Source organism: Diadema setosum, chromosome 15 (assembly GCF_964275005.1).
Source record: "Diadema setosum chromosome 15, eeDiaSeto1, whole genome shotgun sequence".
NCBI classification, from domain to species: domain Eukaryota; kingdom Metazoa; phylum Echinodermata; class Echinoidea; order Diadematoida; family Diadematidae; genus Diadema; species Diadema setosum.
This window is the reverse complement of record NC_092699.1, coordinates 38,269,828-38,414,006: the sequence shown is the minus strand read 5'-3', so window position 1 is coordinate 38,414,006 and position 144,179 is coordinate 38,269,828. Positions and strand designations below refer to the sequence as shown.

The window sequence follows — 144,179 nt, the reverse complement described above, 5'->3', positions numbered from 1 at the left end:
GTTCAAATAAGTTGATGGTTACCATGGCAACCAGATTCTGCTCGGCAACTTAAGACATAATACTGATATTACTGGTCTTTTTGAAATACTACTGTTTCATTGACAAAAATATGAGATATATCCATTTTTCTGGCTTTCAGGCTTCGTGTCAGCCATTTTGGACGCCATTTTGAATAATTAAAATTGCCCAAGGGTGAGAGCTCCACACCCACCTGAATATCATTGTAGAGACCCCAAAGATGAATAATCAACAAAGAAAAAAACTATATCAGAGAAAAGGTACTTAGCCCCCTCAGCTGCCAGACTATATCCATCTATGTGTAATATTCTATCAGAGTATTAGGGAGTAACTGAAGAGTTTTATCGCAAAACGTGACAAGCATCAAATCCAACATTTCTGAGATACTCTTAACTAAACAAAAGCTGTTGAATAGCTCCATATGGATCTGATATCGGTTGAAAAAAAAAATTACTTCCATTAAGAAGAGTTTAACATTGAGGTTGTTGGTTGTTTTTTGTTTTTGTTTTTTTATTCAGCACCCCAAATTGACCAAGTAAACAGGAAAAATCAATTTTGGCACGAAAATCTCATGGGATCCAATATTTCGACATAGCACACTGTACTACTACCACATTTATGTGCAGCAAAGAAAACTCTATATAATAGGCAGATGTAACTTGACTGAATTTCTTATAGTCTGTAGAGTTCCGCAACTGTGTATTGCTAAGTTTTTGAACTCACTCTTTGTGAGTGCTCTGACATGGCCGCTACCGTGTGATGGCTGTGGCTCACCAGTGGTTGTAGTGAAGCGTCGGGTAAGTGGTTCAGCGTACTCCCGCACAACAGTGACATGAGAGTTGTGATGGCAAGCAGTTGGCAAGAAGACATTTCGAACATGAGATAATGTACATCAAATGTGGCACAGTTTATAAACAAAGTCTAATAAATTCTGTTACTTCAGTAAACTAAAATCGTGAAACAAATGGGTGGAATAGGCTGAAAAAAAAAAATCCCTCACGGAGCGATGAAGGCGTCAGCTCATGCCAGCGCTGCCCCCTTACGTGAATTAATTTATGTATGCATATAATAATAACACACCGTTATGGTGAATATGGTTTTTATTACATTGTGTAGTTATTTGTGTAATGATTACATAATGATAGTTTTTTAAAGAATAGTTTGTTTTATACATAAAATCAACCAGCATAATTATAATCACTCTTGGTGTGTAGGTCTTCACTGTGTATCAGTATCTATTTACACATACATTAGTATTCATTTCATACACATGCGGATGCAGGTAATAGCATGCGCATACAAATGCACTGATAATCATTATACATTACACCTCTGTGCGCATGCTCAGGGCACGTCAAGCATGCTATCGTGTAGCATGTAATTATGTGGGTGTGTGTCTGTTGTATACGGGTATCTTATGTGTATACTTGCATGTTCGGATAAGTATAATATTCGTATGTGTATGCCTTTGTGTGCAATATGTATCCTCAAACACACTCACGCACACACATAGTATGTGTGTGCGTGAGTTTGTTTATGCAGATAAGGTATAGTGGGTATACTGTATGTGAATGTTTACATGTGTGTATGTATCAGAACGAACACATGTATACACGCATTATTATAATTATTGATGAGTGTGTGCGAGTACAAATGTGTATAGATTGAAATGCTCATGGCCTGCGTACTCTTGTTTGTGTGCCCGTGGGTGTGCATATAGCTGCGGGTACATACAATATTATTACAGTAAAATGTTGTACCACAACATGAAATGAATGGATTTTATTACGGATATTCACTATGTCCATTATGTGATTATGTGCTTGTTTTTTACTTTTTATTTTTAAGGGGTTATTGCAAGTGTTTTTAATGTAACATGCATTATTTGAGGTTAATATTTATATTGAAGATGAATCTGAAATATTTTTAAAGATACGATTTTAAACTATAGCTTTGTTTATAATCGATACAACATACTCAATTTTTCAAATTCATTAAATTCTTCCGTCGAGATGTTTTCATTGCAACTGATTGACAAATTGCCCTACATCGACGTAAATAAGCACTAAATTGATCAGTGTTTTAGTAGTAGCCATGATAAAAAATCATGGGCGTACATACTCGAGCAGGATTCGAACCTACGACCTCCTGATCATTCAAATTTAATGAATTTGAATAACAAAGCAGTACCCGCTGCATGCTATAAGGATTAGAACCAACACTTGCTGTCGGGCGAAAGCTCGGTGGTCTAGTGGAGATGACGCCTGTCCGGTGATCAGGAGGTCGTAGGTTCGAATCCTGCTCGAGTATGTACGCCCATGATTTTTTATCATGGCTACTACTAAAACACTGATCAATTCAGTGCTTATTTACGTCGATGTAGGGCAATTTGTCAATCAGTTGCAATACTCAATTTTTTTGCCGATTTTATGTACCTCCGTCATTAACCTTTTATTCATGCGCGTGTGTATGTGTGCATGCGCGCGCGCTCATTTGTGTGTGAGTGTGTGTGTGTGTGTGTGTGTGTGAGTCTCGTGTTAGGGTTAGGGTTGGGTTAGGGTTGATTGTTGCCGTCTTAGTATGTATTCTTTATACCATGAAGTAAATTTACAAGTTTTTAGAGTTTTATCAAATAATGATATAATATGGACTGGCCTTGAGGGAGATACGACATTTATTGCCCGAACTAGAATTGTATTGCCCGAGGGCAATTTGACTATTCTAGTGAGGGCAATCAATGTCGTATCCCCGAGAGTAAACAGTCCATATTATTATAATTATGTATTGCTTTAATACAATAATGGCATTTTATATTATGTTGTATACACGGCTGTATGTAACTTCGCAATTCAGCCACTTGGCTGCCATGGCAGTTCTATGAATAAACCAGATTGAAATGAATTGACTTGAATAGAATTGAATTGAAGAAAAATAGATTTATCTAATAATTTATGTTTCAACTGGAGATAACTCACTGGTACACGTGTGTATGAAATTGCCCAGTTTGGTGCATTAACGAATATTGTTCCAACGGGAGCACTGGCATGTTTTCTCAACGTACCAATCAAATCCATTGTTTTCATGTGAAATATATCTGCTAGTTATAAAAGGTTATTAAAGTTATAACAGGCTTAAAAGAACCCAGTTTGTTCGGGTGCACGTCACGAGACCGACACCCACGAGTCATACAGGCCACAAGTCATACAGCTCACAAGTCACACAGCCCACGAGTTATACGGCTCACAAGTCATACAGCCCACTAGTTATACAGCCCACGAGTTCGACACTGAGTAAATTAAGCCCATGAGTTCGACATCAAGTAGAATAAGCCCACGAGTTGTACAGCCCATGTGTTCGACACTACGCACAAAAGGCTCATGAGACCGACACTAAGCAAAGAAAGCCCACGAGACCGACACTACGCTTGAAAAGCCCACGAGACCGACAGGATGAACAGCGCCACCTATAGACTATTAATCGTATAGGGTGTCCAGATAATGGCGTAAAGAAGGTATAAGAGATGGAAAAGGAGAGTTGCTAGGGTGTTACCTCGTCAATTGCCCTCCCTCACACCCTGAACGGTTCAAGATCTTTAATTGTGTTTGCTTATGTGAGTGTTCGTGAAAAATAAACAAAACTCAGTAAAAGTGAGTGAGATGTTTCAACATTACTTTCGAAAATGCCAAAACACCCTCGTTTCCCTATTTGAAAAGCCCATACCAGTATACACCTACTTAGAAAAAAAAAAGTAATAAAATGATGTGGAGATTCAGATCAACCAACTAGAAAAAATACCCAGGTATGAAATGAACTTCACTGCAAGAAAATTATTCACAAAATGGTCAGTGTTGTAGTGCACACCTGCTTCACATGATATGGGGGTAGTCATCTGCAAAGGCGTTGAAATGATATAAATTCACAGAAAATAATGTAATCGTCAATTAGGGCAGCGTTAAAAAATTAGGAAACTGAAGATGCATCCATGAAAACAACTTTTTTATTTCATGGAAAATGCACCGTTTTGAGAAGAATAATTTTACAAACACAAGCCAGTGAAATCGAGGTGAAAGACTGCGATAAAAGCCGTTGAATTTTATACATCATAGTTAAAGAGAACATTACAAATCAAACTCTCAGCAGGCGGGTATAAGCAGGCAGATAGGATATCTAATAAGGCCTACTTGTGAAGCGAGAAAGAAAAAGGCGAAAAAGCTTAGATCCTGTCCACCGTCTAATTAGAAATTAGGAAAGCCTATTAAATATAGCACGGTGGCATCTAAAACTAAACCATTCACCGTTCTTGTCCTATATTATTTTTTCATACTTTTTTTTGGGGGGGGGTGGTGGTCCCATGAAGAGCACATTTTTTTTTTTTTTTAAAGAATAAATGGTAGCAATGTCGCTCCCCGTAGCGAGAGAACTGCCCCCTAAAAGCCACACGTCTACAAATACATACTTAATGTTGTTGATATGTAGATGGCGCTGCTATTAGTTAGTTACAATCTCTCGCTCGACAGCGTAACGAAATTGCACCCGCCAGTATGTAATTTTCCCCTTAATGGAACACCCTGTACAGGTAAATATTTGTACTTGACATGTAGATGGGGCTGTTCATCCTGTCGGTCTCGTGAGCCTTCTTTGCCTAGTGTCGGTCTCGTGAGCTTTCTTTGCCTAGTGTCGGTCTCGTGAGCCTTCTTTGCCTTGTGTCGGTCTCGTGAGCCTCTTTTGCGTACTGTCGGTCTCGTGAGCCTTAATTGTCTAGTGTCGGTCTCGCGGGTTTTCTTTGCTGAGTGTCGGTCTCGTCAGCCTTTTGTGCTTAGTGTCGAACTCATGGGCTGTATGACTCGTGAGCCGTATAACTCATGGGCTGTATGACTCATGAACCTATTTTTTATTTTAGTCTCGTGGACCGTATGACTCGTGGGTGTCGGTCTCGTGGGATGACCCCGTTTGTTCCAGTTGTTTCTACTGGAATCAACCAGTTGATGTTTTAGTAAGCCAGTTTATGCTATTTCTTCCATAAAGTAAATCATCAACTGATATATCTGCCAGTGTCTCCAGTCGATTCCATTTTGTCAAAGGGCCAGGTTTGGTCCAGTTGTTTCTATTGGCATCAACTGGTATCTTCTAGTGTTCCACTTTATAGAATTGTTTAACCCTATAAACCCAAGCTATTTTGACCCCTGCCAGGCCCAAGGGGGGCACATTGTGCCCCCCCCCCTATATAACTTCTTTATTATATGATGTATGACCGTCATATTTGGCACCATTTGAAATTTTTCAAGGTCATCCACTGAGGGCGCTGTTTACCAAAATATAAAGAAATACATAGGAAATAAGCTAAAATCATGTTTTTTTTTCTGTTTATTTCTTTATCCCCATTTTTTTTTATATCAATCATTTTCATATCTACCACAAAGGAAAAGCAAGTCAGCCTTCACTGTTTGTTATGGTTGAAATTTCTCAAGGTCAACACATGGGGGCGCTATTCATTACAAAATAAAGAAATACATAAAACCTATAATGTATTGCTTGGAATGAATACATATATTGGTATTGCATTTCATATTTCCAAAATATTGTAATTTTGAGTTTGCAGATTGATAATATGATAAACAAATGATATTACAGGCACAGCTTGTGTGAAAATAACACAAAACAAAAGGGTAGTCTATGGAAAATGCTGTATTTTCAATTATTTTTATTATATCTATTGTTTGATGCCTATGTCGTATAGAAAATAAAGGAAATAATAAGAAAACCATTTCAGGTAATTCACAACCATAATTCCTTCACCCTTTGGTTCTTCAGCAAATTACAGCCAAGAAAAACCCCATTTCATCCATTATTATACTGTTAACTGAAATTGGAACAGAAAATCATGCAAAATCTGACGAACATGGTTGTCAGTTTATGGTTGCCATGGCAACCAGCAATATCGGACATAGCTAAATTATATATCAAAATGTGCGCAATAAGATTTTAGGAAAAGTCACCAAATTTGGTTGAAATCGGGTAAAGGGTATAGGAGCGGCAAAACGAAAATATGGTAGGGGGCACAATGTGCCCCCCCCCCCTTGGGCTTTATAGGGTTAAGAGAGGATTCACCTGATAAGTCTGCCAGTTTTGTACAACTAGCGTGAATTTGCTCAGTTTGGACCATTTGTTCCATCTGTAGTCAACTGGTATGCTTTCTTAGTGTGCCAGTCACATCCATTGTTTTCCAGCGAATCAACGGTTACTGAGACAGTTTGTAATGTCCAATGGTTTCCTACTGGTATAAAATTGTCCAGTTTTATTCCATTTGCTTCAACTGAAATTGACTGGTGTATTTCAGAGCGTACCAAGTCATTCCGTAGCTTTCAACTGGTATAAGTAGTAATAACATGGTTGTGCTGTGGCAGTAATGGTTATAATATGGTATCACCATGGTTATTCTGTAATGGTACCTGTAGTAATACCATAGAATTGTTATACAATGAATGCCATGGGATAACATAGTGTTTATTTTGGGAGTTAACTATTAACTTATGATTTATTACAGGATGGCTACAGTACACTCAGATGACGTTGATTCCCTTCTGAGAGCCATCGCCAAAGATATCTCAGACAATGAAGCCATCGATGCCCTTGGGAGTGAGTTGGGCTTCTCTATTGCAGAAGTACAGAACTTCATCAAAACCAACTGTCTCTACCACAAGATAACGAACGATGGAACTATCAATATGCTTCGTAAGTGGCGTGAGAGGGTGAGCCCGTCTTCACTTCGATCAGACCTTAAAGGAGTTCTGATAAGAGCCAAGCTTGTCTGGATTGCTGACACGCATCTACCTTTGGGTATGCCATTGTATTATTATACCAATAGATTGACAGTTTGCACTAGCCCAACTTCGTCAAGTCCTATAGCAGGTACAAATACAACATATTTTTTCCCATTATTCTTTGTTTCATACTACACGTTGTCATTTCTATTCAGATTGAATTAAACAAATGTATAAGGAAATATGAATAACGTGAAGAACCCACTAAAAAACTGGATTTGGAATTTTTCAACACTTACAAATTAGGTGATCCGATCTATTCCAAGGTGGCATCTGAGCAAAAGTTTGTTAATCTATGAAATGATTCTGCGACATGGTCTATACGTGTGCAAAATATGTCAAAGATAGGACAAGTAGTTACCAAGATACAGGACAAAGAAACATTTATGACCTTTGACACTAATGTACCTACAAAAGACATTTGCACAGCCAAAATGGCGTCCGACCAAAGCGTCGTTATTTTACAAACTGATCCATCTATCGAGGTTCATGTGTGTGCAAAATATGACGGTGATACCGTATACACTTATGAGATTACAAAAATGAAGTATATTTGACCTTTGACCCCACTTTACACAGCCAAGATGACATCTGAGCAAAAAGTTGTTATCTTGTGAAATGATTCTTGCAACATGTTCCTTACGTGTGCAAAATGTGGGAAAGAAAGGACATGTATTTATTAAGATACAGGATTAAACACTTTTGACCTTTGACCCTAATTTACCTACCAAAGATGGTGTCGGAGGAAGTAGTTGTTATTTTATGAAATGATGTTCGTGACATGAACTAAACATGTGCAAAATATGGAGTTGATAGTCTGTGTTGTTGTTGATCTATTGCACAGAACGTGGAAGAAAGAAAGAAAAATAAAGAAAAAGGTATTGTATGAAAATTTGAAAGAGAAGCATTAAAAAAAAAAATCAGAAATAGATATAGTTAGGAATGGAGAATAACACTAACTAAAGAAAAAGAAAAAAGTGTTTGTTGTTTGTTTGTTTTTTGAAAAGCAAAAAGCAGGGGTGAGGCTCGAACCTGGGACCTTTAGATTAAAAGTCCGATTCGCTCTGCACTGACCTATTTCATCTCCCATAGGCTCTGCGTATTAAGCAAAATGACGCTACAGCGAAGCCAAGTGCCAATTTTAACCAAGTTTTTCGGCGTAATCTCGACGTCGCATGAAAAAAAAAAAATGGAGGTACACTTACGATAGCCAAAAGTCTCAGCTACAACATATTAAAATCTGGTAGAAATTCACCTTAAATTAAGTGAGCTAGTGCTCGAAAAAGACAGGCATGTCAATTTTCATTTCCAGAAAAACTGCACTCCCATAGAGATAACACGTAAACTGGTCAAATTTGACAAGGTTACTTTCAATCCATTTTTTCGAGGTGATGCCGTCATTCAATCAAAATTTTGATTACGCACTTATAAAAAAAAAGCATTAGATAAGCTAAAACATACTAAAATCTGGGTGAACATCGGAAAAGGGTAAGTGAGATACGCACGAGTGAACTTGAAATTTGATGACGTCATTTTAAAAATTTCCTTTTTTATTTTATTAAGAAATTTGATATCTTTTAATCATTTTTCCAGCATCGCCAACCCATGGAATTACATGATTGTACAACTCATCAGCTTTTAGAATATGTAAAAAGATGGGGGGTCAACGTCCATCCTGACGAGTAAAATCAGAGTTAGAATTGGCGGTTTTTTGGCATAGTTGCACTGTATATTGCCATTGACGCGCGCGCGGAATTTCAACTTTGACAGGCCCGTATGACGTCATATTGAGTCGAATTGACTTTTTAAACTTGGTAGAATTATTTCTTGACATTTCAAACATCCGATCCATGTGAAAAAACGGGAAATTTCTATTGCATGTGAGCTGCGCGTGCGTAATATGCGCGCGCGCGTACGCTTCGGTCCATTTTTTTTTTCAATTTTTTGAAAAATGCTCCAAATGATCTGACACGTGTGCAAACAATTTTTTTAGCTTGATTGGAGCATGTCAACATTTCAACGCGCGCCTACACGTACGTTTTAAGTGTTAAGATGAATTTTGAGAATATGTGAGTAGAAAGAGCTTGACTTGAACTATATGAGACGTAAATTTCATTGAGAAATTCCATTCCATTAATGAGATATAAATGAAAATGTGATTTCATATAATGACGTCATAGTGACGTCACGGTCGATTGATGACAATGATTTTATTAGATCTGTCGTCTTTGGGACACGATACATATACGGTATAATTTTGAAAAATTGATAGGCGGAGGACTTTCTGAGCTAACCTCTACACAACTTTTGGGGAGAAATAAAGAAAGAAAGAAAGAAGAAGAAAGAATCCGTACAGATACAGAAGGTGATCCGAGAGGATACTCGGATCACCTAATAAAAACGATTGTAGGGTGTAGGGTCCATAGTAATGCTAGTAGTATAATCGTTTAGTACAATGTGTCAATGACGAAATAACGAAACATACGAACACACAAGATGTCAAGAATGTAATGAAATTCACGTAATGCACACAAAGTATTGTACAATATTAACAGATATCATTGCTATATAGGTAAACAATTCGGTCACACAAATGCAGTCACGCGAGCGAGGCTTCATTGTGAGTACACAAAGCTATTTCAAGTGATCATGGCACGGTAAAAGAATTAAACGTAGGATTTTCAGAAATAGGATTGGAGGTTTTGCTTGAACGTGTTAAAGGAAGTTAAATTAAAACTTAGATTACAACCGTTCAGAATCTAACCATTTCAGAATGAAAGGCCGGTAGCAGCAATTGTCTCAAGGGGCTAGAACGTACTCACGTCTAAACGAACGAGCGAAAATGATTTGATCCACTGTGTGTTGTAGGGTAAGTACGGATATCACTTTTTTAACAACATTGAGAAAAAAAAATGTAAGGAAGATCGTCAATATTCAACTTTTACATAAATACTCCAACTTGAGCCCAGTAAAATCAGGAATTTTTAGCAATTTACTGGAAATAATTCATTTGTATAATCAGCAAAAAAAAAAAATGTGCGCGATTTATTATCCGCATGGCCTTTTCTGAATTGAAAATAAAGGATCGATTTTAGTTTTTGAGCAAATTCCTCAGGCAAATATTGCGTTTTTCAAGCTAAGGTTATAATAAAGTTGAATAAAGAGAAAGCAATATTCGTTTGGGGAAAAGATATTTCAGTTTATGAATAACCCCAGCATTTTACATCTGTTTACACTAGCAATCAACGTGATCTTTCCACGAAAGATTACTTTCAATATGAATACCTAAATTTTGTCAAATCTATCTGGTTTAACTGCAATCCATTCACTAGAAGTAAACCTGGAAGTGACTTTTTTGTTTTACTAGAAGCCATTATGATAAGTTTTATTTATATTGAGAGATAATTTATTCACTTGAATCTACTCATATACTAATACGTATGGAGTTTTGAGTGAAATTCAACTGGGAAGTCGTTGATATAGAGTAAATAAACGAGGACCTAATTAATGAGGGAGCATTGTGGGATACCACAACGAATCGATTTAATTTCAGAGTCACGATTATTTACTGTATCAAACCGAGATTTCCCAGTAAGATGCTTTGGAACCATTCCAAGGTCTTTCCACAAATAACGTAATGAATTAGTTTGTACAAAAGGATTTTGTGATCTATCATGTCAAAGGCCCTGGAGTAGTCAAGAAACAGACCAGATGTATGCGACTTTGTGTCTATGGACGTGATGGATTTCACAACTTTTTCATCCAGTTATTGGGTCATACTGGTGTTAGAAGCACCATGCTTTGGAATGTCCATCTCTACTTATCACCATAATAGTATAAATACCTCAAGGTGAAAGTCAGATTCGAGGTATAATTGACGAAGGTGTAATATTTAATTATCATCATCACTTATGCCATGCCACTATCTGGTTCATGTTCAGAAAAAAAAATAATGAAAGATCAAATACAAGATCAAGTACTGACCCTGCATGAAGTCAAATATTGTGTTTTCAGCTTACTTGTCATTTTGGGACTTTAACTATATTTTGTAGGTTGATATGAGGGTATGTCAGGTTTACATTTCATTTACTCTGCCAATGAGATGATATGACCTTTCACCCTGCAAGAGAACTGCTCATGTAGAGTATATAACAAATGTATATGTCGCATTCTTGTATTCTTTCAGATTCATCATTACCCAATATCTCAGAAGATAAACTAAGTGCCCTCACAGATGACGAAGTTCAACTGTTGAAGGAGGACCTGCAGGGCCATTATCAGAGCATGTACAGCAACGTGCGCACTTCTCCACTTGATTGGCGATCATCAGTGAAGCTAGAGGACATATACACAAATCTAGTCATGGCATTTGAAAGCAAAAACGAAGAGAAGGTATTCATGAATTACGACGATTTCATCAAACGGTTGGATGCAGGTGCTGGCACTACAGAAAGTTGGCGCACCCGAATTGCGATACTCGGAGAAGCAGGCGTCGGAAAGACAACCTTCCTTGCTAAACTTGCATTGGATTGGGCTTCGGGGAGATGTCTGAAGACGATTGATCTCCTTTTTCTAATTCATCTAAGGGAAATCGAGGAGAGTACATGCTTCGCTGATACTATCTTAAGTAATGTGTCCGACCAACTGAACTTTGAAGGGGTACGATTAGATGAGTACATTCGACTGAACCAAAAGAGAGTGTTGATTCTTTATGATGGTCTTGATGAGTACAGTGCGGACATCAGCCAAACTGCTTCAAATGATGCTACCATTGCTGTGATTAGAGGCGAGAAGTTTAAATGCTCCTCAGTCATTGTTACCAGTCGATCGTGGAGAGTAGAGCCAATAAGATCCCATACCAAGCTAGGCAGTCTGTACACATTTTTTGAACTCAAAGGTTTCAAGAAATCTGATGTAGCAACCTACATTTCCAAATTTTTCTCCAAGAACGTGAGAGCTAGAAATAGTCTCGTCCAGTTGATGACAGGTAACAATCTGGTGGCGGAAAATATGGTTCCCTACCCGATTTACTGCAGCATGCTCTGTCACGTTTGGAAGGATGAAGGAAGCCGCGCAGCAATTCAGGGACTGAAAACATTTGCCCAACTCTTCGAAGAATTGATCCATTGTCTAAAAGTCCACTATGCTGGCAGAGAGACAAACATTGAATCAAAAAGTAGGAGATTGCAGCAAGGTCAGGACTGTATCAGGAGGGTCGGAAAACATGCTCTTCACTGCCTCCTTCAAAACCAGCTTGTACTTGAAGAGGAGAATCTCGTGACAAATAAAGGTGACCTAGAAGCAGCCTGTGAAATTGGAGTCCTTACAAGAGAAGACCGGTTTGTTTCTAGGCGAGACAACAACAGGAGGGTAACAAAGCGTGTGGTCGAATACTGCTTCCCCCACAAGCTATTTCAAGAGTATCTAGCAGGAGTGCATATGGCATCGCTGTTTCAAAATGACAGGAATGAGTTCAACAGGTTGAACAACCAGCTAATGGCAGACTGCGATGGTTTTCGATACCTCTTTTACTTTGCTGCAGCGCAAGGAGTAGATGTTGGTAAGGCTATCCTGAGCTCCTTGTGTGAGAAAGTCACTAGTTCCTTATATGGTGACCTTCATTTTGCTATTGATGTTGCATTTGAATGTCACCAGTTAGATGCTCTTGAGCCTCTGATTCCATACCTCAATAAACTGCCATCATTGGAGATTGAAGGTTCTGGACACACAACTTCTGGATTGTTGTTTGCTGCCGAGGCCTGTGGTCGCTTTGTAAGTAACTCTCTCATTACTGAATTGCTCGTTTTTAAGTTGAGGTGTGTACGCTGATACTGAGAAAAAAAGAGAACAACTAAACTTGAAATAGGAAAGTGTGTGTAATCTTCTGTATAAAGTCTATCATTCAGTGTGATATAAAGCGTTAGCTAGGGCATTGGTACATTTAAAATATATGACTAGTGAGAACACTTTGGCTTCACCTGATTGTTGTTCTCTGTGCAATAAAGAAGATGTTATTTCTTTATATAATTTTCATTGCCGGGAAAATCTTGTACAGTTATTCAAATGGATTAATTTATGATCTTCGTTGTGTCTAAACATATAAGGAGTAAAAGTATGTTTATTTGTCGAATGCGAGCATACATGACAATGATATTTTAAAAGATGTTCATGGTTTAGGGATGCTTTTGTGATTGCATGTCAACATTCAAAAGAGTTGTTTCTATAAGGTGCTTTATTTTTATGACTCTAAACAAATGTAATTACAATAGCTGCTTTGTCGTTCTATGCAATTTGTGTATATCTCGATGCACCTGCACTCAATATGATTAAATAACATATTCTGAGAAACTTCTTTTTTCCTTTCCTTCCATCAAAAGGCAGCAAGGAATTCAGATCATTGTGATGTAGCAAAGAAGGAAGAAAGCTGTGAGTTTGCTGCTATAACTACTGGTCAAGGCATTTGCTCACTCTTAAGCCTCACATCATTGACAGTGAAAGATATTAAGTTGCATGATGACTTCTATGCAGGGATGGCTTCAATGGCCCCACAGTCAAAGGTAAGAATCCTCTTTGAAACGTGAATTTGTTTTTGTCTCTCTTTCTCTCCTGCAACATGTCTAAGCTGCGCAGTTTACATTATATTTCCGTTGGTCGAAATGAAAAGCAATAAAAATAATAGTATATGATTAAAAGTTACTATCACTCACTATTGAATGCAAATGAGTACCTGTTTTCTTAAAGTAAAGAAAGGGTATATTATTATAAGCACAACAGTTTACTGATATGAGGCCTGATATGTGTGGCTGACTATTGGAAAAGTTGAAGATTGCATTGTCGAAATGAAAACATGATACTTCATATCTGGCGACTGCTTGCCCTTGCTTACATGTGATATCTTTATCACATGAGTTAACAATACAGTGTATACATGCCTTAGTATGGTAATTATGCATTATTGAATCATTTCACCTCTGTCTCATAATTTACAACCTCGTTCTTATTTTCATATATCTTAGCTTCAGAGACTGTGTATGAAGAATATTGGTGTCACCAATCCTGTTGGAGCTCAAGAGTTTGCGCAGAGTATCTGCACCATGCCAAGCCTTGAGTATTTGACGCTATTTAATGTTGCCATGGCACCTGACTTTTACAGCAGCCTTCAACATTCATCTTCAAGTTGTCAGGTAAAGATTTGTGTGCAGTTATTTTCTTTCTTCCTTGCTTTATTTTTTTATTTGTGTTTAACTTGTTCTTTGTTTCTATCAGTGCAATCGTCTCTGATTTATTTTCTTCGATAATCCAATTACTGGGAATGAAGCTTAAACAGACATGTAGATTAAGTGAATGCAGCAATATTAGCAGTTTTGGTCCCGCCACCGCTGCTGGATGAGAAGACTGCAAAATGTCGTACCGTCACATGGAAAACGATATAAAGATAATATAAACACAATTCAATACAGTATTTCCTTTTAGAGCATGACTAAAAAATAAAACACTAGACTTTACAATTCTCTGTCAGAAAGCAGGGGAAATTCCATACTCTTAATGTCCATAACAGGTCGAGTGAATATAATGCTATTCGGGGAAAAATGAAATTTTTGCATTTCTCTGCATAGCTTCTTCATATCGTTTCCCATATAACTATAAGGTCACAAAATGTTGAAGTTTTCTCATCCATCGATGGTGCCACCAAAATACTAGAAACCCATAACTTTTCAACGAATATTGTCCGATTTTCCCCAGACTGTCACTGATGTATTCTATTGATATTGCTGCAATCAATCAATCTACATGTGTGTTGGGGTTTTATTTCCCTTTAAACCCTTATGATTTCACACGATGGATCATCCCTATAAAACACAGCGTCAATACAGCGTATAGAACAACCAACCCACAAAAAAAAAACAATTTTCTCCGTTCATATTCAAAGCCTAGCTCGCAGCAAAAGACCCTGTCATGAATATGAATAGAGGAAATGGATTGTGTGGGTTGGCCATTGTGGGAGTGACCCGATTATCGGAGAGGTGGCCATGTTAAAGGTTATGAAATTTTGTGGAATTCTCTGTATAGTTTCTCCATACATAAGGTCAGGTATTCAAGATTTGTATGCAATTATTTTCTTTTCTTCCTTGCTTTAATACTTCTTTTATGCGTGAGTTCTGCTCTTTATCTTAGTAAGCACAACATAAACGTAATCTTTGGAAAGAATCGGGAAAAAAAATAATTAGTTTCAATTCAGATCCCTTCATTGCTGTAAAACAAAAAACAAAAAAAAACAGAGTGTAAGCAAAACGTACATGAAAGGAAAGTAAAAACTTACCAGCACTTTTTCACACGAATTTCTATTTTCTAAAATACATTCCAAAAGGCATTGTCATATTACGATTGTCACAAGATTGATAGCTTCCAACATTTTATTTTTTATTTATTTCAATATCTTTACTCAAGAAACTTCAGTAGTTATGCGCTTGAAAATCAAGAATTAAGAACACTCAATTTCTGATTTACTCATTCTTGGACTCCTAATGTTTCTCCTCTCTCTCTCTCTCTCTGTATCTCGTTTTCATAAATGTTTTATTACCCACTGCTTTCCTTTCCTGTGTGTGCTGACTTCAGCTTCAGAGGCTTCGTCATTATGAAGGGGCCCCTCTTGGACCTGCTGCATCCAAGGCATACGGTAAGAGCATATGTACCATGCCACGGCTCCAGGAGTTGATTCTGGACAACAACGTGAAGCTGGCTGATGAGTTTTATATCGCTCTGCAAGGATCTTCACTCAAATCTCAGGTATCTATAAATTTGTTAACCCTAGCACTGTTCTTATTCTTTCCTTTTATCTTTCCCCCAACCACTCTCTCACTTCCCGCCGTGTGAGCAGGACAGTGATTCCACCAATGCTATTATTTTCTTTTTATGCCTCCGCTAAGAAATGTCGCAGGAAGCATAATGTTTTCGGGTTGTCCGTCCGTCCGTCCTACCGTCCGTAATGAATTTTGTGGACAACGTACTAACTCGTTTGAGGTACCCTAATGAAATTTGAGCGGACGAAGCTGTGCCTATCAATTATTGGGTGCATATACTAAAGGTCAAGATTAAATTCTCAAAATTTTGCTACAACTTATTCCCCCATATCAGTGCAATGCCTGAAGGTAATTTCTTGAAACTTAGTGTATACATGTGCTACACAATAAGATTCTCTAGTCAAGGTTTTGGATCATGAGGTCAAAGGCCAGAGGTAAAAGGTCAAAGTGAAAATGCTAACAATTTCACTTTTTTATCCAGATCTCAGAAATGACTCAAGGAATCATCATGAAACATAGTACATATGCATGTACTGCCAGTCAGTGATATTCTTGGGACTCTTTGGGTTATGAGGGACAAAGTTCAAGGTCAAAGGTCTAGGTCAATTGCTCAAAATGTCAATATTTCCCCCATATCCATGCAATGCCTGAAGATATTTTCTTAATACGTGGCGTATACATGTATAACTAGATAAAGATCTTCTTGGAAATTTTGAGGCCATGTGAGTCAGAGTTAAAAGGGCAAAGGTCAAAGAACAAGTGAAAATGCTAAAATGTTACTTTTTCTCCATATCTTGGGAATGCCGGCTTAAGGTATTAGCATAAAACTTAGTGCATATGCTTGTATTACCTGACAATGACTCTCTTGGAAATTTTGAGGTCAATGGGTTAAAGGAGACCTCCGGATAATTTTCAGATTTTTACATTTGAACAACTATAAATTAGTTATACAGAGGACAGGGTTTCAGAATTTGTGATGATTGGGATGAAAAATGAGAATATTTTCAAAATTTAGAACAAATTGCAATGAACAAGGATGATGACATGGCAGAGTCACCATAAGAATGCATGAGTTGGGGCTCAAGGAAGCAGAACAAAAGAAGACTTAAGGTATGCATACATTATACACAGGTGAACTCGCAAGCAAGCGGTATTGTAATGGAATTACACTGCTACATTTCTGAAATATGTGAACCTCCTATGTCATCATCCTTGTTCAGTGTAATTTGTTTAAGGTTTTTCAAAGTATTGTTTCTCTGCTCAAGAACCATAGTGAATTCCACAAATCTATACATGGAGTTGTCGATTTATGTACTACATGATGTGAAATTATGAAAATCGTCTGGAATATCCCTTTAAAGGTTAATGTGGGATGACAGGTCTTTTGTTAGTACGGGATCCTCTCTCTGGAACAAGCTTCCTTTACATATTCGTACTATCTCCTCAGTTGATTCTTTTAAGGTAGCACTGAAAACACACCTGTTTCATAGCATATGATTAGTATATGACTATTATTCCTTCTTTCTTTCTTTTGTCTATTTCTTTCTCTCTTTTTGCTGTTTGAGAGATTTTTCATGCCCTTTGAGCACTCAGACTGAGTGGTAAAGGGCATTATCAGTAACCCCTATTATTATTATATGTTGAAAGTAGCTCAGAGTATTATGAAAATGGATGTTACAAGTATAGTTAGGGATTATTTGACGAATTGTGGGCAGGGGAACAAAAGGCGAGGGTGTGCAAATGCTCAAATCCCCCAATACCTGCTCTCTAAAATAATTGAGCCATCCGTCCAAACGAAAAGTAGTTCAAGGAGAGTAAACATTCACACAATTTTGACAAACTTGTCATTTTTTTTGTGCCAATGATGTTAAATTGTCATCTCAGTATTGTCAAGACGTACTATAATAGACCTATTGGAAGAACTATGCATTATGGCGGAGGCATAGTAGTCGCCAGAGCGACATTTCTAGTTTCAGTTATTTTCTTCTCCTGTTCCCCCTATACCTAGATCTTGCTTTTGTTCATATCATATCCTTTTATACTTGTTTCTCTGTCTCTGTGTGTTATTTCAGCTTCAGATGCTTCATCATTATGGTAGCCCCCCTCTTGGACCTGCTGCATCCCAGGCATATGGTAAGAGCATCTGTACCATGCCACGACTCCAAAAGATGACTTTCCTCAACATGAAGCTTGCTGATGAGTTTTACATCGCTCTGCAAGAATCCTCACCAAAATGTCAGGTATTTAACTAATTTCTGTTCTACCAATTTCCTTATTATTTCCTCTTAGCTGTCCTCCTCTTCCACTTGCCAGCTATAGTCACGATAGTGATTTTTCGATGATATCAGTACATTGGTGACTCCAGTTTTAAGTTTGGTTTTTTCATGGCAGAACCAGAAATGCCCCATTGAGGCCTTGTTATGGAGCCCAAATAGGGGCCCTTACTTTACATTGTCATCGTCATCTTAAAAATGCCAGTCAAATTTTCACCAAACTCGACAGGTTTTATGGGGGAAGACAAAAACCATATTCAACTACGGAATCTTTACAAATCTTCTTCTCTCGAACCTTAATGAGCATGATGAATAAAATAGTGGGGCGGCATAGCTTGAAAAATTAGAGGAATTGTGCATTTTATGATAAAAGCACCAAATTTCGCACACATGTTGACGATGACATTTGAAATAAATTCAGATATTGGGCCATCGTAAATAGCGACCTCAGCGGCCATGGCAGCCATTTTTAAAAATGGTCGCCATAAATGCCATTTTTTGTAAAAATTTACAAATTTCAGAAGAAAAAATCGATGAGATTTTGCAAACGAGTGGGAAATAAAATTCAGAATAGATTTAAATATTGGGCCACAGCAAATTGCGCCCTCAACGGCCATGGCAGCCATTTTCAAAATGGCCGCCATAAATGCCATTTTTCGCAAAAAAAATAAAAATTTCAGAAGGGAAAACCAGTAAGATTTTGCAAACGAGTGGAAAATAACATTCAAAATAAGTTCAGATATTTGGCCATCGTAAATAGTGCCCTCAACGGCCATAGCAGCCATTTTTTTCAAAATGGCCGTCATAAATGCCATTTTTTTGTAAAAATTTACAAATTTCAGAAGGGAAAATCAATAAGATTTTGCAAATGTGTCGGAAATAGCATTCAAAATAAATTCAGATATTGGGCCATCGCAAATTGCGCCCTCAACGGCCATGACAGGGATTTTTAAAATGGCCGCCATAAATGCCAGTTTTCGTAAAATTTTAACAATTTCTTAAGGGAAAATCAATAAGATTTTGCAAACGAGTGGGAAATAACATTGAAAGTAAATTTAGATATTGGGCCATGGCAAATTGCGCCCTCAACGGCCATGGCAGCCATTTTTTTCAAAATGGCCACCATAAATGCCAGTTTTCGTAAAATCTAAAAATTTCAGAAGGGAAAATCAGTAAGATTTTGCAAACGAGTGGAATATAACATTTAAAATGAATTTAGATATTCTGCAAATTGTGCCCCCTAATGGTCATGGCAGCCATTTTTTTTCAAAATGGTCGCCATAAATGCATTTTTTTTTTCTCTGAATTTACTAATTCCGCAAGAAAAGTCAATAAGATCTTGCACTCAATTTACAAATTTCGTTTGAAATATATCTTGCGCCTATGTATTACATTATTGTAAATAGCGCCCTCAATGGCAATTGCAGCCATTTTTCAAAATGGCCACCATGGATTCCATTATTTCTTTTTTCCTGATTTCACAAAAGGAAAAGTCAATAAGATTTTGCACACAATTTGAAAATCATGTTTGAAATAAATATTTGTATTAGATTGTTATAATAAATCTTTGTATTAGATTATTATAATACTGCCCTCAACGGCCATTGCCGCCATATTCCAAAATGGCTGCCATTGTCATAATCATTTTGTTTTAAAGAATGGTAATTTCAGAAAAAAAGTCAACAAATGTGTACATAAATTGAAAATCATATTTAAAATCAAACAATATAATATCTAGGTTGCATTAACTGTAGAAATTGTTCCTTCGCAAATTTTCAAGAAGAAAAAAAAATGCTAATGACGGTAATTGCAGCCATTTTCCATAATGGATGTCATAGATGCCATTTTACTTTTATGAAGATGTCCTAGTGCCGGAAGAAGACAATAAACATTTTTTTGCGCAAGTTGACAATTACACCAATGATGAATGCATATTTTAGGTGGCAAACATGAAAAATCTCCGAAAAAGAGTAATATGAATATCCAGGGATAATGGTGCCATGTATCAACTTTGACCGTTGCACCATATCATTGAATATATGGGACTATATGACGTGTATCTATTCTAAAATGTAACTTCCAAAACATTCTTGAGACATTCTTAATGGCCTTTCATTTTACGAAAAAAGTTAATTTACTTTATGCTATGCTTCCATAAAAACACATACATTTGATATCCATACTGTTAGCCGTCACACGCGAAATACTGCAATTAGAACTAAACTGAAAACATGAATTTAGAACTAACCCATGAATGAAACCTTTTTTTTTTTAATTTAGATTTCTTTGAACACCAGATTGCATTAGATATAATTGCTCTTTAGCAGTGTGTGGAAGCCATTTTCACAAAGAGCTGCCATAGCCGTTGGGGACGATGTTTAAATGGTGGCTCAATATCTTCATTTCAAATTCAAATTCAAATTCAAACTTGAATTTATTTGAATGTCTTTTGTCAATTTGCACAAGAAATTGTATTGTCTTCTGGCATTATCATATTTTCAAGAAATAAATGGCTGCCATGGTCGTTGATGGTGCCATTTGTAATGGCCTCATATGTTATTTTCTTTTGAATATAATTTTCAACATATGTACAAATTTCATTGATTTTCTCTCTGAAATTAGCAAATCTTTCCACAAAAAAAAAACCCGAAAATAAGAAAAGAAGCAGACATCCATGGCGGTCAGCATGGCCCTTGAGGGCGCCTTCTAAGAAGACCTTATACTTAAATTTATTTTTGAGCAGAATTTTCAACTTGTTTGCAAAGTTTTATTGATTTTTCCTTCTGACATCAGCAAATTTTTGGAAAAAAAAAAGGTGGGGGGGGGGGCATCCATGGCAGCTGTTTGAAACTTGGCTGCTATGGCTGTTGAGGGTGCACTTTTGGATGGCCTGTCATCAAATTCAGTTTGAATTTAATTTTCCACCTTTGTGGAAATTCTGATTGACGTCTGCAACACTTTACGAAAAAAAGACATTCATGGTGGCCATTTTGAAAAAATGGCTGGAATGGCCATTGAGGGGGCAATTTGCAATGGCCCAATAAGTTTACTTTTGAATGTAATTTCCTACCTGTTTGCAAAATCTCGTTGGCTTTCCTTTCTGATTTTAGTAAATCTTTTCGAAAATATAGCATTTATGGCGGCCATTTTGAAAACTGGCTGCCATGACCGTTGAGAGCGCAATTTCCGATGGCCCAATATCGAGATTTATTTTAAATGTCATTTCCCATTTATAACTAAAATTTCATTGACTTTTCCTTTTGAAATTTTTTTTCTTAATGAAAAAGTGGCACTTATGGTGCCCATTTAAAAAAAAAAAATGGCTGCCATAGCCATTGAGGGCGCAATTTTCAATTGCCCAATATCTGGATTTATTTTGGATTTAATTTCACGCTTGTTTGCACAAAAAAGAAAAAAATTGGCTTTCCCTTCTGAAATTTGCATTTTTTAACAAAAAAAAAACCATTTTGAAAAAATGACTACCATGGCCGTTGAGGGCGCAATTTCCGATGGCCCAATATCTAGATGTATTTTGAATGTAATTAACATTTATGGGCAAAATCTTATTAACTTTTCCATTCTGAAATTTGCAAAATCATCGAAGAAGTGGCACATTAGACAGCCATTTTAAAAAATGGCTGTCATGGACGTTGAGGGCGCAGTTAACAATGGCAAAATATTTAAATTCATTTTGAATGTAATTTCCCACTTGTTTGCAAAATCTTACTGGCTTTCCCTTCTGAAGTTAGCAAATGTTTTGAAAAAATGACATTTATGGCGGCCATTTTGAAAAATGGCTGCCATGGGCGTTGAGGGCGCTATTTCCGATGGCTTGATATCTAGATTTATTTTGAATGTAATTTCCCATTTGTAACCAAATTCTTGTTTACTTTTCTCTCCTAAAATTAGCAAATTTTACGAAAACATGGCATTTATGGCAGCCATTTTGAAAAATGGCTGCCATGGACGTTGAGGGCGCTATTTACGATGGCCCAATATCTAAATTTAATCTGAACGTGATTGTCAACCTGTGTACGAAATTTGGTGCTTTTATCACAAAATGCACAATTGTTCGGCTATGCCGCTCCACTAAAATAAGTTATTGTGTCATGAGTACTAAAGTAGATTGGCGACGGTGGTTCAAGCTTTTCACGGCAGATCGGGGGACAGCCCGGGGAGGACCAGTTGGCCAAATTTTCTCATTTCCATCTTCTTGAAAACGCATGGTCAATTTGTCGAAACTTGTTCAAATGTCCACCAGACAGACATGGCAGTCGCAAAGTCAAAGCCAAGTGTCAAACGACAAGCCGATGAATGCCGCCATGACAGATTTCTCTCAAAATGATGAATTTGTCGCTGCCGTAAAAGATGCAGTCAAACAAGCAGTGCGCGAAGAAATGAAGGAAATCAGGCAGGAACTCTCCATGATGACGACGCAGATTGAGCTCAACGAATCCAGAATATTTTCTCTAGAAGTTTGCAATGGCCAAAAGTCAAAGAAGATAGATGAATTGGAGAGAAAACTACTTGAACAAAGAGAGCAGATACAATCACTAGAAAACAAAGCGAAAGAATCGGAGCAATATTCGAGAAGAAACTGTTTGAGGGTACCATGGAATCCCGGAAGTCAGGGGTGAGTATACTGACGATATTGTTCTCAAGCTCGCCAAAGAAAAGCTCGGTATCGAAATTGACATCAATGACATCGATAGAAGTCATAGAACAGGACCCCATCGAACCTCAGAGCGATCGCATGCCCACAAACAAGCAGAGTGTCAAAGATCACACTCCCAAGATCCAGCCACATCGACGTCGTCATCGTCATCGTCATCGCGCGTGAGTGAAGCCTCGTCTTCTTCCAAGGCGGAAAGCGAGCTGTACCATCGGCCTATCATTGACAAATTTACCACGTACCGTGCCCGACAAGTCGTCATGAAAGCTAGGCGCAAACTCAAACAATCGGGAATCTCTATTGCAGGGGATCTCACATCATCAAACTGCAGAATTCTCAAAACAGTCAGACAATCCAAAAACGTCTCTACTGCGTGGTCTCAAGAGTCTATGTTACCATTGTTGGGAAAAGTGAAAGGAAGCACGTGACCTCTCTCCAGGACGCGCAAAAGTTGTAAAACATGTTTAAAAAATCACGTCAGAGCTGATGAACAATGAGGGTGCATGTTGCCATTATGATTCTTCCCATTCGCGGCACTATTCTGTTGTTTGAACTTTTAACTATTGACTGATTTTTTTTTCTCCAAGTCATAATCTAGGTGTGTTGTGATTTAGTTGAATTTATGTGTAAAGATTATTTTTGTGGTTTATGTAATAAGTCAGTAAGTGTAAATCAAAAAGGTTTGAAATGTACTCAGTGTAAGAAATTGGTTCATTTCTCATAACGGGGGGTGTAATGGTATCGCAGAGAAGCTGTACAATGATGTACCAGAGCAGTTTGTAGGCTGGGAATATCGTAAATGTACAATGAGGCGTATGCCGTTTTACGTTGGACAATATCATCAATATGAAAGTAAAACTGCAAGTGTATGTAATCGGAAAAGGGATGATTCAGAAAGTGTAAAGAATGAAAGTTTAAAAATTTCGCATATGAGTCAGAATGGACTAAATTGTGCACATTTATATGTTGTGAGTATAATGAAGAATTTTGATGAGATTAAAGCCATATTATGCAGTAATAATATTCACACATTTGCTATAAATGAAAGTTGGCTTGATGTAAGTATTAATTCCTCGGAAATTAAAGTTGACCATTATAGATTGACTCGGAAAGATCGTAATAGGCAAGTCGGAGGTGTTGCTGTATACATGCATGAAATTTTGAATTAAAAAGAAGTACCACATCCTTCCATTAATGAGTTGGAGGCGATACTGTTATTGATTGATGTTAGAAAATGTGCACCCTTACTTTTTGTGAACTGGTACAGACCTCCTAACTCAAAACGCAACATTATCCCTGTGTACGAAGATATGTTGGTTTTTATTGAAGGATTCGGAACACCTGTGATTTTGATGGGAGACATCAATCTTTTATGCAACAACCATTAAGTACTGATTGCCGAAGGTATTGTGAGATAAATGAAATTCATGATCCTCATCAAATTTATAAATTACATGTGAATATACGCGTATATCTCCTGATTCACTGTCTCTCATAGATCATTTGGTGTGTAGTCAACCTGATAAGGTAATCTCTTGGGGTATATATATATAGTAGACATTTACAGAGCGCCTTTTCCACTGGATGCAAAGCGCTATGACATGTCATCCCTGGTCGCCATAGGAGATAAAATATATACAAAATACCAGGCAGTGACAGTATAAGTCCAGTGCACATACAGGGACATCAAAATAAATAAGTCTTCAAGTTTTGTTTGAAATGATCAAATGTGGGTGAAGATTTGAGAAGAGGAGGGAGCTTATTCTACAGCCTAGGAGCACAAGAAGAGAAAGCTGCATCTCCGACTAGTTTTTTCGTGTGTGGTTGTGTAAAGATAACGGATGATGAAAGACGAGTGCGCCTATAGAGTGAGAGTGTCGTACCAGACACTCCCCATTGTACTCTGGAGCTCTTTTGTTGACTACTTTGTAGACCAGTAGGAGAAGCTTGAAGGGGTATACATGACGTGGGATTCAGTGATCATTCTCTGAGCTATCTCCCATGGAAAGTAAAGCAGATGAACAATACAAATAATTATGCAAATGTGATCACGTTTAGAAAAACTACTGGTGTTGATATAGATGCATTTAAAGATGAAATGCGGTCTCAAAATTGGTCTGAAGTAGAAGAATTTGGCTGTTTAGATGAAGCAGCGCCAAATGGGAGAAATTGGTAATGGAAATTGTAGATAAGCATATTTTATGCCAATCAGAGTCAAGAGAGTAAAGAAGAAACACTCTCCATGGATTAATGAGTTTATTTTTGAATTGATGTAGAAACGGGATAAATGGAAAAAGAATGCAAAATTGCACTACAGGGTCGAAGACTGGAGAGAATATAAGAGAATACGAAATAAAGTTACGTTGGGAATTAAAAATATATATATATTATGCTGAAGAAAAAAATATATGTGACAGTCAAGGTCGTGAGATCTTGGAATATCCTCTAATTGTTCATACCTACAAAGTCTTCAGAAATGGTTCATATTACTGGAGGCGGAAAACATTTACCTGAGGAATTTAATAGTCATTTCTCAATAAGTTGCCATTTCCATTCTTTTTGAGGAAAACGAATCGCAAGATATCCCACTAAATTGTATGAATAGAAATGGAAACCCATTTGTATTAAGTCCAGTGAGGGAAATAGATATACTTAAAGAAATTTCTGCTGTTGCAAACAAAAGGTCGTCAGGCATTAATGGTATAAGTTCTTATGTTTTTAATTCATGTGGCTTGGAGTTTGTTAAAGGTATAACGCACATTATCAATAGATCGATTCGTGAGGAACGGGTTTCGAAGCGATGGAAAATAGCCAAGATCACACCATCGTTTCAAAAGAGAGATAAATCCGATCCCGATAATTATAGACCTATTTCTCTCTTACCTTGCGTCTCAAAACTCTTAGAAAAAAAAAATCGTCCAACGTCAACTGATCCGATTTGTGTGAGACAATGTCATTATCACTCACCATCAGTCTGGATTTGGAAAATTGCACTCGACAAGCACTGCTGTAATTAAAGGCATAATTTACTATTTGCAGATGAAAGCATTAGTGCTTTAAAATAGTTCTAAAATGTGAGTTAGGGATAGAAACAACCACTGTCGAAATTTGAATCCGTATAATCGATGTTAAGTGTTGTTAAATACACAAAATGTGAACAATAGTTATAATAAAAATGTTTCCAGACTAAACCGTATACAGTTACGGTTTATTGAGAAAAACCCTGATATCTCCTTATATTTTAGGTTTTATTGCAAATATTTCATATGGTAGGATGTTTTATGATACAACAGACCTACACATATGCATCAAATGTGATATCTGGAACATTTTTGAAATCACTGCTCCCAAAGGTAAACTGGACCTTTAAGGTAACACATGATTGGCTTATGTCATTTGTCCATGGCATGTACACTGGAGCTGTTTTTGTTGACCTCCAAAAGGCTTTTGATCTGGTTGACATTGACGTTCTACTGGAAAAGCTTGCTTCTACCTTAGGACTTGAGGGTAGATCCTCAGACTGGTTTCATAGCTATCTAAAAGGTAGACATGTAAAAACTTCAGTTAACGGTACATTATCATTAGAATTACCGGTGACTCATGGGGTACCACAATGATTTATGCTTGGTCCGGTCCATGATTTCTACAGATTATTTAGCACCAGCAAACCCACTTTTCAAAAGAAATAACTTATTGAAGATTTTTTTATATAGATTCGTACTCTCTTGGGATATCTACGTATCAATCAACCAAAGATGAATTACCGCATGTTTTTACTCGTATGTCTGTGAAAAATAAAGTTATTCTTTTTCTTATCCCACAAGACAGCAAAACTAATTTCATTTTTTCCCCAGTGAGAACTGCATTTATACTCAAAACAGTAGTACACAGACCGACATTCTGGAATAGCCTTTATAACATCACGGAATCGTCGTTAATGAATTGTTTTAAACGCAAACTTAAAAAAAAAAAAAAAAAAAAAACATGAAGCCACTCATTCAGCCTTATGTTTAATCATAGCAACTACATTCCAACTTCATTTTCTTTGTCAGATTCGCTGCTTGTTAGGTATTCCGGACTTGTTTTTCGTTCTGCCAACACTGTAAAAACATCGGTGTTAGATTTAACACCACGGGTGTTAAATCTAACACCGATCAAACTTCAATAAAGGACCACACCCGCAGGTGTTAAAAATGCACTGTGATGGTGTTGAAAAGTGTTCAGTTGACACTTCGTGGTGTTAATTTGACACTGTACCTGGTGTTATTTTGACACTGTACTGGTGTTAATTCAAAAATGACACCACATGGTGTTGATTTGATATTTGTTGGTGTTAATATCAATGGTTTAACACCCGTCCAGCTTCAATAAGAGACCACACCAGCTGGTGTTACTTTGGTGTAAATTTATTTTCACATTTTTTCAAAAATCTAGTATTTTAATGTAAAATTCTTGATCGTCTTGTTTAAATTAAAAATCAACAAAAAGTGCAGTTACTAAGAAACTCTTCAAAAAACAGTTTAAAATTTGGAAATGACACCCGGAGGTGTTACTTTAACACCATAAATGAGCACCGAAAATCTAACACCAGCTCGGTGTTCACTATTTAACACCGGAATTTTTGCAGTGAAGTGCCAACAGATTCATTCATGTCAAGACTTTTCCTGAATTGTCATGTATCATGTGTACTTTATACATTGTTACGTAACTGTCTTGCTCGGGTGACGAGGAATCTTTAAGGGTGGGATTTCACGGAGCACGAGAAAGATTTGCGAAGGACGCGAATGGCAAAATCCAGCATTCGTATTTTAGTCTGCAAAAGATCGCTAAACGAACGTGATGGTTCGGAAGCGTCGTCAATTGTTCGCGAATGTTGTTTTTACTTCGGCGAGAAGTCCAAAAAAGTTTTAAATTTTTAGCGAACCTTTTCCGCACACTTGGTCGTGATTTGCTCGTGAATTGTTCTCGAAAGTGTCTTTAAAGCCTCGTCATATGCGCAAGACCTTCGCAAGACACGCGCGATGTTCGCAAAATGTTCGTGAAACCCCAAACAGACTCCGAAACTTTGGAGAATGTCTCGCGTATGTTACGCGAAATCTGCGAAGTTTTTCCGATCATTTTACGACGTAATCGCAAACTGTTCGCGTACCTTTTGAGACATTCTCGCGAACGTTTAGCGCACGTTTGGGGGATGTATGCCCTATACGTTTTCTACAAATAAAAATCGTAGCATACATCTAAACATCAAACAATTATTAACAACTATAGTAACAAAAGAAATTAAAGACTAGCAAAGAGAAATAAATGTTTGATATACAAAAAAAAAATCGCAGAATACACTTAAAAATAATCTAAAGTATGTAAAATTTCATTTGAACTATATAGAGATTATGTGTTGGAGGAACTGCCAAAAAAAAAAAAAAAGATCAAATGCTTTACTAGTGGAGATATGTCCTAGCAAAAAAAAAAAAAAAAAATGTAGGCAAGCACACGATAGAGAAATGAGAGAAAAGGAAATGAGAAATAGAGGAAAGAAAAAAATTCAACTCAAGACAGCTTCCCCCTCTCCTTGGGTACATTTTCTCCCATGATTATTGAAAATTTTTCGTTGTTCGCATTTCCGTCGCGTGTTCTTCGTGTACGTAACATGCTGTACTTTAGCAATGATACACACGACATTCGCACACACCTACGTCGTGGAAACTTCGCACAAATTGCGCAAGAATACTTTTCGGCTTCATTGTCGGAAAACATTCGGAGAAAAACTTTTCCGAATGTTGGATTTTGTCATTCGCGTCCTTCGCAAGTCGTTCGCGTGCTCCGTGAAATCCCACCCGCAAAATTGTGGAACAATGTCGCACATTTCAGTTGATCACCTACCTTTTCCAAACTGTTAGATTCAAACAATACTCATCAGTGACTTTGTTAAAATTGACTTTGTGCAGCATCATGACATTGTGTGAAAATTAAATCAGGCTTGAAGTATCATTTTGAAAGCTGTCCTGTATAAAATCAAAATTTCAGTGATCTGACAAGTTCGGTCATAGAAAAGGAACATCAAATACAGTGCTGTTTTTATTTTGTCATAATTTTCATGATGTTATTTCATTTTTTTTTTTGTTCTTGCTTCGAAAACCTCATACAATCTTGCATAGCTTCAGTCAATTACCCAATTGGTCAGTCGTGATGAAGATAACATCTCATCAGCTGCTGCATCGGAAGCCTATGCCAAAAGTGTCTGCTCCATGCCAAACCTTCAGAGTCTCGCACTTGACCAAGTCAACATAGCAAACATTCTTTACGCCACTCTTCCTGCGTCGTCCTCGGGAGCAAAGGTAACCATACTCTTTCTGTGATTGTATTTCTTTAATACCAGTTTGTTCTCATGTGAATGGAACAAAGTCCACTGCTCGTTTCATTTTCATATGTCAATTATGAGAAACCCACTCTCCAAATTAAAGTTATCTGTAAGAAAAATATTATGATCAAGCGAACAGAATAATGTATCATCATGATTTGATGATACAGTAAGTAAGTGTTACATGTTTTCATAAAAGATGTGGGTTTTTTTTTTTCATGTGTGAAAATTATATGAGGTGGTGACGTCATTGGATCGTAAGTTGCTCATTCGTTTTTATGATATAATAGATAAACATGATGAATATCAACGGTTTAGCAACTATGAATCTTTACCCCTCAGCAGTCATATATAATGAAAAAAAAACTTCGAAAAATGAAAAATATATTTCCCTCTATAATTCAGTCGAACTGATTTCTACAAGGAAATTTTAGTGAGCATTGTTTGTGTGTATGCTAGCAGAGGATCTTTTGACGCAATACCATCATCTTAAAATCTCATGCCCACGTATCAGTTTAAGAAAAAATCCATTACATAAAACACCATCTCCTTATTTGGTTGTAATGAAGCTTTAGACTAATCTACTCTCTTGAAGTCAAGTGTATTGCAGTCTACTGCAGTTAAGTTATTTAAAGCAATTTCTGATGTTTTTCTTTTTTTTTCACAAATGTCCATCTTCCAAACAGCATCATTATAAAGGTGGGAGGAAAAATTTCACATATGCCATTGCGATAAAACATTTATTTGGATGAAGAGATCACCATTGTTTAAGAAAAAATGTGTTATATACAGCCACGGCAGCGGAACCTTGTTATAATCAGGACCTAAAAACATCATGATTACATTGTTACAATGTATATCAGGTTTTTCACTACACATTGTACTAGGGCGTATCTGGGCAGTTACACCCTGAACAACTTCTCATCTCACCAAAGAAGTATGTTAAAAGTCCGAAGTTAGGTCTCAACCAAAACTATACGATCCCTTTAATGAGCAAAAATTTGCCTTTTTTTCGATTCAAATAAATGATGTTATAGAAAACTATCAATGGGACGGGTAATATTTTCATGGGGCAGGGTGACTGTATGAGGGGTGATTTGTTTGGATCAGGGTTAGGGATTTGTTTTGGGGCCTATTATTTACAAGGGGTAACTGTAAAGGGATGTAATTCTCTGTGGTAACTACACTAGTGGTTAATGTCCAATGATGCAGCAGGGCAATTATAAAAATAGTGTTACAATATAAACGGATAAAATCGCATCGAAGAAACGCCTAAACACAACTGGTGGCAGTGATAGGCATTGTCGAAATAGATACAGTGATTATTAAATAATCTATAGACAAATATAGAATATACAAGTAGATATAATTATGGGCGATATCACGCGAAGTCGGTTAAATTACTCCATGACCCTTTTTCCTAGACAGAACTTATAGCCTGAGTAGTTATCTTGGAGGGGGGGGGGAATTGCCCTATGGGATTGTCCTTGAGGATGATTACCCTAAGAGGTTTGTTATCCGGGGGTAGTTGTACCATGGAGCTACCAAAAAGATGGTAGCTCCATGGTTGTACTGGGGGAATACTTGGTAGCCCTACTTACGGGGGGGGGGGGGGGTGTTCGGGGGGTAATCACCCGGGTGGTATTAGTTGTTGTTAGGTTATCTAAGCCCTGGGGGTAAGTTATGGGGGTGGTTGTCCGTATTGTAGTTATCCGGGGGTATAATATCGGAGGTATGGGGGGGAGGGGTAGTTATCGGGGGAAGGTCCTATATAGTTATCCGGGGAGTATCCGGGTGGTAGTTATCGGGGGGGGGGGGGATAGCCCTGGACGTAATTGCCCTGGAGCGTAATTGCCTTAGGAGGGTAGTTGTCCGGGGGGAATTGCCCTGGGGGGGATTGTTAACCGGAGGGTGGTTTTCTAGAGGCCGGGGGTTGTTGTTCAAGAATCTATTAGGAACCAAGATAAAAAAACAAGGAATATAATTCAATTCAATTCAATTCAATTTATTTATTTTCATACTTCTCAGTTATGAACATTACAACAGAAATCAGACAAGTTCTTTTACCTTGTGAACAATGTGCAGAAAACAAAACAATATACATGGTGATAACACAGTAATTGCATGTAATGATAACTGGTCAAAATGAGTTGGTACCTTCAAAACACCTTATAATAGGAGGCTTTTTTTATATCTAGCCTCGTTAAAACGAGATTCCACTGTACTCTCTTGTTTTCTGATAAACACTAACTTGTACAAAATGTTGATTATTAAGTCTGTGGATATGAAGTGGTGAATCACAGTGAAAGTAGCTATGCGACATGTGAAGGTACCGTGGTTGGTCTGTTTTCGATGAATATCAATTACATGAAATAATTAAATATACAAAATATAAGAACAATGTGATGTCCAAAATTTGAACTTTTTCTGAAGCAACGTAAATTGCTGGACATTACTTTTAGTCTAGACGTTTGCCTGTGGTGTAATCAAAAGCTACCAGATGACTCCTGATCATATGTCACTCTTTTTACACTGACAGTGACTGCTGTAATAGTTACTACCATTCACTGATAAATACTTTCTATTTACAATCCGTATAGATCCAGCGGCTTGATCTGGTTGGAGTTAATATGTCAACAAGTGATCTTCAGTCAATCTTATGTCTGCCCCGTCTGAGTTCCCTTACCGTACGAAAGGTAACTGAGGTAAGTGTAAAGAAATTTTATGGCATTCGTAGATACATTGACAATTGGTTTCAGCCAATGGACATTTCACTTGGAAAACGTATAGGCTCTACTAAATAATACAATTTGATATGTGAGATAATGGTTCAAGTAAGCGCTGTCTGTAATGTGCAATAGACATTTGAAATCATTATTCTACATTTGATTGCTAAAATAGAACATTGCTCTAAATAATTGTATATTTATTTGACTATGTGCATTTGAATGACAAAGTCTGATGTTTGGCATGTGCTATTATGGACATCAAATACTTACATGGATATTTGAACTGTCTTATGGTTATTTCGATACCCATATTCTATTATTGACATATATTTAGCCATAGGCCCTATGGACATCATTTTGCTTCGGTGTAAAGAATGAAAATGAAAAGAATTGAATCAGAATGGAAAATGGCGCTATCGAAATTGCATGTAGGCCAACTATATAAGTTATTATTATCATGATTATTTGAACTACCTTATATTGAAAATTTAAAATTGTTTTCAACCAGTGACCTATATACCATGTATACGGTGTTTCGACATTTCATACCTACATGGACATTTGAACTACCTAAGTTGATACCCATAATTCTATCAAGGACATTTATTCAGATAAATGGATAATTGAACTGCCATATATACTGACAACTGGTTTCAACCAGTGGACATATGACGTGGAAAACCTATTATGTTATATGGACATTTCATACACTGTACTTATAAATGGACATTTGAACTCCCTATTATTGGAGACCAATATTCTATTGTTGACATAATTTTTATTCAGCTTAATGGCATTTGAACTACCTATATTGACGATTGGTTTCAACCTGTAGACATTTGACATGGAAAACCTAAACTGGAGAAACAAGACAAGTGTTTATTTTTCACTTAAATGAGAGGTACGCATTTATTAATGAACTTTCTATTGTGTGTGTTTTTTTTATCCAGCTACATGGACATTTGAACTGCCTATATATTGACAACAACATTTGACATTAAAAAAAAAAACACCTATATATTCACTTGACAAGAAGGCGCTGCTGGTATCACAGTCAATTGCTCATGACACTGCGTGGATTTGTTCAAGTTCAATACTTTGCACTTGTTTCTATAAGCTCTGAATATGTCTGGTGAAAATATCATACGGCAATGTACCAAGGCTAGTCATGGACTGTCTGCAATTCCCAGTATACTGTAGATTATTGAACAATGATTATCGCTCACTGTGTTTGATTTCAAATAAGCATTCAATATAAGGGAAGATTAACCCAGCTGAACTGTGTCTTTCGAAAAACTCTAAACCACCCGCACCTGCCTTACAATGAGTGCATGTTCATGTGTATAAATATACACATGTCGACATGTTTGTGATTGATGCATTTGTGAGTGTTTCTGTGCGTTTGCGAATGTGGCTTTTCGTACCTATTGTGCAGTTCACATCATCACGGTATCAAGGTTATCTCTAACAGTTATAATGTCGCTACTGTATATCTACTCGCTTGATTATTTTGTTTTGATATTTTCGTTTCTTTGTGCCCATGCGAGAAACTTAAAAAGTCCAGTTTCCGTCAATATGTTTTTCTTCTCCTTACTAACAATGTTTGTGGAAAAATTATGAATCCAGCCTCCAGTCACTTTGTTATCTCGTCTACGCCGGGAGTTGTTCCCCCCACGCAAGGTTCCGTCGTCTGTACAGACCAAGATGAAGACTGAAGCTGGCAAGGGACACAAAGAAGGCTTTGAGGTTTGTTCCACGAACATTGTGTATTTATGTATCAATTCTAATGACTGATGATTGTGACAGAACAGACAGAACAGAAAAAATATATACAATGAATGATATGTATAAGCAAGATGTCATTTATGACTGCAAATATGACAGTGACTGTATTTGGGGGTCACACGGCCCACGATTTCGATACATGTATTGAAAGAAAAAAAGTTCCATGAGAACACTCAGTAGGCAAATATGGCCCAAGAGTCTGACAGCAGGCAAAAAAAAAAAAAAAAAAAAAAAAATCTTCAAGTCCAACACTACGCCAAAAAAAGCCTGGAGTCCAACACTGAGAAAAAAAAATCAAAAAGAAAATGCGCACGGACCGACACCATAGGCAAATAGGCCCAAGAGTTCGACATAAACCAGCAATAGGTATGTATTTGTACATGGTATTGCATTAAAAAGGAATGAACAGGGAGAAAAAGAGGGGGACGGAGTGAGAGATAAGCCGAGGAGCAGGATGAAAAGGAATTATTATTATTATTATTATTACTATTATTTATAGTGCGCTTTTCCCACAAGGCCCAAAGCGCTTACAATCAATTCAAAACATGTACGACAGTATGTGTAATTGGATAAATGTTACAGCTACGAACTAGTTGCTACTAAAAAGATGTGTTTTCAAGGCTTTTTTGAAAACACTGACTGATGGAGACTGTCTAACGGTAAGTGGTAAATTGTTCCAGTGCTTTGAAGCAGACACAGTAAATGTCCTATCACCGGCTAAGGTGCGAGTAACAGAGTATGTGAGACGAAGCGGATCACTAGATGACCTCAAATTTCTAATAGGTGTATATAAAGTCAAACAGGCATCTAGGTATTTCGGAGCTTGATTGTTGAGGATTTTATAGACAATGACTTTGACAATGACAATGACAATGACAATGATTTTATAGAATGACTAAGACAGTAAATAATAAGATATGAGTTTGACCGTAGCATCTAAAAATTCAGTCACGCTGAACATCTTCTGGCAGTATATGAAAGTAGCATTTTCAGATTGAAGGACATGATTTCAAGAAATATACTTATTTAGGATGGTCCTGTAATAGGATGTATGAGAATTCATAGGCAAAAATAAAAAAAAAAGAAGAAGGAAAAAAATCATGTTTAAGTAGGAAACAGCCGTTAAACGTGAACAAAGAAAGAACCCCCGCCTATCTCCCTCTATAATTCATTTCCCTCGCAGGCTCCGTCCTCAAGTTCGTACCATTGGCCTCGATTAGGCCCCCATCAACTCCCATCCCACCACACATGATGACCTGCACCATTCATTTCTTCTCCTCTTCAGTCCATTCTTTATTTGAATCATCCACTCTCTTATACTGTAATTATCTGTCGGGATAAAATGGAAAGTCGGCTAACACAAAAAAAAGCGATAAAAAGATCGACCTTTATCCCTTTTCTTCATTGCTAATTTTAATGACAGCATTTAAAAAAAATCAGAGAAAAAAAGCATGGTATCGAGGGTCTCTTTTGCATAGTGTCGGATTCGGGGGCCTTTTTTGCGTAGTGTCGAACTCGTGGGCCTTATTTGCTTAGTGTCAGTCTTGTAGGCATATTTTGCCTAGTCTCGGGCTGGTGGACCGTATGACTCGTGGGCCGATTTTATTTGATGTCGAACTCGTGGACCTTGTTCACTTAAGTGTCCAGCTCATGGGCTGTATGACTCGTGGGTGTCAAACGAGCACCCGTATTTAGTGCCGGGCAAATGAGACCTCATTGATTGATGATGGCAAAGTGACAATACTATTAGAATCTTTATGATTGTTATGATGGTAAGACAGACAGTGACAGTAGTTGATGAACACTAATCTTTTATGGCATTGGTGATGGTGATAACAACAATGATAGTTTTCGGTTCAGTCTATCACGATGCTCGAAAATGTAATGGTTTTACATGATGATTATGATTATGATTACGGTGATGGTGATGGTTCTATGAAAGCCATCATTATCAGACCATGATATATAATAAGCTCCCCTAAGCCGGCTTGTGCCGAAAGGGTGCGTTGGGAGCGTTGGGTCGCGTCGCGTTGACTGGAACCCCACCCTTCGTCCAAAGCCCCCCGGTTTTGCCGAAAGGGTGCGTTGGTACTTTTTCTCATGTAATATTAAAAGACGAGTTTTGAATTCATATTTAACCTTCAAACAACCATTTCAAAGAGGCTATCGTCCGGATCGGTTTCTAAGCGCACAGGGAAGAGACGAAAGTTGGTCTAATTCCATTTTGTATTAAGCGCATTACAAATGTAATGTATTATTATTATTATTATACTATTATTATTATTATTATTATTATTATTATTATTATTATTATTATTATCGGTTTACACTCTATTACCACTTGGTCTACAGCCAGTTGGTCTAATAGACTGTTTGATATCAGTTGGTCTAATAACCAGTTGGTCTAGTCATCATTTCGTCCAATTACTGTTTGGTCTAATTGTTATTTAGTTTAATTACTATTTGGTCTACAGTCAATTCGTCTAATAATAGCCATTTGGTCTATTTTTGGTCTAACACCAATTTGTATCATCAAATACCGATTTGGTCTATTATGAGTTGGTCTAATTCCATTTCGTCTAATCATCAAATGGTCTAAAATAAAAGCAAATTATTTTGTCCATTATAAATTTGGTGTACACATCATTAATTTTGGTCTATTACCCAGTTGGTCTAGCCTCTGTCTATCACCATTTAGTCTACACCCATTTAGTCTAATAACCATTGATCTTATTGTCATTTGGTCTAATATCCAGCCTCCTGGTCTAATCAGGTACCATTTGGTCCAATCATCGTTTCGTCTATATGACCAACTGGGCTATTTTTTTTTTCTTTGGGGGGGGGGCCTTTTTATTGATGTGTACACCAAATTTATATTGGACAAATTTGGTTTTATTTTAGACAATTTGATGATTAGACGAAATGGAATTAGACCAACTCATAATAGACCAAAAATAGACAAAATGGCTATTATTAGACGAATTGGCTGTAGACCAAATAGTAATTAAACCAAATAACAATTAGACCAAACAGTAATTGGACGAAATGATGACTAGACCAACTGGTTATTAGACCAACTGATATTAAACAGTCTATTAGACCAACTGGCTGTAGACCAGGTGGTAATAGAGTGTAAACCGATCCGGACTATAGCCTCTTTGAAAGGGTTGTTTGAAGGTTAAATATAAATTCAAAACTCGTCTTTTAATATTACATGAGAAAAAGTACCAACGCACCCTTTCGGCAAAACCGGGGGGGGGGGGGTTGGACGAAGGGTGGGGTTCCAGTCAACGCGACGCGACCCAACGCTCCCAACGCACCCTTCCGGCAAAACGGGGGGGGGGGGGGGTGGCCTTTGGACGAAGGGTGGTGTTCCCACGCCACCACCCAACCCACCCTTTCGGCACAAGCCCCCTAAGCCAAATGCTCATATCAGTTGATTTGCAATCATTCTTCGTCCGCTCATCGTCCGTCGAGCAAAATTAACTTCTTTTTTTTTTCCCATATTAAGCTTCTTCTTGAACGCATAGTGACGGATTTTCACCACATTCGGAATATATAGAATGCTTAGGGGAATAGAATCTCATCTGCTCAAAGGGCACCGTGTCCCCAAATTCAGGATTTTTGTAACATCATCTGTAATGCCAGAAGTGATGTCTATAGAGTTGAGTAAATATTATGAGTAAATACGTATAGATAGATGACTGTAGTTTGAAGTTTGTTCATGGCAGATTTGAGGTGCCCCCCCCCCCCCTCACACACACATACATTTTGGGAGGCGGGGCAGGCGCTAAATTAATTTCCAATTTTCACATTTTCATATTCTTGATAACACATTATCACAATTTTCACCAAACTTGGCAGACATTATTACTATTAAGATGATGAATGGGCACCTGGGTCATTCCAATTTGCCCCTACCCCCCCCCCCCCCCCGTTTGCTATGTAGGCTTACATGTTAGCGTATATACAAATGATGCACGGGACACTTTGGAACTGTTTAAACCCACTTGCGCAGCGAGTGGGTTATAGACTGTTCCAAAGTTAAACGAAAGCATCCAATTCTCACTGATCCACGAAAGAGACCTGTGCATCGTTTGCGTTATAAAAATGGGCACATAATTCATGAAATACAACCATTTTCTCGTCATGCGTCCGGTACACCTACAACGCTATACAAGACTTGAACCATGTGTTCGGATTTTACTAGTCCATATACTGGACGATTTTAATCGGCCGCATTCCCCACACTAACACACGCATATAATTATACATGCATGCACCCCACACGCTGATTGCGACACTCCACCAATTGGGACGCCCGAAAAAATAATCGGTGATCTTACGGCACACACTGCAGCAGCTGCATTGATTGTGATATTATACCACTACGAATACAGTCCAGGAAGTGGACTAGGATTTTACCAAACGTATGGCTCAGTGTGGATCAGTAAAAATCAATGCATGACAATTGACCAATCAGATTGCAGAGATTCTAAAGCCCATTTTACAACCTGCAAGAGTGCTTAGAAGGTTAACTTGGGATAGGCCTACCCATGAGCGCTATAAGACTCTCATGTTTCTTGTTATTATGCCTCATCAGGTGTGAACTACTAATGAGAAATAGTTTTCATTAGATATGCACACAAAGAAAGAAAGGTATCACTTGAAATCACTCCTTACCTTGCATCACAGGAGTATAGACGCGTTATAAATTGCATATTTCATCTATCGCGTTTGTGTTTTAAAGAAGTTTCATAAATGAAGAGCTTGCTTCCAAAAGGCGCTAAATCCATCATTTTTCAATGGATTTAGCTAGCTGTCACAATCTCCATTTTTTTTTTTTTTTTTGATGGAGGAATGCATGATCATATAGCTTCTTGGATAATGAAAAGACAATCTTTTTGATATGCAGATTTGATTTTTCAATTGAATGAGTGACTGCCATCTGTAAACATAATGTTATATGACTATGGTACTGCAGTAAGTGTGAACATTTATTATCCTCTCTTCCCCATCTTTCTACAGAGTGGTTGTGAGAGGAGTCCCCTTCTCCACCTTGGAGTAGACGTCCGATCCCTCCTCTTATTCAAGCAAATAAATGTGGCCTCCCTGTGCCCTAATGTGGAGAAAGTCACTCTTTATCTGCTTCGAGGTGTGCCAATTTCTATTCGAAACCTGAAGCAAGCATGGCCACTCCATTCCCACAGTGATATAGAGCTCTGTCTAACTCTCGACTTGCTACCGTTCATGGAATGCCAACAGTTACGCCAGGCCTTACTTGCGCCGCAAAATGTAACCAAGCTGTCTGTAAGGGATATCAACTTGTTCCATAGCGGTGCCAAGGAGATAATCGGATCTGTGCGCTCTTATTCTCATCTAAAGAACATAATGTGAGCTTTCATGAAACTCCGTGTTTAAATGTCATGTTCATGCTTTAAAAATTACACGTCGGTCTTCAGCGAACTATCTCAATTTGCACACAACAGGTTCAGTAATATTAGTAACAGCCGTGCCAAAGCATACAAATGTCAAGAAATCAGACATAAGGATGTCAAATGTTATCTTTAGATCGACGGTGACTGTTTCTTTCAATCACTTTCACTCTATAAATGACTTCATTCAAAATTGGTATTTTAGTTGCTGAATGAGATTTAGTTAATCCTCCCAAGAAAAAAACAAAACAAAGAAGAGAAAATTGCCGTACTAGTGTCTAAACAAACTTGTTTGACAACTGTTTGAAGTATGGCGAAGTCACACATGATTTTTCACTGTCATGTAAAACTGTTTAGAAGCACTGTGTACAGGCAGTTAGTTTAGGGTCCTTTGTGGTTTTTTGAAAACCAAATGAATATTCAAATGGTAACAATTTATGTGGCAGCTCGATCTGTCTAACAATTTTAGGGGGATATCAATAAAAAAATGACACTTGACATCAAGTCCAATTTCATTGTATGTATAGTCATCATATGGTCATATGCTCCTTTATATACTAGAGTTAACAGTATTTAGGGAAATATGCAAAAGACAGATGAGAATCAAATCAAGAGGACCGTCCAATATGAAAGGAAAAGCTGATTATGCCATTGACCAGGCATGGAGTCAGAGAATCTATAGGAAGGCTGGTTTTACTTGATAAATTGCTGATTTTACCCTTGAATGTATGGGTAAACGTCACAGAGACTTTTTAATGATACCAGATTGTGTTCGGAGAAAAACAATCAGTCCCGCAATTCTGTCTTCTTCAAATTGTTAAAAAAAAAAAAGTGGTTAAAAAAAATAACAGTGGTTTATCTAAACATTGCTTTTTAATCCAGGTTTATCAGATGTGGCACGAGAAAGAGTCTGGACCGATATTGTGAGGAGGTTAATGAAGAAGGGAGACTCAGTGTTGATGTTGAGCATGGAGACCCAGATAGGGAAGTATGCATCAGAATTAGGCCTACTGTTCGTTCCACTTTTAATTTTCATAACCATATGTTTGCATTTCCAGCATTTCAAGATTGAAGATGCATGTGTTCAATGATGATTTTTTTTTTTTTATTGGGGGCCTGTTTCCTAATAGTCTAGTAGGATTTCTGGAAAACGACTCTCTATTAAGTTCTAATAGAGTTCTTTTTTAGTAAAAGTTGAGAATCAGCCTCTTGTACTGAATCCGAAATATTTGGTTCCCAAGCAAAATGTACTGATCTTGATCATCGAATTTCCATCAACAAAATGGCTGCTTAATCACCATGAATTACTACTTGAGAGATAGATTTTCTAGTAATATTATGTAAAATCAAGCTGAACAGATTGATTTTCAGTCTTTATACATGAATATTAAAGGAATGCACTTTTTATGAAGGTGCATGCTAATAATTGTATCTTTCATCGATATGTATGTAACCCCACCAAAATTTGGGTTACTAAGATTTCTCGAGAATGTCATCAGACTAGATTCCTTCTTCCTTGGAAGACCCATGGTCACTGTTATTACTACCCCCTCCATTCATCCCTCCTCTGACGTCCGTACCCCACCTGTTTTCCAACAACCTCTCGACCAGTGTACTAGTAACCCCCAAGATTAGTCTTAAGATTCCCCCTTCAGCCTTTGACCCCAGTAGCCAATGTCCAATTGTAACCCTATGGGTATGGAGACTGGTCAAGCCCTGTGAAACGCCCCTGCTGGTGTTAGACTATGTAGGTGTAATAAAACTCAAGGAGAGAGCAAGCTAGCCAGTCTAGGGATATTGTTTTAAGCACCCCTCCCTTTGTTTGTGTGTAGGCACATCAAGAGAAACGAAAGGACCATGTCTCAGAAGAGGAAGGTCATTCTCGCTTGGACAAAGTAGTAGTTGCTTTGGGATTTAGGGATACTGTCCTATCATGGGCAAAGCCTATACAGAGTGGACTGGTTCTAAGTGCAGACCCATATTTTCTGCGACAATGACGTAGAATGCATGTCTAGCCCAAATTCTGTCCTCTTATTCCTTTCTCCTCCCATTTCTCTGCCCCCCCCCCCCCCCATTTCCAATGAACTGTTTAGGCTCTGCGTGTGCCTTAAAGTATAGTAACTCCATACATTAATAGATTTACTTTACCTGTGTTACATTGTATATTACAGATACTGTTGTGCTATATATTATCAATGGCTGTAAGGGTATGACTGTTTGCAAGATTATTATTTGACATGTCATATGTTCAGAACATAGTGTGATCCACGCACTTCAGCATAAGAAATATGTATGTGCAGTGGTTATGTTTAATACATAATTTATGCAAACGAGGTATAATTATGTCTCTATACCCTAATTGAGTGCTTTTTATGACTTATGCTATGTGATTTGTCCAGTATGTTAACTAGGTCAGTGTTTGCATGAGTATAAACAATGTGTTATATAGCTATGCTGGTTAGGCAGCAGCTCTTGTGACCAAGGTCACAGGAGTGCAACTTTAAAGCCCTGTAGCTAGAAGGCTTGAGAGTGACTGGAAAGCCTATCGTTACTGCCCTTGGTCAATGTTAAGACTTTGTCTGGCCAAGTGGATGGTCAGTACGTCAGTAATGTTCCTGGAAGTCAAGGGGAATGAGTGACCTCTAGCCAATGAGGCAGACTTTGAATGATGTCATAGAAACATGAACCAATGAAATTTCTGCTGGTCAGTTAACTTCCTGGAAGTTTCTGATTTTCTAGAGAAAGTTTGTAATATTAACATTTTACATAAAGTTAGAAAAGTATAAAAGCCCATAGCTTGGGAGCAAATAGGCATATCTGCTTCCTGCCAGCGCTTTGAGGCCTGCATCCACTTTGCTTGTTACATCGACTGTGTGATCCAGAAAGTTTTCTCACACGTTCATCTGCTGAGAGGTTACCACAAAATATTGGTAAACCCTCACAAGCATCAGCTGTTAACATATTGTTATATACAAGTTTTATGTGCCTGTGATACAACTGGTTGTGGCACGTACATCCACTGACTGCCGTGTGGAGCAACTTGTAGTGAAAACGAGTGTTGGGTCTTTTGACTAGGTAAGTCATTGTACTTCTCATGTTAAGTATTGCATTGGAGAGTGTTTGTAATTATGAACCCCAATCAATAGACATGGAGGTTGCTTGTTAAGAAGAAGACTCTGATATCATGTATATAAATTCCGAAGTTATTATATGTTATGCTAAATGTGCTGATGATCGATGACTGATGCTTGTATATTATTTGAAGATATATTGCAATGTACATCAAGGTATTTGCGCTTTGAATGTTTTATGAATGGGCATGATTATACATACACTAAAGTTCATTAACAGGCAGACAAAATTGGGAAGCTGACTTGGAATTGGAAGTCAGATGTTTGCATACATGCATATTGAAATGCCTTGTAGACCCTCACACTCAAGGAAAGTGAGGCTATGCTCGTAAACATTGAGGTCTACAATGAGCACCCCCCCCCCCCCCTCGTCTGGATTGACAGATTTATGTCAACTGACCGTTCGCTGTGAGTGGTAGAGGTCACTGCACTATTGAAATGTGGAATGTGAAACTCTAGAGGGGAGGACTAGCCACTAGATGTGAAGAACCTTGCAAAGAACTAAATGTGAGGAATGGCTGTTCGCTTGTGAATATATGAATGGAGATATTCATGCTCTTTTTAATGTATACATGTTAACTGTACATGCGTGGTGAAGTGTACGACTGCCCAGTGTAATTATTGTGTGCGTGGAGCGCTATTTCCACTCAAATTGTGAGATTTGAATTGGAGTCACAAATGTTAAATGATGACCCCAGATGAAGCAACTATACTGCCAGTCGATCAGATAGATCAAAGCTTTATTTGTGGCAGCAGTGTTGCATATAATTCAGAACGTTGAAATGTTAAACTGAAGTTTGAGAAGCTGCATTAACCGTATAAGCACTTGTTATATGTCAAAGTGAATTGACGAACATTTGAATGTATGCGATTGGAATTTATAACTGTATTGTCTACTGCGCTCATATAGGTTTATGAGGCAAGTATGTATAGAGAATGTACCAGATCAGATATTGGAGTGGATTTCCATACTCCTGAAGAAATATTATTGAATCAGATAGACACAATATTAGGAAAGTCCTGTGTCTTATAAACTCTTTTGACTAGATACATATTTGGACGAGAGCTTTGGCCCGCCTTTGCTTGGTTCAGCGTAGCCTTTTGTCAAGGCCCTCTCGCTGTAATGGGCGAGCGAAGCGAGCCCAGCCGAGCGCGCCTCCACTCAGCTGGGCTCTCTTCACCATACAGCGAGAGGGCCTTGACAAAAGGCTAGGTTCAGCGTGACTGACAGCTACTGAGCATTGCATCAGCTACCGTGTACGACTGGTTTGCGACTTCTCTGGGCTCGTCGACAGGATAACCGGCGAGAGAGACAAAGAGACAGCAACGAGTTGAATTATCGTCATACACTGGCAAATATTTTGTTATGCTAATGTAACAAAGGTTACGATTGAGTCTGTGAACATATTGAATTGAATGATGTACTTTGTTGAACGACAAACAAGCTAATAAAGTTTGTCATTGGATTATTTTGTCAAAACTTAATCCCAGGTGTGATATTCTTTATTTATGAACTCGGGAGTGTAACATTCGGGTTACATGTAAACTAGTGTTCAAATATGCAATTAAGTATATAGCATCAGTACGTTTAGACACTTGTATTGTCATTGAATGGCATGGAAATACACGTTGTAATAGACACTTGTTCAACGATATTCATATAGTCAAAAGGTGCACAATAAAAGTCAAACCTTATTTGGGAGATGCCGGTGCACAAAGGTACGCCACCCACATGGCAATTATACAGAAAACATGCAGTATAGCCCATAAACCTACGTGGATATACGTATATGTTCCATGGATGCAAGACTTCCAGCTGTATAGCAAATTAATTTTCAAGAAACGTGATGGAATCTATAAAGGAGACATTGTTTTATACAATATCTATGTAATGAATATGGTCATGGTTATGATTGTGCACATTCAAAGGAAACCCGTTGGGAAGTGCCCAAATTTACCCCTACCTTCACAGATCCGGGTATACATGTAACATGCATTACACGAACGCGAATCTGTTCTGAACGTACATGACTTTAAAAAGTCGGGGTGGGGGTCATCCCACGAGTCCCACATCAACGAGTTACGTGAATATACGGCCCGCCAGCTCGACATTGAAAGAGGTCCAAGAGTCATACACCACACAAGTCAGAGACAGTATATAGGAAGACAAGACCAGCGAGTCCGACACTAGACCAAAAAAAAAAAAAAAAAGCCCATGAGTCTCACACTAGGCGAAAAAGGGCCCATGATACAGAGTTGTAGGCGTACATTAACCCAAATTCGGTGACCCGCTACAACAAAAGGATCCTAAAGTCGCTGACGGCTGAGCCGAGAAAATCGAGTTTGAAGTCACATCATCAAAATTAGTCAAAACAATCGGATTTGTGGTAATGCTTAGACGTGATGTTTGATTTAAACAAAAAAATGGGGATTTTGATTTAATTCGTTTTTGCACGTACAAAGTAAATTCCTTACAAAACAAAACATACAACACACGTAAAAAAAATGACACACAGTCATACTCACACAGTAACACACACACACACACACACACAGCCGTAGCTTATCTTCGATAGCCTGAATGTCCTTTAGCTAGTTCTCATTCTGCGGTATATACCTATCAAAGTTCTTATAAACGTTTGTTAAACGCCGTCGTCGGGGACGTCTCAAGACCTCTACCCCTTTACCTTGACATCCCATGTACTTCCTGTACTTTCTGTCCTCAAGACAGATTGCTATTGCGGGGTAAACTGAGGACACACCATGTTTGCCCTATTTAGTGTTTATTGTGATGCCGGCAAAGTCAAGAAAACCTTACAAGCTCACACATAAGGGCAAAAACTTCTTGAGATCTGCCTTTCTTTGAGAATAATTTGCCCTATTTGTGCTTACGTGATGCCTGCCGTTAAAGGACAAGTTCACCTTCATAAACATAAGGATTGAGAGAATGCAGCAATATTAGTAGAACACATTAGTGAAAGTTTGAGGAAAATTGGACAATCGATGCAAAAGTTATGAATTTTTAACATTTTTGTGTTGGAACCGCTGGATGAGGAGACTACTAAGGCTTGTGATGTCATATGAGTACAACAATATAAAGAAAATGTAAAGAAAATTCAACATATTTTCACTTTTTTCGCATAATAAAAGAGCACTTGACTTGCCTCTTTCTGAAGGCAATGGGAATAATATTACCCATAACATATGTCAGTAACGAGTCAAGGGAATGTGTATTTTTTTCAAAAGATGAAATTTTGTGAAATTCTCTTTATATTTTCCTTATATTGTTGTACGCATGTGACATCATACACTGCAATAGTCTTCTCATCCAGCGGTGACTGCACAAAAACTTCAAAAATTCATAACTTTTGAACGGATTGTCCGATTTTCCTCAAACTTTCAATGATGTGTTCTACAAATATTGCTTTATTCTCTCAATCCTTATGTTAATGAAGGTGAACTTGTCCTTTAAGGTCAGGCAAGGCACGAACTCGGAAAGACAAAAATCATTTGAAACCAAGTCATTATTTCGTCTTGAACATTATTCTGTAAAATCAAAAAAAAAATCCCTTTTCATATCAAAATGGAACTTAAATTTGATAATAATGCCATATTATGAAAGTTTAGTGCATTAACTTCATAATAAATTGTTTCTCCCAAAGGACTCGGTCAGTCTGCACCTTCATGTGTTATGTGATGCAGATGTTTGTGTGCGTGTGTGTGTGTGTGTGTGTGTGTGTGCGTACGTACGTGCATGTATTATTGTATGTGTTCCTTTAGTGTGTGTATGTGTGTGTCAGTGTGTGTAAGCCTTGTGGGTGTGTACATGCGACTTTTCATCTTTTTATTGGATGCATTAAATTTATTCTCTCACACTACCTTCTTGCGAGTTGATTTTTTCACTCTTGCAAACAATGCTTCCGGTTCATCCATTCGTAAACATACGTAAAAATGATACCAAATGATTCAGGATAAGATACTCTTTCGAATGTATGGTAACCTTTCGTTCATGGCAGGTTTGTAAAACAAATTACAATTCTCTTGAGTGTAAACATTTTTTAACTCACCTTAAGTCAAAAGGGTGCACATGATTGAAAGGTCATCCAGCAGACACTTTTCTTTTCATCAACCATGGCATTGATAGAGGAAAGATTGTTCTGTAATCTCTCTATAAAGGGTGCACATTCAAAGGCAAACCATTGAGAGGTGTCTACAGTTGTTACCCCTATACCCTCACATCGGTACAAAATATGCATTATATCAACGCGAATATACACAGCTGCTGTTGTAAATGTGCATAACTTCCACCTTTGTCAGGAAACATCCCTAAATTTTGACCTCAGACCTCAATTTGGGACCGGAATCATATTTTAGCGTAGTTTTCGCATTTTTTTAAACGCTTGGTCAAATGTATACAAACTTTCTACTACAGATAGAGCACAATATATAAGGGGTTCATTATCTTACCATTGAAATCTTAAAAATTACCTCAGTGCAAACTTCCCCGCCATGTTAGTTACGATTAAAAAAAATGGTTGACCTCCATGATGATAGATTGTGAAATAGACATACGGTCACATTTCTTTCATATAGAGGAGTCATAATTACATGCAAAACAGCTTTTGTGATGAATGATAGTACATCAATATTCTGAGGAATTATTCAAACTTTAGGGCGATCATCATTATTATTTTTCTTATTCCTAATTATTATTATCAAACCTTGACTCACAATGCATCTACAGGAGGATTTTATACGGGCCTATTAACCTCAGCAAGGTTTTACCAGTTTACCATGGGCAGAGACTCACAAGAGGCGAATTACTTGTCTTCAGATCAAGAGCTGGCACAAGACATCACTGCATGGTCATGGTGTTGACTTGACTGGAATGAATGACTCACGTGACAGGAGGAATACCACTGATGATTAGACACTATACCAGCCAAAATCTTTTCTACTTTTTTTCTTTACTGGCCTTTCCATGATAATCAATATGCTATGACTCAAGATAACATTGAAGGTGCAAGTGCAGACTCGATGGATTAATCACCGCATTTGCCAATATCAAGCTTTGGATTCTAGTCACGTATAATTGCCAGATATTATACTGTCTTATAATAATGAATGGCTGTGCAAATTTGTGAATTTGTAAATATCTTGATTTTTTTTTCAATGATATTATACATCAATAAAAACTATTCTGTTCTTACAATTTGTGTGTGTACATGCGAAATCTCAGTATGATTAATTTAATTACGATGTCACTCATGACATAATATTATTATATGGTAAAATGCTTGAAATGAATCCTGAAAATGTTTTGTATGGTCATGATCTACGATCCTGTCTGTCCTTTTGAATATAAAGAAATTTATACATTGAATTCTCGTTACTAGATTTTGAGTTAACAAGCAGGGACCACATTACGTGAAAGAGAAAAGAATACGATTTTTCCAGATATCATGCAGAGTAGTTAATTGATCATTAGTGCCAGAGCATACTGCTCATACAGTAGAGGCTGCCTGAAAAATTAAAGCGAGTTGGTTCTGATTGTATGTTCTTAATATGGCAAGATCCTGTGTTCATGTGTAATGCAATGAGAGATGTATACTTCTACTATTACACGTACCACCACCACCACCGTTAACTACTTGACGAACGTATATCAAGTACGCCATACCTTGTCAAAATGTTAATATCTCTGAAATAACCAGATACACTGTAAATGCAGCATCGATATTACTCAATGATTAATACAACAGGTTTTATCTGTAATTCCAGAGTCCAATTAACTTTATAAGACACTTGTTTGTTAGGAAGTGTGCCAACCATAATTATCAGTTAAGAGCATTAACCATGACTGGTGCAGCAAAATCAAGTGTTTTACAATTTATGCCATCATATGCTATCAAAATGATGTTGATATTCGGGACTGAATAGATTATTGATTCTGGAACATGAATTTGTTATAATTATAAGCTATACTCTATGCTTCTCGGGTTTTAAGTTGGTATTAGTGTAGTGGTGGAAGAGTAAGCTTCTCCATGCGGTATAACGTAAAAACATGATATGCTTCAATCAACGGCGTAAATCCGTACTGAGGAGTGGGGGGGATGGTCACCATCACCACGATTACAAGCCCATAACCGGACCGGCGCAGCCTGGGGGGGGGGGGGGGGGGGGGGCTTGGTGAACCCCCCCCCACACACACACACACACACACACTTTACAGGGATCGGATGTCCCACTCTTTTGCATTGCATGGAATAAGTTATAGTGGGAGGAAAGTGGCAGCAAAAATATGAAGACGTTTTGTTCTTGTTGCTTTTTTTTTTTTGCTTGTCAGATGACTTTCGGCGGAAAATGAGACCTTACAAGTATGAAAACATTTTTCTTTTTGTTTTTGAAATATCTGTGAGAGGGAGCGGAACGACCGAACGGGGGAGGGTGTGTATCCCTCTCCCACACGAGGAAGATTTTGCATTTTCAGACCTGAAATTCAGCGATCTGGTGCACACTTTTGGTGAAATTTAGTTTTCTTTTCTTTAAAAAACAATAAGAAAATGAAATATTCACAATATATTATTGAATGACTAAATCGTGGTATTTCAGCTCTTGCTCCGCCTGTGCGACATCACTGTGAAGGCCTTTAAATAATGGGGCCTATCACCGGCGTAGACAGGATTTGATCTTAGGAGGAGCGGTTATGTGCCACGGAGGGAGCGAAGCAAGCGGGGGGGAGGGGGGGGGGAGGGTATGGTAGGGAGGTTTCCCCTTCCCACGATGAAATCTTTTTGCATTAATAATTTGGACATTTTACAGTCCCAAAACTGCCGTTTGTAGCTATATTTTTCGCTTTGGAAACTAAGGAGGGCCGCACCGAGCGCAACTGCTGTCAATCACTGGCAGCAACATCAGGAGAATGGCATAGCAATTAAATGCGAGCGAGCGGAGCGAGCGAGCTTGAAATTTTTGACATTTTACAGTCTAAAAACTGCCGTTTGTAGCTATATTTTTCGCTTTGGAAATTAAGGGGGGGGGCCGCACCGGGCGCAACTGCTGTCAATCACTGGCAGCAACATCAGGAGAATGACATAGTGGTTAAATGCGAGCGAGCGGAGCGAGCGAGCTTGAAAATTTTTGACATTTTACACTCCAAAGACTGCCGTTTGTGGCTGTATTTTTTCGCTTTGGAAATTAAGGGGGGGGGGGGCACACCGGGCGCAACTCCTGGCAATTACTGGCAGCAACATCAGGAAAATGGCATAACGATTAAAGGCGAGCGAGCGAAGCGAGTGAGCTTGAAAATTTTGATATTTTACAGTCTAAAAAACTGTCCTTTGTGGCTGTATTTTTTTGCTTTGGAAATTAAGGGGGGCGCACCGGGCGTAAACTGCTGGCAATTACTGGCAGCAACATCATGAGAATGGCATAATGATTAAATGCGAGGGAGCGAAGTGAGTAAGTTTGAAAATTTTGACATTTTACAGTCTAAAAAACTGTCGTTTGTGGCTGTATTTTTTCGCTTAGGAAATTAAGGGGGCGCACCGGGCGAAAACTACTGGCAATTACTGGCAGCAACATCATGAGAATGGCATAATGATTAAATGCGAGGGAGCGAAGTGAGTAAGTTTGAAAATTTTGACATTTTACAGTCTAAAAAACTGTCGTTTGTGGCTGTATTTTTTCGCTTAGGAAATTAAGGGGGCGCACCGGGCGAAAACTACTGGCAATTACTGGCAGCAGCATCGGGAGGATGGCATAATGGTTAAATGCGAGCGAGCGAAGCGATCGAGCTTCAAAATTTTGACATTTTGCAGTCCAAAACAGCCGCTTGTAGTTATATTTTTCGCTTTGGAAATTAAGGGGAGCGCACCGGGCGAAAACTGCTGGCAATTACTGGCAGCAACACAAAGAGAATGGAATAATGATCGGGCGAAAACTACTGGCAATTACTGGCAGCAACATCATGAGAATGGCATAATGATTAAATGCGAGGGAGCGAAGTGAGTAAGTTTGAAAATTTTGACATTTTACAGTCTAAAAAACTGTCGTTTGTGGCTGTATTTTTTCGCTTAGGAAATTAAGGGGGCGCACCGGGCGAAAACTACTGGCAATTACTGGCAGCAGCATCGGGAGGATGGCATAATGGTTAAATGCGAGCGAGCGAAGCGATCGAGCTTCAAAATTTTGACATTTTGCAGTCCAAAACAGCCGCTTGTAGTTATATTTTTCGCTTTGGAAATTAAGGGGAGCGCACCGGGCGAAAACTGCTGGCAATTACTGGCAGCAACACAAAGAGAATGGAATAATGATTAGTAATACGAGCGAGCGAAGCGAGAGAGCTTCAAAATTTTGACATTTTACAGTCCCAAAACTGCCGTTTGTAGTTATATTTTTCGCTTTGGAAATTAAGGGGGGCGCACCGGGCGCAACTGCTGTCAGTCACTGGCAGCAACATCAGGAGAATGGCATAGCGGTTAAATGCGAGCGAGCGGAGCGAGCGAGCTTTAAAATTTTGACATTTTACACTCCAAAAACTGCCTTTTTTAGCTATATTTTTCGCTTTTGTTTGTCCCACTTTTATGGGGGAACCACCCCCCCCCCCATCGACGCCTCTTCATAATATGAGGGTGCTTTTGTTAAAGGACAAGTTCACCTTCATAAACATAAGGATTGAGAGAATGCAGCAATATTAGTAGAACACATCAGTGAAAGTTTGAGGAAAATTGGACAATCGATGCAAAAGTTATGAATTTTTAAAATTTTTGTGTTGGAACCGCTGGATGAGGAAACTACTACAGCTTGTGAGTCATGCGTACAACAGTATAAAGAAAATGTAAAGAAAATTCAACATATTTTCACTTTTTTCGCATAATAAAAGAGCACTTGACTTGCCTCTTTCTAAAGGCAGGGGGAATGATATTACCCCTAACATATGTCGGTAACGAGTCAAGGGAATGTGTACTTTTTTCAAAAGATGAAATTTTGTGAAATTCTCTTTGTATTTTCCTTATATTGTTGTACGCATGTGACATCTAAGTTATTCATACAATGCAGTAGTCTTCTCATCCAGTGGTTACTGCATTAAAACTTCAAAAATTCATAACTTTTGAACGGATTGTCCGATTTTCCTCAAACTTTCAATGATGTGTTCTGCTAATATTGCTACATTCTCTCAATCCTTATGTTTATGAAGATGAACTTGTCCTTTAGTGAAAGATCTGCTCCACACTCTTTGATAAATTAGGGAAATATACGTCAATATCAAAAGTGTACAAAGTTTATCGAAAGGGATCCTGTATAGCAGAGCATTTGCATGTTTATGATTGCAATACAACGATCTGGTGCATAATTCTGGCGATATTTGGACAATATTTTCCATTAAAGTTCGAGATTTGTCCACATCTCGGGAATTGCTTGGGGGATAAATGATTTGTCTGCCTATAGACATCCGTATAGGGGCGGGGCAAATGCCCCTTTGCCCCCCCCCCCCCCCCCAATAGATTCGACGCCCCTGATCTTCCCTGGGTATGCCCATAGATGTATCCTGACTGAGTCATCAGTCACTGTCGTTTCTCAATAATGATTCAGGAAATGGAGGGGGTTCAATTATGGCGATTTATTTTTTTATTATTGTTTGTTTGTTTGTTTTCGTACATATTTTGCAGATGGTCCCCAGTTACTCCCGTCATAGGATGTTTCATGTAGGCCTATACTATTTGACGTTGTCAACGTCTGAGCCATACCTCGCAGTGTATGTCGATGTTACTTTCTTCGCGAGCGAGCGAAGCGAGCGAGCGCCTGAGAAAATTGTGTATACATTTTCCTACAAGATAGCATATATTGTTCAGCTCTGTTACCTGTCTGAAGGCCGGCGTACAAACGTCATGCAATATGCCAAAATTGATACATATCACATTTCTGCTTCCTCCATTTTTTCCTAAAAATTCAGGGGGGGATGATTGTACAGGCCATCCCCCCCCCCTCCTCCATTTCAGGGGGGGATATATCCCCCCCATCCCCCCCCCCCCCCGGGATTTACGCCCATGGCTTCAATGGGAGACGGTGACAAGCCATCAGCCTTCCAACTGTGTACAGTAAAGTAGGCTTACATGTGTATAAAATTATATCGTTCTGATCATTATACAAGTCTATTTCTCTGATATCCTTAGCACCCAGTGCTGGTGACTGTATCCAACAGTGTATCAAGTATCTGAAGAAAGCATTTATATTGAGCTTTATCTGTGTATATGTGTGTGCATATCACCCCAATAAGATGTCCGCTTTTTCTCTTTTTTTTTTTATAATTAGGACTAGATCATTATTGCTTTACACAAGTGCTTGTTTTCATTGGTTGCATTGATTTGTTGGGTAAGGTGTTCTATGTATAAAAGTTGTCTTATTTGTGGCTTGAGAAGAAATAATTTCATATGATTATATACTGTATTGACACTCCTTTGATAAATATACAATTACTTATTTTGGTACATGTACAGCATCTCATTCTCTAGATATGGTTTTTGTATATACAATGTACTTGGCATGACTAAAATGTTTTAAGTGTCATTTATAGCATACAACTCCGTTGTTTATGATGTGTCGTATCATGCATTAACGATGATTACGTAAAATGAAGCCAGTATCAACCCTGTGCTCATGAGTACTTAGTATGATGCATAGAAATGTATGTAAATGATGCATCTGTTTACACATTATACAATATTATAATTACCCCGCTAGTATCACTAACAACTTGATGGCTCTTTCATTCTTTCACCGTGTAAGAAGGTTTCGCTATCATTCAGAGGATGTGATATAATTCTGAACTTTCTTGTCATTTTAGATGAGGATACAAACGTATACTATGCGTGCAGTCAGCTGGCAGGGCACTTGAATACTCAGTAGTCTTTAATGAGAACCCATATGCATAACATGATTAGAATAATAGTACAGTGAATACGTGCAACTTGAACAAAATAGAACCATGTTCGTGTTACACATCCAAATTAGATGTGATTCAGTTTGAAAGTAACATGGATGTAAAATGTATAATCCCTTTTCATCCCTTACCTCCACTATATCATGAAGCTGTATATATGTGATTTTTGAATGACTGAAACTTTCATGAACCTATGCATTTCATGAATGACTGATACTACATGAAAGTATTTATTTCATGTATGACTGATACTATCACGAAACTACGAATTGTCTGAATGACTGAAACTATCTTTAAAAAAAAAAAATATGTATTTCATGAATCTTTTGATCAATGCATTCTGTTTGAATTATGAATGTTGTGATTATTATTTTGTAATGCGCAGTAGAGTATATTTTTATAGTAGCTGCGCAAGATCGATGACTGAAACTAGCATTAAATCATTTTCTATAGCTCAGTCGGTAAAGCACCGGGCTAGCAATCCGGAGGTCTCGGGTTCGAATCCCGATTGAATCCCATTTTCTTTGCTCATTTTTCCACTAATAGATTATATTCTTTCTGGTCAGTTTATTCTTCCTTGATTTGTTACATACTCAAAAAGCTGCATCATTTCGGTGATCCCTCGCATTTATCCCCAAGTTGAATTATCCTTCGGGTTTATGCCAGGTTTAAGTGTGTGCGTGTGTGTCACACACAAACACACTGCTATAGCTTCTCACCATCCGAGCATTGAGAATTTAGGATTTCTGGGACGAACACTGAACTAGGGCTTTCTATAGATCAGTCGGTAGAGCACCGAGCTAGGAATCTGGAGGTCTCGGGTTCGAATCCCGATAGAATCCCATTTTCTTTGCTCATTTTTCCACTGTTAAAGTATTTTGTTAAGAATGACTAAAACTATCATGACACTATGTATTTTATGAATGACTGCATCTCGACCCTAAGAAGATTGACCAATCAAATTAACGAATTGTTATCTATTGTTATCTATGCTTAGAATTCCATCAAATTTTGGTAGACGTATAGTAATGACTCGCAACTATACTACACATGGGACATCATGTAACACAAAGTACTTTGTTCACGAAACACTACAAATACTATACATACATTGACATGATAATGATGTATATTGCGCACATTACGATAATCGGGTAATTTGTATGATTCAAACTGATTTCAAACCTCAGTGGTAATTAAAAAAAAAAAAAAAGGTAATAACCCAAAGTGAGAATGAAACTTTTGATATCTGTAATAGGGAGCAAATCTCTGGTAATGTTGATTTTCTGTATGTAAGTGTGCATTCATATAAAAGTATATCATGCATATTCTTGTTATTGTTATATAATGTCTCAGGTAACAGTCTGCAAGAAAGTATGCATAGTGAACTTGCGATTAGGAGCGCGGTGTTTGTCATGTTTACTTTGTCATGGCACATTATTGATGACAGAGGATCAAATATGGAGATTAATGCTGTACAAAGAAAAAAGAAAAAGTGGTGAAAGTTTGGTCACTTTGTGATTCAAACTGTATATTAATTAGAGGTTTCACCCCAAAGGGATTGAAAGTTTAATACATTTAATTCCCTCTGGTGGATGGTTCTTGTCCTTCATGATTTTAGCAACTTCATCCAATATTCTTCGCTCAAATGAATTATCAAGAATTGAGAGCAGGTTCATTATGAGCAGAAATGTTTGGTGCAACCAATTCTCACAATTGCTGCTTGTTTGATTGTTTCCAGAGTACATTACATTTCTTGATATCAATATCCTCATACCTTGGTATGTATGTTAATGCATTTAATGAAGATATTATTATGTTTATCTGTATATTGTAGATGTTACAGGATACATGTATATCCTCTGCCCATGAAATGAATATCAAAATTTCATGAAACTCATATATCCTACATAGACCCCGTTTACAGTGCGAGGCTCGGCCGCGACCGAGCCGCGGCCGAGCCCAGCCCCGCTTCAGTGTAAACGCGCAAAAGGCCAAATGCGAGGCCAAAATTGGCCTCGCATTTGGCCTCGCTCTGGAGGTGGTCTCGGCCGTGGCCGAGCCGCGGCCGAGCCCTGCCTCTTCTTGGTGTAAACGCAAACTGGGCCAAATGCGCGGCCAATTGCGCGGCCAATTTTAGTCTGGCTTCCAAACCCTCTGCCTGTATCTTTCGCTGTTCAGGATATTAACCCCCTCAACGTCGAAAACTAGTATAGTTTAAGGTGGTTTTGTCCTGCAAAGGATTTTTTTCCTTCGGCAAAGGCCTTTGCCCGAACGGCGACTTCGTCGCCACGGAATTCATTTGGCAAAGGGTCTGAAAACCAGACAACACCAAATTGCGTTTGTTTACAAGCAGAGCGCCACTACGACAAAATATTGAAAGGTTTAAATCAAAAGCGCGGCCGAGCCCAGCTGCAGTGTAAACGGACAAAATTGCGAGGCTCGGCCGCGCAATTGAGGCCGGACTCGGCCGCGGCCGAGCCGCGGCCGAGCCCGACCTCAATTGCGCGGCCGAGCCTCGCAATTTTGTCCGAGACCCCGTTTACAGTGCGGGGCCGGGATCGGCCGCGGCTCGGCCGCGGCCGAGCCCGACCTCAATTGCGCGGCCGAGCCTCGCAATTTTGTCCGTTTACACTGCTGGGCTCGGCCGCGCTTTTAATTCAAACCTTTCAATATTTTGTCGTAGTGGCGCTCTGCTTGTAAACAAACGCAATTTGGTATTGTCTGGTTTTCAGACCCTTTGCCAACTGAATTCCGTAGCGACGGAGTCGCCGTTCGGGCAAAGGCCTTTGCCGAAGGACAAAAATCCTTTGCAGGACAAAACCACCTTAAACTATACTAGTTTTCGACGTTGAGGGGGTTAACATCCTGAATAGCGAAATATACAGCAGAGGGTTTGGAAGCCAGACTAAAATTGGCCGCGCATTTGGCCCAGTTTGCGTTTACACTGAATAAAGGCCGAGACCACCTCCAGAGCGAGGCCAAATGCGAGGCCAATTTTGGCCTCGCATTTGGCCTTTTGCGCGTTTACACTGAAATGAAGGTGGGCTCGGCCGCGGCCGAGCCGCGGCCGAGCCTCGCACTGTAAACGGGGTCTTTCACAGGGCCAGCGCTACGTTTTTTAAAAGCGAGGGACCCAGTTTATGGGAACATGAACGTCGATTCATTTTGAGGGGGAAAGACATTTTGGATAACATATTTCTAATGCCACTTCCGGATTTAATCAGCTGACAAGCAAAGAGAAAAAAAGGCTTAACTGCAATTGTTTGGTGCCACTTGCGGGGTAAAAACAAGTGGGGGCCCAATTGGTAAGACCCTATTAATAGTTATGCATTCCTATGTACTGTATTATGTAAGGAAAAAAAAAAAAAAAAAAAACCTGGGAGCCCCGGCCGGCCTGATACATGCCTCTACTACAGTACACTCGTACAGTTGTACCAGTAAATAGGAATCACTTTGAGGTCGGGTGGCCAGGCGGTCGGTTGGTCGGTTTCTCCATTGCAAAATCTTTAAAAAATAAAATACTCCCAAGGTTTGAAATTGAGCAATTGACCTAAAACTGGCATGTGTGACGGCTATCATAGGTAAATTTGCAAGACACCTTTTTCATCAATATAGAGTAATACATTACCATGGTAACGGCAAATTATCATTAAAAAAATCATATAACCTGGAGATCGAACTGTGCTCTCAGATTTAAAGCAATTTACTCGTTGAAATTCGGCACATGTGATCAATGTGATGTGTTTGCAAGACATTTCTTTTTTCTTAAGTGATAAATGTTGCCATGCAGGCAACAATAGTTTTTGCACAAATCAAACAAATTTTGTGGATCAAACTGTTTGCTCAGTTTTTAAGCATTTGAGTTTGAATTTGACTTATATGATTGCTATACTACGTTACCGTGCAAAACAGTTTTCTGTGATTTTCAGTATACACTGTAGATCTGTTGCCATGGCAACAGCATTTTTATACAAATCATACAAAATATATGAGGATCAACCTATCTCTCTCAGTGTTTTAATCTTAGACTTGAAATTTAGCACACGTGGCCGTAGTAGTATGTAGATGTGCAAACTTTATCTTTTTTATTGTCAACCAATATGGTGCCATGGTATTGGCATTAAAGGGGATAGCTAGTAACTGATCACTGGGAATCAGTGGGAATGCTGGGGATGGTTGTTCCAATTCTTGTGAGATTCATTTACGAGTACAGTATAATATGTGAACCTGCACCTCAAAACAAACAAAAAGTCGCCAGACATGGATTTTTAGTTAAGACCATATTCTGAAAGAGCAGACTTTAAGCTTTAAAATGATGTATAACTCAAATCAAATGGACTCTCCTAACCTATCTAAATATTGGAAAGAAAGCACAAACTCAGGAAAAGTGTGAACTGAGAAAAGAGGCTCTGAAGTACAGTGTCTATTCAAACGCTTAATCTTTACCAAACCGTGCTGGCTGTGCGATGAATGGGACAAAAAGACAGGAAGTAAAACACCAGAGTAACAACAATGAAGGGATTATCAGATTAAACTGAAATTAAGCATGCCTCATTAACACATTCTGTCCATATTTAATGCCAACTTTCAAAGCAGTAGCACTATCCTTTCAAAAGTTATTAGAGTTGAAAGAGAAGAGTGTGGACAAGGTTTTTCAGAAATAAACAAGGAAAAGTAGAAATTACGCGGTGCATAATATAAGTCCCCGCCGGAAGTAGCATTTTGTAGCAAAATGTACAATATAGGTCAAAAATCAAGGTCAAAGGTCAAAGAAGTCAAAGGTCAAAATTCTGTGTAGAAGTTTTGAAGCCCTCACCTAGTGCCATCACATAAAGCAAACGGAATCGAAATTGGGTTAGAAATGACGAATTAGTAGCATTTTGTAGCCAATGTACAATATAGGTCAAAAATCAAGGTCAAAGGTCAAAGAAGTCAAAGGTCAAAATTCTGTGTAGAAGTTTTGAAGCCCTCACCTAGTGCCATCACATAAAGCAAACGGAATCGAAATCGGGTTAGAAATGGCGAAGGAGTAGCATTTTGTAGCCAATGTACAATATAGGTCTAAGAAGTCAAAGGTCAAAAATTCTGTGCAGAAGTTTTGAAGCCCTCACCTAGTGCCATCACATAAAGCAAACGGAATCGAAATCGGGTTAGAAATGGCGAAGGAGCAGCATTTTGTAGCAAAATGTACAATATAGGTCAAAGGTCAAGGTCAAATGTCACAACTGAAATTCTGCGTAGAAGTTTCAAAGCTCCCATGTAGTGCTATCATATAAAGCAAACAGAATCAAAATTGGCTCGTAAATGACAGAGAAGTGGCAAATTGAAGATTTTGATCACACACGGACGCACACACGGACGGACACACGGACGCACGGACACACACACATACGGAGCCCGTTTCATAGTCCCCTGCTCGAACTCGTTTGGCGGGGACAAAAAGGGATTCTAAAGACACACCTAATCACACTATTCTACCAAAAATGTTCGAGATAAACTGCTAAAAAAAACACACTTTCCTGCCCGTTTTATGATACCAAATTTTAGCATAATGTAAAAGAAGACCCGCTCTTTCAGAAAATATGAAAAAGTCAAGTTTGGCTAGGCTGACCCATTTCACTTATTTTCAGTCCTCACGCAAAATCAGTGTGTGCGACTTTATGTTCGTTTTGAGGTACACGGTCACATATATCTATTGTTGTGTGGAAATTGTTTGCTTCAGAACGGTCTCATATTCAAGTAATGTGCAGTTTAATGCCCCCGTCACTGTACAAGCATGCTAGCCTGGAACCATTAAACTGCACATTACTTGAATATGAGACCATTCTGAAGCAAATAATTTTCACACAACAATAGATATATAATGTACTCTTAAATGAATCCCATAAGAAATGGAACAATCATCCCACAGCATTCCCATTGATCAGTTATCAGTTACTAGAAAAAAAAAAGTATGCAAAAATACATTATTGTTGATTGAGCTAAATCCCTCAGATTTTTAGTATTTGACTTGAAGTTTGGGAACATAAATGACCAAACACAAGTGACCGCAGTACATGTAGTATGTTTATGTGAAAATTTCATCTTTCATGAATGTTGAACTCTTTGTTGCCATGGTAACAGCATATTTTGAATGAAAATCATACAAATTACAAGTGGATTAAGTTAGTTCCCTCGGATTTTTGGTATTGACATTTGGCACATTTGACCAATATGATGTTTATTCAAATTGATTAAGTTCTTGCTTCGAATTTTTACTGCAACTGATTGACAATTTGCCCTACATCGACATAGATAAGCAGCGAATTATCCGTGTTCAGAAGTATTGTAGCCACAATATAGATCATGACATATATATTCGGGCAGAATTCGGACCTACAACCTCCTGGTCACCAGACAGGTGTCTTATCCACTTGACCACAGAGCTTCCATCCAACAGCCAGTGCTGGTTCTGACCCTTAGAGCATTAATTATTAAAAACTCGACGCAAGTTTAATTAATGCTAGTATAGTATGCAGTACCTGCTGCATACTAGGAACTGGAGTGTTACAGCTCAAGCAATGTCTGGACTCTTGCGAGTCTTGTTTTCTTTTTTGCAACTCACATAATCTAATTTTTGTAGTATTTGTTCATGACAATTACATGTAGATATGTGTTATCAATGGGTGCTCAGGCATGTCTCTCTCATAATGTTGCTGAATTTGGCAATGAATTGTACACACTTCCAATTCGGCTTTACAGTGTGTTGAACATTGCAAGGAAATACAATGCTTCAATGGACATGTACTACAAAACAAGAGCTAAAGCAAATAGGTGTACGTGTAGATTCACACAGTATCTACTTGTTTTTGGGTGCCAGGTAAAAATGGCAGAGGTAAAAATGGCAGAGGTAAAAATGGCAGAGGTAAAAATGGCAGGGGTAAAAATGGTAGGGGTAAAAATGGCAGAGGTAAAAATGGCAGAGGTAAAAATGGCAGTGGTAAAAATGGCAGGGGTAAAAATGGCAGAGGTAAAAATGGCAGAGGTGAAAATGGCAGAGGTAAAAATGGCAGAGGTAAAAATGGCAGGGGTAAAAATGGCAGAGGTAGAAATGGCAGGGGTAAAAATGGCAGAGGTAAAAATGGCAGAGGTAAAAATGGCAGAGGTAAAAATGGCAGAGGTAAAATGTTAGAAGTAATGAGAGCGATTTCGTCAGAGATAAACGTATGAAGAGGTTTTGAATGATAACCTAGCCAGAGCAAACTGTATTTATCGAATTATCAAATCCAAACTGCAGATTTGAAGAATGTTTATTGAATTATGTTTTAAAAAGATTAGAGCACTCTCATTATTCTGAGTTTGATTCAAGTGCAGTGTCGTAATCTGTCTGTTCAGAGGTATAATAAGCCAGCTAAGAACCTGGTAGGCCTATGGGAAATTATTTTTATTATTCAATATTATTATTATTATTATTATTATTATTATTATTATTATTATTATTATTATTATTATTATTATTATTATCATTATCATTACTATTATCTATCATTATAAGGGGTTTCCAACAATGCTGCAAAGCCCTTAAACAGTATAATCCTACGTTGTTTCGCCCAATTAAGTTATCACACACACACACACACACACGCACGAACCCACTTTTGGCATAAACATAATACTTCTATACGCAGATATACATACTCTCACATACACACTCTTACACAAACGAATTCCGCTCACGTCCAGGCTAGTATATTGTCATTATTTTTCATTTTTTGAACTGTTTAGTGTAAAGAAGTGAAGGAGACATAGTCGAAGCAAACCGCTAATTTTTCACCTGTTCTATGTTATTTTCTCACATTCAGGTTTCGTAGGAGCCTATTTATCTCACAAGGCCTGATCACGACATAATGTAGAAGTAAAAATACAAAACGCAAAAAAAAACAAACTACAGCAGATGTATCGGCAGACATAAGTAAGCTCTTGCAAAATATTTCATTACATTGTTCAAGTATCACATGGCGCAAAAACAAATATCTCGAAGTTTTAAATGAACACTTTGTGGTCACTTTACAAACTTATGCCTATTAAAACTGGAGACGAACTTTAGCAATAAACTGTTCCAGTGAGAGAAAAAAACAATAGTTTGCCATGGGATTTCTTTCAATCATTGTTGAACGAATCCGCAGGCGAAAAAATGTAAATGTTTGATGCCTTTCAAACTTAGCTGTTGCCCCAAAGCATGGGCGTAAATCCCGGAACACACCAGAATCAGGTCAATAGCACCATTAGACCCAGAGATAATCGCAACTGTAGATTTCAAATGGCGACCATTTTGAAATCCAATATGGCGGACATAAAGAGAGAATTCCAAGTGGCCCAATATCTGAAAATGTTTGCAATATGTTAATGTACATTTTGTGCCAAATTTGGTGCTTGTATCACAAAATGCACGATAGGTTTGCTAAGCTGCCCCACTTAGAGTATTTAGTGATACCCCTTTATATATAAAACATTTTCGTGTAATTAATGATTTGTTTAACCCCTAATTTTGGGGGAATGGGACATCAAGCGGGGAGAAATGAGACAACCTGGAGAGAAATTGGATAACCATCATGACCAAAGTAGGATTTACATGTGCCGCGGGGAGAAATGTAACACTGCCCTATTAAATTTCTCCCAGTGGTAACAGAAACAGTAAAAGATCCCTGGCAATTTTTCTTACCTGCATGTCTGTTATCAAGCAATTTTATTTTCAGAAGTTTGCACACTTATTAAAATACCTATTAACATAGCATAGGACCTACCAGATCTATAGTAAGTTTGATATTTTACTGACAAGATACCTGTAGAGCTGTATAGCGGTTAATATGTCCATTTTCAGGTGTACCGAGGCTCATCTTTTTACTGATATAATTGGATTGTTGACTGGCCGAGCATTTTTCAAGTTACATGAGTGTCCAATATTTCTCCCCATGTCCCATTTCTCCCCGGTCTCCCCCGTGCTTTATTTCAGAAGGCACGAAAAGCGCGTATTGCGAGAAAGGTGTCAGGAACATGAAGAAAAAAAATCCGTCACTTTTACCTCGTCCTCTTGCATTTCAACGACTAAATTTTTATCAATGGCATTTTTATCTCTAGCATTTTGACCACTGTCATTTTGACCCCTGACAACTTTACCTCTGACATTTTTACCACTGACATAATTATTTACCTCTGACATTTTTACCCTGCCATTTTTACCTCTGACATTTTTACCTCTGACATTTTTACCTCTGTCATTTTTACCTCTGCCATTTTTACCTCTGCCATTTTTACCTCTGCCATTTTTACCTCTGCCATTTTTACCTCTGCCATTTTTACCTCTGCCATTTTTACCCCTGCCATTTTTACCCCTGCCATTTTTACCCCTGCCATTTTTAACACTGCCATTTTTACCTCTGCCATTTTTACCTCTGCCATTTTTACCCCTGCCATTTTTACCTCTGCCATTTTTACCCCTGCCATTTTTACCTCTGCCATTTTTACCTCTGCCATTTTTACACCGAACCTGTTTTTGCGTGTATATACAGTGGTCAATATAGCAAGATCCTAGAGACCAAGAAAAAATGTTATGTTCTTTATATCAGATATTTTGTTATATCAGTAGCCAATAAAGAATAGAAAATAAATTCATTGGGCCCGGAGAAATTAATTTGATATATCAGATCTCTTTGCATCGAGTTTCCACTGTATCTTGTCTATATTCTCAGATCACTGTTCTTTCGCTAGCCAATGTTTTAGTAATATGACACTTAGGGAGTCAACTAGCCAGTCATAATGGTCAAGCAATCACCACAGCCTTCTCAACTTTGTTGTTTTCATTAATGAAATCACAAAATTATTCACCCACTCATGACATCATGTCACACACACACATATCCCCAACAAAATTTCCCTTGCCTTCCAATCAAACTGACTGGTCACTGTAAGTCAATACAGACATGGACATGTGCAGTAGTCAAGGAGAGTTGATTTGAGTTGTATGTAACGCTTGATGTAGTGCAACGCAAGTTTGCATTGTGAGAATTACAGGAAGACTCAGCCACTGCAACTCATAAGATTTACTTCTCAATGTATTTCAAATGCAAGGAACTGGAATCTTTTTGACTCATCCAATATAAATGCAACTCCAGCTTTGGCCAAAGTTTTGGTTCCTAAATGCATGCATAAAATCACGACTATTGGGAGGCTTGAAGTCAAACAATTTTTCAGCTCATGTGGACTTTACTGTACTGTATTGTAACATTTATTTTCCACTCATTCAAAGAGAAGAATACATAGAGTAACACATGCTCAAGTACAGTTTACATGAAAAAAAAAAAAAAATTTGAATGGTCCTGTTTGTTTTTGCTGTTGTTGTTGTTGTTGTTGTTGGTTTTTTGTTTTTTTTTTTTTTTGTTTTTTTTTTCAAAAGAAAGCTATCTGGGAAAGTCAGATATACCATCTAACAAATGTTAAGCTTGGTTGTAATTTTGACGTTTACATCATGGAGTATGAGAGGGGATCTGTAAAGTAGTATAATCTTTAATCTACACCCCCCATAAACTGAAATCTTAGAACCTGATTATGCATTGTTTCCTATGAACAGCATGTGCCAAATTTGAAAAGGCAATATTTGAGCTCCAAACAAACAGACAGATCATTGCTTCATGAATTCAGTTATTACACTATTTTCTCTCATAACACAAGTTTTCAACAGTGGGATAGCAATGATGAGTACCAATGAAAAAAAAGAAAGAATTCCAGACAGTTCCTGTCCAATGAGGACATGAAATACAAAAGTGAACAAAAACAAGAAAGGGATTTGGTTATGGTGAGTTTACTCAGTCTTCAGTGACATTATTATCAATGAAATGAAGGCAATGTAAACCTTCAGCTGTCATCTCTGCAAGAAACAGGATGTAGGAATCATACTGTTGACTGCAAACAGCAACTGTCTCATCTAGATTGATTCCATGCCTAGTACAGGCCACTCTCGTCATAATCAAGTCCTCAGGACCGACAGCTTTCTTCTGTTTTGTTGACATTTCATTACAGCCAAACAAATGCTGTACAGTGCACCCCCGTTATAACAAAATGCTCGGGACCGGCAGTTTTCTTTCGTTATAACGAAATTTTGTTATAACCAAACAAATACAATATATAACGAAAACAATGAAGCCACGCATATATGATATTCTGTTTGTTGAATACTCGTCATACACCGGAAAGCTAAACAAATAGTTATTCAATTTCAGATTATTTTATTACAATAATGCAAGTTCCCCTCGGAAACTGTGCGTGACACACCAAGCAAACACACAGTTCGCCCATGCAGAGACGTTATAAATGCTTGTTTCGCTACGTATTTTCGAAAAAGATCCTCAATTCGTTATGATGGAGCACATTTCTTTTGTTTTTCTTTGTCAGTGGCGCTCGGAAAAGACTTCGTTATAACGAAGTTTCGCTATAACCGTGTTCGTTATAAGCGAATTTTGTACCATAGACTTTAATGGCGATAATTTTGGGACCAGAAGTTTTACTTCGAAATTTCGTTATAACCCTGTTCGTTGTAACGGCAGTGCACTCCTATACGCTATATATTTCGCAAGTCTAAATTTTCGCGAATCAGGAATTCCAGACGATTTTGTGAGTGGTTAAATTTGCAATTGTGGTGTCCTGTACTGAACAGAAAAATGTACATGCGTACGTCACATCCACATCGGGATCAGAGTCAATATTTTTGCGTGTCTTTAATTCCACGAATAGCGCCTGACTCACGAAATTCGCAAAAATAATAACCTCGCAAAATATTCGGCGTATACAGTAACGTACAGTTAACAGCCACCTGTCTAAAGCAGCCACCTGCTGTATATGGCCAATAAAAAACAATTTCGTTTGAGAAAATGGCATATTATAGAACCCGTCTATGGCAGCAACCTGCTTATAATGGCCACTTTTTCATTCTCCCTTGGGTGGCTGCTACAGACAGGTCTGACTGTACATAAAGATATCGTCTGCTGAGAACCAGAATTTTAGGGGCATCCAATTATTGGTATCATGTTGTCAAGCTTGACCTCCTCTACATTATGGTGTCTATTTCAGATTATTTCAGTACAATGTTACAAATCAAAAGCACAACAGTGCTATTTTACCCGATAACTGGAACAACGCTTATAATGTAACCACTTTTGATTAAATAAGCATTTAATATCACGAAAATTAATTGCTCTGTTTCTAATTTTGCTAAATTCTTAGAATGCGATAGTGCCCTTCTGGTTCTCATCTTGGATACATAGATTCATCGTAACTAAATTAAGATATAACCATGTTCGTTATTACAGGAGTGCACTGTATTGGTACTAAACTTTATAAAAGTGAATTGTTGTAAGATGTGCTGCCAGAGGGAGCCATTGATAACCCAGCTCGTTCAAGTCGTTGAAGATCAGCCCTCAGGGCATGTGATCGATTGAGAAGCTCCCGTGTCTGTCGTGAGTGATGGAGAGGATGCCCAGCTGTGGTGTCCTGGCTTTCAGATTGACTGGGATCAAACTGAAAAGCAGAAATACATAGAAATTGAAGAAAGAATAATTGTCAAATTTATTTCATGGAATACTTGAATGCATGATAGGTAATATTTTTGGTTTAAAAAGGATACATGTCACAAACATTTCCATAGAATTCAAAATGTACATCGTATCTTTATCTCTAAGTCTGTACGTATTGCAACATGAGTACTCAAGGTTGTCTCCTAAAAAGTGCAATACTGAGGAACCTCTTATTAAATTTCATTTGTGGACCTCTGAATTATTAAATTGACCAGCAGACCCTCTTTGCATCCCCTTCAAAGATTTGATTCATTCTAAGTATGTGTTTGTTAAATTACCATGTCATCTACATAACAGGTGTACTAAATACAGAAAATACATAAAAAGTCAAGTGCATCTTTGAGAATAAATGTCAAAATTGAAATCATAAACATTACTTGTAACTGTTTCCAACACGTTACAATGTGACAGTGACTGCCTTATACCTGTAAATCCTCTAGCACTATGTCTCTGCACACCCATACTAAAGGTTTTCTTGCGTCTTTGTTATATGTGTGCATTTCTCCATATTTGTTGATATTTAGGGAATCAAAGCAATATGAATATAAAATAATACAGATGATTATTGCAGTTTCTGTTTTGAGTGAGGAACGAATTGACTATACTCACTGTAATACAAAATTCATAAATATTATACATCTGAGCTTTGTAAGATTGCCTTTACAGTTTTATGTCATGGATTTCTTTTTTAAATCCCTATGGGAAGTACATGTATTATGACGATACAGTTGTACTTCTTTAAATGGTAACACATAAAATCAAACAAAGCTAGTTGTTCACTGGTAATCACAGAAACAAAGTCAGAAGGAAAATGGGGAACAAAGACATTACCAAACATGGAGAGAAAGCTTAACACGTTGCCTTTGAAAAAAAAAAAAAAACACTATATATATGTATATAAAGAAGCAGATAACCATTACATAACAAAGACATGAAAATAAAAGAACAAAACTGACCAGTGAGGAGGCTACAAGGAGAGTCTTGTCAAGGGAGGCCTTGAGGTCAATGGTTGAGGCAGATGGCATCATGGAGGGACGGGAATTCTGCCAGCCAGCCAGGCAGTGCTGTATCGATATGAGGTAATCAAGTCTTTTAACAAATCACTCACATACCTTGTGTAAGTACATACAGTATATTTAGACTACGCATTTATACTACAAGATGTTAAGTTTGGCACCACAGAAGACCATTTTTTTTTCTGTGCACACCTAAGGTATCTTGGAAATTTAAACAACATCAGAGCAATACCTAGAATTTAAGCTACATCATGTCAAAGTGATTACTGCTACTTACCCTGACTTCTTATGCACTGATTATCAGGGCACCATTTCATGAAAGTTGTCAGCCTTGACAAGTTGTCAGTCTCTGACAATTTCAGTAAAATCCTTAGTGTTGATTGGCTGAGAAGATCAGGTAATTGACTGTTACCATGGTAATTATCAGAGACTGACAATTTGTCAGGACCGACAATTTTCATGAAACGGTGCTCGGGAGTCCTCTTTAGCATGGCTTGCATCATACATGTACTCCTTTCTTGCATTTGAGTTTTATATGATTTACAAATCCACACAAGTTACACAGGTTGATATTGCACATTTTCAGTACACACTGAAAATGTGCATTTTGGGTCACCTCCACCAAGTTCAGTTTATCTGTATTTTCTGACAGAGCTTCCATTCTCTTGGCAAAATGTGGGAACTGGAAGCGTGAAATCATGGTTAAATGATAATTAGTGTTTTTAGCAGCCTAACTGTTTAAAGAGAATGTAATAAGTTTCACTTCACTCTGATAATGCCTTCACAGTGCTTACCATCAAGTTTTCAATCCCCTTCTTGTTTCACACACCATAAAGGGTACCTCGCTGCACTTGAATAGACCCTTAACTTCAAAGGCCTTACTCTCAAAACTAGCATTCCTACATTTTTTTAGTTTCCATCCTTTATTTGGATGAGTTAAAAATCATCAAAATTTAATGATTTTAACATTTCAAAGCTGGAGCTCCACTCTTAGAGTCTGACCTTACATGAAAGCTCTTATTTGGTGACTTTCAGTTTGTCGATTTTGTGAAGTGATGCAATGTCACATGTTACTCATTTTATTCATTTTCACAAGATTTATTTTCTTTATGACTGTTGAAATAATATCAGAAATATTACTTCATTGAGACATATCCCTAACGTAGCAAAAATTGATCTACAATTGTATTATGCAATTTTGACAAAATTAAAGTTTCACAATTTTGACAAAATTAAAGTATTTTGTGTATTCTGCAAATACATGTATAATTGCTCTGCAATGAAAATGAAATAAGGACATGGTCTTGTTGTATAAACAAACAAACAGTTCTTCACTCCCTTTCCCTACAAGACTCTGAAATCTCCATTGGTTTTGTAAAGGACTAATCAGGCTCCCTTGGGAAAGAGAAACTTATTACAATATTTACTTTACGACTTATTTACTTATTAAATACTACACTTACCAGAGAAACTATTACCAGTCACACTGATTTATTTTCAATTCAACAGCACAGTGGAAACTCGAGATAAAAAGAGTATAGCAAAATACCTGATATAACAAACTATTTCCTCCAGTCACAATGTATTTATTTCCTTTGTTTTGCATTGTTTATTCACTACATATGTACAACAAAATATGCATAAAGAATAGATTGCCTTGGTCCCAAGGATCTCATTATATTGAGTTTCCACTGTAGATCTGTTTTTTGTTTTCATTTGTCTACCACACAAGCCAAAACTCTTACCTGTGATAATCCCATGGAGTCTGTAGGATCAAAACTCTGCCTCCGATGAGGGCGCACTTGATATGGAGACATGAGGGTGGACCTGGGAACACTCACTCTGCAATGCATCAAATATCAAAGTCACACACAAAGATGGTGGGTATGGTATATACAGAATGTCTTGAATAGATTTTGATAATTTAGTCAATGGTGCAAAATGACTATGAATACAGTAAGAGTACTTCCCAAATGTATGTCTGCAAGAAAGCAACAAATGGTGATTTCTGTGAAAAAAAGGACATATTTTTCCTTTCACAACACAATACCAGGTAATTAAAATGATGCACTGGATACATTTATATTAAATAATGAAATCATGGGATTGAATGCACGGATGACAGAAAGAGTACTGCTTTGTTGGTCAACACTCACTGTACACACTGATCACTCTGTGCTTCCAGAATTCATCTGACATATGGAGACTAGGATGTACAAGCTTGAAAAAGACTTCATTAAACAGTACCTGATGTATGATGGTGACTTTTGTTGGTTTTGTTCACTGTTTCGTCTTGTTTGGCAGATGGCACACACACTCTCCCCACTGCCATTGCCATGAAGGGGTTCAGGAAACAGGCGATTATTCAGGACATAGTTATGAATACCTGTATCAGAGAATGTTGTATGAGTTCTTTACATGGTGACAGAAATCAATTGACACTCCAAACTTTTATACACACTTCATTGCAATGACATTAGACTTTAACTCACAAATAATTAATCTGTACTTTTATGACACTACACTGTAGGCATTTGCATTACATTATAGCAAATGTAAGATGCAAGCATACATTTTTTTTTTTTTTGTGTGGAGTAGACTAACACAAATAAATTACATATTTCATGGGCAAGGTGAAGAGGCATTAACATTGGCAAAGTTACATACTTAATTGTACGTAATATATATCGCCCCCCTAATAATTGTATTGATAGTTTTTTAGAAGATTTTGATGATATATTACATTGTACATAATCTGAATAGAGAAAGTAAAATTATATGTTTAATGGGAGATTTTAATGTAGACCTGCAACAGGATAACAACAATGTCAATCAATTCAAAAGTGTAGTATACTCAAACGCCTGTTTTCCCGTCATCGACAAACCTACAAGAATTGTAGGTAATTCGTCTACCCTTATAGACAATATATTTACAGTGTATCAATGTACACAATTGTCATATTCATTCAGGTCTTGTATATTCTGAAATCTCAGATCATATCCCTGTCTTTGTAATGATTGATTCCCCTCCTCCTCGTAGAAATGGACAAACATTTTCTGTTCGTAAATTCACCACTGAAAATGTAGCTAGGTTAAATGAAAATTTGCAGAATGAAGATTGGGAAGATGTTTTAACCTGTGACGATACCGAAAGAGCATATCAGTTATTCTGGGCTAAATTTGAGATATATTTTAACATTAGTATACCTCTGCCCCCCCACGGAAAAAAGCAGTAACTGACATTTTTATGAATGTCTACTTTTTTGCAAAAATGAATAGTTTACCCAATGCTCTCCAATGTTAATAGGTCAGTTTTGCAAAAAGAAAAATGAAAGTGACCAAAAATACAATTTTTCACTTTTGCAAAAAGCAGTAACTGCATCCAGTTGATTCAACTTTGCAAGTTTCCCCACGGAAAAAAGCAGTAACTAACAAAGCCCACGGAAGAAAGCAGTAACTAACAATTTAGTCTTTATCATTCAGACTCTGTATAGTCCTTCCTGTATATTTTTTTCCCTAATACCATTTATTTTTTCTACTAATTCTTTTTTAAACAATGTAAACAGCAGTTTCTCCCATAATTTAGGAGAGTAGATATAAAAAGATTGTTTCACCAGTAACTTGACTCTGCCCGCAGGGAATCATATGACAAGTTGTAGAAAAAGCTTCTTTCTGGAGACTAGCAAACCTGGCAGACTCAGCGCGCTCAGAGTGCAGAATACGCGTGCAGCAGTTGCATGCGCATAAACTCTGCAGCATACAGTAACTAGCTAAACATTGCATCACATCACACTCATCACTTGCATGCACAGTATTGCAGGTCTGGTACAGTCTGAGTGATCATGCCAGTGCTAACGATGCTGTCACACAGTTTCTGCGGTCCAGGCATGCCTGTAAATCTATCATGAATTGCAGAGGAAAAGTCATGGTAGCCATGGCTTTGGCCAGAACCAGAAAATCTAGGTGAGCTGAAAATATATTGAAGGGAGATGAGCACTAGTATTAATGCACTAACGTTAGTCTAATGTTAGATGTAGGACTAGGCCCTAAAGTTTAAAATAGGTCTACCAGATCTATAAACGTTACAGAGTAGATCTAGATTCTAATCTATTGTTAACTGTTTAGTGTTAGACAAAATGTCAGTAGGCCTAATCTAACGTAATAGACCTAGGTCTAGCAATAACATTGGGCATAGATCTGTAGTCTAGCTTAAGTGTAACGTCAGAGTTCGACTAGGATCTAAGACGAAGAGACTTGACTTTATTGTCTAGTCCAGGGTCATGTGTCAGGGGCCAGGTCGGGCACTCCAACGTTCAATTCTAGGGTACATAGGTGTCTACCTTATTTTTACACAGAATGCCATTCAATCGACAAGACCTAGTCTAGGTCTAGCGATAGGTCCTAGATCTTATAGATCTAGACTAACCAGAAAGTAGAAGAACTTTATAACCTGGTGGTGGTATTAATCTCCTCCTATGGTCATGTGGCATGTGCAGTTACTGCTTTTTTCCATGGGGAAAACAGCAGACTCCTGGCCGTCTGCAGTTACTGCTTTTTTCCATGGGGAAACTACCCAGAATCAAGGGTGAGCCACCGCAGTAACTGCATTTTCCTAAATAACATTTAAAAAATAACGGAAACATAATTTTTTCCTAGGTATTGTTAGACAACTAGGTATGGTGCATAATCATACCACAAAATTATTTTTGAATGTTTCTGTGTTTTTAAAGAATCTGCAAAAAACACAAAATCGCATTTATCTCAGCTCAGCAGCTATGCAGTTACTGCTTTCTTCCGTGGGGGGGCAGACCTAAGACCAAGGCAGGGAGAAAACGTAATAAACCTATAAAACCTTGGATAACAAGAGGAATTTTGAATTCTATAAATAAAAGAAAGATTTTGTACAAAATAAGTCTTCATCAAGCCAGCCCTGAAAATGTTTCCAGTTATAAGACATATCGAAATAGATTAACAAGCATTATCAAACAGTCCAAACAAATGTATTTTTCTAAAAAGATAGATAATGCTCAAGGTAAAAGTTCAACTATATGGAAAATAATTAATGAATTCTTAATAGGAGTAAATCATCATCTGATTCTCAAGTATTTTATAAAGATGGCAATACCATAAGTAATCCGGTAGATATAAGTAATATGTTTAATGAATATTTTGTGCATATTGGTCCACAACAGGGCTCTAAAATCGATAAGAGTAATTGTGATTTCGCAGATTTTCTGCCACAACCAATAGATTCATCCTTATTCCTAAACCCAACTGATTTTATTGAAATATTAAGAATCGTTTGTGCTTTTAAAAATAGTTATTCTGTCAGTCATGATGAAATCAGCACTAATTTACTTAAGCAGATTATACAATTGTAGGTAGTATTTTGTCTCCCTTAGTCCATATTTTTAATCCATCTCTTTCTTCTGGTATTTTTCCAAGTTCCTGCAAAATTGCTAAAGTAATACCGATTTATAAAAAAGATGATCCCACGTGTGTAACTAATTACCGTCCCATTTCCATTCTCTCTAGTTTCTCCAAAATACTCGAGAGAATTGTATATAATAGGTTGTATGGATTTTTGTGTCAGAATGATTTCTTCAATCCTGATCAATTCGGTTTCCGAACCAATCATTCTACTGATCACGCGCTAATGCAGTTATTTGATAGAGTATCGAGTGCCTTGGCAGATCGCAAACATGTAATTGGTATATTTATGGATCTGAGCAAGGCATTCGATACTCTTGACCACAAAATATTATTATATAACCTACGACATTACGGGGTTCGGGGTATTGCACTTACATGGTTTGCAAACTATTTGTCATGTAGAAAACAATTTGTTTCCTTTGATTCAGTATCCTCCAATACATTACCTGTAACATGTGCAGTTCCCCAGGGTTCAATCTTAGGGCCGTTATTGTTTTTAATCTACATTAATGATATTTCAAACGCATCATCTATATTGCAGTATATATTATTTGCTGATGATACAAATGTGTTTTACTCACATACTGACCTAAACCAGGTAGTTGCTACTGTACTTTGAACAATGAATTACCGAAATTATCTACATGGTTTAAAAGTAATATACTGGCACTTAATTTAAGCAAAACTAATTTCATTCATTTTAAATGTAATAAAGCTGATCTCCCAGAATACGAATTGTTTATTGATGGTATATCTCTTGAAAGGAAAATATGTAATAAATTTCTCGGTGTGTAAATAAATGAAAACCTAAAATGGGATGATCATGTAAAACACATCATTTTGCCTATATCCCGAAACGTTGGCCTGCTAACTAAGCTTCAGTATTTTTTATCAACTCGTATATTGTTTACCCTGTATAATGCCTTAATCTTACCATATATATCGTATTGCAACATTATCTGGGCAACCCACAAATGTAACACAGACCGTATACTTCTTCTACAGAAAAAAGCAATTCGAGTGTGCAGTCGAGCACGCTCTCGAGATCACACCGACCCATTGTTTTTCCAGCTTAAATCCCTTAAGATAAATGACATAAATTTTCTCCAAAAAGCTGTATTTATGTTTTGTCTCAAGTCAAACCTCTTGCCTCCAATATTCAACAGAATATTTCGGTCAAATTCAGAGATTCACTCTTATCCAACTAGACAATCCACAAATTTACATTTATTTAACCCCAAAACCGCACTCGCGCATCATCTATCAGACACTCCGGCCCTGACACTTGGAATTCCCTTCCCATCGAAATTAAAAACATGACCACTATGTATTCATTTAAGAAGGCTGTAAAACTTCACCTCCTTAAGCAGTATTCCCCAGGATAACATTCTGATTCCTTTATTGTATGTACGTGGTACATGATGCATGTATGTGTGCATACATATATCGATGTATTTATCTATCCATATTATGAATATGAATATATATGTATGTATAGGATAGGTACATCATGTATATTATATGAGCATGTATATGTATGTGTACGATGTGCCTTACCATTACTGCGTACATAAAATAAGCATGATATATTTCATTCCATATCAGATAACAATATGTATAGGATACTTTGTATTCACACATTATCATTTTCATAGTGCATATTCGGTCATTACTCCGGCAAAGGCAACTGAACGTGTAAACTTTAATATCATTATCATATTGTATTTATCATCATTACTATTATTGTGAAGTAGTTGGAGTGGTACACATACACTCTGTAACTTTCCCTCTTCCCCCTACCCTTCCTTATTTCTCTCTTTCTCTATTCCCTATTCTATCCAGAGTAGGTAAGCATATAGTCTCCATACCGTCAAGCCTCGGCTTATTTTGGAGACCGTTCTGTTTAAGTTCCATAAGCTGTTTGTATTTGTCTTGTATAATTGTACTAAAAACTATGTGTCGATATACTGTTTGTCATAAATGACATGTACATAATCATACCTGATGTAACGGAATTAAGCAGAAATAAATCAAATCAAATCAAATCAAAGCAATTTTCTTTTTTTTTTTTCTTTTAAGTTTCCTAGGTGCCTTACTGTCTAAGATAATCTATAATTCCATGATAGCTTTTTGACACTGTTTTTGCGATGATTCTTTAAGCCTGTACTAGGGCTCTGATAGAAATCAGTGTGGTAGAAAATAAGGACATAAAATATTGACATGTATATGTACCCATCTGTGTGGTAGCCAATAAGCATCTTGGTATTCAGCATTCTAACTCACATTTGTGTTGCACAGCAGTGAGTTCATCATCAGCTGCAGTAGAACAAGCAGAAATATCATCCATGTTGTGGCTGTAAAGGGAAAAAAAGATATTTGCATATCACTGTTTGGATAGTTTTGACAAACAGTTTTAAGTTTTCTAAATGACTTTAGTCACAATCAGCATTATATATGACAAATCATGATTAAAATGATTACTAACTGTCTTCATTGTAGTCAGGCCTTCTAGATCTGGACTACAGAGCCTGATGTGTGCAATCACAGACTTTGGATGAAAGGAAAAACCAGCAGAAAGTCTGTGATGCAGACCCAGAGGGACCATCTCAGCTGCATGCACAATGACTAGTACAGTTCATTCCCATTACAACAAATACAATTGTAATGACATTTCGTTACAGCAAAGTAAAAATTCCGGTCATCAAATTATCATCGATTAAGTCTACCCAAACAGAATGAACATTTACAGAGTGTCTCTGCATCTATAGGCAAACGCTTCGAATTTTAGTGTGTTCAAATAGAAGTACCTGAATTTGCTCCCTTTGTCATACACCATTTCAAAGAAGGAACTTGCATCATTCTGAAGGGCTGTTATTCCAAAACACATAAATTCTGAGTATATACCTAGATGTTTGTTAATTTGAAAATGAAATGAGGCTCAGTTTTACAAAACATTTGTGGTGATATTCTGAAGGCTTGTTATTTCAAAAGTAAATGGATGTTGGTATTTTAAAGACACCAAATTCCAGCACACCATTCCAGATTGTTTTCTTTTATTTCACACTTACAGTGATATTATCTTACAAACTCACATACATGTGGAATATAATGCAGTGATCAATACAATTATTTTTTCAAGCAACAAATATTTTGATGTGCTACTCTCTAAGTTTATCCATTCTTTACTTTCAAAATTAATTTGGCAATCTGCAAGATGATTATGATGACCTTTCCATGCCTATTTAATTGCAAAAATACAGTGCTTGCCACACTGATCATGTTCGTGGATTTCTGGTTCTGGTGTGCACAAAGTGTGCATACCAAGACATCTTACATTTACAGTGGTCTAGGTGTCGTGTGCATACCAAGACATCTTATATTGACAGTGGTCTAGGTGTCGTGTGCATACCAAGACATCTTACATTTACAGTGGTCTAGGTGTCGTGTGCATACCAAGACATCTTACATTTACAGTGGTCTAGGTGTCGTGTGCATACCAAGACATCTTACATTTACAGTGGTCTAGGTGTCGTGTGCATACCAAGACATCTTACATTTACAGTGGTCTGGGTGTCGTGTGCATACCAAGACATCTTATATTGACAGTGGTCTAGGATGAACATCATACTTCCTACAGAATTCACCCATATGCCTTCTACTCTGTACAAAGTCTACCAGGACTGCTCTTTGTTCACTCCATATTTACAGTGCGTTCCTGTTATAACAAAGATGGTTAAAACATTTTTTTTCAACAAAGTACAAATTCAAATCCAAAAATTAAAGTAAGGCAAGTTTGACGTCTGGTTTTTATTTTAGTGCAGCAAACCAAAGACTGATCATGCAACATGTCCCATCTCCAGTTGCTGTTTATTTTCTGAAGTCTCCCCAAATTTTTCAGTTTCATCTTTACAAGTGTCATCTTTTCCATTCACAAGCAACTTGCTGTCACAAACTTTACCTTCAAATGTGACCCACCACAACAAAAGGATCCTAAAGTCACTGATCCTAAAGTCACTGAATGAAAGCTGGGCCGAGAAATCAAGTTTGATGTCAGATCATTAAAATCAGTTAAAACGATAGTATTTCTGTTTTTGGCATAATTTTGTAGTCTGATGTATTGTCTATCATCTGCTGAAATTTTGAAGCTAAATGATCAAAGGAAAGGCAAGAACTTAGCATTTTTCTAAGCCATAATTTTCCGACTTACAACAGAACTGACACATGTCCGTAGATTTGGATTTAGCGCTGCGAATAGACTCCACCCCTAGCAACGAGAAAGTGATCTTATCAGTCAGTGCCTGGCATCCTGGTTACTGATTGGTCGTGCTTAGCATGTTGGCGCTAAGCTTGAATGAGCATTGTGGAGGTTGCCAGGAGCATAATAGCATGGCAAGGAAAATTTCGAAAGCGTTTTGTCGAAACACTGATTTCCTAAACCACTCGTCATGTGCTAATAAAATCATCAATATCTCTGCAACCGAGTACTTTTAGGAGTCGTTTTATATATGAAATTAAAGTGGAAAAGTAAAGGTATGTCATGTCATTTTCAGAAAATTGCCCTCCCCGACTTTCTGATCCTTTTGTTGTAGCGGGTCACATATGTATGATCTCAAAACTGATGAACAATGTTTTGTCTGTATGCCATGTACTACAGGTTTGCTTTCATACAGCACATGTCATGAATTATTGTACTTAAAATTTATTCCTCTAAACAGCAAGGGCCTGGTTGCTTGAAATTGATATCAACATAAAGAGTCTGTGATCAAGTACTGTGAGTGAGAAACAGTGTAAAAAGAGATGATTTTTTTTTCTTTAAAAAAATAGTAAATCAGTTCAATGGAGGAGAAGGTCCCTGCAGGCATAGAACAATACACTGGGTTGACCTCGGGAATTTTAACAGAAACAAAACTAAAAAGTTTTGCTTCTCTTCAGTTGCAAAAGCTTACCCCTCTGTGGCTGCAGTGTGGACACATTCCTCCCTGTTGAGTCTCCGGAACTGTTTAATTTCTTCTAGATAGACATCAGACTGCTCCCCCACTGAAGGGTTAGTGTCAAGCAGACCAGCTATCCAGTCATAGCCAAGAAGAGGTTGGGTCTCGTTACCATAGCTACGCTCATGAAGGTCTCCCTGGAGATAGGATGTTGGCTTCATTTGACCATCAAGGTGAGAGCGAGGCAATTGTTGGATAGGAGAGTGGTGATGACCTTGGTTCAATCGTTCAAGGAAACTTACTCTCATTGGAGTCTATGAGTTAAGGATGAAAGGTCAAACATTTCACGTATCACTTCATGCAATGCATGAGGGGGAGCATGCAAATAATAATCCTTCGCTTCATGTAATTGTTAACACAATTCTTTTTATTCAAGCAATGTCCAAAAAAAAAAACATTCAAATTCAAACAATGTTTGTTTCTGTTATTAGCAAAGAACAATGCTATTCAACTTGTCCTCATCACTGATTCTTAGGTTGCTTAAAATCTAATTTATGTTTATCCTCAAAAATCAATTTACATCAATGAGCTCTTTACATGCTACAAAATACAAGCCTTGATGCGCCTAATGCACCTGTAATTATTTATTTAAAATTATTTCGGACACCATCCATCTCATTCTTTCAAAAGATAAGACAATGTACCTTCTTCGCTCTTCCTCCTGGAGTAAGTAGGATTGATCGAGGTTTTGGGGTGACGTCTCGTGCCTTGATGGCTGCTATGCGATTGTTGCCAGGTGACAAAAGCTGCTTCATATAGCTGCTGTTATCTGACTTGTCTTGGCCTTGTAGTCTTCTCTCTTTCAGTGAATCAGATACAAACGTGGCTTCACTGCTTTTAGCTTTTGTGTTTGATGGTGAAACAAATGTCACATTTTCCTTGGCTTCCCTCCTGTTTTTCATTTCTTCATACTTCCCTCCTTTGCCTGCGGAGGATTTTGTTCGAACCCTCCCTGAACTTCTTAATCTTTTTGACTCTGAACCATGTTGCAGCAAACTTGGGCCAAAACCAACATTCCGGGGTGTGTCAGCATCTGATTTGCGCTTCCCACTCAGTCCATGTCCTGCCCTTGTTCCTACACCACACTCTGCTGCCACTGCAGAGTAGTCCCTGGCATTTTCCTCACTGCCAAACTGAGGTCTCTTATGATACAGATGGTCCAACGGGGACTGGGTGAAGAAACGATCTCTCACTGGTGTGCTGCTCCACTGAGAATTCTTGGTGTCACCATGACTAAATGGAGAATATAACCATAAACATAAAACATCATTTCATTGGTATACACACTAGTTAGACATCTAGTTCAAGGATACTCACTACATGTATGTGTATTGTTTCACAAAATATTCTTCTCATTTGCATAAATACTGTTTACACATCGTCTCAACCGTTCAGTTGCTATCATCGAGTCACTTGATATTGCTGCCAGCAAGGGTGGCATCTAGATGATCATTAGATTCAAACTCTAAATAATGTACAGCTCCCAATTGTTCCTAACAGACTATGCATTTTTATCATAGACACACACACACAAAAAAAAAAAAAAAAATTGCTTACCAATGTGCACAATTTGAATACATTGTATGCTTAATGCCCCAGTCACATAGACATCCCGGATCACCCCGGACCACCCCGGATCTGATCCGGGGAGAGATCCGTGTTGACGCCGGGAGGCCAACACGGTAACTTTTGGAGGTCAAAAACATCCGGCGTCATCCGGGGATTGCCGTGTTGGCAGAGGAATCCGGGGTGGTCCGTGTGGCTGCCGTGTAGCTGCCGTGTTGATCCGTGTAGATGCCGTGTTTGTCCGTGTAGACACCGCGCTCTTCCGGCCTTATTCGTGTAGCTGCCGTGTTGATACCGTGTGTACAGTCATACCAAAATCCCGGATCTCCCCGGATATCCCCGGACGTCCGCGGATCACCGTGTAGATCCTTGAGCATCCGTGTTTATATGTGACTGGGGCATAACTTTTGCTCGATCAGCACTTAATGTCACTGTATTTCATCATCTGTTATAATTTTTTTTTGTAGTATGGTGTTAACACTGCTCATACAGCTAATGGAGTAGCTACTATTTGAGAGCTGATAATTTTATCAAGCTCATATCCTATCAAAGATTACTTACCTGTCTTTTAAGCCATGTCCCTCCCGAGTTTCCCTTGGGAGCTTGTCACGAAGGTAAGCCTTGAGACAGTCCTGTCTCTTTTGTAGCTGATTCTTGAGTCGGTTGCACTCTAATCGCAGTTTAGAAATATCATCCATCATACAACGCTGCTCTGCAGTAATGGTTACCTGTAAATCTGAATTCAAAGGGACAATAATTTTACAACAAAGTTTTTGCAAGATAGAGAAAAATTAATCATGATTTTTTAGATTAATAATTATATAGCCAAATATATTTCATTTAAATAAGTTCTGAAATGGCTAAAAAAAATAAGTCATCCTCACAAAAAGAAGACCCCATAATGTAGGTAACCAGTGTGCTGGGCATTGTTTTGTTTTGTTTTTTCCTTTTTTCTCTTTCTTTTTTTTATGTCCTACAGTGCACTCCCATTCTTAAGAAAACACTCAAAGAAAGTCAAAGAACACTCAAACACATCCATCTTCATGAATACTGGCAATAGTGTAGGACAGGGTCTGTACTAATAGGTAAAAGTTTGAAGAGTTCTAGCATCTCATCTGATTAACTCTATACACAGCTTTTTATACCTTCAGCGCTTCAGCAACATGTTTGGGACAGGTCAGTGCATTGTCAACCATTGTCTCTGACAATGTACATGTTAATACTTACAATTCAAATCCATTCAAAAGTTTGAATTTTAGTTCTGTGATCGCTGGGTATGAAAACTAAATTTACAATACTTTTAGCTTGTGATATCATATGTGTAGGATGAATTAAAGAAAATATAAAGAAAATTTAACATATTTTTACTTTTCTAGCATAATAAAAGAGCACATGACTTGCCTCTTTCAGAAGGCAGGGGGGAGTAACATTACCGATTACCGGCCAAATCGTGATATCGGCCCACCGGTCACGTCCCCTCTCTCTCGTTCTGCATGTGCGCCTCTACTATAAATGTGCAAAAACTATGGAGCCACGGAGGTTGAAAGAAGTCCCCGGCTATAACGAAACGAATGGCGGTGAATGGAGTGGGGACCTATTTCGCGATAATGCCACATTGCCCTTAAAACATACAGTTTGTCAGTTACAAATTGAGGGAATGTAACGTTAGAGTCTCCTAATCCACTAACTTCGCGTTACACCTTTTTTTTTTTTCTTCTTTTTTTTTTGAATTTTGAGGAATCCTCTTTATATTTTCCTTGGCAAGTTTTAGTTATCTTATATGGCACTGTACATGCATCACACAAGACCCGCCAAGCAAAAATACACCAGATGGTTGAGAAAGAAGAAGGGCCCCGGAGGGGTAGCAAATTAATTACTCGGCAAAATCATGAAATAGGCCCCACCACAGTCAGTGCGCATGCCCAGTGCGTTAGCAAGCAAGGTTAGGTTTAGGGTTAGGGTTTTAGTGATGATAGTGTGTGTGTTTGTGTGTTTGTTCGTATTGCAGATGGAATTGTACACGAATCCACAGTAACACCTACTCACTAATTAAAGTTGTAGAGAGAGAAATGAGACATCAGGCACTCCGAGCATACATTGTAGGTAGGATGGTTTTATTGGAGGCTCTGCACTGAGGCGAGTTGTTGAGCAAGTAACTCATGATGAAATTGTAACACAAACATATTAAAGCCATAGAATAATTCTAGTGGAATCCCTCAAGAAGCGCAGCAACCACACCCCAGAGACCAAAAAAATTGACACCAAATTTATTGCCCCACCCCCCCCCCCCCCTCGAGTCAATTTAAAATTTATTTTATCGGCTAGTGACATATGACCACAAGAGGGAGCAGTTTTTTTTTTTTTTTTTAACTTTGTGGTATGGTCTCAGAACCCTCACTTCTCCACAGGTAAGGACCTTTTAAAAAGGAGAGTTTCTAATTTTTACCATAAACCAGAATTATACAGTGGCTTTGACATACATGGATGTATTCTAAGTGCACACACACACACACACACACACACACTACCTATGGAATTTTAAAGCAAAACATAATTTTGGCATTTAGACTATCTTACTCAAATGGAAAGCGATGAGATGAAGTCATGTATCTAGAATTTAAAAGGAGCAGCATCAATGAGACTGAGAATATCGATGAAGCAAATACTTCCGAGTCAACACTTTAAATCTGGAAAAAGTGGTACTATCTTTAACATCTGAAGGTAACATGTTCGATTCTTTTATGCAAGACACATAAAAAAAATTGCCCTAAAAAGAATTTAGGGCAATACTGGTAGTTACATGAGGTAGATGCAGAAGGTTTTTCTGACGTGTATTATGGGAATGAACAACTGAGTTTTTGACAAACAAATCCAAAATTAAGGAGGGAGAACTGGACATGTGAAGCTTGTACATGAATGCCAATGAGTTAAAAGACACTAACCCGTTTAGAGGTAAACAACAGCTGTAAGAACTGCGGGGCACTTGGCCTAGTAAAGTGTGAGCTTGTTATTAGCCTGATAGCTCTTTTTTGTACAATAAACAATTTATGAAGATGGCTGTTATAAGTATTACCCCAAGCAACATTACAATACATCAAGTGAGGCATTAAGATGCTATTATACAGTGTAGTCAAGACACTTTTAGGAACAATAAATTTTAGCTTATGCATCACACCAACACCCCAAGAAGCTTTGGAACATACATTTAGAATGCGTTGCTTCCATGACAGAAATTCATTGATAGTAATACCAAGGAATAATACATTTTCGCTTGTAGCTACCTGATGTCCACCAGTAGGGAGCTTTAGATTTTAACGCGCGGACGTTTGAGCTGACGCTTGCGCTTGGCGTTCTCCTCTCCCTGCGTCGTGTGGAAAAGTAGCTTTAGATTACGCTGGGACGCAACGTATAAAAAATAAAATCGCGTCCCCATATGATCAGTGCATGAAGAAGCGCTCTACGTTGCAAACTGTGCGGACGTAAAAATAGCCCAGTACGTGTAGTGAAAAACTCAGGCGACGCAATCTAAAAATAGATTGACTTTACGCGCGCTACTGCGCACGCTCAGAACATGTTTTTTTCCTTTGAACGTCCGCACGTCTAAAATCTAAAGCTCCCTATTAATGACACAAGGGGTGTTGAAAGGTATCCTCTTATTCCTTGTTCGGAAAATAACACATTGTGTCGTCTGAAGATTAAGTGACAATTTATTACAACAAAACCAACGATAGAGTTTATTAAGTTCATCATTTGCTGAAGATATTAAACTGCACACATCCTTGTGGGAGGACAGAAGACTTGTATCATCAGCAAACAGTGAGTAAGTAAACAATGATGTAGCACTGATGATATCATTGATATAGATAAGAAATAATAGTGGGCCTAACAGTAACACTGAGCCTTGAGGCACTCCACAATCAATGTGGGTGGAAGGCGATTTGGTCCCATTGACAAACTGCATTCGGTTTTGCAGATGGCTTTTGAACCAGTCTAAAGGAACTCCACGAATACCATAAAATTTAAGTTTGCTTATAAGAATGTGGTGGTCAATGGTGTCAAATGCCTTGGACAAATCTAAGAAAATGCCCAGACAAAATTTCCCTTCAACAAGTGCATGAGCAATAATGTTAGTTAAATGCAATACACCCATACTGGTAGAGGAATTTTTGCGAAAACCAAATTGCTCGGGGATCAAAATGCCTTCTACAGATAAATAATTATTTACTCTTGAGCATACAATCTTTTCTAACAATTTAGAAAATACAGGCAGCAAGGCAATGGGTCTGTAGTTTTCAATGTTTCTGTTAGTGTTATCACTTTTCTTATACACAGGAACTACTTTGGCAATTTTCATCTTGTCTGGAACTATTCCTTGCGACAGAGAGTTATTAAATATGTCACACAATGGGACAGCAATGCTATGAATACACTCTTTGACAACCCTAGGAGGTACAGTTGTATATCATCAGAGCCTGATGACTTAGAGGATTTTAGTGACAAAGCTAGCGTTATTATTTCAGATGCACTAGTGGGCTTCAAAAATAAGGATTTGCTGTTTTTTGCAGGTTTCAAATAATCCTGAAAAGTATTGGATATACTTGGGATCTTTTCACTTATCTTAGCAGCAATTCCTGCAAAATACTGATTGAAATGTTCAGCCTTTTGCGTATTTGTACTTAATGAAATATCACCATTATACATTTCTGAGGAAAGGTTGTGACATTTCCCCTTTCCGATCAATTTGTTTATATGGAACCATGTTTTTTTTTTATATCCCCTTTTATATCATGGAATAGATTTCTAAAATATTTTTGCTTTGAAAAGTGCACAACATTTGTCAATTCATTCTTATAATCAACATAATTCTTCTTATTTATCCAGGTTGGATGTTTTCAATCTTACATCTCTTCTTGGCACATGATTCAACAACAGGAAAGCATTTGTCATACAAATCACCAAATACATTAATAAAATAATTATTAATCGTATGAATCATTTGCACTAACGATAGTTAACCTATATTATAGGTCATGCCAGTCAACTTCTAAAAGCTTTTGTTTTGTTTGAAAATAGATATCTGATATGTTCTCAGTACTGACTGCGCGCTTAGCTTTTATACTTCTTTCACCATTCTTTATTATTATTATTACTATTATTATTATTATTATTATCTCAACTGAGCTATTCGCGCGTTGTTATTTCCGCAAGTGGCAAAATCGTGAAATAGGCCCCACCGCAGTGCGCGTGCACCCGTGCGTTAGCAAGCAAGGTTAGGTTAGGGTTAGGGTTTAGGGTTAGGTAGGGTTGTATTTATGGTTAAATTGGCCATTAAATTAGTCAAGGGACATTAGGGAGTCCTTCCAAGAATAAAAAGTAGAAGACCAAAGAAAAAAACGGGAGAAAGGGAGGACGAACGATGCTATGCTGTGGAAATAGGCCCCACCGCCGTATGCATCTCGCGTAAACGCCGTTTGGTGGGGCCGCATTCACGAGTATTATACTGTGGAAGAAAGCCCCACCGCCGTGCTTGCTACCGATGAACGCCACACGGTGGGGCTGAATTCACGAGTATAAACAGGCGAGCCGCCGTAGTATTTGTACGCACACGCAGTGGTGGGGCCTATTTCACGAGTATGCCCGTGAATGCGGCCCCACCAAACGGCGTTTACGCGAGATGCATACGGCGGTGGGGCCTATTTCCACAGCATAGCATCGTTCGTCCTCCCTTTCTCCCGTTTTTTTCTTTGGTCTTCTACTTTTTATTCTTGGAAGGACTCCCTAATGTCCCTTGACTAATTTAATGGCCAATTTAACCATAAATACAACCCTACCTAACCCTAAACCCTAACCCTAACCTAACCTTGCTTGCTAACGCACGGGTGCACGCGCACTGCGGTGGGGCCTATTTCACGATTTTGCCCTTACCTACTCCTCGAGCCTTGCCACTTCGTCGTGCTCTTTCTTAGTCTTTACCATAGAGCTCTATTATACGTACAGCTCTATGGTCTTTACTCACTCGCGTTTGTTCGTTTGTATTAGATTGCGTGTATATATGCAAAATAAAAGGGCCGCACAATTGCAATGTTGTGATTGGTCAGCTGAGCGGAGCATGATAACAACTTGTTGCATACGGTCGACTTGCGAGTGAAAATGGCTACTACTGTAGTACGTATATAACATTGTCTGTCACAATTTTGACAGGTATTTATCTACTCATTATGAAAATGGAATACAAATTATTGACTTAAATTAGGGGGGTATATTATTCCGTGACAGTGAATAGATTCTGTGAGTGTATGATGTATCAGTTATGAATCGAAGAGACTTCAACAATAAAAGCTACTAATAGTATTCTTTCGTTTAGCTTTCTACGAGCTGATACAGGGATTATCCTTTCAAGGTTTCAAGGTTTCTAGAAAGAGATATCTGTATATCATATCGTTCTGTAGAACAATAGCTCACAATTATTACGCAACTTAGAGGAAGAGTTGGTACAAAAGGTCATTTTGTGTGTGTGTGTGTGTGTGTGTGTGTGTGTGTGTGTGTGTGTGTGTGTTTGTGTGTGTGCGATTTTTTTCTTGATCAAAACAAGAGTTGAAACATCACAGCATGACTGGCAATAAGAATGAATAATGGAAACAGAAAAAGAAGGCAAGACAGTTTCCAAAAACAGTTAAAGTCAGGTAAAATTGTATAATAAAATATGCAGAAATGTTGAACAACTATAGGCCTTGGGAGTGTAGTCCTAATGTACATTATTTGAGAAACAGCTTCATGAAGTCCCACATATACATGCATTTACACCTATGGCATTGGCATTCAAAAAACAAAAAACAAAAATCTTCATGTGCACTTATCGCGGAGTGAACACGTTCGGATTCCCAGTTATTGTGCTAAAAAAAAAAAAAAAAAAAAAGAGTGAAAATATTCACTCTAAAATGAGTGAATACAAAACAAAAAAAAAGAGTGAATTTAAAGTGAAGTTGGGGTGAATTTTGAGTGAAAATGTTCATTTTCACTCGTTTTAGAGTTACCTCAGGGATCACTCCAAAATCTTCGAGTGATCCTTGAGGTCATTCCAAAATGAGTGAAAATAAACATTTTCACTCAAAATTCACTCCAATTTCACTCTAAAATCATTATTTTCTGTATTCACTCCTTTATTCACTCCTTTATGAGTGAATATTTTCACTCGATATTTTTTTAGAGAGAGGACTTGTGACTTAGCTGACGGAGAGGATATTACAATTAATGTTCTCACCTAGATCATAAGATTACTAAGTAGTCAGAAATTATATTTTTGTTCTGTAGACATTTTACAGAATTGTAGCAGAACGACTGGAAGAATCACATTTTCCGTCAGATTAAAAAAAAAATAAATCTCACAATCAATGAATGTGAATAACAAGAAAAAGAATGAAGTAAAAGATATAACATGGCTGCAGTTAGGAGAACTGATTTACAAGGGAATCAATAGTCAATAGTCAATATAGAGTCAGTAGATCTGTACTTCATGGCCGCCACCACGTTTCCAAAAGTGGGGGCCCACTTCTAGGTTTCATCAGCAGAAAAGCAGAAAAAATAAATAAATAATTAAAAATGATATAAGATAAAAATGCCTTCAGCTCAACTTTGGGTGTCACTTAAAAAAAAAAAATAAGAAAAGAAAAGTGGGGGTGTCAAAATGGTGCCACCCTATATATTCCTAGATACGGGTTCAAAAAAAAAAAAGTGGGGGCCAGAACCCCCCCCCCCCCGTAACCCTGGTTCTGCCGGCCCTGTACTTATACTTCAGTACCCTATATCTGCAAACATGGTGAATTTTTACAGCGGAAGTCGATTTTAACAACATAAATCAAATATGTAATAAATAAAATTTTTAGATCTTTCAAAAAACAAATAATTTTCAAAATTCTGTTGTTCGGTTTACATGTGTTGGAAGCAAGATATCCACGCCCGATGTGCTTTATAGATGCTAGTAACTTTCAACCTTATTTCCTATCATAGTGTGTTGTACTTGGATCGCATGAAAAATCAATAAATGAAAAGTTGTATTGAATTGTCACGTCACCTCCTCTCTCCATCATTAATAGGTGCACGCACCGAGTTGAGTGCCAAACTCAACGAAATCTAGCTCTTAAACATAAAAAGAAACAAGTCGGAGGACAAGAATACACCCATGAATTATATCCAAACGGACATCATAAGAATTTAGAGCCTTCCCATCTGAGCGGAGGAGAGGAGGGGAAGGGAAGGGCCATAGGGCAGGGGTGCTATGACCCCCCCCCCCCCCCCCCCTCCCACTTCTCCTTAAAAACGAATACAGTATAGGTACAATAATTACAGTTGTCTATATTCCTATTCACTCCGGGACAGGAATGGCCACGCCCAACAGATGACACCAGCACCTAGCTGACCTGACCCTCTGTGATCCTTTGTGAAACACCCTCCTGCAGTCCCTCCTGGGGGTACCTATAGCTGTACTGGGGGTACCTAGCTGTACTGTAACAGCAGGTGCCACGGTCCAGGGATCACCTCCTCCCTGCACGGCCATAGTCATAGCAAAGCTAGCTACACGGAGGTAGGGACCTGTGTCTTCATCGTACACGTATTCAATGTATTACATGTGTCATTGTGTATCATACCGCGTGCTTGCTACTAGGTATCTTCAAACTACACAACGGACACGGTTTCCTATCCTGTGGGCGAATATTGAGGCAGGCAAACTGAGGAAGATTGCCCTCCCGTTACCGGCTGTCTAATGTTTTTGTTATTGCCAGAATTTTGCTTTTACCTGGTCTGAAAAGGGTAACCCCCGACCCCTTGCTTGGAATCGCTCGCGCTACACGGTACAACCGGTAGGCCTACTGCGTACAGTTACGTGCCCTGGACCCTTGTATGGAATTTGTGTAATTAACTCGGCCTAGTTGCTTGGCAAAACTGCGGGAGGACATTTTAGTTCATATTGTATCATTCTCAAGTATTCTGGTGATCCAATGCGACGAGTAAAGGCAGCCAGTGGGGAGGAGAAAGCTCCTGCTTCCGAGAAATCTAACCAAGGTCAAGGAGTAGGGACAGTTGCTGTTGAGGAGGAAAAGAACATGCATTACGCCAGCGCGTCAAAAGCTCGGGAGCGGGAGCGGGATCGCGTCCGAGCGGGAGCGGGACCCTGGAGCAGGGGGCGACGTGGTGTGTTCGGGCCGTGCCTGTCATCCAAAGTGTCGAAATTACTGGTTGTCGTTGCCCTAGCTTTTGCTTTGTACTGTTTTCTGAAGAGTAGAGGGTATTTAGACCAGATGAACAATGAACATAAGTCATCTAGAATATCTGACGTTCATAAAGTTTGGAGAAATAGCGGTAATTCTCAAATCAATCAAGATGATGTGAAGAAGAATGGGTTTGAAGCTAATCTTCCCAACAAAGATGCTGTACCTGTGGCAGCAGAGGTTAAGGGAGAAATACCCAGTGAAGATGCTGACGATGAACCATGGAATTCAGAGGCTGATGATGTCAACAGACCGGATGACAGAAATACTGATAACGGAGAGCCTGCAAGAAACCAGGACATCTTCAAATACCACATTCTTCATACACTAACCAACACTCATAAGATGCCACATCTCAAAACACGTTTTGAAGTTTGCATGAAGTCCATACTGAAGACTTCTTCTGTGGATCTTTTGTTCTTTTTTGTAGTCGACCAGCAGAGCAAGTCATACCTTGAGTCAGCTCTACAAGAAATCACCAATCTTAACATTGCCAAATCAAAATTTCAGGTAGGTTGCATGATGTACACATATACATTGTAGACTTTTCAATGCATTTGTATGTACAATGTATGCCTATCTATATACATGTATTTCTATCTGTTTGATAAATTGTTTATAATATTCTGATCAAAGTTTAAAGCCTTGTATTAAACTTGTAATCAGCACAGAAAACTGGCATTCATGGAGAATGTACAAAATTCTAACTAGTCTCATTGTAGGAGTTAAAGCATTGTTTGTTGTACTTCCAGCTGCAGTTTACCTTTACCTTGATTTACCTTGATGTTGGCCATAAAAGTGGACTTATTTGCCCCTCTGCATCCTCTTGGGTCTTGCTGCAAATGTTATAGTAATTTGCACAGATGTTATTTACTGTTTGCATGCGTACAAACCAACAGGAGCATCATGGGAATTTAGTATCTGGGTCATAAGTTTAAATGAGAAAGAGCATGTTGTTTCAGGATTATTTATACAGTTGAACCTCTCGCATCCGGACAAGTCGGGACCGGGGCTCATCCGGATAAGGGATTTGGCCGGATACGGGAGACTCAATGCTTTATACATGTACATATACATACACATGTACTGATGTAGCTCATTGTATTACCACATGTAGTAATGTGTATGTATACTGCAACCTTTTCATTGTTACATTTGGGGATGTTTCAGGATGTTGAAATGTCTGAAGGTAAGCAATTTGGAAGGAAATTTGATGCAATGTATGTTAATCATATTGGAAGTAATATGTAATTCATGTGTGTTTGGGTAGGAGTTCTCAAGGAGTTGGGAATTTCCCTTTCTTCCCGTAATTATTTAAAAAAATCACGGCGAGATTGCGTCCGGATAATAGAGAGATCCGGATAAAGGGAGGCCGGATAATAGAGGTTCAACTGTATGAGAAACTCATGATTATAGTTTCTTTATCTGTTTTTAACATGTTCAAATGAAAAAACACTCTGTTCCCTCTTGAGAGTAAGAGATGTACCGTTTAGATCAAGGGACTTTGTAAACAAAATGGGCAATTCCATGGGAATGTGGACATGGCACTAAAATTTCAAGTTTATTATATTGCAAAAGAATTACTCATTATGTATTACCCATATATTGAAGTTGAAGAAACTCAAAGAATTATATCAATCGGTCAAATATTTCCTGAGAAACAGCTACAAATGTTCAAGACAATTTTTCAGTCATCCAAATTGCTAAAATGCATGCTTAACTTGATATACATTTTTTTAAAAGAAAAATCCTGCTAGCACTTCAGTTAAATCATTTTAAAGAAGCAAATTGGTTCTACTTCAGTCTCCCATGAGAAAATTTCTATGCCACCTTCAAAAAATTTTTATCACCACCTGAAAGTTCAGCCCTTGAGCCATGTAACGCGAGTTACCGAAACAAAAAATATTTTTCATTCTGAAGGAAGCAGTGGAGGTAATTTGTTGGGAATCATAATTTTCTAAATTCATCACACCCTGATACTGTACACAGGATGTTGACTTGAATAAACACTGTCATCACATTAAAAAATGTCAATGAAAAGTGTAACGCGAGTTACCATGTAACGCGAGTTACCGGTATGTAACGCGAGTTACCGACTATAATCACAAGTTTCCACCAACGTAAGCAAATTTTAACACTTAATTGAGCTATATCATGGTGAAAACAATCAAATCTAGTGTTATACATACTATGCTGGACTGAAACAAAGGAGAGTAGCCTAATAAACTGTGATTGTATAATACTAGCATCAAGGCCACTGATCACATGCCACATTGAGGAGTCTAGCCAGGCTTACTGCATGTGTACATAGTCTGTACATGTACATCCAGCAGTGAACGAGGTTAACCTAAAATTTATCTTCTGAAATTCCTGCATTAGTATTACAGAATTTTTATTACAGTAGACCTATAAAGCAGCAAGTGTTGGTTCTAATACTTATTCGGTGGTCTAGTGAAAATGACGCCTGTCTGGAGATCAGGAGGTTGTGGGTTCGAATCCGGCCTGCTCAAGTACCCATGTGTGCCCATGATTTTTTATCATGGCTACTAATAAAACACTGATCAATTCAGTTTTTATTATGTTGATGTACTGTAGGGCAATTTGTCAATTAGTTGCAATAATAACATCTCAACGAAAGAATTTCATGAATTTGAATAATTATGCAGTACCCGCTGCATGATATAAGGATTAGAACCAACACTTCTAGTCGGGCGGAAGTTCGGTGGTCTAGTTGCGAGATGATGCCCGTCCGGAGATCAGGAGGTCTTAGTTTGAATACTGCTCGAGTATGCACGCCCATGACTTTTTTAATCATGGCTACTACAAAAACACTGATCAATTGAGTGCTTATTTAAGTTGATGTAGGGTAATAAGCCAGTTCGTAATTACACTGTAGTTCATGTACACATTGGTACAAATGACCTTTCTTTTCTCTCAGTTGGTTCGGCACTTCACTCTTTTTCAAAGTGGCATAATGCATAAAACTTGCCTGACATAACAATTTATGGAATTCATGTTCAAAAAAAGAATGAACTTTCATTTCGATCAGGGGATCAGAATACTCCCATCAGTTTATAATTTAGCAAGCATCCATTTCATTGTTTTGTATTGAATGCAGTAACAGCTTATTTCCTTTTATATTGCAAAATACCATTCTTGCTGTCAGGTGGATGTGCTGGCAAGCATCATTTAGATAAGGATCACATGAATAATCATCACATCACAGATGCTTATATCAGTGAATTTACAAACCAAAATGCCTGTTGGGACAAATGAACTTTTTCTGCTCATGCGCAAAGTGGAATTACGAACTGGTCTATTTGTCAGTTAGTTGCAAAGAAATTAGAGTTTTCAAAAAGACAGGATTTTAATTTTTGAAAGATTGTAGGCTTTTTTGTAAACTTGTCAATAGGGTTTGATACTTTTATGTTTTGTTTTTAAAAGAATTTCAACATCTTTCATTTTTACACTCTGAAAATTATGTACTTATACACCTAAATCATCTGGGTATATATTGAAACATATTCAGGGTCTCTTTGAGGAGTGAAGCTCTTTTTAGTCTTAAAAACATTCTTCTCTATCAATTGGGTTGATTAGTAAAATATTTGTTTAACATTTATTCATTTTACTATGTACTAAGCATCTCTCAAAATATTTAACACAAGATTCAGTGCCATCAGAACAGTTGTATGTCATCAATTTGTGTCACCCTGTGTTAGTGGACATAATGTAACGCGAGTTACCGATAAAAAGGCTCCCTACATTTTACCAGGTCATTGTTACTCAACTTTGATAGTGTTAATTCATGAGTCCTAACCCACTATCAATTCAAGGTAGGAAAACTTTTATCAGGATTGTCTAGTATGAGGAGACTTTCCAAAAAGAGGCCTTTATAGAATTGACCATGTCCTTTTTGTGTAACGCGAGTTACCAAAATTAAATGATTCAAGAATCCCAACATGTTTGTCCTTTATTTTTCTTTTTGGATTCATTTAGTTGGTGTATGTCTACTTAACCAATGATGAAAAAAGTAACTTGTGGATCCTTCCAATTACAAAGATATTGGCACATTATCCCATAAATGTACCCATTATTTGTAACGCGAGTTACCGTGGAATTGCCCAAATGAAAAATTTGTTCTAGAATGTTAAAGTGTAAATTAAAAAAAAAAAAAAAAGATAATGAATGTCATGCTGGTGAAGTTTAAATTGCTCATGGAAGTACAGCTGCATATGGAGCATTTAATCTCTCAATGCAGATTTGTTGATTGATGTGATACAATGACACTGATGCCAGAATTAAATGTAATGTTCACTGTTACCAGCAGTTTACTGGCACTTCTGTAATAGCAGGTCTGGCTCAGTATCTCTCCATGCCTTTGGCTTTAGCCTTTATTGAATACCTGTTGCATGAAATAATGTTCACATTGATAATTTCATGCATCCTGCATGTACATACTACTTTAGCTCTAAGGAAGGGGAATTTACAATGATACTTTATTTCATTGCAAGGTGCACTTTCTTTTAACATTTCTTTATCCAGTTCATCTTCATGGACATTGATGACCTCGCCAAGGAACTGGCTCCACTAGTTGAGATGATGCAGAGTAAGATACAAGGAAAGCATCCATACTACATGGAGTCTATCTTCTTCCTTTCTACCATGCTCCATGAGAACCTCCTCCCTGACTATGTCAACCGAATCATCATGCTGGACACTGACCTCAAGTTCATGTCAGATATCAAGGAGCTCTTCGATCACTTTGACCGTTTCCAAGGTGACAACATCATTGGCATTGCCCACGAGCAGCAGCCTGTCTATCGCCACATCTTCTCATTATACCGTTCTCAAAATAGGGGCACACGTGTGGGTGCTCCACCACCGGATGGTCTGACTGGATTCAACAGTGGTGTGCTTCTCCTTGATCTCCATAAGATGCGTGCAAGTAAACATTTGAAGCAGTTCTTGACTCCAGATGTTATTGTTTCAGTCAGAGATAGATATCACTTTCGAGGCCATCTGGGTGACCAAGATTTCTATACGCTAGTGTCTATGGAAAAAGAGGATTTGTTTTATGTGCTTCCTTGTTCATGGAACAAGCAGCTCTGTCAGTGGTGGAAGAACAAAGGCTATGATGATGTGTGGGATCAATATTTTGAATGCAAGGAAAACATTCATATTTACCATGGCAACTGCAATACACCTATTCCATACTGATGAAGGTAGCATTTATGGCAAAACAAGCTGTTCATTGTTATAACAAGGACTTCAAGGCCAAGTTCTACTTTACAGTGTATACATTGTACATGAAAATTGAAAAAATGCAGCAATGTTAATAGAGCGCATCAGTGAAAAGGTGAGAAAAATCGAAGAATCTGTCAAAATTGAATGATTTTTTTTTAATCACTGCTGATTGAGAAGACTACCACTGTTTATGATGTCGCATGCTTAGAAGGATATTAGAACTAAAGTATAAAGAGAATTTCCCAAAATTTGATTTATTGACAAATGTTCACATTCTACTGACATGTCACTGACATACATTGGGCCGAATGCATAAAACAAGCAATTGCTTGTAAGCAATTGCTTCAAGCAAAAGCACAAGCTCGTCTAGTAAAAGGTGTAGCTCAAGCAATTGCTTAAATACATATGCATAATCTTTTGCTTGTGCACATACCTTTTGCTTGCATTCAGCAAGCAATTGCTTAGGGTTCGAACAATAGCGTCACGCTTGTGCGAACACAAGAACAAAGGCGAGTGTGGCAGCATGCATTTGAAAGGGCATGTGTGTGCGGAAACATTTCCTGACATAGCAGAAGAGCTATGAAATGACACTCATAAATGCACACACAGACGCACACACACACAACTATACACACACTCGTATTACTGGCTGATTCCCACCACTGCTTACAATAGCCCGCATCTGCCAGATCGCACGTGGAGAGACGTCTCCTTGCTCTCCACCGAAGTGAGACATCCTACCTGTTTTTCATCAAATTTTGCGTGCTAACCACTGGACATTCCCGCTGTTGAAATGAAAAATTTCTTACTCTACTTAAGAGTAATTTCTTGTAGATTTATACCACTCCTTCACAATTGTTGTCTTTCTTCCATGAATATGAAAATGATACTTAAAAGGGAACGTCCCAGATAAGCAAAAGCTCAAGCTCATTTTGCAGAGCTTGGAAAATCGTAAGCAATTGCTAGCAAGAACTAGCAAAAGGTATGTTTTATGCATACGTTTTTAAGCAAATGCTTGGTTTCTAAGCAATTGCTTGCGGACAGCAAGCAATTGCTTGTACTTGCTAGCAAGATCTTCTGCTCGCAAGCAATTGCTTGTTTTTATGCATACGGATTCGAGTAAAAGGCTAGCACAAGCAATTGCTAGCGTTTATGCATCCGGCCCATTATGTGAGGGATTTCCTCCTGCCCCATGATGGAGGCAATTCAGTGCTCTTTTATTATGTATAAAAGTGGAAATATTAAGTAGAATTTTCTTTTTAAAAATTTCTCTATATCGTCTAGATACCTATTTGATATCACAAATTGTAGTTGTCTTCTTGTCCAGTAATGGTGGCACTGAAACTTCAAAATTCATGACTTTTGAATGGATTGTTCAGTTTTCCTCAAACTTTCACTGATGTCTTCTCATATGATATTGCTGCATTCTCTCCATCCACATGTATATGAAGGTAAACTTGACTTTAAGGGATAGTCCAAATGCCTTCCTTTATCAGAGACTGCAAAGGAAGTTGCAAAGAAATACTGACATAATTATGCAATCATATACTATTCACTTTTTTATGAATGGGAGAGATATTGTATAATAATAGAAAATAGTGTTTTAATGTAAAATTTCACATTCCAGTCTTTTCATTGTTAATGAGTCATAGGGGAGCTCAGATTTACATGGCCGGCATAATACAGAGTATGACGTAAGAACCTGCCGCTAGCAGACATGAAGATTGAGTATCAATGGTGAAGGGCACACTGTAGCCCTTGATTATCAGTGATGGCACACTGTAGCCCTTGATTATCAATGATGGCACACTGTAGCCCTTCATTATCAGTGATGGTACACTGAAGCCCTTGATTATCAATGATGGCACACTGTAGCCCTTCATTATCAGTGATGGCACACTGTAGCCCTTGATTATCAATGATGGCACACTGTAGCCCTTCATTATCAGTGATGGCACACTGAAGCCCTTGATTATCAATGATGGCACACTGTAGCCCTTCATTATCAGTGATGGCACACTGTAGCCCTCTTTGTGTGTTTCTCAGAGTGGATACTGAATTTATCTCATTATAGACATTTGGTGTAAAAATGGTTTCAAATACATTTATCCTTTTCAATTAAAAGCATGATCAATCCACAGGGATAGCCGTAAGCATTGTAAGAGCTGGAAAAAAAAAAAGAATTTTAATTCTTAAGAAATTCTAATGGCATTTTAATACTTAAAATCCCCCTAGAAAGTACTGCAGGATGTAGAAAGTATATAGGATATAGTGAGTGCATGGAGCTGTACATGGTGAGTGTGTGTTTGTCGCTCTCTCCATCTCATGAGAGAGAGAGAGAGAGTAGAATTGTAACCTACACCTTTGTATCTTGTACTAGCATTTAAAACAAGACAGTCTACATTGTCTTGATTGATGGGGCTGTGTAGTTTGCAACATTACTTACATTGTACATGTAGCGAACTACAATCAGATATAAATTATGCTTTGAGATTGCAATACTGTCAGCATAAAGTACCTTTGTGACTAATACTGTATTACTCATTTCTGTCATTACCTACATGTATCTGAAATCATGTCATCACAGTCTTATTTTATACACTTCATATACATCCATATGAGTCCATCTTGAGAGCAAAAATTGACAATCTCTGCAGGTAGCCTACATGTATTCCTAAGCTATGTTTTACCATTAAGGAGCCAAAAAGAGGGTCCATCAGCCAGATGTCAGGAAGTGCAGCCTCTGTAATGGCAAGTGTTCATTCCCACTGAAATATTGTAAAAGTGGACATTTTCGCATGAGTAATTTTTTTGCACTTGGCCTGGTAAGATTTTGCTCGTTTTTTATGTAGAATCAAAATACGATATAAAATTGCATGAAATAAGCAAAAAATTAATATTTCTATTTTTGCACTAGTTTCATATCAAGCAAAATGTATGAAAATTTCCACAATATGAAAATGTTGCAGTATGTTGATCACTGGTGTGAACAGAGGAATGTGTGTCAACTGAGTCTTTGTACGTTTTGGTTGATACGGAACTTTGAAGGTGTAGACCTACATGTACGTGGATGGTGTGTGCTACCAGCAACATCAAATTTGTGATCCTGATACAGTGCACTCCTGTTATAACGAAAATGGTTATCACGAAATTCCAGGTACAACGAAGAAAAAATTTGGGCTGCAACATTATCCACTCTATGTATTTTTATCCACTCTATGTATTTTTATTGTTTATTTGTTCGGTTATAACGAAATTCCGATATAACGAAAGAAAAATGTCGGTCCCAAGGACTTCGTTATAATGAGAGTCTGCTGTATTCCACAAATCAAGGTTAGTAAGATCATTTCCTAAATGGTTGGTGCAAAATGAAATAATCACAACCATGTGTATCATTCACAAGATATCCAAAATAAAGAAATTCTAATAAAAGATGGGACCCACCTTTTATTTAGGATAGCTTTGTATTTCTTTGTTTTTTGATATCTCAGTGATTTCAAAACCGATTTCCATCAAATAGATTTTGAATTGCTTTTAGAACTGTATGCTTTCTAAACATTTTGTAAAGACTTCATGAAATGTTTAAAGAGTCCTGGGTATACAGATCCTCTAAGTGATTTCTAAGTATCTTGCAAAAAGTTAAATTCTGAATCCTCACTTCAGCCAATACCATGCCATTCCTTTTTATGTGTAGTTCCTCTATCTCTTCAGAAACTTTGTTGTTGGTTTTTGTTTTTTGTTTTTTTTTTGTGTTTTTTTTTTTTGGGGGGGGGGGGAGAGGGGTTGTTGGTTCTTAGCATTTGTAGCTTCCCTTCCATTTATCAAACAAAAGATTAAATGGATTTTGTAATTTCATAGGTCACCCCCATACCCTTGATATTGTATACTTTATAACTAAATGTATAAACTGGGTAATGTTTGGTACAGGCTGAAGCATGCTTGGTGTGTTACTCATGGCTTTCCCTTTGGACCAAGGTTGTATCCCCATGAAATTCGTATGTGTGGTTAAGGCTAACATTGGTTCATTCATTAGGCTGAATGTCGCAAAAAAAAAAAAATAAAAAAATAGATTTGTGACGGTTATTTTGCTTTTCAACGACTAATGCTCTCCACCCCCCCCCCCCCGTGCCTGTTATTACAGATTGTACAGTATCATGGTATTTTTGTAAGAGTGAGTAGTTATCAAAATGGGGAAAATTTATATATTTTGTTGGGGGACGGAGTTGGGTCGTAATCGTCATCTCTGTTATATATTTTTGTTTCCCTCGAAGATTGCATTTTAATTTGCGAGCAATACTACTATTCAGCCATACGATGCTTCTGAAATGCAGTGGCTGTCCAGTGTCTTTCACAATGAATAGCTTGGTGTCTAGATCCTTGACATGTACGCTACTGGCCTCTGTCTTTTTCTTCTTTTTCCTGGTCGTTCGTGTGTGGGATATTATAGATAGGCCTATTTCAATACAATTCTTGTTTGTAGTTTCCCAATTTAAGTGAAAAGCGTGATATTGTGTAAGTATTCTTTAACATATTTGAAAGTAATAAATATGACGAGGAGTCGTCTTCTTTTATTCTGAAGAGTGATTGATGTGTATTGACCCGTGTTTGAGAGCAGTGAAAAATCCTTTACTAAAACAGAAGTGATATGGTGCTATGTTATTCGACGAATCAAACATCAGTGAAAAAAAAAAATCATCAGATACATGAATCTTGAGAAAGATATTGCATACAAATACACTGTACAGCAAAGGCAACTCTGCCTCCAGCACAATCGAGCCCATAGGAAAGATATTCCATGTCTTAATTCGACCATTTCACAACCCAGAATGTCATCGGCTATTTCATTTCCAACCGATTTAATTTTGAGTGATCCTCGAGGTCACTCCAAAATTGATGTAAACAAGCATTTTCACACAAAATTCACGACAGTTTCACTCTAAACTACTCTTTTTTTATTCACCCCTTCAAGATTGAACATTTTCACTCGTATGTGTTTTTTACGGGTTTTTTGTTTGTTTGCTTTTAATAGAGAGTAACATGGTGCACTGCAATGTTAACTATATCGGAACTGGCCATCAACAAACACTCCTGTCTGCACAACGAAAATTGCGGCGAATTCCAACTTGAACTGTTAATGTGACGTAGCAGGGTTCGGAGGCCGAGGTCCGATGTGTTCACGATTATGTGCAATATTGTCACGTGGTCAAACAGTAAGTCAGATACGTTGTAGTGCGTGTTATACACGAGTGTGCCTGTGGGTATGAACGAGTCTATTTTTAAATCAGAACATACACAATGTAGTTTGTAGCCCTAGGGCCTATAGCCCGCCTCCTGACCTTCAACACTTTCCTAATTATCCAGTTTTTTTATTGTCCTTCAGCATTGTCGATATGCTGTTTGTTTTTTTTGGTAAATCTTTGTGTTTTTATGGAAGTGTTCGATAAAGAATATGAACTATTTAAGATGCAGGGTTCTCCCATCGATCCTGTAGACGCACTCTGAATGACATTTATTTCAGCTATAGAAATGCATTTTACCACCTCCGTCATGCAACTTCACACACAAGCCATCAAATCTAACAACATTCAGCCACATAAACTCCCGATTTGTGCAGCGTCTTTCAAGCAAGAGACACAGAAATAATGTATTCCAACAAACATTTATTCAACACCTACAAAATTTCACGTTTTCAAACAAATAAACACGAAATTAACATCCGTTATATGGCGGGTAACAAACATTGCACAAAGACGTAATTACATATGAAAATACACAGCTGTCTAAAACACCTAACTTGCATTCTGTCTTATCTGAATAGGCATTAGTTTATTCTCGTGGAGGACAAATTCACAGGTACGCTGACTTGGATTGATCTTATGCTTTGAAGTACAAAATGGGGTTGGGGTTTTTTTCTGTGAAAAAAAAAAAACAAGGTGAACAGTTCGCATGCGATGTTCCTGCTTTTTTTAGCAACATTTGAGACTCGGAAAGTTTTGAAGAAAAACAAAAGAAAAAAGTCTTACATTTCCGTCAGAAAAGGGGAAATGAACGTTCATCCGGTCGATGAATACAACATTGATAAACGGATTTCTATAAAAGACGTGAAGGTGTGTTGCGAACTAGTGTAAACTTGCCCAAAGAACTGTATACTACCCCATGTAGAATCACTTCTCATACTCACATCGGCTCGTGTTTCATAAATCCTTTACGACTTTGATCAACTTTATTAACTGGTTTTCTGTTTACGTGAATAACACTTCAGGCTAACGAGAATGAACGCAGAGGGGAACTTTATAATGCTACATTTTCTTGATTGGGATCATGTGAGAGGAGTCCAAGAAAGATTGCAATCACATCTAATAACACTTTCTGTAAAACTCTGATTTCTGTAAATGTCACATATAAATGAACTCCAGTAAAGTATCTCGTTTCAATGAATACTGAATAAGAAATCGAATAATATCACTTATTTTTTAAGATTATGCGTCTATTTGTATGTTTATTTTTGAATAAATTTTAGTCAATTGTATTGATTCCTATTGATATTCATATAAATATTCAACTATTTGGAGACTTGTCTTTTCTATCTTCTATTCAATGTTTACTATCATGAAGTAGTTCTTTCGTTGTGAAATACACACTAGTTTGTCAAGTCGTACTAAAAAGATTGGAAGCAGATTTTAACGTTATCAATCACAGGATATGAAAGTTATAACAGGACTACTGATCATCATCCTGAGACAAAGTGATTAGCATTTCAAGTGACGTGTGCATGGACTGTACGCATGCCAGTCAGTGCCAGTGTGGTATAGCTTCTTAGTATTCTAGTTTACACTGAATTTGGTCAAATTTTACGGAAATGAATACCCAAAGTGTTTCCAAGCATATAACATGCTGCTAAATGTCTAACATTACATAATAAACATTGTCTTTATCACTTCGTCAGCAGCATTCTTCTTTTATTTGCGGAACGGCTGTTCTTCTCCAGTTTATGCCTAGTACCATATCATCTCAAATTTTTGTTGTTCAATTCAATCTCTGATTTTAAAAAAAAAATGTAGTTGATTTACGTTCCTGCAATGGAGATAATAATTAATTATATACACAGATAGATCACTCTCCACAGACTATACAATACGGCAGGTAAAAAAGGCTAGTATTCCATGCTCTGTCCCGAATTCTTTTCCGAAGACGATTTTCCCGACTTCTTTGGCAGTAGAACCGACTGGATATTTGGCATTACACCTCCCTATAGCAATGACACAAAGTGTAAAGAGAAAAATAAGCATGAAATAATTTTGTCAGTGGCCATTATTTTAGGGGGTGATGAATTTTTGGATTGGTTAATTAGTCAAACATTTAAATGGCTAAGAATGGCATGTATTTATCGGGGAGCCTTTTTTTTTTTTTTTTTGGTCCGAGCAGATGAAAAGCTGTCATGTCGATGACGTTAAGCTTCACATCGAAAAATTATTGGATGCCTCAGCAACGAACAATTTCCCATCCGAATAGGAGTAAATTAAATTGACTGAAAGATCTTCATAATTTGGACCGATGTCATAGGAAAAGACCATTCGAGTGTCGAAAAGTTTTTTTTTTTTTTTTTTATAGTCACTTTGGGTTTTACATCTGCATATGATTTTGTGAATACTCGCACCATAACTTAAATACAGTCAAACAGAAAACATCGCTTGTTTTGTTTTTGTTTTTGTTTTAAATGCTTCAAAATGAAGTGACACGCTTCGGATGTATATCATATAGGGGCACTATGTCGATTTTCTCAACATTTTATCAACACTCAAATAGCATTTTCCTTTAGCATTAGTCCAAACTATCAACATCTGTTAAAGTCAAACATATCCCCCTCCAGGTTATCATTGTAAATGAGTTAGCAAACTGAAAGCGCCTACCCTGTACGACCCTGGATAGATGCATTCAATACAAATGCAATGGAATATTGATTTTGTTTTAATGCGAACTATGTCAAGCCACCCAAGTTCACTATTCCCCATAATGAATCCTAATACAGAAAGGCAAAGTTTTGTTTCCCTTCTCTGAAATTGCCCGTTTTGCCAATATCTTTTCTTGCTTTTCGGCAGTGCTTTAATCGCTCTTTACGTAACATTCCCCACCTGATATCAAATTGCCCACGGAACTTGACATTACAAACCCCTCACCGAAATATTCTGAATGAAAAACGGATGGCACTTACATTTTGTCGTTCAAAGCGAGAAGAAAACCTGTAAGCCGAGATTCTCTCAGATGCGCATTTGCATAATTTCCCTTGTGTCGTTACCTTACGTATTTTCGTACAATCTAATGAGCACAAGAAGCCTATTCTCATTATTCTTGTGGATTTGTTTTGAACTCTCCGCACACTTGCCAACAAGGCAGTCTACCTACCATGTGCGGAACTGGGATCGCCCTATACTAACTGACGGAGACGCCCTGCTGATCTTGGGGTTGCAATTATCAGCCAGTGCATAGACTAGAGGATATTATGCAATGGTAAGAAAATGTGCCGTAATTTGTCGTTCATATTCATGCAATTTGGATCATACACTAAATCAATTTTAGCACGAGTGTATTAGCTTCCGTAAGACCTTAAAGTTTGAGAGGCGAACACCGAGTGGAGGACAGATTAAATCCCGACTATTATATAGGCAAGATCACAAGTTCCCCTTTATTCTTACGAAAAATTGCAGAAGTGTTTACTTCTTCGATTACATTCCTCTCTTTGCTTATCCCTGACCATGAAACGAAATTTGTGCTCACCGAGGCAATGGTTACGTGGCTGAGGAGTTTGTTAAGTTCTTCGTCATTCCTTATGGCAAGCTGAAGATGACGAGGAACGATCCGCGATTTCTTGTTGTCCCGCGCAGCATTTCCCGCCAGTTCGAGTATTTCGGCAGACAGGTACTCCAGGACTGCTGCAAGGTAGACGGCCGCTCCTCCCCCGATCCGTGCGGCGTATTGGCCTGACAAAATGAAACGAGGGAAAAAAGATGCATAGATCAGGGACAGTCATTTCACTTTGAATTATGCAATCATTCAGGGTTCCGTCTACGACTTCTTGGAACACCATGCCAGATCATTTCATTTCATTTTATTTATTCATTGTCCATGAAATGGAAAAGTCTTCATGAATTAAGTGGCATACATCATTACACATAAATAGAGCACACATTCCAAAATGAGACACAGAAGATAACACACATAACATTAAATTCAGGCAATCGTGCACTTCGGGGAATGAGGTACCGACAATCTATAGGGCCGAAAAGCGCACAATTGCCTAAATTTATATGAATACCAGTATCTTATACCATCATAAAGCATTTCCAAATACACACACAGACACACACACGCGCACACACACACACACACACCCAAACACACACACACAAGCTAGATATGTATGTGTTAATTAGGGACACCCATTTTATGTCGCAATCTTCCAGGATTCTTTCTACAGACCTGCTGGAATACCATAATCGGTCAGGGACACATATCACGGACGCTCATCACCCAGATACTTGACCACAAGTCAGGCTTTCATTGAGGGCCTTGTTGAAGATACACTCCCATTCCTCTGCATGTATTTAGTACGTTTCAGTAATTTCTATTAAGTTTGCATAAATTGGTTGTTGCTAACCAACATGCCCACCATGGTATTATCGTTTGTTTGATAGGAATGTGTATGAATGTCAGTGTATAGTTGTGTGATTGGATTCAGTGGAAGAACGGAACCTGTCCACGTACAGTAAATTTATCTATGTTGTATTTAGTGTACATGCCATTGTTTGTCCATCTGTTTTGTATGTGCAGGGCCTCCAGGAAGAACAGTAAGTTTACCTGCCTACTGATGGGGCTTCCCTGTTGAAATAAAACTGAATTTAAATGAATGAAATAAAATCTAAATTTTAAATACGTTTATGATGAGCTCCTGAGCAAGCCTCTGCGGCTCTGGCAAGCTTTCTGGTTTTCAAGAATAAACATTGTTACATAAATTTAAGTACATTTATGCATCAAGTTCTAACAAATTTACTCGTAAACCCATGGCTGCTTATACAAAAGTTATCTGGAATGATATTTCACGACATGCTTTCACCGAATGACGGAGGTCGCCACCACATAAAGCGCACATATAAACATCAAAACACAACACAACACATTCATTTTTGCAACGTCATTTTCCTGCAGTAAGATTAATTTGTAATTCTTTATGACCTTAATTTGAGAAAAAAAAAATCGATCAGCTACACAACGTTTTCCCTTCAGCTCAAACTAGACGTCTAGATGATAGATCTAGATCTATTTTTTTTTTTCACAGTGCAAAGCCTAGACGATGTGAAAGCATAAATTACCTTTGCGAAGAAACCGATGTATTCTCCCGACGGGGAACTGGAGACCAGCCCTGGAGCTTCGGGTGGTTTGCTTGGCAGACTTAGCCTTGGCACCTTTTCCGCGACCCGTCATCTTGAAGAGCTAACCCTGTCTGATTTGATCTCGTGACAATATTTTGAGGAACTGATGCCTTCTTAACAAATAAAAAAAAAAAAAAAAAAACAGCAACAGTACATGTAATAAGTATTGAGCTTTTCGGAGAAGACAAGCAAAGGATGGCCCGGTTGAAATAGATCTATGTGGTCCTGATATCTTTGCTGCTAGGCTGAACTGCTCATAACAATGTAGGTCCTGTCGGGTGGTGGAGGTGGTGGCGGTGGCGGAGTAGACTAGTGGCAGCAACGGAGGTGGCGGCGGTTGTGAAGAGTATAGAAAGTCTGGCAGCGGAAAGGTGGCTGTGATATTTGCCGAGATCGCTCAAAGTGCCATCAGTCTACATCAGCTCATCGTACGTTGACCCGACTATCTCACATTCAATCTTAAACCTGAACCTCCTAAGGACATAGCGAAGGCGGGAGTGATGGCCAGGCAGTTGATGGCATTGTTCCAAAGAGCCAATGAAATGAGAGTAAAGTCAAAAAAATGCTATCTACTCTGTCAAAGCTGAAGTGGGCGGAGACTCATCGGACTGGTTCCACTTTGCGCATGAGCAAGAAAGGATATTTGTATAATCAGGCATCTTGGTTTTTAAACTCATATGTAATAATCATTCATGTAACCATATAAACGGTGCTTACTAGCACATCCCACCTAACAGCAAGTCATGGTATTTGGCAATATAGACCTAAATCGAAAACGGTTATCAATGCATTCAATGCAAAACGATGAGGCAGATGCTTGCCGAGATGTCAGTTGAAGGACCATTCCGGTCACGTGGTCTATACCTAAGTTGATTCTTTGTTTGTACACGAATTCCATAAATTGTTACGTCGGGAGATCTTAGTTATTATGTCCCTTTGAAAATGACTGAAGTGCCTAAGGCTGCGTTCACATAGAAGTATTCGCTATTCGCTATTCGGTATTCGCTATTCGGTATTCGCTATTCGGGCCCCGAATACACCATCACCCGCACCGTCAACTCACCATCCCATGCACTGAAGATTTCTTCCTCCTACATCCTAGGAAATCTTATCAACAATTTCTAAACTGCATCAGCCTAAGGCTGGGTTCACAGAGAAGTATACGGTATACGATATTCGCTATTCGTTATTCGCTATTCGCTATATACGCTATTCGGGCATGGCGGGTCACATCAGCGAATAGGGAATACCGGATACTTCTATGTGAAAGCAGCCTAAGGCTGCGTTCACCCATAGAAGTATTCGGTATTCGGTATTCGGTATTCGCTATTCGCTATTCGCTATTCGGGCCCCGAATACACCATCACCCGCACCGTCAACTCACCATACCATGCAGTGAGGATTTCTTCCTCCTACATCCTAGCAAATCTTATTAACAATTTCTAAACTGCATCAGAATGCCAGTCTACATGCTTATTTTTGCTAAAGGGCAAATCCAGACCAAAACTGTCATTATTTCATAAACGAGAGACCGTATACGCTGCAAGAAAATCGAACAAGTTCGATTCCCACTTTGCTATACTTTTCGCAGCTATTCGGTACTTTCGAATAGTGCCCTCCTATGTGAACCGGTGTGAGGAAATCCTATCGTTCGATTCAAGCTATTCGCGTGCCCTCGAAAAACGAGCCCGAATACCCGAATAGTATACTTCTATGTGAACGCAGCCTAAGGTAGCACTAAATACTCTTTTGGCGCCGTCAAGTCAACCCAGTACGCCATCACCCGCACCATAAACTCCCTATCCCATGCAGGGAGGATTTCTTCCTCCTACACAACCATCCCAGCAATCTTATTAACAGTTTCTAAACTGAGATTACATATTGGAACGTACCACTTTTGTTACAAGAAAGCTATAAATTGAGTATATGAATAACTGGCCCAACTCCACTGGGGGTCATTTTGGGTAAATCAATTAAAACTGATTATTTTTAATTTTTTTAATAACATTATATTTCATCATGATACACAACACTGCATCAGAATATCAGTATAGCAAAGTGGGAATCGAGCTTGTTCGATTTTCTTGCAGCGTATACCGTCTCTCGTTTATGAAATAATGACACTTTTGGTCTGGATTTGCCCGTTAGCAAAAATAGGCATGTAGACCGACATTCTGATGCAGTTTAGAAATTGTTAATAAGATTTGCTGCGATATAGGAGTAAGAAATCCTCACTACATGGGATGGTGAGTTGACGGTGCGAGTGATGGTGTATTCGGTGCTCGAATAGCGAATAGCGAATACCGAATACCGAATACCGAATACTTCTATGTGAAAGCAGCCATATCCGGCCAATTCGCTTATCCGGATGAGCGCCGGTCCCGATATGGCTGGATAATCGAGGTCGAACTGTATTAGGAAGTCCTGTCGTTCGATTCAAGCTATTCGCGTGCCCTCGAAAACGTGCACCTTATACCCGAATAGTATACTCCCATGTGAACCCAGCCTTACGAGCCGAGAAAAGAAAAACGTCATTAGTTGTACCAGTGTGCACATGTGCTGAACTGGCTTACGCAGTAAACTACCTTTCATACCACCAGTAGACAGAATCACTGTATGACGTATTTAAATCTTATAAAATAAATGCATTACTCAGAGAAGTTGTCCCTTCTTCTTCATTCGTTTAGACGGCTATACAGTATCACCAAGCCGCTGCAGCCAGCTTACTATAGTATCAGGGTTGGGAATTTCGAGATCCAGGTTGGTGGGTGGGGCGCTCGTGGATGATATGGTGGGACGTCTGTTGCGCGGCGGAATAAACCGTTACATATACCATGGACCTACAAGTTGTAGGTCCATGGTATATACCAAGGAGGTTCTAGAGAATGGAGTCACAACCGTCTTATTTCCTTTGCTAGATGTTCGAAGCCGCCGCTCAAAAAATATTTGAAGCATGTGCAAAACAGGATCTGCCGCGCAGATAGGAAGACAATTGAATCGTGTCTCATTGCATAATCACTAGCCACTTTCAAAGCAAGATATTTCTTTGTGATGGTAATTACTTTTCGCTCTCCCTTCTTATAAAAGGTAGGTGGTACAGACATGAGGATGCGCGAATAGAAATTGAGCAAAAAATGCTGAAATAAAGATGAAAATTACTCGACTGGGCATATGCGGGCACTAATCTGATATATCTATCAACTTTAAAGAATTATACTTGAAGATTATTCCATATTAGTTTCATTTGTGGAAACTAAGCGGAAAAGTGATAAAACCAGCTTTCCAGGATGATACAGTTTTAAACATTTTCACATGATACAGCTCAGATTTACACTTTTGCTCAAATTTCTGCACGGAAATGTCTTTTGTTTTACATGTTTTATCATTAATTGAAATTTCATTTCATTTGATAAATAGATAAGCAAAATATGGCTAAGATTATGATATAACGTTCAAAATTAATCTTCAGAATGCTGAGCAAGACGGCGGCAAGGAACATCGATCATCAAAGGCACAAGTGCGCCTGTGGAATTCCTTTGTACATCAATAGAAATCTGACAACTGTTTGAATAATCACAGCCAGTTGGAACTGCAATGTATAAAACCTTCTTGCATATACTTTAGAAATTAAGAGCAAAAATGAAAACAAGATGTTGAGCAAGACCCCGATTGGGGGTCGAACCACCGTGACACCGGCCCTTCTGATTTTCAGTGCTAACTCACCGTGCCAAAGCAAGGTAATGCCGAGATCAGTGGTCAGTAGGCCCTATGCGAACACAATTTGTCTTAGGTAGAGTCCCTATACTCGTAGTCTTAGGGCGCGAGCCGTTTCTGTGGGTTTTTTTTTTTTTTTTTTTTTTTTTTTATATTGTGGCGGAGCAGTGGTGTAAATAAAAAATACGCATCCCGCTTAATTGCTTAATTCCCTCAGAAAGGTTCACTATTTCCAATGTTGACCCCCCCCCCTTAAAAATCCTATAGTTACGGGCCTGCAGCACGACACCAGTTTATATGCATCACATGTTGCTTTGTCCGTCAAGCCTTCTGGTGCCGCGCGCGTATTTTTTATATGTTTTATGCTCTTACGAACCGATTGTTCTTTAGCTGTACTGTATGTTCGTTTTGTTCTTGTTTTTTTTTTTTTTTTTTTTTTTTATTGTATGTACATGTAATGTAATGTATATCAACGCAGGGCTGTCTTGTAAAGCAGGCCTTCATGGCACTGGATGGGACTACCCTGCTTTTAAAGAAGACTTAATAAATAAATGAAATAAAATTCTGTGACAAATTATAGCATCTTCTGATTTACCATTGATGTTGCAACAGCAGAAGCAATTACTGAAAATTATCACATTAAACTACGGAATTTTGAACATCTCGCTTTGTCTTTTTTCGAGGGAAAATGCCCAAACATTTCAATGAAAGAATGACAAGATGGTCTTCCACCACAAGATAAGCCTATAAGCAACTACACACACCAGTACGACTAGTCAAAATAACATGTGACGAGTCACATAGCAATGAGTGTGTCATCGACAGCAGCTCAGACTCCTAAAATCGCTGACCATGTTGAAAATGACGTTTTGTATGTTTCAATTATTCTGCACCTGAAAACACAGTGCCAGTATATAGCTCATTATTGTGATGTCGTTGTACTTCCATGGAGTTCAAGTAATATGATAGGAAACACATGAATATGTCATATTGGAAGTATAGTTGGGAGGACAATATGAAGGACATGATTCGGATTATGTTTTAGTACATCCCGGATGCTCTGTTCACAAAATTAATGTTGCCCGTATAAGGCTGCGTTCACATAGAAGTATATAATAATATATATACGGTATTCGCTATTCGCTATTCGTTATTCGCTATGCGCCGTCAAGTCGACCCAGTACACCATCACCCGCACCATCCGGATTTCTTCCTCCTACACAACCATCCCAGCAATCTTATTGACAATTTCTAAACTGCATCAGAATGTCAGTCTACATGCTTATTTTTGCTAAAGGGCAAATCCAGACCAAAATTGTCATCATTTCATAAACGAAAGATGGTGTACGCTGCTCGAAAATCGAACAAGCGCGATTCCCACTGTGCTATACTATTCAATTCTATGCTATTCGGCATGTTCGGCATTTTCGAATAGTGCCCTCTTCTGTGAACCGGTGTTAAAAAATCCTATCGTTCGATTCAAGCTATTCGCGTGCCCTCGAAAACGCGCAACGTATTATACCCGAATAGTATACTTCTATGTGAACGCAGCCTAACAACCACAAAGCTTGCCGAAGGCTTGCCCTTCCTAGCAACAACGAAGCGAATTTCTGCCAGGGAACTAAATGGAATGGAGCAGGTGAATGAAATGCTTCGTGACTAAGCTGGGTAGTCCATGGGCCAGGCCAGATATTGGTACCATCTGAGGTGGCAAAAACCTTTTTGGTGTCATTTTGTTTGTCGGGCATAGATATGCTTATCAAGCTATGATAGCATTTCCAAATGAGTAGCTTAGTCATAGTAAATGAATTTTTAACCAATTTGGTCTCGTTGTTATATCCCTATACTTCTGAATCGAAACTAACCGCCATACAAAGAAGAGCACTGTCTTCTGTATGTTCTATGGTATGTTCACAGGTGTTCTGTTGTAAACGCGGTGCGCTTAGTCTTTATTCAAGGCAGCGAAGGGAATATCCAAAGGTTATGATGTCCACAGCGCTTAGTCTTTATTCTAGACGGCGAAGGGAATATCCAAAGCGTATGATACAGTGTATATCCTTTTATCTAAAAAACAACAACAACAAAAGCAATTCCTAGTAAATTTTACCGTATTTTTCAATCATTTATCATTTTCCGGTGAAAACGCTACGGTGAAAACGCTGATACCACGCTAATGTCGCTTTATTTCCCTCCAACAATATAAGATACTGCAAAAACAATGTACCGGTACACTACGATACATTATAATGAATGATATTGTAAATGAACAGAGTGATTTTTGTTTAAAACTGAAGTATTTGTTGATAGGGTAGTGTAAAAATAGTATAGATAATCCCTTTTATGAGGAACTTTAGATATGATAACGCTACATTGGTCTAGATAAAGAACTAAGCGCACCGCGTGACAGCTGTGGACATCATAACCCTTTGAATATTCCCTTCGCTGCCTTGAATAAAGACTAAGCGCACCGCGTTTACAACAGAACACCTGTGGACATACAAAAGGCAGTGCTCTGCTTTGTACAGCGGTTTAGTTTCGATTCAGAAGTATAGGGATATAAATACGAGACCAAATTGGTTAAAAATTCATTTATTATGACTAAGCTACTCATTTGGAAATGCTATCATAGCTTGATAAGCATATCTATGCCCGACAAACAAAATGACACCAAAAAGGTTGTGCCACCTCAGATGGTACCAACAACCCATTTTTCGGGTCTTGGCCCATGGACTATAGGGTAGGAAAAGAAATATCCACAAATTGTAATACGTTACATAATCGGTCTATTCCTTATCACGCGTCGAGCTATTCATTCTGGTATATGTATTCACTCGCACAGCTCCTACTCTTACAAGAATGAGGTTAGTATATTCAAATTTTAGGCATATTTTTATAACAAAGACTTTTCTGACAGCAAGAAAGGTTGCCGGAGGCTGGTTGAGCCTTGCCCGACATACAAACAACTAATGGTGCAAAATACATTCTAAGCATAGCAATGCATTGAAGATGTTTTGCGGGCGGATGGAAGAGCTTGGTACAATGTCTTTAGAGGGAGAGTATCTATGAAGTTGAATACGTACACATTAGTAAACTAGCTTATTTATTTTAAACTTCACAAAACTTGAATGCATTCAGTGACACCAAGTAAGAAGAAAGAGCGAGACCTACTGAAAGGTACACCTTCTTAGGCGACCTACAATTTTAGTTCGTAGTGTGAATGAAGCTTTAATATTCGTGTAAGGCAGTTGATAGTAGAGCTTCCTTTTGGTTATCTCTTTCTTTCCAGTCTCAATTCCCTATTTCGTTCAGTTTGTTTAGATTCTTTGCTGTCACACAGTCTCATTGACCTCTACTCTATTTCTCTCTCATCACCTTCATTCCTTTCTTACAGACCAGTTCGTAATTCCACTTTACGCATGAGCATAAAAAGGTCATTGGACCAACAGGCATTTTGGTGTATTCACTGAGATGAGCATCTGTGATGTCATGATTATTCATGCGATCATTATCTAAGCGTTGCTTGCCAGCACATCCACCTGACAGCTAGCCTTTTGTCAAGGCCCTCTCGCTGTATGGTGAAGAGAGCCCAGCTGAGTGGGGTTGCGCGAGGGCCTTTTGAGATCTGCTTCGCATCCTTTTGTTAGCCCTTTGAATTACCGACTTTTGCTCCCCGATTTCGGGAGCAAAAGTCGGGGTCCAATCAGCGTGTCTGTCTGCTCGAACCCGATTTGAATAGAGCGAATGCACGCCGCTGCCGCAGACCTCACAGAACTCTACACACTCTCACAGAACTCTACACACAGAGTGTGTAGAGTTCCGTGGCAGACCTCCTCGGGTGGTCAGTGATGCATGCGAACAGGCATGACCACCGAGGCTGAGGATGCGGGGAGCGCGCCATTCCATTGGTTGACCGGAAGCCATTAAAATGAGTATTCAGAAGGGTTCACGTGTCATGAATAATAATGTGTGAAGCAGATCTCAAAAGGCCCTCGCGCTGGCGCGCTCGGCTGGGCTCGCTTCGCTCGCCCATTACAGCGAGAGGGCCTTGACAAAAGGCTACCTGACAGCAAGCCTGGCATTTGGCAATATCAAAAGAAAAGGTTGTTAACTTATTGCATTCAATACAAAGCAATGAAATAGATGCCTGTTAAAATGTTAACTGACGGACTATTCTGGTCACCTGGTATAAACGCAAGTTTATATACTTTGTTCGAACTCGAATTCCATGATTGTTACGTCGGGCAAGCTTATGCATTAGGCTGCTTTCACATAGAAGTATACTATTCGGGTATTCGGGCTCGTTTTTCGAGGGCACGCGAATAGCTTGAATCGAAAGATAGGACTTCCTCACACCGGTTCACATACGAGGGCACTATTCAAAAGTACCGAATACCTGCGAAAAGTATAGCAAAGTGGGAATCGAGCTTGTTCGATTTTCTTGCAGCGTATACCGTCTCTCGTTTATGAAATAATGACACTTTTGGTCTGGATTTGCCCGTTAGCAAATATAAGCATGTAGACCGACATTCTGATGCAGTTTAGAAATTGTTAATAAGATTTGCTGCGATGTAGGAGGAAGAAATCCTCACTACATGGGATGGTGAGTTGACGGTGCGGGTGATGGTGTATTCGGTGCTCGAATAGCGAATAGCGAATACCGAATACCGAATACCGAATACCGAATACTTCTATGTGAAAGCAGCCTTATGCCGCTTTGAAAACGAGTGGAGTGTTTAACCAAGGAGGTTTTATACATGGAGTTCCAACTGGCTGTATTATTCAAACAGTTGTCAGATTTCTATTGATGTACAAAATAATTCCACAGGTGCACTTCCTGTGCCTTTTGATGATCGATGTTCGACGCCGCCGTCTCGCTGAGCAATCTGAAGATTCATTTTGAACGTTATCAAATTGTTGGCCATTTTGCTGATTTATTTGTTAAATGAAATGAAATGTCACTTAATGATAAAGCATGTAAAACAAAAGTCAACCCCGTGCAGAACTTTATGCAAAAGTGTAAATCTGAGCTGTATCATGTGCAAATGTTTAAAATTGTACCATCCTGGAAAGCTGGTTTTTTCTCTTTTCCGCTTAATTTCAACAAATTAAACTAATATGGAATAATCTTCAAGTACAATTCTTTATTGATAGATATATCAGATTAGTGCCCGGGTATGCCCAGTCGAGTAATTTTCATCTTTATTTCAGCATTTTTTTTGCTCAATTTCTATTCGCACATCCTCGTGTCTGTACCACCTACATTTCATAAGAAGGGATAGCGAAAAGTAGTTACCATCACAAAGACATATCTTCCTTTGAAAGTGGCTGGTGATTATGCAATAAATGAGACACGAGTCAATTGTCTTCGTATCTGCTCGGCAGATCCTGTTCGGCACATGCTTCAAATATTTTTGAGCGGCGGCTTAGAACATCTAGCAAAGGAAATAAGACGGTCGTGACTCCATTCTCTAGAACCTCCTGGCTCTAACCAACTGAGAAAAAAGAAAGGTCATTTCTACCAATGAGTACATGAGCTAATTACAGACTGACTTGTGTTCATCCACTGCACCCCGCACATGCACCTGATTCCTTCGTTCAACATCCTGTGTTCAGCATTCACCTCAGCTTGTTGCCATCTTCTTCCAATTTGCTTTCAGCCCTAGTCGTAGTGAATTAGGTTTTACATTCGCAACATTTTAGCGCTCCTACATTAGTGATGAATATTATCGTTAACTACTTCTGCTTTGTATACTACCTCGGGTACGTCATTAGGGCTTATTCTGTGTTCCCCGAAGGACAGAATGGTACTGAGTAAAAGAATAGAGAGAGATGTTATCTCTTGTATATTGCAACGACGATCTAAGAAGTGAAAGAAATAAAAGAAGACTCTTGATCATCATAATGCCAAATGTTCAAATAATCATCAAAAAGTATGATACTTAACAAAACTAATCTCGACTTCAACAACATGATTATGATCTTTGCTTGCTTGCACAAACATATGTCGAACTCGCTAAATGGTCAGATGGTGCACTCTAAATAGGCTGATTTACTTAGCCTACACATTTAAAATTCTATGCATACCTTGATATAACAAAGAATGTTTCTGAGAATCAGCACATTGCATGATACGTGGACTATATACAATAACCGCAAGTTCTGTAATACACTTCCGAGTATTTGACTGCAGTCTGCGTGATTTAGTTTTCATTTGTTGTAGACAATGATTCGTCAAACTTTCTATTGCACGAACAAATTTCTAGTGATATGGTGCATTTTCATCATTACAAGTAAGATAACATTGCCAAGATTGGGTAATATGTAATGAATCATTTATGAGACATTGAGACGGTGAGTCTCAGTGTGTCATTACTTTGAGCGAGACAACCTTTCTTCATGCGTTACCAATCGATCATGGTCGTTACTAGGCATTGATAATTTTCTTTGCATGGGGACACAAATATCATGTTCAATACTTGTAAGTAACACAAGTGACGGGGTATCCCCCCCCCCCCCCGCACACACACGGGAGCTTTTGCATTTCTATAGAACTGAAATTCTAACGATATGGTGCAATATGGGATCCATCCCCCCCCCCCCCCTCAAAAAAAAAAAATAGGAGAAATTACGATAATTTTAAGGGCAATGTGAAAAGCTGAAACGTGGTATTGTCACCTCTTTTTTTTTTTTCTGCTTCTGGGTCTTCACTGTGTGTTAAGTCTAAGGAGATCGACCAAAGGGACAGGGCGTGGTTATCTCCCTACCACATGAGGGAGCTATTGCATTTTTTCTTTTATGACCTGTTGCTAACTTTTTGTAAAATTTTCTGTTAAAAATTAAGAACAATAGATTATGAGAGACTATTTGAATGGGTAATTCGTGGCACCTGCCACTTATACGCGTGTATGTGTGCACGCCTTCGGGATTTATGTATACAAGTCTATGGATGTGTCGATATAGCACTCGCCTTCAGTGATGAAATAAATAACAGTGAATTATTACACTCGTCTAGCGACAGAAATCACAAAATGTGTCACACTAGGAGATGAGATGCTAGAAAGGTTATCAACAAACAGAAAATATTAGCAAAGGGCTTTATTGTTTCGCGATTTTCTCAATTTATGACCTAATTATCAGAAGATCTTGTATCCATGTATTGACTGTAACTGGTACAATACAGAGGCGCAACGCCGGTGGAGGGGTAAATATGCTGCATCTGCTATTTGAGAATAATGCATTAATTGGACTCGACCAAAATTTGTATGACGCTTAAACAAATTGATTGAACTGACTGGTCGCTACCTTCTCGACGCGGGAGATTGGGGTACTGAGCTCCAAAAGGGCGCGAAGAAATTGTTTTGTTCTGTAGTTTGGTTCTAAAGTCTGCTGTGCTTGTGTCCTCTTACCTATAAGCTTCAAATTCTTGTGCGGGAGCAATGTTCGCTCTTAATGTCATGCATCTGTTTACGTGACAAACATTCCATCAAGAAACAGAAAAACTGTAAGACTAATTAATTGGTGAAACACATTGTTTGTTTGCTTTTTCTTCCTTTCAACTAGAACGCTTTACGTCATTTCGGAGTTCCACTTTGGCCATGAGCAGAAAAGGTCATTTTGTGCTGAAAGGCATGTTGGTTTTTAAATTCACTGCTTATGAGATTAACACCTGCGATGTAATGATTCATGACTACATCCTCATAAATGGGGCTCGCCAGCGCATCTTCTTGACTAGAAAAAAAAAAAAATTTCATTAAAGCCTGGTGTTTGGTATAATAATAATAAGAAGAAAAGCTTGCTCATGTTTGTTCATGCGTTCAATGTAAAGCAATAATGGATACCTCCCCAAGTGTTATGGACGGGCAGTTCTGGTCACCTGGTCGACGACGTATGTTAATTCTTTGTTTGAGTATGAATTCTATAAATTGTTACGTCGGACAATCTTATACCTATTATGTCGCTTTGAAAACCAGTAAAGTGCCCAACCAACTGAGCCAAAAAGAAAGGACATTGGTACCAACGTGCACCCGAGCTATCTACAAACTGGTTTTATTACCACATCAGTGAAGGTGCCTGTCAATTCATTTGGTTTGCATCCGTCTCGTGGAAAAATCATTTCGAAAAGCAAGGATACGTCGGGAACAGCTTTCAGCTCTCCTATAATATTCTCCCTCAATACTCGACTTGACCAGGGGATTGGCAGAGTCCACTGCAGCAGGAATCTACCAGTCAGACTGACCACAAACTAGTCGCTATGTCAGGCAGAGGAAAAGGCGGGAAAGGACTTGGAAAAGGAGGTGCCAAACGACACCGTAAAGTCCTTCGTGATAACATCCAGGGTATTACCAAGCCCGCTATTCGTCGCCTGGCCCGTCGGGGTGGAGTGAAACGAATCTCTGGTCTTATCTACGAGGAGACACGAGGCGTTCTAAAGGTGGACATCTTTCATTTTTGTTTCTATCGAGTTGTCACAGCTTTAGTTTAGTTAAGAGTCCTACTTTGCCTATCTTGTTTTAAGTATAGACCTCAAAATATGAAAGTCACTTACTTTGTTTGTTTGTGTTTTCACTTAAAATGTTTGCCCAGAAATTTTTTGAGGGGACATTAAGGTACGGTATGAGAATGGGTTTAAAATCTAGTCCCAATTAGTCAGAATATAAGAATACATGAACCAGTTGACTGTTGTCAAACTGGGATATCAAGTTTTACAAAAAGAATGGTTAATTTCACTATTTGGCATACCCTGAAACAAGTCCATTTTCTTTTCATCCCATATAAAACGTGAGCGTAAAAGCAGCCGACCAATGCCGACGGAGTGGGTCCTTTATCTAGCTCATTTTTTTTATTGTGACGTTATCATAGCTTATAGTCTATGTGTCCTTAAGTATTTGCCATTATTCAAAAATATGCTGTCTAAATCGTTGCTTAATTTCTGTGGAATACCCGACTCATTACTCCTGTGGTATCCAATAATTTACTTCAATAAATTCACATAGACATGAATTTAGGCTAAACTAGGCTAGTCTAATCTAGATAGATCTCTTCAGAAAACACCCAACGTGTGTTTTATGTATTCATCTTACCTTGATATTAGTATTGCACAATGTAAAATACAAATCAAAGCTCTTTTTATTCCGTTTATAGAAAAAAAAATTATGGCTATTTCCCATCACATGGTTATGAAATACGCATAAGGATCAGCTGTTAACATTGTTGTAATAATTTAATCATACTTAAATCAGTGCGTCTTTTGAAAATTTGGACTTTGCTTGAAACAATAGGGCCAAGTAATAACTTGGTAGGTTTATTGAAGACATAAAATTAACGTAAAATCATTCACGTTTTACGCAGATTCCAATATATTAAAGATTAACAAGTTCAACACTTTGTCCCCGATATCTTGAATATGGTGAAATAAGACGAACAGAGTACAATTTCGTCAAATCTGGACGATAAAAATTTAAAAAACCGTTGAAACAGAATCTTTAAATGTCATTTTCACCAAATATTAATAATTCGAAATAGCAATTATTATACGAGATGTAGTCACTTTCACACTTCTGTTAATTTTGCACGCAAATATCGTAAATACTTTAATTTTTTCCCTTCATTTTAATTTCGTTAAGTTGTTAAACATTAAAATTATTGATGGGATATCTCGTTTTAATTTCATGTCAAAGACCAACGGGTATGAGAAAACATTCTTTTTTTTATACAAGTAACTTGCAGACTCATATGGCTATAATACGATGATTCTACATATAGGGTTTTCATATTTTGCTACTGTTTTGTGCAGACATTGTGCAAGTTCAGTATTTTCATAGACATTGTGTCTCTGCTTTTTAGGGGGAGGGATAGAGGGGTCTGGTCAGAAGGAAATATCTACCATTCCGTAATGTTTGATATTACACTTTTAGTGCAAACTTGAACACGATCTGGAATCACACACATGAAGGAAATATCAGTCACCTGGTGTGCGTTCTAAAATTCATAAAGACTCAAGTTGCTTTTGCATTACATCGGCAGTGTAAATTTATATAAAGCAGACATTTGTACTATATAAGCCTGGACACGCACGTCACAGCACATTATAATACTTTATATTGTATTCCGCATTCATCTTGAAAAGCGATGAAAATGTTGAATTATTTGAACAAAATCAGTTTCCTCTGCTCGCGTTTTTTAGATCCGGAGATCATTTTGTCGTGCTCATTATTACAGTCATTACCACTAAAACATCTGGAGAAGTCAAGGGTTAACATATATAATTAATGTGTATATTATTCGGTGTAATTGGAATGCAGCGAGGAAAACAGCTTTCACTTCCAGCTAATATTTAAAACAGCTCGGACTATATGGATACTTAAATTTTCTCGACAAAGAAGTGCTTTGGTACAGCGAACTGCTTTTCTGTGTGTGTGTGTGTGTGTGTAACTCGCACATCAAGCTTTGTATGGTGCTAAACACCGTCATCTCAGTTTCCACACTATGTCGATTTCTATGCCACGTTGATGTGAAACAACTATAATTATGGTTGTTCCTTTTGAACCCCCTAAAATTTGTGGGTTTTCTGTTTTGTTATTTTTGGGAGGGTTTGGTGTGGTTTGTTGTTTGTTTGTTTTTTTGTCAGCATTCTTAAAGACTGCTTACACACTGCTTACGGCAGTTTTGGTCGGATAGGGGGAATACAAATGAGGTGTAATATCTAGAGGGAACATGATATAAAAGAAATATCCTATGTCAAACCAGAACCCTGGATCTAGACTCCAGCATGGGTTTTTTTTTTCCAACTTCCTCACCGTAATAAGCAGTATGTATTGTTACGAGCCATGTAGGATGTATTTTTAATTTTGCGGGGTAAAAAAAAAAGACTTATCACAACGATTAATTAACTGGTAATTTAAAAAAATGTTTTCGAACCTCTACAAGACACATTGTAACGCAGTTGAATCTTTTCTTTTAGGTGTTTCTGGAAAATGTCATCAGAGACGCAGTGACATACTGCGAACACGCGAAACGAAAGACTGTCACGGCCATGGATGTTGTTTACGCCCTCAAGCGACAAGGAAGGACTCTCTACGGATTCGGCGGATAAGCGACTGGCAAAGATTCAACAAACGGCTATGATGATAGCATATTGTCTAACAGGTTTCCGACAGACATTGGTTACTCGTCCAGCAAAAGTAAAACTCAGAAATGTGTCCAGGTACTTTCACTCCAGGGTCCAATGCTTTAGGCGATGAATTTACTCCTGTTTGGAATTGATGCTCTTTTTTCTATATACCTCCTTGACTGAACACTAACGTCCTGCCGTGAATAGGTCTCTATTTCTCACAGATGTGACCCCATGGATAAAATCTTTCTTCAATTAAGACACATCATCCACACTTTTTGATATTTGGCATTTAATTTTATCCTCTATCCGTGTCACTTCAATTTCTTGTATACGCAGTTTGCTGTGGTTGATTTTGCTTCATATTCTCAGATGTGTACTATGATAACCGTATCTGCCTCATTTTTTTTTTTCTAGTAGTTTGTAGATTTTGGTGTGTAGTTATACTAGTAGTTTGTTCGTTTGTTTTACGATTTCCCTTGTTTTCCAATGTGTAAAGGAAAGAATCTACTTAACAAATGAAAAAATAGGAGGTTTTACCACTTTCTTTTCCATGTGTTCCTTCTTTGACGCACGTAAAAATAATAAGCGAACCCTGCTTTGAATTGTCTCGACCAACTCTATGTACATCTCGACTTCTGCAGATGGGAGTATAGGTCCACCATCACCAATTCTAGAACTGTTGGAACATAATATGTACTACGCATTTTTATTTTCATCTTGTTTTCTACGATCGCTCATTTTTTTTCCACAAAAAGACAAAACTTCCGTCACTTTCTCAATGTCAAGTTGTGATCAACAGTTATGTTACCTGCAGCATCGCAATGCCTAACGTCATGCACGTGTCTGTAACAAATGTACAAACTCACGTTAAATGACAAGATATAACTACACCGTCCGCAGATAGAATGAAAGTCAATGCTGTATGGAAAATATTGGAAAGAATTATTTTAAAAAGGCAAAAGAAGGGGTAGAATTGTATTGTATAAACCAGTCTTGCCATCACTGGCTATATTGTGAGCTGATAGTGCACCTGGTAATGGCAATCGTGCGCATATTTTTATTTGGTATTTTGCTTGTTTCAGCTGACTTTCTGTTGAGGACAATACAAAATTCGAGAAAGATTGAGGGACAGAGCTTCGTGGGCACACAAGAGGTAAACACTAAAGGAATCAATAAATATTTCAAACAATTCTTATACACGTGACGTGAAACCATATTCACATTAGCAAAAGTCATCACGAAGTTGAAATTCAAAATAATGATCGAAATTAGATTTCGTGAAGCCTACATCTACATGATCTATGTAATCTATATAAGGTAACAATGAGAAAGGATTTTTAGGTCGGAACGGATCAGAGATAAAAGGGAATATATGATAGAGTGATGTAAGAGTTATAAATGAGTTAAGAGACAATGGGTTAAAAAAAGACGGCAGGTTATGGTAAAGTAAAAAGGATCTGTCGGTATAGTCAAGGGGTATAATCTTGTCTTTACCAATTACAAGGTTAGTCTATGTAAAAAGCACGCAAACAACAGATAACAAGTATTGAAATTAAACCTATCTGAATAACTATGTTAATACCATGTTACAATGTACGTCTACGGTCTCGCCTTATTCAATTTCAAAGTATGTATATAGTGTGGATAAAGAATGTAAACTTATAAAAGTCAAATGTCAATATTGTCATTATTTACGATTTTTCACTGTTCTTGTATACTTGTCTTCGAGTGCGTCTTTCTTTCATTTCTGTGATTTCTGAATGTGAAAAGAGAAACTGGCATTGATTGTAAAAGGTGTATGAAGAAAAAGTAATGAATTGTAGTTTATGACATTTTTAATAAAGATTTCGTGATGCAAACTTTGAAGGAATGGCATTTTGTAATCTGGTAATTCACTCTCCACAGAATCTGTCAGTTACTTGGTGCATACTGAGTTTTAGCTTGCCTGACTCGAGTGAAACTGACGTCTTTATCTGGTCTGCGAGCCACATTTTCCTGCTATCATGTACATCTCTCTCACAGATATGTGTGTGTGTGTGTGTGTGTGTGCGTGTGTGCGTGTGTGCGTGTGCGTGTGTGTGTGTGTGTGTGTGTGTGTGTGTGTGTGTGTGTGTGCGTGTGTGTGTGTGTGTGTGTGTGTGTGTGGGTGTGTGTGTGTGTGTGTGTGTGTAAAATTATAGTTCGACAATAGCGATGGCCGGTATCCATCAAAATTATACACACAATATAGTACATATGGCATATAGGCATACGTCAACGTGGCATCCTGCCATATCCATAATAGCATGTAATAATCATATGTGGTGTGTGTGTGCGTGTGTGTGTGTGCGCGCGTGCGCATGTATTCGCTGGTAAGCTTTACCAAAATATCAAAAACAAACCTACGTCACCGATTTCTCAACAGAAAACGTCAAGTAAAAATTATGATGTATCTTAATCCATTCTGGGCCAGGACTTTGGACAGTGTAAAATACTATGGGGTTTTCTCTGCAAATCTGGACTCAATTAAACACACAAAGGGTTAAACAATGACATGTCTCCTTTCAGCTGTTCACCTGAGCCGAATGACTCCAGTAACATAATGCGACCGTCCGTCGTTGTTTTGTTTTTGTTTTTGTTTGGCAGCCGATATTGGGACACAATAATAACTGTCATCCAAAATGTATCCCCCTCCATCCTCAAAATGAATTGGTGTCCCTGTTCTCATAAACTAGGCTCCCTCACTGTTACAAACGTAGTGCTGGCCCTGTATTGTGGCTGGAGTTTTACCAAAATTGGCAGGAATCGTAGTTTATACTATATGTGGTTGTGGTGCTCCAAAGGAGTTCCAAGAACAGGGCACACATAGCTAGGGCATACTCCAAATGAAGAAAGTGTTGCCAAATGACCAGCAGCAATTCCCGAATCTCCTTTCTTTCGCTTTCCCTCTCTATTCTTCGTTTTCTTCTAAGAAGCCCAGAGTCTCACAAGGAGTGCCATGCATGAAGGCAATGTGCTCCTTCTCGGGCACGAGCACCACAACCTCCTTCTCAAGTGAGCGTGACACCCGCGCGTCTTCTGTTTTTATAGGTGGCGCTAAAATTGCTCTCACGGAAAATCCTTAGGCTGCTTTCACATAGAAGTATACTATTCGGGTATTCGGGCTCGTTTTTCGAGGGCACGCGAATAGCTTGAATCGAACGATAGGATTTCCTCACACCGGTTCACATAAGAGGGCACTATTAGAAAGTATATACCGAATACCTGCGAAAAGTATAGCAAAGTGGGAATCGAGCTTGTTCGATTTTCTTGCAGCGTATACCGTCTCTCGTTTATGAAATAATGACACTTTTGGTCTGGATTTGCCCGTTAGCAAATATAAGCATGTAGACCGACATTCTGATGCAGTTTAAAAATTGTTAATAAGATTTGCTGCGATGTAGGAGGAAGAAATCCTCACTACATGGGATGGTGAGTTGACGGTGCGGGTGATGGTGTATTCGGTGCTCGAATAGCGAATACCGAATACCGAATACCGAATACTTCTATGTGAAAGCAGCCTAAGGCTCGTCGTTTAGGCTGGGTTCACATAGAAGTATACGGTATTCGCTATTCGTTATTCGCTATTCGCTATACGGTATTCGGGCATGGTATACTTCTATATACTTCGTAGTATACTTCTATGTGAACGCAGCCTTAGGCTGGGTTCACATAGGAGTACACTATTCGGGTATACGGTGCACGTTTTCGAGGGCACGCGAATAGCTCGAATCGAACGATAGGATTTCCTAATACAATGTACCGGGTCACATATAGAGGGCACTATTCGAAAATGCCGTATAGCTGCGTATAGTATAGTATACTGTAGTTGGAATCGTGCTTGTTCGATTTTCGTGCAGTGAATACCATCTCTCGTTTAGGAAATGATGAAAATTTTGGTCTGGATTTGCCCTTTAGCAAAAATAAGAATGTAGACTGAAATTCTGATGCTGTGTTGTGTATCATGATCAAATATGATATCATTAAACAAATTAAAAATAATCAGTTTTAACTGATTTACCCAAAATGACCCCTTGTGGAGTTGGGTCAGTTTTTTTTATTATTACTCAATTTATAGCTTTCTTGTAACAAAATGGTACGTTCCAATGTAATCTCAGTTTAGAAACTGTTAACAAAATTGCTGGGATGGTTGTGTAGGAAGAAGAAATCCTCCCAGCATGGGATAGGGAGTTGATGGTGCAGTTGATGGTGTACTGGGTCGACTTGACGGCGCCAAATGAGTATTAAAGGGGAAATCCAGTTCAAAGATAAGTTAGTCTGATAAGAAAGAGTAAAATAATAGGAGTTCAACGGTAAAATTTTGATGAGTTATGATATTTTGAAGTTTTGCTGACTTTTGAGGTAACAGTTCTTGAACAGTCAATATGAATATGCAAATGGCAAAGTGAGCATGTCATTCCCTCACAACTTGCCATATAGTTTGTACATAAAATTTCGAAATTTCCAGTTTTTCATTCAGACGCAATTATGCCCGAAGCTGAAATCCTAATATATCTAACTGATCACTATTCTGAAGTTATTCAACCAGGAATAGCATCATGTTTCAGACTTCAATGACAGAAACATTGAATTTTCGTCATTTTTTGTATACGATCACTGGAAAATTGTGAGGTTATGACATGGTCAGCTCACTCATTTGCATATTCACATCCATGTAACTCGTAAGATTTTACTCTTTTTTATTAGACTAACTTATTTTTGGACTGCCCGAATAGCGTATATATATAGCGAATACCGAATGACGAATAGCGAATACCATATACCGTACACCGTATACTTCTATGTGAACCCAGCCTCTGTGGGGTGCAATTGGGTGTCGGTATAGTAGTTGCTCTCTCCACGGCTGAGTGACATGAGAGGCAGGCTCGTAGGGCGTGAACACAAGACACCTGATCGGGGAGGCCAGCCGGTTGACAGGTGGACTGTCTGTTCTTCAGACAGCCTGCGAAATGTTTCTTTGACAGTGTTTGAGGAAAAGACTAATCAATGGGCTGCGGAAATCATTCCAAATCGTTATGGGACGCAGTTCTACTCCTTTCGCTGAACGGACGTTTCAGGACTTCGGGCTCTCTCCGTTTCTACAGCGCGAGGTCCAATCGTTATGTCTTCCATTCCTAGGGTTTGTGAGATATGTTTCAGTACGGAAAACTAACAGTCCTTGAAATCATAAAAGTGGAGTACTTACTGTGTTTTGAGCACCAAATAATTCTATATTTTTGAGACAAGAGCGATAAAGTGTTATCTCACTCTAATCTATGTTCATGAGAAGACGAACACAATTAAAGATTAGTATAATCGACAAGTATCTCCTGTACAAAAATCAGACGAAGACGCTCTCGTGTTGAGTATTTCGGAGGAACAATCCCAGCCATATGTTGTCTAATTTGTTAGGTGATTCATGAGACTTCTGGACGTGCTGTTTACATGAAGGATGTCGAAATCGCAAACAATTCGATTTATGCCACTCGAGACACCAGCCTCGCCCCGACATTCCACTGACCGGACACCGTCGAACTCGGGCAAAATGTGGGCCATAATCCGCACCATGTTCATACTTCTCGTGTGCTTCTGGATCGGCTACCTGATGGCGGTCGTAGGCCCGAGTTTGGAGGAAGAGCAGAAAGCCAGCATAAAATATCGGTACCGACGCTTTTCGGACTATCTCGGTTTACGCGGAAAGCTCTTCGACTCGACATCTGGAGCAGACGACGTTTTACGGCGATCGGTATTACTGCCGTCAAGCGATAATGATTCAAGGTTCAACTACGTCTTGATACCATTGACTAGCGTAGATAAGATGCAATATCACAAACAGCGATTTGAGGCTTGCATGCAGTCTATACTTGATAAATCAACAATTCCACTTCATTTCTATTTCGTCGTAGACGAGCCAAGTAAAAGATATTTGAAGGGCGCCATGCGTGATTTTAAATACAGATTTGGCTCCAGAATACAAATTCGGGTAAGTTCGTTTCACTTCTATTTCACGTATTTTACACACACACAAAAAAAAGCAGATCGAGCCGTGACTTTCACAACAGAAACGTCACATGTTGTGTCAAAACATGTTGTATGTATTATAGGCCCTACACAATTTGACTGCGTTAGAGAACCAAACATGCACAACATTCAGAAGTATTTGACGTCAGATTATTGTAAAACTTAGATATAGATGAATAGAAAGATGGATATGACATAATATACGTAAAATAATATATATATATATATATATATATATATATATATATGCAAAAAGAGAAAAAAAAAGAGAGAGGGAGGGGAGAGATCAGAATGAAAGAGAGGGAGAGAGATCATGTAATGTTACTCTATGCTCTACTACCCGACTACAGTTTTCCTGGAAAGATATTTGACTACAAAGTTTGTGTATAAGATTATATTTAGGAGGGGATGGGGCGTCACCAACCAATCTCGTTGTTGGTAACATTTTCTGTTTTCAATGCCTGCAGTCATGGTTTTGTGGAGATGTTCAAGTGAAGGTTAATTGCCCGGAAGTTTGTTAGAATAGCGTGACAGTTTATATGGCTCAGAGCCGTATTCCCCCTGAGTTGATGTCATCTGCTCTCTATTTGCACGCCACGTACACTGACACTCTATACATATACATCGTACACGAGTTATTTTTCGTATTTTTTTTTTTTTTGCAATTTACTAGATTTGTATTCTAAAGCTGGATGAAATTAAGTTATACTTCCTGTGTCAATGACTACAGCTCGTTTAAAGGGGATGGCTAGTAACTGATCAGTGGGAATCAATGGGAATGCTGGTGGATGATTGTTCCAATCCTTGTGAGATTCATTTAAGAGTACATTATATATCTACTGTTGTGTGAAAAATAATATTTGCTTCAGAATGGTCTCATATTCAAGTAATGTGCAGTTTAATGTTTCCGGGTAAGCGTGCCTGTACAGTGACGGGGCATTAAACTGCACATTGCTTGAATATGAGACCGTTCTGACGCAAATAATGTTTACACAACAATAGATATATAACGTCCTCTTAAATGAATCCTACTAGAATTGGAACAATCATTCCCCAGCATTCCCACTGACTCCCACTGATCAGTAACTAGCCATCCCCTTTAAACCCTTTACAGGGATGTTATCACTCCAGTTTCGTTGAGATGGGGCTTCAAGTTTCCAACGTTTTTTGATGATTCTTTTTTAGATAATGAGAGACCTCTTATGAAATATGAAAGAGCATATACTTTTATTAAAGGAATTCAAAGTTTGTTTGATGAAAATTTGTTTTGAAATGGCAGAGACATCCAAATAAAGTGATCCTAATAAAAGGTGAGACCCACCTTTTATTAGAATCGCTGTGTATTACCTCGTGTTTGGATATATCGACCATTTCAAAACCATTTGTCATCAAATAAACTTTTGATTCCTCTTAGAGTTGCATGCTCTATACAGCATTTTATAGCATGGTTTCTGAGTATCACGCAAAAAAAAAAATAAAAATAAAAGTTGAACCCTAACCCCAGTAAATACTATACCATCCCTTTAAAACTTGTTCCGGCTTTAGCGCTAATGTCGGAACAAGTTTTATAGCAGATACAAACCCATGCTACAGGCATTAAGAAGGGTTTTGGTTGTTGTAGTTTAAAACCTTTATAAATCCTTGTTATTGGTGGACAGTTAGAAAGAAAAACAAATGTTGTCAAAGAAATGAGAAGCAGTTCTTTCTATCTCTACCAGGTCAACTTTATGCCACAGGATAACGCAGATAATCTTTCTTGCGATGGGCAGCTCTGACACTATCTGCACCAGCATCATCCCTCATAAGATAAATTTCCCGTAACAAGACACTTTCTAGATATTATTGACCTACTTTCGTTATCCCATGCTCTCATGAAGGAGCGTGAGAGTAAGAAAGGACTATTCAGCAATATCATTAGCATTTGTTGCCTGTTCTTTTATAAGCTGGACTACCAGTCTTTGCTGGTAAATATTTTGGGACAAGAAAGATGATTATACGTCAGACCTACGGGTTCAGAATAAGTGTGTGGGATTAGCTCCTTGGTCAAAAAAAAAGAGGCAAAAAAGGTTATTCTTTGACCGTATATCCGTCGATTCACAGGCCCGACGAAAGAAAGACGAGGACTTGCAATTTGAATTAAAAAAAAAAGTCCAAACTGCATGGCTGTGGTTAAAATATCTCTCATTGTTTGTCGGTCATACTGCTTCCTTCTTCAACAATGAGAAGACACACTCAGCTTAGACAGGATTGGAATATTGACCTAAATCTGTTACTGTCTTGTCGGGTGTGAAGGTGTAGAAGGAGAAAATCACGTTTATCAGCCACTCGACCAATGGCTAATGACCATTCTTCATCGTAATAGATTGACAGTAATCCATAGGGAAGAAAACATCTTCGTGATGGGAATACAGATTTTCCATTTTTGCATTCAAGAAGCATTTGTATGGCGTTCGCGATGAATGCGGAGAAATGGATTCGCGATTAATGAGGAGAAATGGAATATTGGTGGAGCCTGCGCGTGTAAAAAAAAAGAACCAAAAGGAAAAAAAACACAAACAATGAAAAAAAAATAGAATGATTCTAATGTTAATTCGCCTTAAATTGTGTGTGTGTGTGTGTTGGGGGGGGGGTGGTGGAGGTCAGCTGCCCTTCCTCGCTCCGCGGCATTTGTATAGTCATTTCATAATATGTTTCAAGAAGTACACTTTCAAAGAACACTGATCTCTACCACATGCAATGGAAAGAGGGTCATTTTGGATTCAAGAAATGGGAGAAAGGAAAATAAAATAACTCGAAATCGTTGATTAACAATAGCTATAATGCTTTTATGATCAACCCGCTGAATTAAGACGACTTATAATGTCATTACTATTTGAAATCTCCTTGTACGACACACTCTCTTCCTGTATGGATTACCTTTGAATGGGAGAGAAGTCGAAGGCCGCCCGAGTTGAGGCATTGTGTTCGAGAATCCCTATGAGACACACAATTTGCTGAGCATTACAGTTGCATCTGTTTAGGTATTGATGTCAGCTCTTGTTTTCTTGGAAAGGCACTTGATGAGATCTTCACTTTATCGGGGAGATTTGAGAACAAGTCCGACCCCCTCAAAATATTAACCTTTCAAGATGAGAGTTTAGAAACGACGAGACATGTATCGTCCTCGATAATAAGTCATATGGATACATACAAACATGTTCAGGCGTACTAATCTATTCAACATGAAATGATGTAGAATGTCAAAAGCATTTTACAGTACAGGACACAAAGCAGCGAACATGATGATTCTCACCCATTGTTATTTATTTGAATAAGGCTCAGATTACATCCTATAGTGCAGTGGCGGATCCAGAGGGGGGCGCATCGGGCGCCCCCCCCCCCATCTTTATTTGTTGTTAAAACAAAAAAGCAAAAACGAAAAAAATATGAGATGAAACCAGGAAGTAGCACCAGAAATTTTGTTTACGCCCCCCCCCCCCGCCCCTTTACGGAATTCCTGGATCCGCCCCTGCTAAAAGTGAGTGCCATTAGTCACTACTATTATTCTATCTCTATCATCATTTTAAGTAGGTATACAACAGCTGATTTCATGTTTGAAACAGAAAAACAAAAAGGTGAATTTTCTTGATAATCAGCCAAGTAGAAGTTGAAGCATCGATTTTAGGCTAAATCCCTAAAAGTCTAAAAGGTCGCAGGGCACTCTACTCAATAAATTAAAAATGTAATGTCCAGCAGCTATAACTTAAATAGGGAAAGTCCAGCTGGGATGTGATTTGGAAAATATTCCTCTTTGCAAAACGACTGAAAATCCAGGTCAACAAGGTCAACAACTTCTCCTGAATACATCATGGTGAAATTGTATATTGCTGTATCCAACTGCGGAGTTTTTAACCCCATGTGATAAAGAAATTAAGCTGTTTTATGTTTATTCAAATCAGAACATTTCTGAAACATGAAATATAGTTCAATGCTGACTATAAAGTTATTTCTATGTTCATGTATTTTCCGCAGTACGATTTCCTCGACCAGCAAACACTTGCCGCCCAGTTAGCTCCTTACGTCTCCGTAGTTCAGCGCATTGTCAGCGGGAATACGAAGGGCTACTACAACCAGTCCATCTTCTTTCTCTCTGTCGGTATCCACAAGAACATCCTTCCCGACTTCGTTCACCGCATCATCATGCTCGATACGGACCTCAAATTTCTGTCCGACATCAAAGGACTTTTCGCCCACTTTGACGATTTCGGTGAAGAGAATGTGATCGGTCTTTCGTACGACCAGCAGCCTACGTATCGTGATGCGTTCAGCGTGTATCGCACGCGTCAGCCCAACACCAGAGTGGGTTCGCCGCCCTCCAAAGGGTTTCCAGGTTTCAACAGTGGCGTATTGCTTTTGAACATCGCCCGAATGAGGAGCAGCAAAATCTACAATGTATTTCTTGATCCTCGGGTTGCTACCGCTTTAGCCAAGAAGTATTCTTTCGTGGGACAACTTGGAGATCAAGACTTTTACTCGCTTGTAGGCAATGAGAAGGAGAACCTCTTCTATGTTCTGCCTTGTTCATGGAACAGACACCTCTGTAGAAATATGTACCAAAAATATCCTGATGTATTTGAATCGTACTTTAATTGCGATGGCAAAATTCACATTTACCACGGGAGCTGCAACACAACGATTCCAGTCTGAAATGAACTTTGAGGCAAAGTAGCTACAATCGTTGTATGACTCACATATACTGTGTTATCAATTTGAATCTTGAGACCCGGGTGTGTGATACATTTTAGGAAGTAATAGTGAATGTGGACCGAGGTATGACTCCATCACTGTTATTTCCGGTTAAAAACATGAAACAAATTGCTGCATGTTGCAGTGTGTGGTGTGTCCTGGCATGATTTGTCCTCGTGCTATTTATGATTTATGGCTTGGGATCGCAGAGAATATCCCCATTATTCATGTTATTTGTTTTCATGTCAGTGATGTCACCGCTATGACTAGTCCTCTTAAAGCTAAAAGAATGATGATCCGCTTGCCGGAAAGAAATAACCGCTCAAATTTGACGGAAAGTACGTGGTGTCAAGCTCCTTTCTTCAGGCATATTATAGCTATGTATAAATACATGCATTACAAATTTCCTTTTTGAATCGGTATGATTATGAATGTAACTTCTAGCAATATTCAAAGAAGAAAGACGGTCACCTTGACGGCAGACTTTCCTATACACACATGTTGTTAAAATATGATAATATTATATTTTAACCGAATGCATTGGTGTTGACGTTACTAACACCCATTAACTCCTTCCTTTAAGGCTGAATACATATAGGACCAAATGATATTGTATTTGATTGTCTTAATGCGCATTGTGATTGTAATAAATGGTGTGATGAAAAGAGCGATTATACAAGGAAAATGAATGCACCAACGTCAAGACGAGAAAATTGGCTCCTTACAAAACTGTTTAATCGTAATCAAAGTTGTTCGTTGACAAAATGATTGCTATTCAGACATTGTCAGACATGTCAGATGGGTCAGTACATTTGGCAACAACGAATTAGTAAGTTAATTTTAAATTCCCACAACTCGCTACGAATAGTGATCTCTCCCAGCCTTTTTTAACCATTAAAATCTTTATGTTTTTATCATATCTACATCGTGGATGCGTCACATTACGATGTATTAAAAGCCTTGATCTCCCTTCCTCTGTGTGAGGAGACCAAGACTCCAGGGCCCCATTTCATGTAGGATGTAATTAGGATAGCAACTTGTGCTGGAGTGGCAATTTCCCATAGCAACAGCCAATCAGGAAGCTGGATTCTTGTCATTACCATGGCAATTTCCATTCCAGCAAGAGTTGCTATCATATCAACTTTTAATGAAATGGGGCGCAGATGTTCCTCTAACCGTGTCTAAACTGAATTCTTTTCGATCCTTTGAAGCTTACATGTTCCTTGTTTTTTATTGTATGACCGTTAAACAGAAAGAGAAAGTAATATTCAGCACTTGATGGTTTCTCAGAGCTATATATAAGTTATCAGAACGCTATAATCCATTTTCCAATCGGGGTTATATGGACGTAGTATACTGTAAGAACTGACAGAAACCTGTGAAACTCACTACATTCTGACAGAAATTAGAAAGTTATTGGATTCAAAAGTTATTCTACATATATTCTTCTGTATGATAAAGAAAATGATGGTGATTCTCATGACAATCGCACAAACAAATACAAATTAGAGAAGATGACGACATTGTCTCTCAAGTTTCCTGGAATTCTTTTCAAATATCAATCTGCCTTAAAGTTATTTTTTTTTAATGAAACTAGAGAGAAGAAGATATCGTATCACCAAGTTTAAATGGCGCTCTTAAAGCTCGGCAATGACGACCTTAAGAAGTCAAATTTGCTGATTAGACCAAAAATCATGTCTATGAAATTGCAGTTATACTTACACGAGCAAATTAAAGTAAGAGTTCCTAAACGAAGTAATGTAATCTCCTAATATGAGTTATCGTGACGAAAAACATTGTTTAATACACTCATGCTAAATTATGAAAGTTCTTGGCATACGTGTATATCTTGGTACTATTTCAATCGCTTTTCGTTTCATCAAGGAGGTAGTAGAAGAGCTCGTCTAATATCTCCTTGCTTTGATTTTGCCCTTTTCATCTATAAAGTAAACTTAAACATTGCATGTACCTTACTTTGAGGATGATGCTTATTTTCTCATCTGATATCTTTGATATTACAGAAAGATTGCATTAAAGCTTCATGTCCTGTCTTCGATACGAACAAGCGAATAGATGCTCTACTTTGTCATGTGATCTTACTCAGACCAAAAAAAAAAAAAATAAAAAAATAACGCCTACGATATGTCATTCATTCACAAGAAGATCAATGAGAAATGTCATTATCAATTACGCCTCTAAAGGTAAGTGAAACACAAAATCCATCAAAGCTATAAGGCACGTTGTTTATGGTGGGATATTTATAGGAACCCTATGTCGCAGTCTGATGGATCACGTGACTGCAGTATAAAATTGGAAACTCGATTTCTTCATTCATTTACTTTCTTACATCATTTTTTTTTTCATAAGCACGAAATTTTTTTTCTTAGTAACTCAACTCTAATGTCTTTGAGATGAGTTCTTTAAACTCGTCATTCCAGTCTATCAAGTCTATGTGGATTTTTCAAACAAGAGAGATTTACGTTTACCCATAACATTTCCGCATTATAAAACTAATTTTGATTGTGCTCGATCTTTCTCTTTTCTCCGTGCCTTTTGTTTATTGATTTATAAGGCCTTTTTCCTGAAAAACAACAAGATCAACTATTGACAACAAAGGATTCTGAGATATTTTTGCCAATGACGCGAATGACATGATGAGTGATACTGTAAAGAGGCCAGCTTAATTCCTACGCATATGCAGGTCACCTTTAGACAATAGTAACAGGTTTCCACAGACCTGGCAGAGGAAATCAAATCTAGATCAGCTGAACAGATTTTAGTTAGAAGCCAGATAGATGAAATAGGTGACTAGCCTTATGAATATGCCATGTTTTCTTGTTAATTTGCTTTCACTATAGCGTCTTTAATTTGATTCCATGAATAAACCAATAAGAATGTTCGGTTACAGTAGAATATATTAATTGGCACGTGCATATTATAGACGTGGCCCCAAGCGCTCTAAATTATTGAAAACTTGTATGTGGAGTTTCTTGGTTCTTTATCATATATGTGTGTGTGTGTTTGTGTGTGTGTGTGTGTGTTTCTCCTCATTTGTACCTTTCAAAACTATTTTGATAAATGCACTTGTACGCAAAGAGACTAGCAATTACCCATTAGATAATTCTGATTCAGATACAACCAATTTACGAATGGTCATTGCAAAAATAAAGGAATGTGGAGCTGAGTGGTTCTGAGAAGAATGGTATAATTTCATATTGACTGACTGTGTCACGTGACTCGTCAAAGAACGTGTCTTTGGAATCTCTCAGAAATGAGAAAAGAAAGAGTATTGATTCATTGAGGAATTAAATATCAGTACATGCATGCGTTTCTATATTTCTTTCTACTGCTACTATGGTTATGTGTGTAAATATAGACAAACTTAATGTACTGTATACGATGCCAATTATAGCTAATGGATGATAAAAATGAAATGTTTCCATTAGAACAGTGCTTCGTTTCCTGCCACCTGCTCGTCAAGGCATCACTACCTCGTCAAGAGTCGTGGGTCACAAGCATAGACAGTCTCTCAACAGCACTGCTGTCAACAACACAACGTCACCGTGTGCCAGTCCGTCAGTTTTGGCTGGGTCACATGGCATAAACCCTCATTCTTGGTGTCGGCCCTGCACTCGATGCACAGAAACGCTATTGAAGAAGAAAGTTGCCGCATTTAGAAAGGGGTTTATTTTGGAACATGTTACTACAATAAGGGACAAAATAGTAACAAAACGAAAGTGAGTAAAGCTAAACGACAGTAAAGTCGTTATGGTCTTGTATATTGGGTGTCTGACGACATATCGGAATGACGTTTAGTCATCAAACCTTAATTTGTGATGTTGCTTGATGAAATAGTTATGTTTGAAAAGAAATTTTGTATGCAGAGAGAGAGAGAGCGAGAGAGAGAAGATAAGTATTTAAACGTTGATCTTCTGTACTCTTTGAGAATGTGTTCTACTAATAAAGATTGCCCCAGATAATTGTAGTACTTTCTACTGCACTGTGCTGTGTAGGAAAGTCACCTTGGCCGTGTGAAATAGGAGGTGAGATCTAGAGAGCTCGATCCTAGGTGACATATTCAGTTGGTTTTATTCCACGCGTTCGCTGTTCACCCTGATGAGAACTATTTTGGTAATATGATACCACAGATACAATTATATCGAATATGCACGTCGGTTTCTTTGTGCGTTTGTCTGAATTAGATGACGAAAGATGGAGATTTTGACCTTCATTATGGGATCATTATAACGAGGGCAGTAATACTAAATATCCCAAGTATGACAAGATTGTGTCCGCACCAGTGAGTTTATCTCACATAGAAGTACAGCCACACAATCAGCTCACCGATACACAATTCCATCAATGCTATTTACATGCTTCTTGGGGTCACTCTTTTGGGTTTCTCTTTCATTCTTTAATGTGCACCATCTCCTCTCAAGGAGGATTCCTCATTGGTGGCTAGTGAGTATCGGTGCTGAAAAGTGAACTCTGCCCAGATTGTCTGTCAAGCACAAACTCATTAATGTGTGTCAATATGTTGTCCTGATCGTCGAATATTCTTGTTTATATTCATGGTATGTGGCTCGGAACTACACTGAAAGGCAGTGGGCAATTTACCAGAACGAAGGATTTCGATGATCAGGACAACATAATATGGCACACCTCAATGAGTTTGTGCCTGACCGACAATCTCGACAGAGATCCGTTTCCAGCACCGATACTCACTAGCCACCAATGAGGAATACTCCTTGAGAAGAGATGGTACACATTAAAGAATGAAAGGGAGCACGATGATTGACCCCAATGAAGCATGTACATAGGATCGATGGGCACACTGATGGGTTTGTGTATCAAACAAACGAATGATTCAGTGTGCTATGATGTATATCGGCTCTCTGTACTCTCTCAGCTTTCTTGGGTTCTGTTTGGCGGAAATTTGGAAAGCTTGCAATGGAGCTCTTCTCAACCCGAAATTTGCACTTTGCTGCAGAGAGTAAACAACTTTTCTATTTCCCCTCCTTTCAAGAGAAATACAAAGACTTGGAATTGTGACTCGCATGACCAATCAATACTGTTCAGCTGCCTACAAAGTTACTGTAGCGGCAAAGATAGTGTTCTTTTCTGCTGCAATGATAACCTCAGGCCATTTCAGCACGTTTTTCAACCAAATGTTTTTATTAGTGATGTATTAAACGTGTTCTAGCTCGTAAAATGTGCGTGAAAGCTTGAAAGTGAAATCAAAGGCGAAATTGATTCTGGCTGGATATGAGAGACGATGTATAATACATCATGTACTAGACATATGATGAGCGCAAAAACCACTGTGAGCTGTGCTGCTGCAGCCATCAGCAACACTAGACAACGCAGCGAAAACCCTTCTTAATCGGAGGCGACTCCGCGCTTTTTGTCTCATCGCCATCGCCATCGTTACTGTTCGGCGACCACCTCGACCTCCCTGTCATCTTCGCGGTTGCCTCCCTCCAATCTCAGCAACATGCACGATCACACACTCAAAAACAAATTACATAAATAGAATTGATTTGGTGAACAAAATCCTCAAAAAAGGGGATTGTGCCTCATCGAATGAATCTCGGTTGAACATTATGAACAAGTGCGACTGTCGAAATGGCGGACGTACTGCCCTTTAACTTCATTTCAGTTCATTGTCTATTCTTTATAATTGGCACTGTAAAAGCGTCGGACAGTTATAATTTTCCTTCGAGGGCGCAAAGTGTACTATCCAGGAGCAATGGACGGGGTTGAGAGGTAGACGTTTGTGTGTTTGTATTCAAAGCGAGAATACAAGTGTTGGTGTGTCTGTGCCTGATTTGCAGCTTGTTTGCTACTTGACTAAATTCGGTTTAGCTTGACGCTTTCAAGGGGTTGGTCCTCACTGTATTGTTTGACAAACTATAGCTAAGCCTCATGATTGCAAACCGTTTTGTTTGCCATGACTACTGAAGACAGGTGCATGTCCCATTCAAATTTATCCAATCATAAGACCTTCAAGGAAAGTAATGCATGATTTCATAGTAAATTAAGTTATTTAAGCAGTGTTTGTCGTGTCTCTTTCTTATTTCTTGATGAATAGAGGAGAGAAGTGGCCATAACAAAAGGGAGTATTTGTTCCAAATCATTTACTAGATAGCAAAGAGAAACTTCAACTTTTGAGAAGAATTATTAGGAATATAGCTGTGTTTACCCCTTGAAATGAGCTCCGTCCTATTTTCTTTAGGCATATTTGCCATGGGTCTTAAAGCCTTGATTAACTGGACACTTTCACATTGTTAGATTATCCACTGTTTGTGTGCGACTTACAGATTGTCGAACTTATTCACGCATGCGTCATTCTTTCTTTCTCCATACTTGGTTTCGAACGGAATTTCGGTCTCAGTGTTTGTTCAGAATCACGAAAGGAAGCTGAATGGTTTGCAAATCCGTCTATGATGTAACAAAGCTGATGTCACGGAAACCAATGTCCAATTAAGCTTCAAAGAGTTTCACAAATACACAAAATGCTGCTGGAAAGTTCCGCACATTCCAACAGTTCTATATATTGTACATGAATTAGTCAAAATATTGTAAGAGATTTGATAAACGTATACCATGTCATGATTATTGGACTATACATAACTTAAAGGCGAAACATTCTTGGGATGTTCCCTCATGGACATGGGCGGAAATCCCGGGGGATGGGGGGATATATCCTCCCCCCCCCCCCCCTGAAATGGAGGAGGGGGGATGGCCTGTACAATCATCCCCCCTGAATTTTTAGGAAAAAAATGGAGGAGCAGAAATGTGATATGTATCAATTTTGGCATATTGCATGACGTTTGTACGCCGGCCTTCAGACAGGTAACAGAGCTGAACAATATATGCTATCTTGTAGGAAAATGTATACACAATTTTCTCAGGCGCTCGCTCGCTTCGCTCGCTCGCGAAGAAAGTAACATCGACATCCACTGCGAGGTATGGCTCAGACGTTGACAACGTCAATTAGTATAGGCCTACATGTAAACATCCTATGACGCAAGTAACTGGGGACCATCTGCAAAATATGTACGAAAACAAACAAACAAACAATAACAAAAAATATATCGCCATAATTGAACCCCTCCATTTCCTGAATCATTATTGAGAAACGACAGTGACTGATGACTCAGTCAGGATACATCTATGGGCATACCCAGGGAAGATCAGGGGCGTCGAATCTATGGGGGGGGGGGGCAAAGGGGCATTTGCCCCGCCCCTGGTATATACGGATGTGTTTAGGCAGACAAATCATTTATCCCCAAAGCAATTCCCGAGATGAGGACAAATCTCGAACTTTCTTAATGGAAAATATTGTCCAAATATCGCCAGAATTATGCACCAGATCGTTGTATTGCAATCATAAACATGCAAATGCTCTGCTATACAGGATCCCTTTCGATAAACTTTGTACACTTTTGATATTGACGTATATTTCCCTAATTTATCAAAGAGTGTGGAGCAGATCTTTCACTTAAAGGACAAGTTCACCTTCATAAACATAAGGATTGAGAGAATGTAGCAATATTAGCAGAACACATCATTGAAAGTTTGAGGAAAATCGGACAATCCGTTCAAAAGTTATGAATTTTTGAAGTTTTAATGCAGTAACCACTGGATGAGAAGACTACTGCATTGTATGAATAACTTAGATGTCACATGCGTACAGCAATGTAAGGAAAATACAAAGAGAATTTCACAAAATTTCATCTTTTGAAAAAAGTACACATTCCCTTGACTCGTTACCGACAGATGTTAGGGGTAATATCATTCCCCCTGCCTTTAGAAAGAGGCAAGTCAAGTGCTCTTTTATTATGCGAAAAAAGTGAAAATATGTTGAATTTTCTTTACATTTTCTTTATACTGCTGTACGCATATGACTCACAAGCTGTAGTAGTCTCCTCATCCAGCGGTTCCAACACAAAAATTTTAAGAATTCATAACTTTTGCATCGATTGTCCAATTTTCCTCAAACTTTCACTGATGTGTTCTACTAATATTGCTGCATTCTCTCAATCCTTATGTTTATGAAGGTGAACTTGTCCTTTAACAAAAGCACCCTCATAATCGCCATGAAGAGGCGTCGATGGGGGGGGGGTGGTTCCCCCATAAAAGTGGGACAAACAAAAGCGAGAAATATAGCTACAAACGGCAGTTTTTGGATTGTAAAATGTCAAAATTTTAAAGCTCGCTCGCTCCGCTCGCTCGCATTTAACAGCTATGCCATTCTCCTGATGTTGCTGCCAGTGATTGACAGCAGTTGCGCCCGGGCGCCCCCTTAATTGCCAAAGCGAAAAATATAGCTACAAACGGCAGTTTTGGAACTGTAAAATGTCAAAAATTTGAAGGTCTCTCGCTTCGCTCGCTCGCATTAATAATCATTATTCCATTCTCCTTTTGTTGCTGCCAGTAATTGCCAGCAGTTTTCGCCCGGTGCGCCCCCCCCCCCCCTTAATTTCCAAAGCGAAAAATATAACTACAAGCGACTGTTTTGGGACTGCAAAATGTCAAAATTTTGAAGCTCGATCGCTTCGCTCTCTCGCATTTAACCATTATGCCATCCTCCTGATGCTGCTGCCAGTAATTGCCAGTAGTTTTCGCCCGGTGCGCCCCCTTAATTTCCAAAGCGAAAAAATACAGCCACAAACGACAGTTTTTTAGACTGTAAAATGTCAAAATTTTCAAGCTTACTCGCTTCGCTCCCTCGCATTTAATCATTATGCCATTCTCCTGATGTTGCTGCCAGTAATTGCCAGCAGTTTACGCCCGATGCGCCCCCCCTTAATTTCCAAAGCAAAAAAAAATACAGCCACAAAGGACAGTTTTTTAGACTGTAAAATATCAAAATTTTCAAGCTCACTCGCTTCGCTCGCTCGCATTTAATCGTTATGCCATTTTCCTGATGTTGCTGCCAGTAATTGCCAGGAGTTGCGCCCGGTGTGCCCCCCCCCCCCTTAATTTCCAAAGCGAAAAAATACAGCCACAAACGGCAGTCTTTGGACTGTAAAATGTCAAAAATTTTCAAGCTCGCTCGCTCCGCTCGCTCGCATTTAACCACTATTATGTCATTCTCCTGATGCTGCTGCCAGTGATTGACAGCAGTTGCGCCCGGTGCGGCCCCCCTTAATTTCCAAAGCGAAAAATATAGCTACAAATGGCAGTTTTTAGACTGTAAAATGTCAAAAATTTCAAGCTCGCTCGCTCCGCTCGCTCGCATTCAATTGATATGCCATTCTCCTGATGTTGCTGCCAGTGATTGACAGCAGTTGCGCCCGGTGCGGCCCTCCTTAGTTTCCAAAGCGAAAAATATAGCTATATACAAACGGCAGTTTGGGGACTGTAAAATGTCTAAATTATTAATGTAAAAAGAAACCTCCTTACCATACCCCCCCCCCCCTCGCTTGCTTCGCTCCCTCCGCGGCACATAATCGCTCCTCCTAAGATCAAATCCTGTCTACGCCGGTGATAGGCCCCATTATTTAGTAGGCCTTCACAGTGATGTCGCACAGGCGGAGCAAGAGCTGAAATACCACGATTTAGTCATTCAATAATATATTGTGAATATTTCATTTTCTTATTGCTTTTTAAAGAAAAGAAAACAAAATTTCACCAAAAGTGTGCACCAGATCGCTGAATTTCAGGTCTGAAAATGCAAAATCTTCCTCGTGTGGGAGAGGGATACACACCCTCCCCCCGTTCGGTCGTTCCGCTCCCTCTCACAGATATTTCAAAAACAAAAAGAAAAATGTTTTCATACTTTTAAGGTCTCATTTTCCGCCGAAAGTCATCTGACAAGCAAAAAAAAAACAACAACAACAACAAGAACAAAACGTCTTCGTATTTTTGCTGCCACTTTCCCCCCACTATAACTTATTCCATGCAAAAGAGTGGGACATCCGATCCCTGTAAAGTGTGTGTGTGTGTGTGGGGGGGGGGGGTTCACCAAGCTTCCCTTTCCCCCCCCCCCCCCCCCCCCCCAAGGCTGCGCCGGTCCGGTTATGGGCTTGTAATCGTGGTGATGGTGACCACCCCACCCCCCCCCCCCCCCACTCCTCAGTACGGATTTACGCCGTTGCTCATGGAAGAACATTTTAGAACAGAAGGCAGACGAGTTTGCGATATCAAACGACAGAACGATATGTTGACGCACTCATTAAAACATACCATGCTAAAATATCTCAATTCAATTCAGTTCAATCTATTTAAACTAAAAACCAAACATGTTTCTGGAATTGCATGAATTGCCAAGTTACATGAAAATACACGAATTACTTATGCCATTGCCTTTTTAGGGCCCTTAAAGGAAACCAAAACCCGAAGAAAATTGAGGACTGAGTGAAAGCAGCAACATTAGTAGAACACATCAGTGAAAGTTTGAGGAAAATCGGACAATCGATGCAAAAGTTGTGAATTTTTAAAGCATTTGGTGTCGGAACCGCTGGATAAGGAGGCTTCTAGAGGTTACGACGTCATGTGTGGACAACAATATAAAGAAAATAATGGGAATTACACAAAAATTCATTTTTTTTTAGCATAGGGCCTAATGAAAGAGCACTTGAGAAACCGCTTTCAGTAAGCAGGGGGAATAATTACTGCCCTTAACATCATTATGTCGGTATCAAGTTGATGGAATTTGTAATTTTCATTAAAAAAAATGATTTTTTTTTGTTGTTGAGGAATTCCCTTTTATTGTTGTCCACACAGGACGTCATAACGTCAAGTAGTCATCCAGCGCTTCCAACACCAAAACTTTAAAAATTCATAACTTTTGCATTGATTGTCTGATTTTCCTCAAACTTTCACTTATGTGTTCTACTTATATTGCTTTCACTTACTCAATATTTCTTTTTGGGTTTTCGTTTCCTTTAAGAAGTCATTTTTGCGAGTGGGGCACTACGCAAAATTAAATTAAACATAGCATATGAACAATGAGATAAGCTGGACTTCATGAAATAAGACCAGAAACACACAAATACACACACACACTGCACGTGCACCCACACCACACAGAAGACACAAGACTCTGTGTAGGCTCGCCAATCTACATAAAATCGATGTTTACTGGCTTAAATTGGTCACTTTAAATTGTTAAATAGATACATTTTTACATTGAACCTTGAACCTACAGAATGTTGAGTTCATCCAAATATTAACTGGCAGTTCGTTCCACTCTTTAATACAAGTGGTTCGGACAGATCAAATGCAGAGAAACATTGTTCTGAGATCGATGGAGGAGGTGTCTTTGACACGTAATGATGTGACTATGAATCTGTGAGATAATGGCAAATAAGTCTTTTAAGTGGCAAGATTGTGGACAGGATTGGAGTTTAAAGATGTAAATCAAACTGCTAAATGATACTATTTCATCAAGTGGTAAGGAATAATGGTTTACTCCGCTGTCTTAAGACTGAATTGGTGATAACCCTTTTTATTTTCTTTTGGAATACCTTCAATTGTTTGATGTGAGTCCTAAGACCCGCTTGCACGATCATTGATGCTTAGAGAATATTGGGGTAGAGCATAATGAAATAAAGGCATGCATATTATATATAGTACTCGCGGCATACACTCTCAAAGCGCAGAAGAGTGCACAGTCAGCTGAGATTTTGCGAAAATGATTACAAAAAATATAGTTTAAGCATTACTCTGTAGGCGAGGATATTATTTAGGTTGTTGGGGTTTAGCATTAATTGATTCCACTTTCTCACTAACGACACTCCAAACATAACCATTACCACCTATTATAAACCAGTAGGTCTCGTGCACCTTTACAGAAAGATAATCCCGAATTCTTTCCCACGTACTTATGCCATCTTTTTACTTACAGCGATACCAATGGAGGGTCATCCATGGTCAAGTCCCACTTGTTCCAAGTGGAGGTACTTCAAGGAGGTACTGGACGAATTCGCCTAGTACCTCCTTGGTACCTCCTTGGTATGACCAAGTAGGTACTCGCCTACCTCCTATATGGGGTATTACTGTAAAGCAACGGAAACACCGCACCGGTACGTTGTTACTTCACCAAGAAGAAGAAGAAGAAGAAGAAAAAAACATGACGTTAAACTGAGAGCTTATAATAGGACGTTGTTACAGATATTCTTAACTGTTTGTCACAAGATATAATGGCTAATTCATTGCTCAGCATTATGCATGACTTCTATAATAGAGCAGCTGTGAACTTTATCTTTAACACCAGACAGGTTAGGAAGAGGCCTCTGATCACGCCAACCTGTCGTTTTACGACCGTAATGACAAGTCTATGATGAAGGAAATGTTATGTCACATTCACCTATGGGGGTAGAGGTACAATTGGATTGTATTGAATCCTATTGGAAGGAGGCCAAAATCGCATCACATCGCACTTTTGAGCTTTTGCCTTTTCTGTATGCGTACACCCTCATGCCAACTATTTTTAGTACTGATTTGAATAAAGAATACGTGTTAGGGCGACGGTTACCTTCTTTTTGTTGTCTTTCCTGTGGCTTTGTTTTTAGGTTGTTGTTGTTTTCTTTCTCTCTCTCTCTCTCTCTCTCTCTCTCTCTCTCTCAAATATACGTAAGGCTGAGGATTAGACAGTGACAGAAACAGACCTTGGACCCAAGATTCCTTATACCTTTAAAAATGATTGTATAGGACATTAAGAAATTGGTAAACCCACAAGATTTTGAATATGTGAACTATTCCTCTCCAAAAAAAAAACAAAAAAAAACAAACAAACAAACAATGATTAGCTCTGGATGACGTACTTGCTCTCATAGATTATGTTCATCATCATTGAAAATCATTCCATTGAGAGCTAACAATTCGTTTGGAAAAAGGAGGATTTCAACTAAGCGGATATGAAACCTGATGACGAATTCATCAGTAAAATAAGAGGTAAAAGACTTATTCCTATAATTGCCGAGATTAACAATTAACAATAGGCTGCAGCTATCTCATGATCTGCATAAAATACAGTGTGATAAATATGAACATGACATAGCTTATACACAGTCCAGCATGCTGCCATGGCCGTGGACACCAGAGTCTGATATGTATATATAATATATTCATATAATATATATATATATATATATATATATATATATATATATATATATATATATATATATATATATATATTCATATTTTCAACCCTACTTTGATATTATAATGTAAATATGAAGTTATGTCAAAATTAGGATTGAAAATAAGAACTCAATGTTTTAAAGAAGTGAAAATCTGGTGATTTACAAGATTTACATCACAATTTAAGCAATATTAAGATCATCTATTCAGTAAGCACTCTATTGGCATTTTGTCTATACATCCATTGCAGCAAAAGTATCCCTACCATGAGTAAAATTCTCATTCGCAGTACCTTCACTGGATATTGTGCTTTGTAAATGCATATATGATGATAATATATGTTTCATATGAATGCATAGGCCCTCCGTTTATTAGATTTTATCCTGCATTATGACAAAACTAGCCCCCCCCCCAAAAAAAAAAAAAAAAGAAATGTGACAAAACTAGCCCAGAAACATTCGGATATACAGTATTCTTCTTTTATGTATATACGCGGTATACATACACACATTTATATCAACATACATACACACATTATGTTCATATCCGCAATCTTTTAAATTTGTTTGTGTGTTTATTTGTTTAGTTGTTTGTATGTTTGTCTTTTGTGTTGGTTTGTGTGTGTGTGTGTGTGTGTGCGTGTTTTGTTTGCTTATTCTTTTGATCTTGCCGTCTTTTCGTTTTAGATACAGGATAACAATCCTTTGGTTCTGTTTGAACAAGTCTATTCTTTGTAATTTCACGCGAGCCTATCTCCAGTGTAAATTCGGTTAAATTGATCTAAAGGTAAAATGTGAACTGTAGAAATAACTCTAAGCCGACCTTACAATTTATTCAATCCAGTCTGACCCTTACATTGACCCAGCGTGAGGTGTTATTTGTCGATACTTCAGTACTTTGACTTTTTGTGGTTTCAGTTGCTAAAAGTGGACATAATTATTTTGACGGTATAGGAAGAAGACAAAGAATTCTACGTAGGCCTATTGTTTGTTCTGGCAAGTGAGGTCGCCGGCAATTCTGGACTCACATAATAAACACTCTTCCAGCACAGTAGAGAACAGACTGCATGCAAACCATACACACACTATAAAGAAAGGAAACGGATTAACGACGAAAAGAATTGGCTCTTGAAAATACCAGAAAAGAAACAGTCGGACCTGGTGTTGCTGTCGGCCTTTCCAAAATCCGATGGAGTTTCATTCATTTTCTGAATATGAATTAACAGGGGGAAAAAAGACAAAACATATAATGACGGAAGAAATTCCGACAAGCATTTGGCGGTTCTTTGTGAGCTACTGTCAACCTCTCCCAAGGGAAAAAAAATAGTTGAGTCGAGGAAAAATCACACATGCAAGGACTAACCATGCGTTAATTCTATTACCCGTTATGTCAGTCGAAAAATAAGGAACGTGGAAGAACTTTTTTCTTGGCCTGTCCTTTTGAATTTGAGGTTGACTGTAACTTATCGAAGGAGGCATAAGGCATTATCCCACCTCGATCAGAGATCTTCAGACAAATCCCTCCATAAAATCTTCCACTCCTACACACACACACACACACGCTCGTGGGTGCGTGCGCACAAACACTTTTTATTCAATAATCTCTATTTATTGGCATTAAAATCAATGGAAACATATCAGCTGATGCCACTGTACAAAAAAAAAAAAAAATCACACCTTTTTTGACGCAAATAACAACAGTGGTCTATCCAGCAGGTACTACCTTTTTGCATAAATAGTACTTTCTTACAAATTGAAATTAAACTTAATATTTCAACACCTGGCATTCCAGTCATCAAAAACTGATCATTGAAAAGAAAGAGAGAGATAGAAACACACCAAACACAATTGTACTGTGAAACAGAATGTCAGCATCTTGTAAATTGCCCAAAGAAGTCTACTCTCCCCTGTAATCACACCTTGACATATTCCTTAACACACACACACACACACACACACACATACATACATACA

General features: G+C 38.3%; 5 protein-coding genes across 5 annotated transcripts; 3 read left to right on the top strand and 2 right to left on the bottom strand.

Annotated features, from left to right (window-relative positions):
* Positions 1-65,200: 65,200 nt before the first annotated feature.
* LOC140238901 (uncharacterized) lies at positions 65,201-79,310 on the bottom strand. Its single transcript, XM_072318801.1, has 8 exons — positions 79,142-79,310; positions 77,659-78,247; positions 76,970-77,268; positions 74,307-74,377; positions 68,838-68,976; positions 68,336-68,432; positions 66,531-66,638; positions 65,201-65,518 (listed from the first exon to the last, which is right to left on the bottom strand). The coding sequence occupies exons 1-8, from the start codon at positions 79,279-79,281 to the stop codon at positions 65,336-65,338; spliced, it is 1,626 nt and encodes a 541-aa protein (XP_072174902.1). The 5' UTR covers positions 79,282-79,310; the 3' UTR covers positions 65,201-65,335.
* An 8,152-nt stretch (positions 79,311-87,462) lies between these two features.
* LOC140238868 (xyloside xylosyltransferase 1-like) lies at positions 87,463-96,867 on the top strand. Its single transcript, XM_072318767.1, has 2 exons — positions 87,463-88,356; positions 92,389-96,867. Exons 1-2 carry the CDS (start codon positions 87,577-87,579, stop codon positions 93,061-93,063), a joined length of 1,455 nt encoding a protein of 484 aa, XP_072174868.1. The 5' UTR covers positions 87,463-87,576; the 3' UTR covers positions 93,064-96,867.
* Positions 96,868-99,061: 2,194 nt separating this feature from the next.
* On the bottom strand, positions 99,062-104,006 carry LOC140238844 (histone H2A-like). The gene is made up of 3 exons (XM_072318739.1): positions 103,458-104,006; positions 101,866-102,068; positions 99,062-100,339 (listed from the first exon to the last, which is right to left on the bottom strand). The coding sequence occupies exons 1-3, from the start codon at positions 103,567-103,569 to the stop codon at positions 100,244-100,246; spliced, it is 411 nt and encodes a 136-aa protein (XP_072174840.1). The 5' UTR covers positions 103,570-104,006; the 3' UTR covers positions 99,062-100,243.
* An 11,476-nt stretch (positions 104,007-115,482) lies between these two features.
* On the top strand, positions 115,483-118,323 carry LOC140238743 (histone H4). Its single transcript, XM_072318639.1, has 2 exons — positions 115,483-115,662; positions 118,192-118,323. The coding sequence occupies exons 1-2, from the start codon at positions 115,483-115,485 to the stop codon at positions 118,321-118,323; spliced, it is 312 nt and encodes a 103-aa protein (XP_072174740.1).
* Positions 118,324-123,841: 5,518 nt separating this feature from the next.
* On the top strand, positions 123,842-129,069 carry LOC140238742 (xyloside xylosyltransferase 1-like). The gene is made up of 2 exons (XM_072318638.1): positions 123,842-124,345; positions 128,395-129,069. Exons 1-2 carry the CDS (start codon positions 123,842-123,844, stop codon positions 129,067-129,069), a joined length of 1,179 nt encoding a protein of 392 aa, XP_072174739.1.
* The last annotated feature ends 15,110 nt before the right edge of the window (positions 129,070-144,179 follow it).

Bases quoted from the DNA above. Each gene is read 5' to 3' on its own strand.
- LOC140238868 (XM_072318767.1), top strand. From the start codon at position 87,577: ATGCGACGAGTAAAGGCAGCCAGTGGGGAGGAGAAAGCTCCTGCTTCC. The intron at 88,357-92,388 runs GTAGGTTGCATG...TTCTTTATCCAG, and splicing joins TTGCCAAATCAAAATTTCAG to TTCATCTTCATGGACATTGA.
- LOC140238901 (XM_072318801.1), bottom strand. From the start codon at position 79,281: ATGATGGATGATATTTCTAAACTGCGATTAGAGTGCAACCGACTCAAG. The intron at 78,248-79,141 runs GTAAGTAATCTT...TTCTCCATTTAG, and splicing joins GGACATGGCTTAAAAGACAG to TCATGGTGACACCAAGAATT. The intron at 77,269-77,658 runs GTACATTGTCTT...CTTAACTCATAG, and splicing joins CAGGAGGAAGAGCGAAGAAG to ACTCCAATGAGAGTAAGTTT.
- LOC140238743 (XM_072318639.1), top strand. From the start codon at position 115,483: ATGTCAGGCAGAGGAAAAGGCGGGAAAGGACTTGGAAAAGGAGGTGCC. The intron at 115,663-118,191 runs GTGGACATCTTT...CTTTTCTTTTAG, and splicing joins AGACACGAGGCGTTCTAAAG to GTGTTTCTGGAAAATGTCAT.
- LOC140238742 (XM_072318638.1), top strand. From the start codon at position 123,842: ATGCCACTCGAGACACCAGCCTCGCCCCGACATTCCACTGACCGGACA. The intron at 124,346-128,394 runs GTAAGTTCGTTT...TATTTTCCGCAG, and splicing joins GCTCCAGAATACAAATTCGG to TACGATTTCCTCGACCAGCA.
- LOC140238844 (XM_072318739.1), bottom strand. From the start codon at position 103,569: ATGACGGGTCGCGGAAAAGGTGCCAAGGCTAAGTCTGCCAAGCAAACC. The intron at 102,069-103,457 runs GTAATTTATGCT...TCATTTTGTCAG, and splicing joins ACATCGGTTTCTTCGCAAAG to GCCAATACGCCGCACGGATC. The intron at 100,340-101,865 runs GTGAGCACAAAT...TCATTGCTATAG, and splicing joins GCCACGTAACCATTGCCTCG to GGAGGTGTAATGCCAAATAT.